Here is a 139,199-nt window from a genome sequence, read left to right on the forward strand (position 1 = left end):
TGGCACAGAGATGGGAATACTCCTGTGCTGCAGGGAGTTCAGATTTGGGGTGTCTGGCCATTGAGGAGAAGTGATAAAATTCTGTTTGGTATAAGTGTCCTTTTTCAAAGTCAGTATCTTTCTGGTTGGAAAACGGATCTTCCAAAGGCAAAATATGGAATGAGGAGGTTGCCCAGAGTTTGTGGATAATGGGAACCAAAGCCTCATGAAAGGAGCAAGTTGCCCATCCTGTAATCCCTCTGCAGAGATTTTATATTTGATTTATACCCTTACTCAGAGCATTGTATTTGAGGAAATCAGACAGAGAGAGGAGTCTAGAAGTAGGACAAAGATCAGGGGGAAATACCAAATGCAAACACCGTCAAAAAAGCCAAGAACACAGAGATTCTTTTAAAAGAAGTGATACTGAAAGCAATATACTCATTGTTCTTTAATGGGGGGCAACCAATTAATATCTCTGCTCTCCACAACCAAGTAAGAATCACTGAAGAATGACAAATCCCACATGTATATTTGGGACTGGGTGTTCACCCATTTCTCCTGTCCACAGGGACAGCCAAGTGTCCCCCTCCTCCCTTGCCCAAAATCCAACAGCACACAGTCCCTAGGCCAGCGTTCCTCTCTGTGGGGGCAGCAGGAGGGAAATCTGAGGACTTGTGCAGCCCTGAGAGAGGGGAAGGCAGCAATTCTCCTTCCTTTCTCTCTTTTCCACACCAAAGGAGACTCCTGCCATGGGAAATGGAATTGTTGATGGTGGAGCTGCCCTGCAGGGCTCCAGCCCAGAGGAGAGGCCTGGGCCACATCAGGTGTGCTCCCAGCTGCAGCTTGGCACTTCAAAGCTGTGCCAAGAGGGGAACACTGGAGAGAAAAGAGATGATCCAGAGCCACACTGCATCTGTCTCCTCTCACTGCTCCCAGAGGAGGTTCTGGATAAAGGATGCAGGGCAAGCCAAGGAAATCAGGAGGAACTCTGATTTGACTCCTTGTGTGCTGCCATGCAGCCTGGGAAAGGAGAGGTGCTTTTGTGCGCGGCTGAAGCGTGTGAGTCCTCCGGGAGCTCCACAGCCATTGGGAAGCCTTGGAGCCAGCTGCTGGTTTTTATCCTGATGGAGCTCAGGTTTGCTTCAATGGTTCCACAATAAAGCAGATTAATTAAATTACTAAAAGTTTAAAAAACCAAGCACAAACAGAGAGAAAACTGCAGATGGAAGATCTTTTAATAGTATCGGTTTTCCTTTATTAAATCTCCAGTCACTAAAATTGTTGCTCCTGACTACCTCTTTATGCCTTTTGAACCACATATATTTCTAATACTTTTCTAGTATTTGTTATGCCTTTTGAACTCCATGTAGAACAGACGAGTGCTATCGAAAGTAATTTTCTCTCCCTAATAGCATAAAACACTCGTTTATTTCTCCAAAGAGGCTGAACCCGTGTATTTCGTGTCCCATCGCGCACCCCCGGCCCCGGTATCAGCACAAGGGATTTAACCCTGGGGCAGCCGTGTGGCGATGCAGCCCAGCCCAGCCCTTGGGGCCGCTGTCCGGATGCATTTGGCAGGGCACGGACACAATTTCAGCGCCGTCTGTCTTTGTGCTCGGTGTTGGTGTAGCCCGTGCGGGCGGAGCGGGGCTGGCGGGAGCCGCGCTCCCCTCAGAGCCCCTGAGGGCGGCAGCAATGGCGGCGCCGCTCCCTCAGCGCCGCCCCGGGGCGGAGCGGGCGCTCTTTGGCGCCAAGACGGGAGCGCGGCTCCTCCGGGCCCCGCTCGGCCATGGCCGCCCCTGCCGAGCCCGGGCACTCGCCCGGCTTCAAGAAGCCGCCGGCGCTGCTGCGGCTGAAGCGCAAACGTCCCGGGCGGAGGAGCGACCCCGCCGCCGCCGCGGAAGCCGCCGCCGCCCCGGCCCCGCGGGGCTCTGCGGCCGCCCGGCGCCGCAACCCCTTCTCCAGCCTGGATAATGCTCCGCGGCGGGCGGCGGCCGCCCCTCAGCCTCCGGCAGCGGCCCCGGCGGGCGGGGATCCATCGGCAGCGCCCTTCTGGCAGGTGAGACCGAGCCCCGCAGCGCGGTCCTCCGCTCTCAGCCCTCAGCCATTGCCCTGAGCTCTCAGCCCTCAGCCATTGCCCTGAGCTCTCAGCCCTCAGCCATCGCCGTCACCCTCAGCCCTCGCCCTCAGCCCCCTTCCGATGCAGCCCCGGGATCCTCCAGGGCCCTGCCATGCTCGGGCTGTTGCTCCGCGCTGGGTGCGGGTCTTGTGTGCAGCCCGGGGTGCTGTGGGTGACTCGGGACATGGCACTGCAAGGGCGGTTTTTGAAATGATCAGCCCGGTGTTTCCTTTGTGCTGTGCCTTATGCTGCTTCTTCATTCAGTTTTTAGAGCCGGCCTGTGAGGAGAAGCCTCCCGGGAGAGCAGAGGCTGCTGAAAGTTCTGACATCCTCGCCCTCAGCCAGGTATGAACAGCACACGCTGCTGAAAACATTCCAGCTGCTCTCAGGGCACGGGGAAAGCTGAAACTGTTTCACTTGGTATTTGGTGGCCCATCTCTGCATGAAAGATTGTACTGAAATGTCAGTATTCAAGGGAATTTCTTGATGTTTCCTGTTCTGGTGACAGTCTCTTAAACCCAGCCCTCTGCCTGACCTCACTGCTGTTGTAGTTCCATGGACAGAAGTTGTTGTCTTTCAGTTTTCCTAACTATAATTTTACTGTTTCTTAGTTTTAAATGTAGTTGAGATGAGGATGTTCTTCACCAGACAGACCTCCTGCAGTCTGGTTTTCAGCTGCAGAAATGGAGCACTTCACCAGGCACATGGGAAAGCAAGAATTCCTGAAACCCAGCCCTTGAAATTGAAACAGTTTCAATAGACATTCCCTAATGTTGTTCTAGCTACAGAAACTGAAGTTCAAACTAAATTAGAAGGATATAAAAAAGAGAACAAACTTGGAGGTGCCCAGGGCTTTTTTCAGCATGTGACCTTATAGTCACCAGGAGAGGATGAAATAAATTTTGGCAAGGAAATCCTTGTCTTCATAAACACCAGCCTCGGGGCTTTTTTGTTTTAATAATTTATCTTTTTATTTGTTCCTAGTATATACTGTTGGAAGGACTGATGAGTGCAAGCCCTCTCTTGTGGTTTTATAGGCAGTGGAATGGGGTGTTTCTGTTAGGATCTGGTACTGAGTGAAAGGAGCAAAATAATAATGTATAAAATGAGATAGAAATAGTAATATAATAAATAATAGAATATAATAGATAATATAATTATAAAATAGTGCTAGAATAAATAATATATAAAATAATAGCTGTCAGCCTGTGAACAGGTTTAATTTTCTGCGCGTTAACGGATGCTGTTTCTGCTTGCTCAGGACCTTCACTCACCTCCTGCTGTACCCAAAGCTCCCTCCTCGCCAAGACAGGAATTCCCCGCGGACTGGAGCATCAAAACTCGGGTTCTCTTCATGTCCTCCCAGCCCTTCAGCTGGGCGGAGCACCTGAAGGGCCAGGAGGAGGCGCAGGGGGTGGCCCAGCACTGCAGAGCGGCCGGAGCCGCGCTGCCCCCGAGCGTGCAGGTGAGCTCCGGGCGGGGGCCGCAGCCCTGCCCTGCCCTGCCGCGCCCCTCCAACCCTGTGCGCCCCGCAGGAGCCGCGGCTGTGCTCGGAGCTGCGCTGCGCCTTCCAGCAGAGCCTGGTCTACTGGCTGCACCCCTCGCTGCCCTGGCTGCCGCTGTTCCCCCGCCTCGGGGCTGACAGGAGGATGGCTGGCCAAGCCTGTCCCTGGGCACAGGACGAGGCCCTGCAGCAGGTGCTCATGAGTGACTGGTAAGCGCAGCCAGATTGCTGGCGGGCTGGGTGAGGGTGGGGCAAGGAGGTTTTAATGAATCACAGGGTCGTGGCGTGGTTTGGGTTGGGAGGGAGCTTAAGGATCATTGCATTTCAGGGGGGCACCTTCCCCTGTGCCAGGCTGCTCCAGCCCCAGTGTCCAGCCTGGCCCTGGGCACTGCCAGGGATCCAGGGGCAGCCCCAGCTGCTCTGGGAATTCCATCCCAGCCCCTGCCCACCCTGCCAGGGAACAATTCCTCATTGCTAAGATCCCATCCAGCCCTGCCCTCTGGCACTGGCAGCCATTCCCTGGGTGCTGCCCCTCCATGCCTTATCCACATTCCCTCTCCAGCACATCAGGGAGCACTGCCAGCTGTGCTCCTTCCTTTTCTCTCCAGATGTGTGACACCAGAAAACCCCGCAGCTGTTACAGCGCTGTGGATGGGTGTAATGCAGGAAAATAGAGACAGTGCTGAAGGCAACCTCAGCCCTGAGAAGTTACAGCTGATTATCAAGAATTAGGAACAGGCCTGCCCTTATTAGGCCACAGCTAGATCCATTTAGGGTGGGTATTGTAACAGAGTAGGTTGGCTGGTCGGGAAGGGTGATGGAGTTTGTTGGGCATGCAGAGGAGGAGTCGGTGCTGCGAGGAGCTGCCCAAAATCACCAAGAAGGTACAAAACCTTTGCAGTAAGATGCCAACGCCGTGCTGTGTGTGTCTCCCCGGCAGGTCGGTGAGCTTCACCTCCCTGTACAACCTGCTGCGGGCGCGGCTGTGCCCGTTCTTCTACGTGTGTGCGGCGCAGTTCTCTGTGCTGTTCCGCGCCGCGGGGCTGGCGGGCAGCGCCGTGCCCACGGCCGCCCTGGCGCCCACCACGCGCGGCCTGCGCCAGGCCATGCGCAGCGAGGGTAAGGGCACGGGCAGGGCACGGGGCAGGGCAGGGCTGGCGCGCTGCCCACCCTTCACTGCTGCCTCTCCCCCGCGCCAGGCATAGAGTTCTCCCTGCCCCTGCTGGAGGAGAGCAGAGCCAGGAGGCAGAAGGGCTCCGAGGAGAGTTCGGAAGCAGAGAGCGCGGAGGGGCGCGGAGGGGGCAGCGGTGAGGAGGATGCAGGGTGAGTAATGATGTTGTGTGTCACTGTCACAAAGGGATGGGAGCAGTGCCAATTCAATAACACCACCTCAGAAGCCATGAGATTTTAGAGGAGCAAGCATTCGGCCTTAGCTCAAACTAGTCACAAGTTTCTTCTTTAGAAGGCAATATGGAACTTTCCAGCCCAATAGACAGTTGCCACAGGGTTTATTTTGCATTTCCACCCTATCACCTTTACTTACTTCTGCTGCTCTGTGGATACTTTAATCCAATGTGTTTCTAACTCACACACACACACACACACACACACACACACACACACACACACACACGTGCTTCTGTTATAACTTCTAAACTCTTAGTTACTCTGTGCAACCTCACCCTTACATTATAAACCCTTTGCCATTTTATCAATACAGTTTTTCACTTACTTAAGGCATATTCTTACTTACAACTATAGAAAATAAGTTTATGGTTTTTCTACTTAATGTCTGTTCTTTGTTCTTAATGTCTGTTATTCTCCTTAATAATGTACTTTATTTTTACATCAATCCAACTCCTTCCAAGGCTGCAGATCAAACCCTCCCAAATCTGTGGAAGTTTCTATCTTTCCATTTCCCACATTTCTGCAGTGCTGGAATTCAGGGGCATCTCCAGGCTCCTGCCCAGTCTATTTGGAAAACCTTCCACAGAGGCACTGCCCTCCTAACACTGATCCTGTGTCTCCAGGGAACGAGCTCCCAGCGATGATGATGATGATGGAAGCTTCTCTTGGCTTGAGGAGATGGGAGTCCAAGACAAGGTGAAGAAACCAGACACTGTTTCTATCCAACTGTATCCTTCCTTTGATCTTCCAGATGTGTGACACTGGGAAACCCTGCAGCTCTTACAGTTCTGTAGAAGTTTTGGAGAACCATTTTCCAAATATGAATCCTCATGTTCCTGCATGTTATGAGACACTGCATTTTCTTTTTAGTCACTTTGCAAGTATTTCTAGGATTTGAAGATGCTGCTTAATACCTGAAGAGCAGATCTGGGTGGGTGCAAAGCTGGGTGGGGTTTGTTTTTGGGGATTTTGGTCAGATGGGGTGTGGGGGTGCTCATATCTCCAGCTTTTTGCCACGTGGTTTTCCCTTGACTGGGCTCCCCAGGCGCAAGGAGAAGCACGAGGTGCAGGTGGACCACAGGCCCGAGTCGCTGGTGCTGGTGAGAGGCAGCCACACCTTCAGGCTGCTCAATTTCCTGATCAGCTGCCGCAGCCTGGTGGCGGTGGCGGGGCCGCAGGCGGGGCTGCCCCCCACGCTGCTGTCCCCGGTGGCTTTCCGGGGCGGGACCATGCAGACGCTCAAGGTGAGGGACACAGCCGGCTCCGGGAGGGGGAGGAAGCTGTTCCTTACCCAGGGAATCAGACCCTGGCTCGGTGTCATTTCTCTCAGGCACCCAGCGGGATTTTTGTGGCTAAAGCCTTTTGTCTGCAGGCACAGCCTGTTCCTAAGTCCCTACAACACATCCCTGCACTGAACTGGCATCCCAGTGTTGCCTTCCCTCAGCTCCCAAGGGACAGGAGGCTGTGCAGAGCTGCCCAGAGGGAAAATGTTAGTTCAGATTCTCCTTAGATCTTATGGGATCTCAGACTATCCCAGCCCCTTGCACGAGGAGCCCCTGAGCCACAGGTCACCTTCTGTTCCTGCAAGGAATGGTTTGGATTGGGAGGGACCTTCAGGATCATCCCAGCCCCTGCCATGGCCAGGGACACCTTCCACTGTCCCAGATTGTTCCAGGCCTTGTCCAGCCTGGCACTGGAAACTTCCAGGGATCCAGGGGCAGCCAGGCTTTCCTCACCCTACAGCAAAGAACTTTTTCCCAATATCTAACCCAACTTTCTTCCTAGTAAGAACAGGATCCACTTGTTCCACCAGAGAAGTTCATCCTGGTCTTGTGCACTTCCCTTCCCAACCCCTACAGCATTCCTGCAGTCCAGGGGGTACATTTTAGGATTATAGGGACAGTAAACCTCCTGCACTGCACAGGGAGTGGACAACACTGGGAAGCTGTTTGTTCTCAGTGGTGTCGGAGCCGGTGAGAGCTCCTCCCGGCTGCCTGCGGTGTGTGCCGCACTGACCGCGCTGCTCCGCCCTCAGGCTCGCACTGCCAGCGGCCGCGCCCGGGTGCCGGGGGGCTTTGAGGACGCCTTCAGCCTGGAGCTGCTGGGGCCGGTGCTGCCGCACGCCCTGCACGCCCTGACGCTGCTGCTGGGCCCGGCGCAGCGCGGCTCCTTCCGCGCCCTGCTCAGCCCCCACGAGCCCAGCGCCGCCTTCAACACCCGCCCGGCCCCGCCCCAGGTGAGTGCACAGCCTGTCCCGGACCTTCCCTGGCCCCGAGCACCGCCCGCAGCCCCCGGGGCTCCCAGGGCTTGCTGGAGCTGCGGGCAGGGCCCTCACTGCGTGTGTGCCCTCCGCAGGAGGATGTGCAGCAGGACCTGCCTGCCTGCGGGCTGCATCCCAAGACTCTGGAGCAGCTGAGCCAGTGTCCGACTCTGGGAAAATCCTCCCTCCGCCTGCTGGAGATGAAGGATTACGCCTACACGTGGAAGGCCTAGGAATGCTGCTGCTCCTGGAGCAGGACACTCCCTCGCAGGGCTGCAGGTGCTGGGCTTGGGGCAGGGCAGGAGGGACAGCCCACAGAGCTGCTGCACAGGAACACTTCCAAGGCCTTTGAAGGAAAGGAGGGGAAAGGCCTTGGACATCTTTTTTATTGTAGAAAGTGTTTTTTTAAATAAAACGTGGTTTTATTGGTCTGGTTTGCCCCTGGCAGGTCACTGTTCCCTCCACACATGCACCTTCTGTTCCAAGCATGGAATTTCTGCTCCTGCTGAGGCTGGAGCCAAGGAGGCTCAGGGGCCCTTGTGGCTCTGCACAAGTCCCTGGCAGGAGGGGACAGCCGGGGGGGTCGGGCTCTGCTCCAGGGAACAGGGACAGGAGCAGAGGGAACGGCCTCAGGCTGGGCCAGGGCAGGCTCAGCTGGGCCAGCAGCAGGAATTTGCCCATGGAAAGGGTGCTCAGGCCTTGGCAGGGGCTGCCCAGGGAGCTTGGCAGTGCCCATCCCTGCAGGTGTCCCCTGCAGGTGGCACTGAGTGCTCTGGGCTGGGGACAAGGTGGCCATGGGGCACAGCTGGCACTGCCTGGGCTGGCAGGGCTGTGCCAGCACCAGAGAATCCATGGATCACAGAGACAGAGGAACAGGAGCAGGGTCTGACCAGGTGCTCTGAGCATTTCCCTGCAGGTAGAGGGGTCCCACGCTTTTGGGAAGTGTGTCACTTTTCCACAACTCTCGGCTGAGCACATTCCTGCAGCAGGGAATGCCACAGCTCAGTGGGAAGAGGAACCAACTCGTGTTTGTGCTCTCCAGCCATATTTATGGTGTTTCTTACACACATAATCTGATGTTTCTTACTGGAAATGAAGCTGTGGGCAGCAAAGCTCAGTTTTCCCTGCTGGTGCCCCCGGGGTCTGGGATCACTGAGCAAAGCCCGGAACATGGAGCAGCCCCAGAGCCAGCAAAAGCTTCCTCTGCCTCCAGACTGTGTCCTGCCCCAGGGATCCAGCAGGGCTGCAGCTCAGCTGGAATTCCTGGTGATTAATCACAGCTTTGCAGAACTGCCGTGACCTGAGAGCCCCAGGAGCAAAGGCCAGCTGCTCCCAGCTCTGAGATGCAGGGGTGTTCCTGGAGGATATGGGATTCCAAGGAACACACAGCCCCCCCAGCTTTAAGCCATGAAATCCAGACCTTTCTGAGTATTTTACAAATGGAGTTTTTAGTGGGACTGGATTTCTCTGCTGAGGGGAGAGAACTCAGGTCTTTACCTTATGCATGGAAAACAGGGATATAGAAAAAAGTAAACAAGTGCAGGGGGCTGTACATTCCCAAATTTGATCGTGTCCAGCTGTGAAGCATGGAGAGAATCCTCTGCGAGTCTGAGCTCTGCCAAGCCACTGCTCCCAGCCCCGGGGTGGAGCCAGACACCCCCAGCCCCCGGGTGCCTCCTCCCAGGTTTCCTGGGATTTCACACCTCCCCAGCAGTTCCCAGGACAAGCTCCACACATTTAGTCAGAGACCGAAGGCGAGATGCCAAAGGGAAAAAAGTTTAATTCAAGACAACAACGTCCATGAAATGAAGATCAACTGAAGCATTTTCGGAGCGCTTGGACAGAATTTTTCTTTTTTGGGGCTCTTCTGTCCCCAAACCAACCCCAAGTCCCTGCTGCACAGGAAACACCAACCCTTGTCCCTGCAGAGCAAGGAGACTCCACGTTCTGTGACACTGACAGATCCACACGGCTCCAGGTACCAAGAATTCCTCAGCTCCATGCACCCATGGCCAAAGGGTCCCTCACAGGAGGGCTGAGCAGCCTGGCTGGGTTTGTCCTGTCCCCAAACCCAGCTCAGGTTCACACCTCACAAAGACATGTCTGGGACAAGCACCTGAACGACCCCAGTGCAGACATCCTGGCAGCCTGCTCCTAACTCAGATCCCTCAGGGAGGGTGCACTGCCCCTTCCAATCCCCTGTGCACACAGATCAAAGATTAATGCTTCTTAAATAAAAAATAAAATAAAAGCAGGAAAAGCTTTCTACATCCTCTCCGCTGTCCAACTGCCCAAACTCTGGATCAGGCTCCTTGAGGGCAGAGGATCCTTATGGGAACATTTCATCCCAAGGAATTATTTTGTAGAAGTTCAAAGCAAACACAACCAACCAGACCTGCTCCTGCCATCCCAATGGCTGTTGGGAATCCTCACAAAGCCACTTCTGTATCGTGTGTGTTTCTTGCAGAAGGCATTTTGGCGTGTTTAATTCCTGTTTCCTGCCTTGGCATCCGCTGGAATTACTCTTTACTGACCAGGGGTGAAGATTATGAACTTGTGCTGCTTTATTGACCAAGTTGGGTACAACAATTGAAGCGTCATTCTACCCCCTCCCTCCCCCCAAATCCAGTTGTAGATCTGTTAAAGAGTTTAAAATTCACATGAACCACAAATCCGTACGATCAGCATCAGGCAGTGGATTCACTGGTTGGGAAGAGCAGCCCCAGGCTCCCCCCTGGGGCCAGCCTGGCCCGGGTGCTGTCCGAGCTCCGCGTCCCTCCGGCGGTCCTGGGCACAGGTGGCACCGAGGGGCAGAGCCCGGGCACGGCCCCCGGGTGTCCCCAGCACCCCCCCGAGCCCAGGGAACTCTGCAGCCACTAAAAACTGTATCAAAGGGTCAACGCTCTGACAGGAGAGGAACTGCAGGAGCTTCTGCCAAGGGTCTGGATTTCTGATGCCTCCAGAGTCTGTCGTCTGATTTAGTCGTTTAAGAAATAATTACATCACTAATGTAAACAATATAAACATACCAAAAACTAAGTATGATTTAAATACATTTGGATGGTACAAAAGAAAAAAACCTGTGGGTGTCTGTACAGTTTTTACAAGGTGGGAATCGCCGATGTATTTACAACATGAGAGGGGCAAATACCATTTCTTGTGCAGAGTAAAATGCTCAGAACCAGTGTCCCAGTAAAGCCAAGCTTAGCGGTGTGAGGCACTCCTGAACATGGTGGTATTGACCATGCTTTCCTTTGGTACGAGTCCCATGGCCTGCAGCGCCGCCGTGGCCGCCGTGGCTTTCGCGTGCTTCTTGTTAAGGCTGGCAAAGGTGGGCCTGTACTCGTTGCCATTGACTCTCACCTGGCACGGGGGAACCAGGGGTTAGCGAGGGGGCCGTGGCTGCCCCAGGCACACTCTGGGCAGCTCCTTTTTGGGGACACAGATCCCCTGGCTGCCTGTCAGCACCGACATTCCACGGGGTCCCACCGTGCTTGGCGTTGGGAGGGACCTCACAGCCCATCCAGTGCCAGCCCTGCCGTGGCAGGGACACCTTCCACTGGCCCAGGGTGCTCCAAGCCCCAGTGGCCTTGGGCACTGCCAGGGATTCAGGGGCAGCAACAGCTGCCCTGGGTTCCCTCTGCCAGGGCCTGCCCACCCTGCCAAGGAACAATTCCTCATTGCCAAGATCCCTTCCAGCCCTGTCCTCTGGCAGTGGGAAGCCACTCCCTGCATCCTGCCCCTCCAGCCCTTGTCCCCAGTCCCTCTCAAGCTCTGCTGGAGCCCCTTTAGGGCCTGCAGGGAGCTCTGAGGTCTCCCTGGAGCCTTCTGTCCTCCAGGTGAGCACCCCCAGCTCTCCCAGCCTGGCTCCAGAGGGGCTCCAGCCCTGGGATCCCAGAATAAAGTGCTCCAGGGACTCGGTTTGGCCTTTCCAGGAACAGGACTTGCACGTTCCAGCACCGAGACGGCTCCACCATCCTCAGCCAGCCCCGTGAGGTGTTTCTATCAAACAGAAACATGGATTTCACCCCTGGCACAGGGAAAGCAGCACAGGGGCAGGCAGCCCAGACCCACCTTGAAGATGAAATGCTTGCGGTGATCAGGCCCACTGTCGTCCACCAGCACGAACTCGGGGGGCGTCCACCTCCTCTTGTTGCAGATCTCCATCAGCGCAGACACCGGGTGCTTCCCTGGCACACAGACACCCCAGGGTCAGAGCCCACCCAGCCTCTGGCAACTGCAGCATTCCAGACAAGAAGCTCACCTGAAAGATCCTTCATCACCACGTAATGGCCGGACCTCTTCTGGGCCTTCTCTCCCACAGCAACAAGCCCTGCAAGGAACACAGGCACGCTGACATCCCCACTCCCCTGAGCCATCAGCACAGCACCAACAGGGATCACAGGGGACACCTGGAGCTCCACCCAGCTCTCAACCCTCCACCTTGTTCCATCACTCCACTCAGCACATTCTTCCCAAGGGCTCCAGGAAGTCTCTGGAGCAGCCAGGAGGAGAAAACTCAGAGCAGTCTCACACAAGGCAGAGAACACCTGGTTTTCCATGGAAACCTGGTTTTCCATGCCCTCTTTGGAGAAACAACCAACAAGGGAGACAGTGAAGAACATTCTCCTGTTCTTTGCAGCCCAGAGTCACCCCTGCCTCCAGTTTGCCTCACAGTGATCAATTCCCATTCTCCAGAGATGTCCCTGTGTCCCCTCCTGCCAGGAGTGACACCCCGGATTCCCTGTGCTCTCTGAATGCACAGGGTTCCAGCAGCCCAGCTGGGACCTCCATCCCCCCTGGGAACAAAGCAGCAGAGTGTGGAACAGCCCCAAAGGGCTGCAGGGAGCACAGGCTCTCCTGGAGTCACTGGCAAACACCAAAGCTCAACATTGTTCTCCTGAAAATCTCACAAGACCAAGAAATGAACTGAAGAATTGCCAGAAATGTCTGAAATTCCAGTGACAATCCACCAGAGAAACTCAAGTTTTCTCCCCAAGGATTTTGCCACTGTCAGACTTCAACCTTTCAATATTCCTTTGTTTCTTACCTCAGGTTTTCCTGCTGTGGCTTTGGTGAATAAACAGGGAGATACTGCAATTGCTTCCAGTGTCTTCCTGTTCCTGCAGCTTTTTTGGGTGGCATTTGGGTTTCTTTTGCTTTACAGGAAAATCCCTTCCTCCTCAGACATTCATCCCAATATTCCTGCAACCCCTAAGCAGGGCCTTTCCAAGGGGCATGAAGCCATCAGAGACAATCCCTGAAGGAAAGGCTGAGGGTTTCCCCCTTCACAGAATTTTAAACCCAAATCCAACAAGGGATTCTCATCCTCCTCATTAAACTCTTTCCCTGCTCCTGAGTCACTGACACTCCACCTCCTGGCTCTGGGACCTCAACTGGGAATTTCAAACAAGCTGCAGCCTCCTGAGTCACTTCCTGGGACCAGGAATTGTATTTTATTTGGGGCTGGTTTATATTTATATTTATTAAAATAGATACTTTAATAATTATTAACATGAAAATTTTAATATTCAGAAAATAAAATACTTTTTTCTACATTAAAAAATGTCTAATAAATTCCTTTCAAACCAAACCTGGGTGGTGGGTTTATAACACCCTTCCTGTTAAAAAGTGTGGACTTTAAAACTCTGCACAGAAGTTTGAAAAAAAAGGAGTAGGTTTTACCCATTTAATCATCCAAGAACACAGCTGTCTGAAAAACTACTTGTCCTCAATATATAATCCCTAAATATATAACCCCTTGTCCTAAATATGTATTATATATATAATTTATAATCATGTTTCCTGTTTGTCTGAGCAGAACACCTCCTGCCCCCCATCTCCCTGTGCCACAGGCCTGGGTGCCCAAGAGCAGAGGGAATTCTGCATCCAGGCACAACTTTTATGGGATCAGGTGAGGCTGCACATGAGCAGAAGTATTTGACAACCAGGAAATCCACAGCCCAGCCCAGTGTCTGAAGGAGTTTCAGAGTCTCACAGGCCAGGAGGAGCCCTTGGCAATCACTGCCACCAGCCACCTTTGGGGTTTCATTTCTTTCTTTACACAGAAAGGTTGTAAAGAAAAACATGTGAGGGGTTTGGCCATTCCAGGCTCATTCTGAGCAGTGACAAAAGCCAACACAAGCCCTGAAATCCCAGGATGGTTTGGGTGGGAAGGGACCTTAAAGCCCACCCAGTGCCCATGGCAGGGACACCTTCCATTGTCCCAGGCTGCTCCAAGCCCCATCCAGGGCCTTGAAATGAAAATTCTGAGTATTTCCACCCCTTGCTTTGAGCTGGGATTGAAGGTTCCTGCTGCAGAAAAAATCTTTAGAACAGCAGGAATCTGTTCCACAGTGTGCAGTTGTTCTGTTCCATTCACAGCAGAATAATTAAATTAGAAATCCTGACTGCTGAATTTGGGTTTAAAGCAGTCAGAACCTGGAGAGGTGTTTCAGATGGAGAATCTCCCTCAGCACTCAGCACACAAACCTCAGTGGCCAAGGACAGGAAACCATGGAAAACAGGGGAGGTTTCCAGGCCAAGTGGAGGCTGAAGCTGCCTCTGGAACCAGCCCTGAGGATGGGCAGAGATGCCTTCAGCAGGATCAGGCTGGACATGAACAGCAGGGAAATGAGGGGCAAAAAAAGGACCAGAATCCCCAAGGAAGCCCCAAAGCCCTGAGTGTGAGTCACTCACAAAGCTCAGCTTTGGGGCTCTCAGCTCTGTCCTCACCCCTCTGTAAAACTGACCCCACTATTCCATTTCCATCCCTGCTCCTGCTCCAGCCACTTTCTCCAGAGCCACCACTGCAGCTTTTCCACAGGGACAAAGCTTTGGAGTGAGCCCAGGCCTGGGCAAACCTGAGGCAAAATCCCAGAATTGTTCATGTGCCAGTGAAGCCACCCAGGCAACACCTCCTGCTGCCATCCCCAGGCAGCTGAGGTGAGAAGCCACAAGACTCTTCTGAGGCAGGACTCACCTTTTCGATCTGTCTTAAAGTCCACCATGATGGGCTCGACGCTGCCTTCCTTGTTCTTCCCAAGCCCTTCTCCTTCTCTCCAGCCCATTTTCCTCATCAGCTGAGCTCCCATTCCTCCAGTGACAGGGGCTGCTCTTAAGAACTGATCCTATCCAGAAAAAGAGAAGTAAAACAAGGCCTAAAGTTAGCGCTGTGATTTAAGTAAGAAGTGGGAACTTCCAAAAAACGTTTCTAACAACTTTTCACAGACTCAATTAAAAAAAAAAAAAATAAAAAATCCACCTGAGCTCTGTGGATTTTTAGCCCAAACCAGTGCGTGGAACCCGGAATTCACGCGGACACACGAGACACAAATCAATGTTTGGCAAAAAAGAACAACTTAGGAGAAATCTAAGGTGATCCCAAAGTGGCAGTGACCCTTGGCAGACAGATGTGTTTAACCAAGCGACAACCATCCGGCTCTAAAGACTCTGCTCTGATCCCAGAGATCTCCTCAGCTCGGGAAGTGGGAACTGATCCCGGCACAGCTGTGCCAGGGGCACCTCCTCGTCCAACAGAACACAAGCACATTTATTCATGACATTCACAGGCTGTTTAGGCGGATTTAAATCTTAAAAAAAAAAACCTCTCCCCACCTGATTCATTACACAGCAGTTGCACATTCAAGTTCTACTCTGAAATTCCACATGGAACAAACAGGTTTTGCTTTCCCCTCTCTTTATTTTAACGGAAAAAGGCGCTTGGCCCCCCAAGTTTAGCAGCAGCAGTCGTCACATTCTTTCAAATGAGCATTAACAAAAGTTGTTAAACGGTGAAAGCTTATCAACAGAAAGTTTAAACATCTGCTTTGATGTAAAGAACTGTAAAAACTCCTTAAATGTTACGTACCTAGGCCTCGCTGGCCGCAGTGTTGTGAATAGTAGGGCTGGCACTGACCGTGGCAAGAAGGCGGCTACAAGGATTTGACCCTGAAACAAGTTTCCATATAGAGGGGTGAAAGTTCACAGGTTATTCTGTGAACCATCATCTCTCGTGCCCCCCCGCTGACCCCAGAAGCAAGGCAAGCATTTCCACCAGAGCAGGAGCTGCCTCGCCTGCCCGCGCTCGCTGGAGCCCGGCGTGCCCATGGAGCTGGGCAGGGCTGGCTCGCTGCCCGGGCACACCCACACAGCTCTGGGGCTCTGCTTCCTCTGGAGCTGTGCTTGCACGAGCGGGACTTCCCCAGAGTTCACAGAGTCACGCGTGTCCTGAGCTGGAGGGGACCCATCAGCTGGCCCTGCACGGACAGCGCGGCAATCCCAGCCTGGGCGTCCCTGGGAGCTCCTGGAGCTCAGCTCAGGCTGCCACACTGCAGCACTGACGTATCCCTGGATTCCCAGGGCTCCCAGGGGCCTGCTGTCCACCGGCAGGGAGCGAAGCCACAGGGGTTCCTTTGGCACACCGGGTGTTTTTCAGGGATTCCCAACACACGTCTGTGTCCGGCCCCCACGCTGGAGGCTGGCAGAAGTGTGACAGGAAAACCTTGCTGGAGGCTGTGCCAGGAATGGTCCCAATCTCTGCCTAGGCCAGGAAATCCCTGTCTGGATCCACAGGGATCCACTGGAGGAGGAGCAGAGCTGGGGCTGGCGCAGAGCCAGCCCCTCAGACACAGCATCCACAGCCCTTCCCTCAGTTCCCGCTCCCTCCTCCCGTCTTCTCCAGGAACATCCTGGGAGAGGAGCTCCCTCCAGGCTCTGGAGCTGGGCTGGCCCCTGCTGGAGGGCAGGATTTGGCTCCCTGGCTGTTCCAGCACCACGGGGTGTGTTCAGTTCACAAAGGACACAGCGCAAGCTCCTGCTGAGGTCACTGCGGGCTCACTCGGCTTTCCCAAACACCTGGACACGTCCTGGCTCAGGGCTGCAGCAAGGACAGAGCAGAACCAAAACATCCTGTTCCTGGCCAAAGCCCTGAGCTCCTACAGAGGAATTACCAGAGCCTGAACAAACTCCAGAAACTGGAACTAGGAAGGTCTAGGTTCCAAAGGGCTGTTTGTTAAAGCACCCCTTCCGTGGGAGAACTCAGGATCCTGGAGGGGAACTGCAGCAGGAACTTTGTGCTCACTCTTCAACGTGACCAACAGAACCAGCACAACAATGACTTACACATTTATTATTATTAATAATAACTATTATTAATAATAATTTAGTTCCAGAACACACAAATACTTGTGCTTCCCACTAAAAGGCTAGAGGAAGGAATTCTGGTACCAGTGGGAAAGGAGCCAGGAGAAGCCCCCTTGGACTCAGGTCACTGAGGAGGCAAAGGTCTGCAGCAAGGAAAAAGTTCCTGCATTTTGATTCTGGTAGGTTTTTTTCCTTTTAATAATTAATAATAAAGTGAATGCAAACCTCTAATGCCACCTGTACATTGTATTTTTTTGTAGTTTAGTAACAGACAGCTTCCCTCAGCCCATGATTTAATGAGTGGGGGTAAAACTGGTGCTGGGTTTGGAACTCACTGAAAACCATAGAGGCAACAGAAACGTTCACAAAAGTGGGGAAGCAAGAGGCACAATTCTTCTCATTTTAAAAACCATCCCAGGGTGATTCTCCCAAAAACTCCTGAGCAGCTCTGGACCTTTGCAGATACAAATTAAAGGGGCTGGAACACAAGAAGCCCCAGGTTTCTGAGCATTTTGGTTACTGTCAGAACTAACTCATTATTTACAAAAGCATTCTCTTTCATTCACTGGTATTAATTTGAGGGAGCCTGCAGGACAATTTGATACTTTTTTCCTTATATTTTGAGCTCTAAATTCCATGAAATCCCACTTCCATTCTGCCAAAACACAGAGACACTCAAGAGCCACATTCCTGTGTCAGCACTTGCTTTAAAGAGAAGGTAAAACCTGATTCCTTCAGAGGGCTTAGAGCAGCTTTAATGAACTTTCTTGCTGATTATTCAGGCTGACTCCTTGGAGCAACAATTTAGGAAGCAAAGACAACAAAGCCTTGAAGGCGGGGGGGGGCAGTTCAGGGCAGGACTAAAGGCTGAACTCCAAGGAAGTTCCAAGTTCCAGGAGGAAGCATCACTTGGGAAAAACTTGTGCCAGGCAGCAGAATTTCCCATTAAATCCCAGCATCTCTGAGTGGGAAGGGACCCACAAGGACCATCCAAGTCCAGCTCCTGGCCCTGCACAGCCCAACAATCCCAGCCTGGCATCCCTGGGAGCTCCAAACACTCCTGGAGCTCTGGGCACCATCTGCTCCCTGTGGCACCTTGCAGGGATCCTGAGGAAGGGAATTTGGGCTGGATGCTGAATTGGAAGATGCTCTGGCTCTTTCAGCAGCAGTCCCAATCCTTCCCACAGACAGGAGCAGAAATCCCTTGCTGAAGAAGCCCAGCAGATGCCTCACAAGCACCTGCAGGTGCTGCTCCCAGCTTCTGCACAACAGCAGGGAAAAAGGGATGGCTGGGAGAGAGCAGCCAGTCCAACAGAACTCACCTCCTATGGAATCATGGAATCCCAGACTGGTCTGGGTCAGGAGGGACCTTAAAGATCATCCAGTGCCAGCCCTGCCATGGCAGGGACACCTTCCACTGTCCCAGTGTCCAGCCTGGCCTTGGGCACTGCCAGGGATCCAGGGGCAGCCCCAGCTGCTCTGGGCACCCTGTGCCAGCCCTGCCCACCCTGCCAGGGAGGAATTCCTTCCCAAGATCCAGTCCCTAGTGAGCACAGAGCTGCTCTGCCCTGCAGCTGAGCCTGGCTCCCAAGGAGAGCTCCTTGTTCCCAGCAGGAACACCAGCTCTGGCTGAGGGCAGCCACAGGGCTCAGCTTCCCTTCCACCCTGAGAGCTCTGCTCTGCTGTGCCTGCAAGAATGGAAGGGAGGTTTGCACTTTCCAGAACGTTCTGCACCCCAGGGATCAGCACAATGAGTGACCCAGCAGCTCCCCAGGGCCACCCCTGAGCACAGCCCTGGGTCTGTGAGCAAGTTCAGGCTCCAGAACTGAGCTGATAAATCCAGAACCAAGGGGTGAGTCTGGGAAAGGGGGAGTAAACAGACCTCAACAGAATTTGCTTGAAAAAACAAAAAATGTTTGACCACTTGCTCTGACATTTCTTCAGCAGCACAGTGTGTTTGGAAGGAAAAAGGGAATAAAAATAGAAGCAACCTTCAGAAAAAATGAGTCACATTTGTGAACTGATTACACTGATGGTGACAAACTGAAACAGAAGCCACTTTTTCAAAGAGAAAGGTAAGATTGTTCATAAATTTTTTAAACCTAACACCACATCACTCTTTTATGGACCCCACTCAGGCCCCTGCACATAAACACCAGGAATTTGTCCAAGAATTAGAACAGAATTGCTACATAGTGCCCCCACCCCAGTGCTGCACATGAAACCCTAATTCCCAAACTGAGGTTCTGAGTCTGGTTTGAGTGCACATTACCCCTCCAGAGTCACTGGGAAAGGACAAGCAAAGGTGAAATCCACCAAATGCAAAGTGAAGACAGAGCTCAGCAAACAAACTCCCCAAGTCCCTTGCTCCCTCCTGAGTCACCCTCCTGTCCCAGCTCCCTGGTGCTGTGGTGGCCTCTGTCACACCCAGTGCCTGTGCTTGCTCTAATTCCTTCTTTCCTGAGACTCAAATGGAGTGGCTGCCACAGGCTCAGCCTGTGCTGATGGTCACAGCTCCTGCCACGGCAAATTCCCAAGGGAAATGCCTTCAGCAAAGAGGCTCAGCCAGAAATGTGCACTCATTCACAGACACAACATCCCCCAAGGATCTCCACAGCCCTGCTTGCAGACAAAAACCACAGAAACACAGAGCACCCTGAGTTGGAAGTGACCCGTAAGGATCAAAGTCCAACTCCTGTCCTGAGTGAAAAATACCAGATTTTTTTAATGCTAAGATACAGTTTTTAGGCTAAAAAGAGAGCACAAAAGGGAGCACAAGCCTGACTTAGTAATTGATAATTGCCACACAATTTCAGGTGTCTGAGTAACACACGAGCAGTACTTTGCATTTCAGGGGTGGTTTGTACTCCTGTCCCTGAGAAAGAGACCATGGATTCACCACCACGTGCCTATTCCTTCCTGTGAAACCCTCCTGCAGCCACAGCAGGACTCCACAAGAAGCTGTGTGAGGCTTTCCCAGCCCCACCATTCCTGGCATGGGCACTTCTGAGCAGCTCTGGGCCCTCCTGGCAGAGCAGGAAAGCAGCTGAGGAATGCCAGGGCAGGGAGAGGACTTTGCCCTCGCCTCCCTCACCCTCCAACTCCTCCTGCTGCCAGCAGGAGCCTCCTCTGTGCCCAGCCCCAGAGCCTGCAGTGTGAGCACAGCACATTCCCAGCTCTGGGCAGGGCAGGAGAGCTGCTGCTGCCTCACTGATGCCCAGATCCAACAAAATGTTCCAACATTTCTCTGCTCCTTGCAGCAGTCGTATCCACAAGCACAGACCACACTCTTCTCCCATTCCCTTCCCTTGAAGCATTTTGTTGGGCTTGTGTCTGGTTTTTTGGCTGTTATTTTGGTTTGTTTAGTTGGGCTGCTTTAAAGCAGATCCCAGAGTGAAGCTGGAGGACAGGTAAATCACACCTGGCCCTTTCCACTTCACCCTTGTGAGCAGCCCCTCCTGTCACTGCCATCACAGGAGATCCCAGGGAGGAGGTTTGGGAACGAGCTGCCCAGAGCTGCTCCCTTTCCAGAGCCTTGGGAACCCATTCCAGGTGCTGCAGACAGGGAGAACCCTCCCCTCACAGCCCTGCTGATCTCCTTCCCAAGCTCCCCTGTGGAAAAGCTCCTTCCTCACCAACACATCCCTGTGCTTCACAGTTCCCTCTGCCAGGAACAAGGATAGTCTTCATCAAAGGCAGCATTTTGCTACAATCTCAGTTGTTCACAGTTGTTAAAATCAGACTTTATCATGCACATTCTGCATTAACACTGGCAAGATTCCAGAAGATTCCCATCTGGCCAGTGACTCACATCTGTGTTCCCTGGCTCTCTGCACTGCTTGGCTACATGAAGTGGAATAAAAGTTAGTGAATCCTGGCAAAAAATGCTTCTATTTTCAGGATATTGTAATTCCAGACTTTTGTGTTCAGCTGACACCAACTTTTACGGAAAATTCCACCTAAGCCTCAAATGTGACCTCTCAGTTGGAGGGTGTCCCAACCCAAGCTGATACAGACTGAGCAGCTTAACTCCTTATTCCTTGTGCCTGGAAGGTGGATGCTGCTTCAACTCCTCAGATCTCCTTCCTGCCAGAGCACCAGCTCAGTGTTCACAGGCAAAGGTGCAGCCTGAGGAACTGAATGTACAAACACACGGATGGAGGACGCACCACACCCCAAACCAGCCACAGCCAGAGGGAACTACTGCACTGTGTCTAAACACTATCAGTGAGAGGAACTTATTAACTGCAACTCCTGCTTTAATCCTCCACATCTCTGGCTCCCAGAAAACCCTGGTGATGCAGAGAGAGGCAAAGGAGCAACGAAGAGAGAACCAAGGCAAACCCAAGGGCAGTTTGGAACTCGGTTCGCTGGAGTCGATGCCAAAAGCCGCTGGATTTTGGCAATGCCAAAAGCTGCTGCCAAACAGCAGCAGGATGAACCCTGCCTGATGTGTGCCAGAGCCAGGCAGGCAGTGAGGGATGTGCCACTGCCAGCACAGCAGCAGCAGCAGTGTCCTGTCAGTGGCAGGCTGCGTCTCGGCGGTCACACCTCGCCGGTGACCCCGAGGGACAGGGACTGAGCCCAGCCTGCTGCACTGGGCACATGCTCTGCCACAGGGTAAAGGCACTTGTGGTGCTGTCAAGTGTGGTCACTGCTGGGACAGCAGTGGCTGTGTCACTTCTACCTTTCGGATCCACGCCTGGGGCCCGCTGTTGGTGAGCTCATCCGAGGACAGGATCTGCGCGCCGGTGCTGCCCGTGAACTGCCCGGGGATGGAGTTGGACTGAGCCCAGGCGTCGATCTGCAACGGCAAAACCCACACTGAGACCAGCAGCAACACCCCCAGCCTTCCCTCTGCACCTCAGGAATTTTCACAGCGTGGTGCTGGTATTTGATGTGTTCAGTGATACTCAGATGAAAGTGCTCCTAAAATCTGAGCATCTGCATGGTCACCCTGAAACCTGAGCTCCAACTCCAGCGAGTTCAGGGTCTCCTTATCCCCAGAACTGCTGAATCCACTGTTTTGGAAAGAATTACCTACATCTGTAACTGCTTAACTACTACAAAATTTAAAGAAAATTACATTTGAAACTATTTTTCAGAGTGACTTGGGTGCAAACATGGAATACACAAAGGAGCTCATCAAAGCTCAGTGTTAGAGCTTTGAAACACTGGCCCACAACTGGGTTTCCAAACTTAAACAGGAGAGAAAAAACAGTTGCCATGAAAGGTAAACACAGATTCCCTCAAGCCCCCCAAAATGCTGCTGAAAGGCCCCAGCTCACCTGCTCCTGTGCCCGGTTCAGCATGCACATGGCCTCCAGGTCAAAAGAGTTCTCATTGAGCCTTTTCTGGGCCACTGCTCTGTCGTTCATGGCTGTGGTTATGTCCACACACTAGGAGGAAAAAGAGCATTTGTAAAAACACAGCAGAGCACAACAGTGTCCACTCGAGCTGGAAAAAGCTGTTGGAGGATCAATGCTACCAAGTGGGGTTACAGATGAATTGTTGGTTTAACAAAGAAAAAGGTAACGTGATGGAAATCCTGGGACTACTTAAATCCACACAAGATGGGCTTTACTGAACAAAGACAAACCTGCATTTAAACTTAAACACTCTGGTAATTTAAAAATCACCTGCATACACAAAATATCCAATGACTTATTTTCTAAGAACTGTCACAAAAAAATCTGGTGTGTAATAAAAAGAGAAGCATTTTACTGTTCAATGAGATCTTAACCAACAGAATTAAATGCAATTTAACTAAAAATTCATACAGAGCTGTTCACATGAGCCCTCTGCTAGTAAGTCACACTAAAGCTTGTCTGTATAAAGTAATTCCAGCATGAATCAGATGCATTCCACAATCTTGACTTTAGTGTCCCAAATTTTTCATCTTCAGCCTAAACCAGAAGGGAATGAAGATGGGGAAGGGGCTGGAGCCCCAGGAGGGGCTGAGGGAGCTGGGAAGGGGCTGGAGAATTGCTGAGGGAGCTGGGAAGGGGCTGGAGAATTGCTGAGGAGCTGGGAAGGGGCTGAGGCTGGAGCAAAGGAGGCTCAGGGGCCCTTGTGGCTCTGCACAAGTCCCTGGCAGGAGGGGACAGCCGGGGGGGTCGGGCTCTGCTGCCAGGGAACAGGGACAGGAGCAGAGGGAACGGCCTCAGGCTGGGCCAGGGCAGGCTCAGCTGGGCCAGCAGCAGGAATTTGCCCATGGAAAGGGTGCTCAGGCCTTGGCAGGGCTGCCCAGGGAGCTTGGCAGTGCCCATCCCTGCAGGTGTCCCCTGCAGGTGGCACTGAGTGCTCTGGGCTGGGGACAAGGTGGCCGTGGGGCACAGCTGGCACTGCCTGGGTTGGCACGGCTGTGCCAGCCCCAGGGATTTGGGGATTCTGAACACCAGTTCAGTTTCAGAAACTGAAACTCCTTTAAAATTGACTCAGCTGAACAAAACAAACACTGTTAAACCACAAACCCTGCCCCAGGAACCTGGTCAAGAATTCAGTAAATACTGAAAGGAAGAGACAGATATGAACATCTACAATGGCATCAAACACAGGAATTGCTTTTGTGCTCTATTAAATCTGATTTTAAGATGGGTTTTTTTTGCTGGTGTTTAGGACAAAGGTGTTTCTATTGGGAAGATCATTGCTGGAATATCCGGCACTGACCAAAACAGAGCTAAAATCCTACAAGTCCCAAGTGTCTATGGACTGAGTTCAGTGCTTATTTCTTGTCACTCAGAATACAAAAAAGACAAAAGAAGAATTAAAATATTATGTAACAACCCCCTGACACAACAGCATGGTTGTAAAAATGCCTGTTTCAAATGCACACTGGCTGAGTTTTCAAGTTTCTCTCACATACCTAAAATAATTATTTAATGTTCTGTTTATGAAACTGGTCCAGGAGATAAATAAAAGTTCTTCTACTCACCAAAAGTTTCAATCCAGCAATACACAAAGGCATGGAAGCAGTCCATGAAAGCTCAGGGGACCACTGCCATGCTAAAGAGGTGTGTTAGTGCTGTACCGGACTGGGGCCTAGCAACACTCCCTGCTGGGTTAATTCCCAAACACTTCTCCATTCTGGAGACCATCAGGGCTCTCTGTTATGTCAATACACTCGATGGCAGCTTTGTATCTTGTGAAAAAAAACCATCTCTGCTTGAGGTGTAAGAAGTTGTTGTTATTCCCGAGTCAAGGAAAACAGGTGGAAATGGGGTGGTGCTCTCTTCAGAGCTCTCCTGGCTGATCCCCCTTCTCTGACTTGCCCCCACAAATCACAAATACTGAAGCAAACACAAAGCAGGTGTTTTACACACTCTGGAGGTCCCTGAATGCTTTTACTGCATCCTTAGGTCTCAGCACGAGTCACCTGGGCTAACCCAGCCCTGGCACTCTACACTTCCACTCCTTCCTCAGAGCTCTCTGCCTGCTACAGACATGACGAGCCCTCAGATCACTCCAGACCTTCCCCTCCATCTCCTACTGCCACACACAACCACTGTAAGGCATCAGGTTTTATTAAAACAAGCTGCAATGTATTAGCAGGGTCATTTCAGACTAAACCCATAACTAATATGTGAATTAAAACACAGCAACAAAAGCAACTGTGTGGGGTTTCATGTCAAGACTTGCACCAGAACTGTCACAGTATTGCAAAATCAGCAACTACAAAAGGAGGTCAATTCTAGGGGAAACTTCTTAAGTTCCAAACACCCCCAAGCTCTCTGCTGCCCCAGCAAGGGAGCTGACCTGCCTCATGTTGCTCCAAGGGAGCCATTTCCACCACAGAGTCCTCCTGAACATTAAAGAATTAAGCAGAGAAGCACTGTGTTACCTGTCAGGCTCCCTGGAGGAACACACAGCAATTCTGCACCTGCACTTCCCAAACCCCAGGGGATGGATGGAACAGCCTGCTGGGAGCTAACGCCCCTGAAATCACCCTTAACACAAACCAAGTTAAGGTAAAGGCAAATAAAAATATTTATTTACAAAATATAAAAACAGACAACATAGTTACAGGCATTTATAAAGGTACACACAACAGAAAGGAAGTGATGTTAAATATATTTACTGCAATGAAACTGGGAATGACATTCTGCACAAACATTCAGGGTTTTACTGGAGCAGGAGAGCCCAAAGTGCAGCTCCCACCTGTGCTGAGGAACTGGGTGCCCAACCATCAAATTTTGAGGGATTCCATGAAAATGCTGACTAAGTTATATCCTCTGTGCTTTTGGTGCTGTAGAAGAGCCAGAAGAAAATTCCTTCTGTGCCTCAGGGAGTGAACTGACCAGTATCAGAAAGGTCTTGAGAAACAAAATGCACCAAGTGCTGAGATGGCTTTGTCAGAAATTGATGGGGAGGGTTTGGGGTTTGGCTTTGGAAGGTGTGAGAACAAGACTGCAGGGGCACTGAGGCAACACACACTTAAAAATAGTAACATCTCTCTTAAATATTTAATTTACTTAATTACAACAGCCCCCAAAAATGTTCTTTAGAAGAAGTTTCAAGGGGAAAAACACTTGCTTTGGTTTTCTTAGTTTATTACCCATACAATTAGATTCTCCCTTGGAAGGCCACGTGCAAAACAGCTACTGTAGAAATGTGACTGGAAAGCCAAAAAAATGAATACATCCAGAGGAAGTGACTTACAATCTTTAATGGATTACATTCCAGTGTGATGTTCTTGTTCTAAGACTGGGATAATTTTAATTAGCGCTACATACATTATTGTGCAAATATCAAAGTATTATTAATTAACCTCTGCAGGAAACTGAACGAGGAAGTTTTTTCATCTTCCAGCTACAGTTTAACTTTAAATTCTGTTGAGACCAAGAAGCCACCAGCTGCCAGAAGCAGGATGGGTGCAGGCTGCTTCCACCACTGCCCAGGTGAGCATCCCCATGTGCAGAGCTCAGCTCCTCAGCTTAGTGCAGTGTTAGGCATCACCTTTTTAAGTGCCTTTTTTTTTTTCCCAGACTGCAATTTGGTACCAGACTGGCCAGGTGATGGTTTTGGTTTTCTTATATGATATGCTCTCCTTGCCTTCCTTACCTCAATGGCTGGCTTGGGGAAAACATCGTCCTTGCCGTCGTCTTTGCCGTTTTTGTCCACGGGAACCCACTCTCCATACACACTGTCTGCCTCCTTCTTCCTATGCTGAGACCCAGAGGAAACAGGGAATTCCTTGGACAGGCTGACCTGGTTTTTTGGTTGGGGTGGTGGTGCTGGTTTTATGCTGGGAGTCTGAAAGAAATAAAATGAGAAAAAGTTCAGGCTTGGAAACACACAAGAGTCGTGAGGTGGTTTTGTTGCAAACACCTGGGATTTGGTTTTTACTTACTCTGAGAGTAATAAGCCTTTATAATTAATCATTTTGGCACAGCCCTAAAAACACACAAGTGACCCACAAATTGTGCTATCACAGAAGATGAAAAACCTCTAAAAACAACTTCAGCAACCCAAAATCCCCAACCCTTCTCTCCCAGCTGACCCCATTCACACAGACAACAACCTCCACCTGCAACACAGGTATTTTATATGGAAAGCTCCAAGGTGAAAATCCTGGGCAGCAAAACATTGCCTGTGATCAAAAGCTGCCCATGAGTGGAGAGAAAACAGCTCTGAGCATTTGGGTTTCTATTCTGGCCTATTTTCAGCACCAGCCTGAGCAGATGATGCCTATGGCCTTGTTTTGCTTGGTGTTGTTAAAGTATTAAAAACCTGCAGAAATCCCTGCCAGGTTCCCTTCCAAGTGGCAAACACAGCTGGCAGCACTGGGTAATACTGGATAAAGTCCTAGGAATATGGATGGGAATGGTTTTAGGAGGGACAAAGAACAAAACTGAAAGGGTCAAAATCAAGAACAAGGGGCAGAGCAGCCCATAACCACTGCAGAGCATTCATTTCTCCTGGGAGCCTGGAAGAATTCCAAGGTTTCCTGAGCTTCCTTGTAGCCTTTTCCAACAATCTAATATAAAATCTAAATCTATTTATACCCTACACCTTACCTAAATGTGCACTACTGCTTATTTTGTGTACAAGCTCTACCTATTTATACACAAAACCAGGAATGTTATTTCTGTTTTTGCTGAGCATATTAAAGCTTTTTTAGTGCTTTATATCCTGCAAAATCAGAACAGACTTTCAACCCCCCACCCCAAATAAAACTGAAAAAAGCCCACCCACCACCCCAAGAAACCCCAAACCCCAACAAAATTTAAACAAATTCTAATCCATGCTTCAAAGCATCTGATTTCCAAGAAATGCTCACAATTTTACCAATTACCAATTGGTAAAATTGGATTACCAAATTAATCTTGATGGAATTGGGAGTTTTCCTTTTAAACTGATTAAAAAATACTCCCAGTTTCACCAATATTATCAACCCATGGTAAATTTCTATAGAATTACTTGCATTATTTAAAAAGAACCAGGATTTAAAGCTTTGAAAATATAAATAGCACTCACACTTAAATTGAAGAAAATAGGTTTGGGTTCACTCAGCTTAAAAGGATGGTTATAGAAAGGACGTTCTTCCTCCTCTTCATCAGAAACGTGAGGCTTGTTCACTATCACATCATCAGTGCTCTGAGCAATCTTCTTGCATTTCTGAAAAACAAACCAGAGGGAAATGTCAGCTCTGAGTAAACTGAACTTTCAACCCAAACTCACAAAGCACATTTCTATCAAAAAAGGGGTTTTCTTTCTTTTCTTTTCTAAACCAGCAATGGAAAATCTTTTTAGCAACAGCACCAATAGATGTACTTTGGATGTTCTGCACAAATTATCCAGCACCACCATGGCTTTGCCAGGCACTCCTTGGTTACTGACTCAGCTCTCTGGCAGAGCAGGGACCCTGCCAGAAGTGATGGCTCCAAGAGAGCTCTGATTTTCTGAGCTTTCTTTTATTCTATACATATATTTATAAAAGATTTATTTTATTCTTCTGGAATGCTGTGGTGTTGGCCAGCTACGCAAGCCACCCCCCTCTGATGTGCAACAGAACTAAAACACAGAGGTGTTAGGGAGATACCACAAACTGGGAGCAGCCTCCAAGGGGGGGAAAGAAAAAAGAGAGGAAGAAAAAGACCAAAGACAAAAAGACTTTCTCAAGGGGCCAGAATTTTATGGTTAAAATGTCTTTACTGATTTCCTACCACTTGCACTGCTCTGTGGACAGTTCTGAGTCAAAAGAACAGAAACATCACTGAACAGATCTCCGAAGATGGAAAGGGAAGGGAGGTGCAGATTTGGAGCCTGAAGATCAGCACAAGCTATGCTGGATCTTGGTCAGGGGATGTGAAAAACCACCCAGGATGTCAGCACAGGGCACCTGCACCAACTCAGCTCTTGCTCATTATTTCTGCTCCCCCAGCCCAGGCACAACTGCAGATTATCTCTCAGCACCTGGACATTGCTTCCTCTCACATTGTTTCTATGAACACAAGTTCAGAACTGTCACACTCATGATGCAATAAGAAAAAATAAAATTAAGGCACTTTTCTACTTCAGATTTTCTCCATGCTGAGGGAAGTCCAAGGCCAGGCTGGATGGGGCCTGGAGCAACCCTGGGATAGAGGAGGGTGCTCCTCCCCATGGCAGGGGGTGGGACAGGCTGAGCTTTAAAGTTCCTTCCAACTCAAGCCATACCAAAACAAAAAATCAGCAGTGAAAGCTTTGGATCTCACTGACAGGACTGCAGGGACAACCACCAATTTGTACAAAATTAGAACAGAATCAAAACCAAAAATAAAAAAAAAGCAAAATAATTTGATTTCATGCATTTCCACAGAATTTAAAAATACCAGTTTTGATGACTTAAAAGAACCTGTGGGGAGAGTAAGGGCTCAAAAGGGTGCTCAGGCCTTGGCAGGGGCTGCCTAAGGAGGTCTGGAGGTGTCCAAGGAAGGCTTGGAGGTGGCACTGAGTGCTCTGGGCTGGGGACAAGGTGGCCATGGGGCACAGCTGGCACTGCATGGGCTGGGAGGGCTCTGCCAGCCCCAGGGATTTGGGAATTCTGAACATGAGGCAGCTCCCAGGTGACAGCAGCACACAGTGACAACCTCCCACAGGCCACCAACCCCAGAGTGGCCTTTTCCAGGCTGGATGCTGCTGTTCCCCCTCACCTCAGTGAGCTCCTTCAGGGTGTCCCTCGAGGACTTCTGGTTGGCTTTGTCATCCTTCTTCTGGGACAGCAGAGGCATCAGGCTCGGGGGCAGGGGCACGCCGGACTTCGCACACATGGCGGCTGCGTTGGCCTTGGCGATCTCAAGCAGCTGGGCCTTGTCTAAAAAGATTTGGGTTTTTTCACAGAGAAGTCATTATTTTTGTAGGTTCTTGTTTTAATAATAAAGAAATGTTCCTGGCAAACTAAGTAAGATTTAACCTGCACTGTGCATTTTTTATGTTCTGTGAAAATACCTGCAATTGGACTGAGCTGCTCTAGACTTTAAGCCAGGCCTGTGCAGAAGGCAAGTGAAACTGCAAATGTAACCCAGCAGCCCAACTACAACATCCTCCAACCTCCCAAGTTCTGATGTCTCTTACTTCACTGATTCCTTCCTGTTTTAGCAATACTGAGTCCTTCCTACACAGCATAAACTCCAGAGTTTCCCCATTATCTACCTCTGGAAAGCTCTCAAACCTCTGGAGGAAGCCTCATCTCCCCAGATGTAGCCCAAAAGCTACTTACAACCACCAAACAGAAAAACAAGCTCTGAGTAAGTAAAACATGCTCTTGCTTAAAATACAGTTAGATGCAAACTGTTAACAGAACAGCATTTTGCTTTAATAAGGAGAAAAAAGACAGCCCTAAGATAGAAACAGCAAAAGAAATTAAATTAAGCCTTCTGCCAGTTTGCAAATAACTCCCTAGCTGGAAGGCTTCCATGGCAACTCTGAGGCAGGACTGGGAAGTTCAGAACCTCAAGTGCACCACAGGTGTCCTCACACACTACAAGAGCTGATCTCCCAGGTCAATCCTTCTTTCCCCTTATTAACTCATCACCCGAGAAACAACACAGCCTCTCTTCCTCCAAGCACAAAAAAAAAAGATGCAGCTCTTAAAATTTTATTTTATTTTATTTTCTGACCTGCTGCGTCTGGAATATTTTCAGAAACAAGTCTCTCTTTTCTTTAAGTTCTTACCATGGGAAAGAGGCAAGACAGTTCTGGGAACAGCTGACAACAGAGCTTGGGACTCTCCAACTGGCACCTGAATGACCTCTGTTCTCAGGAGTAAAAATTCAAAATTTTCTTACACACAAGTACTTTAAGCACTTGGCCTTTACTATTATTCAGAATGCTCCTTGAGACTGCAACACACTACTTTTATACAAAAGCTCTAGAGCCAAGGTAAAACTGACTCTAAAGAGGCTTCCATTCAAATGCTCAGCACTGATTCCTCTCCAACATAAAACTTCCTCCTGGAAGTTACAGAATGACTTCTAAGAAATCCCTTATGAATGCTCCAGAGCTAAAACCAGACTGTGCAAATCCACCCCACCACCACCTCCCCGTGGGACCAGAGAAAGCAAAGCAGTGACTTACCCAGGTCTGTGAGACGTTTGGGTGACCTGCTGGAGAACTCCGAGGACCTGGAGCGGCGCCGGTCGGGGGACCTGCTGTAGCGCCTTCTCCCCGAGGAGCGCGAGCGCCGCAGCCGGATCGGGGACCTGCTGGAGCTCCGTCTCCTGCCCCTGGACCGCGAGCGCCTCTGCCGAAGCGGGGTCCGGCTCCTGCTCCGCAATCGGAGCGATATCCTGCGGTCTCTGGAGTCGGATCTCCTCCTTCTCCTGTCGGTAGACCTCGATCGGTTCCGCTGCGACCTCTTGCGCCTGTCTCTGGACAAGGAGCGCCGCCTTCGTGACGCCGACCTTGACCTGCTTCTCCTCCTGTGCCTGGAGCGTGACAAGGAGCTGGAGCGAGATCTGGATGCTCTTCTCCGTGTGGCTGACCTGGAGCGATTCCGTCTGGAGCGCGAGTCCGTGTCGTATCTCTTGGACCTGCGCTGGGAGGACCTGGAGCGCCGGCTCCTGGACCTGCGCGATGACTCTTTGTCTGCTGCTTTCTCCACAGACTTGGACTGGCTCCTCTGGCGAGCCGTGGACCTGGAGCGTCTCCGCCGGGACCTGCGTGAGGACTCCTTGTCTGCTGTTTTCTCTACAGATGTTGACTGGCTCCTCTGGCGAGCCGTGGACCTGGAGCGTCTCCGTCTGTACCTTCGCACGGACTCCTTGTCTGCTGTTTTTTCCACAGATGTGGATCGACTCTTTTGTGGAGCAGGAGACTTTGAGTGTCTGCTTAGAGATCTCTGTGGAGACTCTTTGTCAGATGCTTTATCAACAGATTTGGATCTGGATTTTTCACGCTCAGAAGACTCAGAACGTCTGCTTTCAGGGACAAAGGAAGAGTCCTGTTCCTCTGACTGCTCAAGAGGCATGGAATCCTGCTTCTCCTCATCTGCCAAAGAAGGCTCTGCATCCTCTCCCTCCTCTTCACCACTGGAAGACTCTGACTCATGCTCATCTGATGATGTGGACTCTCTTTGTTCAGCTGTCAAGGAGGGCTCTGCATCCTCTCCTTCTTCTTCAGCAGTGGTAGACCTCGATTCAGCCCCATCAGGGGATGCAGAACGTCTGTGTTCAGCTGTCAGAGGTTCCACATCCTCAGCTTCTTCACCAGCAGTAGACCTTGACTCTTGCTCATCTGATGAGGTGGAATCCCTTTGTTCAGCTGCCGAGGAGGGTTCCACATCCTCTGCATCTTCACCAGCAGTAGATCTTGACTCCTGTTCATCTGAAGACGTGGAGTGTCTACGCTCAGCTGTCAAGGAGAGCTCCTGGTCCTCTGCTTCCTCACCAACGGTTGACCTTGACTCACGTCCATCAGGAGACACAGAGCGATGTTCAGCTGCCACATCCTCTGCTTCTTCATCAGCTGAAGACCTCGACTCATGGTCATCAGAAGATGTGGAGTGTCTACGTTCAGCTGTCAAGGAGGGCTCCCCATCTTCCACATCTTCCCCAGCAGCAGACCTCGACTCACGGTCATCAGAGGATATGGAGTCTCTTCTTTCAGCTGCCAAGGAGGTCTCTGCATCCTCTGCCTCTTCTCCAGCGGTTGACCTTGACTCGTGCTCATCAGAGGACTCAGAGCACCTACGTTCTGTTGTCAAAGGCTGCTCCAGATCCTCTGCTTCTTCACCAATGCTAGATCTTGACTCGTGCTCATCAGGGGAAGTGGAACGCCTCTCCAGATCATCCATTTCTTCATCTGCAACAGACTTCTGGTCATGGCCCTCAGGGGACAGGGATTGTCTATGCTCAGAAGTCACAGAGGACTCCAGACCCTCTTCTTCCACAGGAGACCTTGGCTCGTGACCTTCCTGATAGGAGGATGTGGAGTATCTACGCTCAGATCTCAAAGAGGGCTCCATATCCCCCGTTTCTTCACCAGGGCCCACACTGCAGTTATCAGGAGACACTGAGCGCCCTTCAGGCATTAAAGAAGGCATTGCATGATCCACCTTTTCAACAGGGGTGGAATTCAAGTCACTGCCATCAGGGGACATGGAGGCTCTGTCGTTCGGTTCCAGACTATCTACTTTTTCAACGGTGGTGAATCTCAACTCCTGCTCATCAGGAGATGCTCCATGTTCATTTTCAGGTGTTGGAGAGTGGTCCCGCACATCTGTTTTCTGAAGAGAGGTGAAACTCACCTCCTGGCTCTTGAAAAAGAGATGGTCACGTTCAGCTGTCAAAGTAGAATCCACACCCTCTGTTTCCTCAGCACGCACCAATCTTGACTCGTACTCTTCAGGTGACAGAGCATGTTCAGATGTCAGAGAAGGTTCCTTGGCTATTACTCTTTCAGCAGGGCTGGACTGCACCTCCTGAACTTCAGGAGTCATGGGACATTCACCTTCAGACAATGACAACTCCTGCCCCTCTGTTTTTCCAGCAACTGCAGGCTGCAACTCCTGGCTATCAGTGGATATTGAACTTTCACTTTCAGATGCCTGAGAATGTTCCTCCATTTCTTCTTTTTCAGCAGGACTGGATCTCAAATGATGTCTTTTGGGGGATGACTCATACTCATTTTCAGACTGCAAAGAACACTCCTGCACCTCTGCTTTTTCAGTGTAAGCACAGAGCAGCTCCTGCCCCTTGGGAGATGCAGCGTATTGGTTGTCTGGGACCAGCACTGGCTCCTGCACTGCTGTGCTTTCACTGGGGCCAGACTGCAGAACTTGGCCTTGATGGAAGATGGAACATTCACTGCCAGGTGTCAGAGAAGGTTCTTGCACCTCTTTCTCAGCAGGGCTGGCCGTCACCTCCTGGCCCTCAGGAGACTCATCATATTCACTTTCAGGCAGCAGAGAACGCTCCTGCACTTCTGGTTTTCCAGCCAAGAAAGAGGGCAATCTGTGATCTTCAGAAGATACAGCACTATCTGGAACCACAGCCTCCTCCTGCATCTCTGCCTTCTCAGGAGAGCTGGACCTCAACTCCTGGCCCACCCAGGACACGGCATGTTCATTTTCAGACACCAGAGCAGGCTGTTGTACCTGTGTCTCTTCAGCAGAGGGTGACTGCAGGTCCTGGCTGTCAATGGACTCCAGACATCTTTCTTCAGGCATCTGATAAAGCTTCCGCAGCTCTGTTTTTTCAGCAGGGGTTGATGTCAACTCCGGGCCATCAAGCCCTATTGTGTACTCATTTTCAGACACTTGAGAAGGCTCCTCAGCTCTTTCAAAAGTGGTGGATGCCAAGTCATGACCATCAGAGGCAACAGAACACCTGCTTTGCTCCTGCACCTGTACTTCTTCACTGTAGGCAGATCTCAGCTTGTAGCTATCAGGGGACGCCAGGTGTTTCAGTTCGGATGAATTCAGCATTTCTGCTTTTTCTGCAGGGACGGGTTTCAGCTCATGACTGTCGGGCAACAGCAGAACCTCACCTTCCGATGTCACAGCAGTCACTGGGGGCTGTAGTTTTTCAGGTGTGCCCACTGATTCACACCCGTCAGCAGACACGGAGAAGCCACTTTCCACTGAGAGAGAAGGCTTCTGGATCTCCACTTTTTCAACTGCAGCAGATGTCAATTTATAGCCTTCAGGCAAGATGGAACACCGGAGCTCAGATGCCACTGACAGTTCTGCACTCTCTGTTGGCTCAAAGGAGTTGTACTTTGCTTTGTGGCCATCGTGGCATATGGGAATCCCACTTTTAGACATCACCAAAGATCCTGCACCGTCTATTTTTCCAGTTAGGTATTTCGATTCGTGCATTTCCGAAGATCTGGAGCAGTCAACCTCAAGCACCTGTGGAAGCACTGGACCATCTAAAGTCTTGTCAACAGATGATCTGGACTCATGAACTTCAAAAGAAGACACTGAAATGATGTCGGCAGACACCTCAACAGAACCACACACAGATGTCAGGGAAATATCTGGAGTCTTGACTTTTTCAACAGACAAAAATCTTTGTTCATTTCCGTGTGGTGACTTAAAGGACTCGCCTGCAGACAATGGATGCTCCTCTACTGGTGCAGCGAAGCTGGATCCTGATCCATGTCCATCAGGAGGCACAAAGTGTCCACCGTCAGAAGGCAGAGAAGGCTCCTGCATCTGGCCTGACTCACAGCCATCAGGGATCACAGGGCGGATCATTTCAGGTGGCAGGAAAGGCCTCTGAGCTTCCACTGCTCCAGGGCTATCAGCCAGCTGGGAAGACTCACGTTCAGGTACTTGCAGAACCTGTGAAAGCTCTGTGTGCTCACCAGGGATATGCCGTGATTCGTGACCATCAGACAAGTTGGAGAGCCCACCTTCAGACAGCAGAGAAGATGACTGAATTTGCATGCCTCTTTTAAGAGCTGGAGGAAGCTCTGGGCCTTCTACTTCTTTGAGAGGTGCAGTTCTGGACTCATCTTCACGGGATGCAGAGACATGAAATTCTGCTACTGAAGAAGTTTCTAGTTCTCCCCGTTTTTCAACAGATGAGGATCTTGACTTGGATGTGGAGTATGGAAGTTCAGGTAGCAATGAAGACTCCAAAGCTGCTGCTTTTTCAGTTGATCCATTTTCAGATGTCATAGACAGCTCTGAATCCTGTGTTTTTTCCACAGATGTGGATCTCAGTTCCTGGTCATCTGGGGCTTTGGAGGTATCAAATTCAGATGTGGCAGAATGCTGCAAATCTGCTGTTTTTTCAACAGATGAGGACCTTTCCTCAAGGCTCTCTGAAGTTTTGGATAATCCACCTCCAAATGATGGTGGCAGGACTGGGCCATTTACTCCTTCATCATACAAAGCTACTGATGTGGGACCATTAGAGGATTTACCTTCACTTTCAGAAGATTGAGGAACATCTTTATCAAGATCTTTGGCTGACTCCTGGAGTTCAGAAGACTCCACATCCTTGCTACTAGACTGTGCTGAGGATAACTTATCTTTTTTTTCTACAGATTTGGACCTTGACTTAACACTGTCAGAGGACTTGGAACGTTTCCGTTTGGATTTTTTTGAGGACTCCTTGCGCTTTTTTTCAACAGACCTAGACCTGGACTTGTAACGTTCAGAAGATTTTGAGCGTCGACGCTTGGATTTTCGTGAGGATTCCTTCTTTTTTTCCACTGATTTGGATCGAGACTTGTAACGGTCAGAGGACTTGGAGCGCTGACGTTTAGACTTCCGCGATGATTGCTTTCGATCCCTTTTTTCTACTGACCTGGATCGAGACTTGTAGCGATCCGAGGACTTTGAGCGCTTGGACCTCCGTACAGATGCCTTCCGACCTCTTTTCTCAACAGATCTTGACCTGGATTTTGAACGATCAGAGGAACCAGACCGATGTCTAAACCTCCAGGAGTATTCTTTGCCTCCTCCCTTTTCTGAAGACCTGGATCTAGATTTTGAACGGTCAGAGGACCTGGAATGTCTGCGGCGGGATCGCCAGGAGGACAACCTCTTTTCTGCTGACCGTGACTTAGACCTGTAGCGGTCGGACGACCTGGAACGTCTCCGCCCGGACCTTCGAGAGGACAGCCGCTTCTCCACTGACCTGGACTTGGATCTGTAGCGGTCAGAAGACCTGGAACGTCTGCGCCCAGATCTTCGGGAGGACAGTCGCTTCTCTGCTGACCTGGACTTGGATCTGTAGCGGTCAGAAGACCTGGAACGTCTGCGCCCAGACCTTCGGGAGGACAGCCGCTTCTCCACTGACCGCGACTTAGACCTGTAGCGGTCGGAAGACCTGGAACGTCTGCGCCCGGATCTTCGGGAGGACAGCCGCTTCTCCACTGACCTGGACTTGGATCTGTAGCGGTCAGATGATCTGGAGCGTCTGCGTCTGGACCTTCGGGAGGACAGTCGCTTCTCCACTGACCTGGATTTAGACCTGTAGTGGTCAGATGACCTGGAACGTCTCCGTCTGGACAGTCTCTTTTCCGCTGATCTGGATTTAGACCTGTAACGGTCAGATGACCTAGAATGTCTGCGCCTGGACCGCCGGGAAGACATTCTTCTCTCCCTCTTCTCCACAGATCGGGACCTAGATTTGGAATGCTTTTTTCTGGAAACTGAATAGTTTCTGCTCCTAGAACGTGCTCTTTTAGAGGTCAAGCGCCTGGAAGTGGAACGTGATCTTGACTTCTTCTTCCGCTTCCTAGACCTGGACTGAGACTTGGAACGGCTCCTTTTCTGTTTCTTTGAATCATGTTTTTTCTCACTGGTTCTATGACTGCTTTTTTCAATAACATTCTCAAGCCTCATGAGAGTCTCCTTCATTCGTGCCGCCACATCGGGTTGCACATCAGATGTTTCCGAGTCTCTTTTCTCTGAGTCCTCTTCAGGAGTTGCTTCTTTGACATCCTCAGCCTCTGGAGTGTCTTCCAACTGGCCTTCCTCTATAAGGTCTGGACCTGCATCAGTCTCAGGTACCGGAGCTGCTTCCAAATCTTTTGTCTCTGCCTCCAATGCTACAGCTGCTTCTGCATCTTTCAGCTCTGCATCAGTCTGAGGAGCTGTTTCTAAATCTTGTGTCTCTGCTACAGGAGCCTCTGTTGAAACTTTTTCCTCTGCTGCATGTGAAGAACTAAAAACTGTTTCTGCTACTAAAGGCTCAGATGTTTGAGTCTGCTCCACATCTTCCTTCTCAATCACCATATCTTCCACCTGTTGACTCTGTACTCCTTCTACATATTGTACCTCGGCTGCCACTTCATGTTCCAGTGTGGTTTCCAGGCCTTTCACATCCCCTGGTTTTGGAACTGCTTCAGAAGATTTTATTTCAGAAGCACCCAAGATTTCTGGAGCCTCTTCTGAACTCTTCCATTCTGCAGCAGGTTTTGCGTCTACTTGAAGATCTTGTTGCTTTTCAGCATGCAAGCACTCTGGAAGAGCTGCTGAAGCATCACCCATGGGTACCTCAAGCTGTTCACCTGTTTCAGAACCTTTCACCTCTACCATTGCAGACTCTTTCACGCTCTGCAACCACGGCACTCCTCCAGCTTCTGATGCTTTCTCCATTTCTGATAGCTCAATTTGTTGTGTGCTGGTCGTCCTTGCTGCAATTTCATGCTCTACAGCAGATCCCTGAGTTTGCATATCTGCCAATTCTGTCTGTACTCCTGATGCCATACTGTTTCCTTCCACTCTGGGCAAAGACTCCAATACTGCTGCTGAATGACCTACTATTTGCTCCTGAATAGATTTTGAACTGGCATCTGAAGTTTGCACAGTTTCCAGGATTGCTTCTCTGCTCCTTGCCTCTGCTTCTGGAACATGTTCCGAATCCTTTCTCTTCCTCAGCACGTCACTTTGTGAGGGTCCTGTGTGTGTCATGATCTGAGACTGCACAACAATGGAACTCTCTGTCTGGCTTGCATGGAGAGGTTCTCTTTCTGCTGTGGCTTGCCATGGCATCACCCCCGCTGATGCCTCAGCCTCTCTAACTGGTTCCACGCTTTCACATGCAACCACAGGTTGAGGAGTCCTTTCTAAGGCGGGAAGTCCTGGACTTGCAACAGTCCCACAATGCATAGCTTCTTCTGAAGCTTTCACACCTTCTACATATAAGGACATTGAAGCTGTTGTAAAAGTTTTTGCTTCCAAAACAGCTGCTGGTCTCAGGACTCCTCCTGGACCTTGTGTGTTTTCCTTCTGCAAAGACAGGGAAGGTGCCAAACCTCTCTGTGATTCACTCTCAGGTCTTGATTCTTTCAGCAATGAAGCACCTTCCGAATCCTTTGCTTGTGGACTTCTAAAACCCTCTGCCATCTGGACTTCTGAAGCTGTTCGGGGAATGAAGGTCTGTACAACCGCTGCAGGTTCTGAAGTTGCTCCTAATCCTTTTGCCTCTGCAACTACGTTCATACCTGTCAATCCTGCTGGAAGTGCGGATCCCTGGGTTCTGTCCACACTCTTTGTATCTGCCAAGACTCCATGTTGTAGGAACATTCCTGATGTACCCAGAGCTGTTGCAGAACCAGTGGTACCTTCCACACTTTTGCCTTGCAGACTTTCATGAGCTGCTCTGACATCTTTTGCTACAACACCCACAGGTTCCATGGTTGTTTCTAAAGCTTTCACACTTCCCATAGCTGGTTCTGTATCCTTCATTTTTGAAACAGTTCCTGGTCCTGGAGGTGTTTTGGCACTTATTTCCATGTGGGTCACAGGGGTGGCTGCAGATATTGTCACAGGATGTTGCAAAGGTACGCCAGCTTTCAGAACACTGGAAGCATCCAGAGGGCTGCCCTGCGTCATGCTCAAACTCCCAGATATAACTGAGGGTTGCAGGGAGGGCTCCAGAGTTCTGCTCACACCCCCCACTTCTGAAGGTTTCTCCACACTTCTCACATTTCCCATGTGCAGAGATTTTTCAGTTGTTTCTGGAATTTTCATTTCTTGGCCAGCCACAGACACGTGAGCTACAGTCACAGCACTTGGATGTGCCCAATTTGCAGGTGTAGGGGTTGTTGTCACACCACTTGCCAAGGACACGGATTCTGAAGCTGTTTCCAGCCCCTGTGCTGCACTCTGTGCCACAGGCTGATGAGACGCTTCCGAGTAAGTCACCACCTCCATGGTCTCAGGCTCCAGAGCTGCGTCTGAAGCTTTTACTTCCCCAATGCCTTGAGATTTCAGAGTGACTTCTGCACCTCCTAGTGCTTCTACTGAACCTTTCTGAATCTCGGACTTACTGACAATTCCAGATGGGATGCTGGACCAAGTATTATTTCCAGTATCAACAACACTGGCATTAATAGCTACAGGATAAATATTTTCATGGGACTGTTGAATTTGTTCTTCGCTAGTGCAAATTCTAGTTTGAGCTATACTAGTATTTTCAGGGATATTAGACTGGATGCTTTCTAAATTAAATGGAGGATTTGCTGCACACAAAGTCCCCTCCCCACTTCCAAGATTTTCTGCAGATTGCTGAGAATCAGTCACTGAATGAGAAACAAGTCCTAAAGCTTGATTATCAAGCCCCTCAGCTGGTTTGGAGCACAGTTCTGGCTGCACGTGGCCAGCCAAGTTTGGATCTGCAAACACTCCATGCTGTACATTCAGTTGGGAGCTGGGCTGCTCTGGCACCAAGTGAGGGGCCGGCTGCACGCCTGCAGGTTCTCCGGGACGTGCACTCAACTTGGATTCCTTTGGTTGCTTTTTATGCTTTTTCTCTTTCTTCCTTTTCTTCTTCTTTTTCTTCTTCTTCTTGCTTTTGTGCTTCTTGTTTTTCTTTGCTTTTTTCCTAGGAATTTCATCTTCACCAGTAGAGCTCCTTTTTGTAGACTGAGTACTATTTTTCACAGTATTTTTGTCTACATCTAGAAAAAATGACATTTACCCTGTAAACATTTGTAAGACTGCATATATAAAATTCTTTCAGAGTACTTGTGAAGTACATGGACAGAGGTACAAAACAATTAAACTTGCAAACCACGCCCAGTTACTGAACTACCATGCACAAACAGCACACACTCCCTCCCTTTCCAGCTCTCTTTCCTTCCTCACAGAGTTACTTTAAGTAATAAAACACTTATTTCAAAAAATTACCCAACTCTTTGTTAGTCAGGACAGAGGCCCAGAGGGAACACAGCTCTTTCCAAGTAGTATCACAGTCATGGAATGGTTTGGGTTGGGAAGGACCTCAAAGCTCATCTTGTTCCACTCCCTGCCATGGACAGGGACACCTTCCCTGTGCCAGGCTGCTCCAGCCCCAGTGTCCAGCCTGGCCTTGGGCACTGCCAGGGATCCAGGGGCAGCCCCAGCTGCTCTGGGCACCCTGTGCCAGGGCCTCACCACTCTCATAGGGAAGAATCTTCTCCTAATGCATGAACTAACCCTGCCCTCTGGCAGTGAAAAGCCAATCCCTTGAAGAAGGGAAGAGAGAATGATTCTGGGAGCTACCACCCTGTCACAGCCTCACCTCTGTGCTGGGAAGATCATGGAACAGATCCTCCTAGAAGCTCTGCTAAGGCACATGGAGGACAGGGATGTGAACTGAAACAACCAGCATGGCTTCACAAAGGGAAAAACCTGTCTGACCTTCTGTGGAAGACTGGCTACACCAGTGGGCAGGGGAAGAGCTACAGATGGTATTTATGTGGACTTCTCTAAAGTATTTGACCCAGTGCCCCCACAGCATTCTTGTCTCCAAACTGGAATGAAGAATTTGACATTGGTGCATTAACAGTTGTTTGGATGGTCACATCCAGAGGACACTGGTCAAAAGCTCAGAGTCCCGATGGACATCAGTGACCAGTGGTGTCCCTCAGGACACCATACTGAGACCAGTGCTACTTAATAGCTTCATTAATGAATCAGTGTTACTTAATATCTTCATTAATGACAGGAGGATCAAGTGCACACTCAGCAGGTTTGAAGGTGACACGAAGCTGCGGGCGCAGGCGACACCTCTAAAGGATGGGGCCACCCAGAAGGATCTGGACAAACTCAAGAAGTGCCCCATGGGAATCTGCTGAGGTTTAACAAGGCCAGGGGCTGCACTTGAGTTGGGACAATCCCTGGCATCAACTCAGGCTGGGATGAGCAGATGGAGCAGCCCTGGGAGAGCTGGACCTGCTCCAGCCCAGAGCCCCCAGCTGGGATCAGGAGAGGGACTGGGATTGTGTCCCTGTGTCCCCTCAGGTGAGAGCCCACCTGCAGAGCTGCCCCAGCCCTGTCCCAGCCCAGGAGGAGCTGGAGCTGCTGCAGAGAGCCCAGAGGAGGCTCCAGGATGAGCAGAGGGATGGAGCAGCTCTGCTGGCAGGAAAGGCTGGCACAGCTGGCATTGTTCACCTAGAGAGACTACAGGTGACCTAGCCGTAACCCTCCAGCATCTGGAAGAATAGTAAAGGTGGTGGAAGACTATTGACAAGAGCCTGGAGTGACAGGACAAGGGACAGTGCGTGCAAAATGAGGGAGAGTAGGGTTAGATAAGATCTCAGGAAAAAATTCTCATCTGTGAGGGAGGTGAGGCCCTGGCACAGGCTGCTCAGGGAAGCTGTCCCATCCCTGGAAGTGTTCAAGGCCAGGCTTGACAGGGTTTGGAATAACCCTGGATTGTGGAAGGTGTCCCTGCTCATGTCAGGCGGTTTGGAACGAGACAATCCACAAGGTCCTCCTCCAACCAAACCATTTCATGACTTGCCTGCATGCCCTGGAAATTGTCTCTCTCCAGCTTTCCTGGGCTCCTGCAGGCCCTGCAAGGCCAACCTGAGCTCAGCCCAAAGCTTCTCCTGTGCAGGTGAACAATGCCAGCTGTGCCAGCCTTTCCTGCCAGCAGAGCTGCTCCATCCCTCTGCTCATCCTGGAGCCTCCTCTGGGCTCTCTGCAGCAGCTCCAGCTCCTCCCTGTGCTGGGACAGGGCTGGGGCAGCTCTCAGGTGGGCTCTCACCTGAGGGGGCACAGGGGCTGGATGTCCCTCCACCCACACTCTGGGGCAGCATGTTCTAACAGCAGGCTGGAGATGTGCCTTCAAACCCCCAATGCTGCACATGGAAGATTAATAGGAATTCCCATTTTACAAACAAATTACCAAAGTGAGGATTTATGCTACAAGACCTGAGCAGCCACTCTCCTCTGCTGTGCTTTAACCCCTGAGTGCAGTGTTGCTACTGCGTTAGAAATTCCTTGTGTATTTACTGACCAAGTTACTCACTAGGGTCTAACAAGTTTGGGAAAAGAGCATCTACATCCCCAGTCCCAAACCCACTTTAAGACACTGCAGGCTGGAACAGCTACTGGGACAGGCATGACTGCAGCTGCAAAGCTGCATGCTCCTCTGAGAATGTTGCTTCCAACAGGAAAGTAACAAATACAGATGCCTGTGGGGACAAGCAAATCACTGATGGGGAAGGGAAAGAGGGAGTCTGGGGTTTCCATCACCAGGAAGGGAAAGAGGGAGTCTGGGGTTTCCATCACCACCTCTTAGCTCTGTACCTCACTTCCCTCTGGATTTAACCTTTGTTAGGTTCTTGCCCTTCTGGAGCCCTAGTGCCATGTTTTCAGGAGAAAGGCACTTCATTAAAGGCAACTTGCTGGGATTTCCATGAAAAATGAGCTGTACATTGGAGTCTGATTGCATGTTCCCCTTTCAATGATTCTATTTATACAAGCCAGGGCTGCAACACAGACCCTCCAATTAGAATCTGTGATCCCAAAGTTTACTATTTTCCAGTATCCAAAATCTTTCAAAAGCATTTGGTAATTGCAATACTGTAAAATGAACACGACTGGGAATTCCACAACAAGTATAGCAGGTACATATTTATGGGATAAACAACTTAGAAATAGTTTTTGCACCAACATTGCTTTGAATGCATTGAGAGAACAGAAAAGGAGAGTCAAATTTATGGACAAAATGCCCAGCCCACAGCTGTTATTCAGTGGGTGAGCAACTGGCCCACGGGTTGGGCACCAACGGTGACAGTGACGGGGGTGACATGGGGTTGGGGACAAGGTGGCCATGGGGCTCTGCAGAGCTCCATTCTCAGCCCAGATCTCTTCAACATCTTCACTAACAGCCTGGACACAGGACTCAAGGGGATAATTAGTCTGCTGAGGACACCAAACGGGATGGGGCTGTTGACTCTCCTGAGGGCGGAGAAGCCCTGCAGAAAGATCCCAACAAATCAGAGACTGGCAATCCCCAACCGTGTGGAGCGTAACAGAGGAAGTGCTGGACTGGGCAAGCCTGGCTGTGCGGATGGAGAGCAGCTCTGGGAAGGGCCCCGGGGGTCCTGGTCTGTGGCCAGCTGGAACTGAGTCAGCAGAGCCCTGGCAACCAGGAGGGACATGAAAATGGTGGGGAAGGGCCTGGAGGGGCCCCGAGGTGCCCTGGCCAGCCCAGCCTGGAGCAGCCTGAGGGCAGAGCTCCCCGGGGCTGCAGCTCCTCCCGAGGGCAGCGCAGGGACAGCTCCAGCTCTGCTCTGGGACAGGGACAGCACCAGGGAGCGCCTGGGGCTGGGCCAGGCCAGGCTGCAGGGCAGGGAAAGGCTCTTCCCCAGAGGTGCTGGCACTGCCCAGGCTGCCCCGGGAATGGGCACGGCCCCGAGGCTGCCAGAGCTCCAGGAGCCTTTGGCCAGCGCTGCCAGGGGTGCCCAGGCTGGGCTTGGGGGGTCTGGGCAGGGCAGGGCTGGCACTGGGGGGTCCCTACAGCTCAGGATATTCTGGGATTCTATAAAATGAACTGTTCTGCAAAGATAATTAATTAGATTCAGATAATCAGATAATGCCCGTTTCCAACTCCTTTTCAGAGATGGACAGTGGGAACATTTGCCACAGGTGAGTTTATTAACTTCCAAATTAACACCTCTCATTTCTTTATTACCACGTCACCTTGCCTCAGTCCTCCACACAAGAACAGAACAAAAAATAAACAAAAATAAAAATCACATCACCAAACAAAACCAACAAAAACCACTAACCAACCAAGAACCACGCAAACCTCCCCATGTCAGCCCCAAGTGCTGCTCCTGCAGCATAAATTAAAAACTTGAAAATTAAAACTTGAAAATGCTCAAGGTACACAAACCACTGAGCAAAAAGCCTCAGAGCAATCCCAAACCCCTGCCAGCAGCATCTTTGAAATTAACACTTTTCTGTGCTGCCTCTGGAACTGTACTCACCCAGCACACTGCAGTCACCTGTGTTTGAACTCCCAAAAATGAGAAATGCAGTAATTACAGCTTTCATCACCTCACCAACCCTCCACAGTCAGAATTCTACAGCAAGGACCAGTCCCACAAGAGGGGACACTCAGATGTGACTTTTTAGCCTTAAAATCTAGTAATTTATTCAAGATCTGAGAGTGACACATCAAAATCCCTTTGCAAGACTGCAATGTAAGTACCTATACTTTAAAACAGCAAATCATCTTTTGACTGAACGGTTCATCACAGATCTGTTTTGTAATAAATCTTCTTTCAAAATAATCCTGAAAACCAACCCAAAGCAGAAACTGCTGCTATCAGCATCAGCTGTGGTACTAAGAACAGTTCAGAGACCCTGGAGTAAAGATATATAGATAAAAAATTCAGAATTTATGGACATATAAATGCATGCATAAATATGGAAAATATTCATCTGTTTTAGTGCTGGAAAGAAAAAACTCCAACTTTTCCCCATAGCAATGCTTACATATAACCAGCTCAGTTTTTAAATTATGTGTTCCTCTGGTCAGCTCTGGATGTAAAATCACAGCAAAGAAAATATTTAACCACATTTAACACACAATGCTGCCAGAGGAGCAGCTCCAGGAAGCACATTTTCCCCTCTACAAATCTGACTCCATTTCAGGCACACTCACAACCTTCTTACCAAGAAGAGATTTGCCAGAGGGAGTTTTATTACCTGGGTTGCACTGCAGCTCTGTCCCGAGGGCTCCGGAGAGCACTTCCTCTATTTTCTGCACTATCTGTTCACCCTGGCAACTCCCAGCAGCTCCAGAGGCTTCGGAAGGCCCGGCCTGCTCAGCTGGGATTGTGTCACCATTGGGCTGGCCTTCCACCGTTGCACTAACCAAAAAAAAAAAAAAAAACAAACCATAATCAATTTAATACAAGCAATTTTGAGCCTTTTTTTGGACACGTTTTGTCGTTCACATACACTTGTTATACCCAGCTCTTCAGAGCAGTATTTCAGGCTCCTGAAAAAGGCGTGCTCTTAGGGAAAACTCTGCCTTTGGATTAATTATCACTTTTTCAGCCCGGACACTCTGTGAGTGCTGAGGCTAAGACACAAGGGGAAAAAAATCACGTTCTGGAATGTGCCACATGCCCCGTGCTCCTACGACCTTGTAGGGGTTTCCTCTACAAAATAAATACACGCTGTGCGCTCTTTTCCAGTTTTTCCTCGCTCTTACCAAGATTTTCCTTCTTTTACGAGATAAACTCGGCAAATTTAGCCGTAAATCAGACAAGCCATACAGGCGCCTGCCCGACGGGAGGACAGCACCGAAACCGGGCAGGGAGCAGGCGGGCGCGTCCCCCGAGCGTCTTTTCTCGGTCCCCGGGCCGTGTTTCCCTCAGGGCGCCCGCACGGCCGCGACCCCACCGGCCCCGCCATGTTGCCGCCGACACGACCCTCAGGCCGCGGCCCGTCTCTGTCCGCCCCGCGCCCTTCCCCGCCGCTCCCCACCGCCGCGTTACCCGCCGTGCTGCTGCTGCTGCTCCTCCTGGATCTCCCGGAATTTGCTGACCACAAAGGACCGAAGGATCTGCTCGATATTCGTCGCCATGACACCCCCCCTTCCTTCCTGCCCCGACGCGAGGCCTCCAGCATCCCACAGTGCACCGCGGCCCCGGGCGCGCGCTGACGTCCCCCCTGTAAGCCCCCTCGTGATTGGCCGCGTTCTCTGTAAGCCCTCTCGCCATTGGCCGAGGCGGCGTGCGGCGGCGAACGGCCGCTCTAGCGCGGCGCACGGGCCATAGAGCAGCGGCGGGTTCCGGCGGGGGGGGGGGAGGAAGGTCTCGTGTCCCCTCAGCCGCCGCCGCCATGTTGTGGCGCTCCCGCCGCCCCCCCGCGCTCCGCGCCTGCCGCCGCCGCCACCGGCAAAGCCGCCCCCGGCGCGTCCCCGTCCCCCAGTGAAAGCACTAAAGCAGTCCCCGGCGCCCCGCGCCCGCACCGCCGCCTGGCGCAGACCCTTTCCCCACACAGACCCGCCGCCCCGCCGCCGCCGCTCGCGGCCCCTCTCGCGCCCCGTACGCCGCCTCCGAGCCCCCGCGGCCCCGCGGAGGGCAGGGAAAGGCACCGCGGCCCCACGACCGCCGGTCCCGTCCCCCCGCGCTCCCGCACACCCTTCCCCGGCGCCCTGGAGTCCCCGCGGCCGCTGCTTACCCGGCCGAGGCCATGGCGGGCTGAGGCGCGGCGCCGGCGGGTGCGAGCGGGAGCGATTCCATCGGTGCCCATGGAGCGGGGCCGAGCCCCGCGTGTGCTCCGGGCGGGCGGCGGCTCTCAGGGGGCTCCGGCCGCACGCGGGCGGTGCTGCGGCTGCTGCTGCATCACCGCGGGGCCCTCAGCCCCGGCTCCATGCGAGAGGCGCCCGCCCGCGCTCCCTCCCTCCCCCTCCGCCCGGCAGTGACACGCACATGTGCTCCGGGGGCTGGCAAGCGGGGCCGCGAAAATTAAAGGAACAAAGGGGGGAAACCCAAGGGAGGTGGATAAATAAAGTGCGCCTTTTGCCCGCCTGGGATAGTCGGAGCTTCTCTGGCGGTGGTGGAGCGCACCGAAATGAGTTTGTCCAGAGTACAGCCACCCTGGGGACCCCTTCAGTGCTGCCCATGATGCCTTGATCAAATCAAATTTTAATTATATGGGTTCAAACAGGCTGTAAAAACGAATAACCCCACACAGTTTCTGTAGTAGTAAGTTTGGGGAGTTAGTTGACCTGAAATAAATTTAAAATACCTCCAAACCTGATCTGGTGAGTGTGTGAAAAATGTGTATTTTATGGTTGGTTTTTCGCAAGTATTAAAATGAATAATGTACGTGTTATGTTAGAAAGTTATGCTGTATTAATTTTCTTAAGTAGTGTGTTAAATATAGATTTAGGTTATAACATAATATTTAAATAGAAACTATGCTATGTAAGATATTTTTTTAAGAAAGGGTTTGCACCAGATAGCAGCTACAGGACACTTAAATCCTTCAGAGAAATGGAATTTGTTGCTCCCTTATTAGCGGAAAACTAAATTCTTCCCACCTTGCTCAGACAGGAAGACGGCATGAGGATTAAGAAGGTGACAGTGACCAGACAGAATCCTGTGTTTGAATTGAATTATGCATCATGTATGAGATGTATGAATATGCAACAGGCATATTTTAAGGATTAATCCTCTGTTTATGGGTGTCCTTTTTCAGGCTTGTGTTGCCCAGAAAAAGGTACCTGGACATCCATAACTCTGTTTTTATTGTCTCATATTGTCCCAATCTCAATTGTTCAAATTTTCTTACTCTAATTATATTACTATTTTTATAACCATTTTATTACTATTAAACTTTTAAAATTTTAAAACCAAGTGATTGGCGTTTTTCACAAGTGGCATCCTTGTTCATGGCAATTACTAAATGGTCTTTAAGGTCCCTTCAAATCCAAACTGTTAAGAATGGAACACTATGAAAACCCAAGAAAAACTTTAATTACTGCTGGGGTCTAAAAATTTTCACTGTCAATATTGTTTAGTTATCACTTACAAGACCCCTTAAAAGCAGCATCATTCTTCACTATGTCCTGCTGATCTGCCTTAATATTGACTTTGGAGAAAAAAAAAAGAATCAGAGACTTGGATCAATTTGCTTACTTTTTGTCACACTCGATTTATTCAATTTAAAATATAAAGTAGTTACACTTAAGAAGTCCTTTTACCTGTTCATGCCATGGTCACATTAATATCTGTTAGATTTACTGGTAGAACACTATGTAATTTTTTATATCAAAGTAAAGGCTGAAAATGTTTCAGTTGAACAATTTGAGATATATTTAGACTCAGCTGATGCAAATGGCCTTTTCTCAACCAGGCATGTCGAAAAACATGAAGAAAGGTGCCCCAAAAATCCAGAGAAGGACTTTGGAGTGTGCTGCATGTTTCCCTCTGACTCCTTACAAACAAAACAAATGTGATAATTGCAAAAAGTCCCTTCTCGTACACATGAGGATGCACAGCCCTCAAAATATGCGAAAATAACTGTTCTCTCCATCTCTGCTTGCTGAATAAACTCTCTTTACTTAAAATATTTTATTCGGTTTCAGCGTCAAATGTTTTTCAGATTAATTAAATATTTTACTTTCATCTTGTCAAGACCAGTGATTGTTGCTGGTAATGTTCAGTTAGTAAAACATTACTATTACAGTAGTAGTTCTGCTGCAAGCATCAATACTACTTAGAGCATTTATTCAAGTGACTTTCCCTTTCAAAGCAGGAGTCTGTTCTAGGGTGTGCTTAAATATGCAAAAAAACCCATTAAACCTTATTTCCTAAGGTAGTTTACAAAGAACAGCGATGTTTTCACATTACAGCTCTCAAAGGGAGGAAAACTGTGGATGAAATCTTGTTTTATTAACAGTATTAATGAAGGATGCTGGAATTCTCCCCCCTCATCATAGTACAAAACACTGAGCACTTCCAGCATCCTAGCACAACTGTAAGGCTAAATGAGACTGAACGTCGCCCAATACTCTTTGGTTTCCTAAAGCAGAAAGTCCCTATGTGGGACAAACTAAGGATGTGGTATTTCAAGGGATGTAGAGACAAAACCTTTGCACAGCCCTCAGCCCCAGAGGTGATGGGTAAAGAAAAAGCAATCTACGCATCCCTAAGGTCTTTGGGCCGCGAGATTTCTGCGCTAGGGGAAACTCCACCACTCGGAGGCTCCAGCCGACACACTACTTATAGATCCCTCCTCCCGCTGCGGGGCTGTCTCGGTGTTGTAGTTCCGGAGTTTCTTTTCGCCCTCGAATGCCCTCTGGAGCACAGTAAGTGGCCGAGCCGCGCTGGAAGCGCGCAGGGATCACGGCCCGCTCGGTGCGGGGCTGCCGCTGCCCCGGCGCTGCCGGCGGCCCCGCGCTGCCCGCGCCGGGCTGGGGCACGGGGGGCGGCCCGGGGCCCTGTGCGCCCGTGCCGTAAAATGGCGGGAGACTCCTCACGGGGCAGCCCCGCTCCTCAGGGCAGATTATTCTCTCTTGGCCTTCACGGCACCCCTCTTATGCAATCCCGGTCACGGCTTGGCCCTCATGGCCGTCTCCGCAGAACTTGGTGCTCACAGCATAGCCCCCACAGCAGTACCCTCAGGGCATTTGCCATCTCCTTCATGGCAAATCCCCTCCTGGCATGGCCCTCACGGCACCCCCCTCACGGCACCCCAAAAGTGGCAGTCCCCTCATGGCTTGGTGCTCACAGCATAGCCCCCACAGCAGTGCCCTCAGGGCAGGCCCTCACGGCATCTCCTTCATGGCAAATCCCCTCACTCACGGCATGGGCCTCTTGGAATCCCCATCACGGCTTGGCCCGGTGAGAAACGATACTCACTTTCAAAAATTTGAAAGGTTTATTAAAACTTTATCAAAATACAGCAGAAGACTGAATAGAGGAAATATTACAGGGCCGGCAGCAAAGGAATTCTTCCCGCCATGTGCTTTGAACCCTTTGGTCCCTCCCAAAGCTCTGCCCATTGACTCCTTCTCTGTCCAATGGTGGAGATAATTTCCTTAAATTGATTGGAGGCCAGCTGTTGCCATAGCAACAATCCCACCCAAATGTCCCAGGCCACCCCCTGATAACAACGCAAGGGGGGTAAAACATAACTATAAATCTATAAAACTTACCTAACATATGATATTTGCATTTTAATGGTAAGAGTTAACCATGGCATTACTCATTTATTGCAGCCCTCCTAGCAATCCCGTCACGGCCTGGCCTTCACAGCCAAAGTGGTGAAATATTTACTTCAAGTAAATATTAAACTTCTCTAGTTTTGGACTTTGATTCACTTAAATTCTTTCCCTGCTGTTTGCAAAAGTTGGGGGCTTACCAACTCTTTAAGCATTTTCTAAAGCATTTTCTAAAATGCATCCAGTAGATATTGAATGTAATGAGCAGAGTTAATACTTACGCCACTATTTTGGGTATACAGCTGAAAGGATGACATAGAAAGTGAATTTTCAAGGGTTCTTTTTCCCCCTCGTCATGGTACAAAACACTGAGGATTTCCAGCATCCTACGTTGGTTGAGGTGCAAGTTTATGGCACTATGGGGGTTGTTGTAAAAGTTTATGATCCTGTTTTTCTTTAGCAGCAAAACTTGAGGGAGTGTTTTCCTAGAAAAATGCCAAATCCACGTGTGTGGAGGATCATACCTGGACACAAGGAGCCTGTCTGGCAGAGCTTCAGCTTGGGGCATGAAAGAAACAAATAATAATGACCTTTTTCCTTTTGTTTTGTTTTCTACACTACACTGAACGGCAGGAGGTGAAACAAGATGATCTTTAAGTTCCCTTCCAACCCAAACCTTTCATAATTCTATACGGCCAGATGAGAGCCAGGAATTTGTCCTAAATAAAACACATGAGTTAACAAAGATTATTTAACGCAAAGCTCCAACTAAAAATCATAATTGCCACCAGATTCTGGAGGCCTCTGAGCTACTTAAGCAGCTCTTCATGTGTTGAAGTCAGGAAGTAAAAAGTTTTCCAAGGCTGTGGTTTTTTCCTTCAGGATGAGCCCAATTGTGCCCCAACTTAAACCTGCAGTTTCTTTGTGGGTTTCTGGCCATTTTGCAGATTTGGTTGCCGTGGCTGTTTTTGGTTGTGCCTCGCAGCTGCCTGCATGCTTTGCACGGTGAATTCCCTCCGGAAACTGAGCCACACAGGAAGAATGCAGAGAGAGGTGGATCTCTTCCCTCCACAGCGCCTGGTTTCCTGGTGTGTCTCTGCCTGGGACCAGGGACAGGAAACGGAAATGGAAATGGGAATGGAAATGCAAACTTGAGTGTTCTGGTCCTTGCATCTATCAGGGCACAGCTGGGTTTGCTCTCTCACCCTCCCTGGCTACCTTGCTTCCCTTCTGGCTCTGGTGATCCTTCACCCCTCAGGCAGGTGGCTGAGCTCACCGGCTGGGAGCATTTCCTTTCCATATCCACAGGGACATATTTACTTTGCTGCGCTGCTTACCATCGCGGTGCCTGCTCTCCAGCACTGTTTTCCTGATCCAAGTGCTCCCTTGGCACAGACGGGAGGAGAGGGAAGGAGAGCTTGCAGGGGGAGAGGTTGGTGGGACCAATGGGGAGCTGGCCCACAAGGGCAGCTGGGCCCCTGTGCACCCGCAGTCGCTGAACCTGCAGCATGTGCATCCCCGGCCTGAACAGGGGCCAGCAGCTGGCACAGATCCCCTGGGAAGGCTGGCTCGGAGCTCCCTGGCTGCCTGCCGAGCTCTGGGAGCACTCAGGATGGACAGGGAGACTCAACCCGTGAGGTCATTCAGAGAGCAAAAGAGCTGGGTTCAGCCCACGGGGGTTTGGGGCCACACAGCCTGGCTGTGGGTGAGTTTGGGAGCTGAGTAAAGGATGGCAGGGTGGATGCTAGGAGGGAATTGAAGTCGAGAGGAGAAAGCAAGTTTGAAGTTGGAAGGAGAAAGTTGCAAGATTTGGCTTTTCTCCAATCTCTTTTGGTTTTTTTTATCCCATAACAAGTCTGAAAAAAACTCCTGAAACTCATGAACAGCTCAGATTTCTAGGGTAAGAAACACACAGCCTTCAGTGGGGTGGGAACTGCACACCTTCCCAATTTGAGCTCTTCTGTGACAATTGTTTTTCTTCTTCTGCCTAACTGCCATAGGAAGAATGAACCTTGTCCTTTAGTCCAAAGCTAAATGATGAGAGCTCCTCTCCAGGGCTGGATTTGAACCTTGTAGCTATGATATTTTGATATCCTTTGCTAGGATTTTTTCCCTCCTGAGGAGCTGAGGGCCTCAAGAAAGAAATGTAAACAATAACTATCTGCTGCTATAGAATGCAACAGGTGCAGCTGTGATTGGTGCATGTTGGTTGTTTCTAATTAAAAGCCAATCACAGATGCAGCTGCATCAGACTCTGAGAGTCACAAGATTTTGTTATGCATTCTATTCTTGCTCTTTCAAACCTTCTGAGCAATTTTTTCTCTCTATTCTTTTAGTATAGTTTTAATGTAGTATTTTAAAAATATATATGTCATAATATAATAAACCAGCCTTCTAAAAACATGGAGTCCAGACTCACTTCTCCACACATGAAAAGTTCACCACAGAACCTTCACAGTGACACTGGGCTTGGGGTCTGTAGTGTTTGGGAAAGACTCTCCTCTAAGAAGGGTAGGAGTTCATTGCCTCCCAAGGTGGCCTGGGTTGGAAGGGACCCCAGAGCTCACCCTGTTCCAGCTCCTTGCTCTGTTGAGGGACACCCTTTACTAGGTCAGTTTGCTCCAAGCCCTGGCCAACCTGGCCATGAATTAAGACACTTGGCAAAGACCATGTCTTTGATCTAAAAATCTTAGATGCCTATATCAGTTTTCCTGAATCCCAGTGTTGGGAAACAAGGATACAGAGGAGCACAGAGGAAAACAACAACACTGAAGCTTAATTAAAAAAAAATACACTGTGTGAAGGAGTGAGCTTTGCTGTTTGTGCTGGAATGCAGAGGTCTGATGTAGTTGCACCTTTCCTGCTGTAGTTTGAGGTGAGCTAGTATGGAACTGCCTTATTAAAGTACTCCCAGTTGAGACTGAATATTTAGGTACCTTGCATCACACTTGTGAATAAATTGCTTAAGGATTTTATGTTTTATTACAGAGTTCTGTTCTTAAGGCAGACAAGGAGCTGAGTGTAACCCCCAGGTGTGTGCACAGGGTAAGTTTGGGAAGGTCAATGGCTCCTGTCCCTGGGAAGGGACACAGGAAGGGACAGCACCTGAGCAGCCTCATGTCACTGCTCCCTGTGTTTGGAGCCTCCCCGTGCCCTGTGCAGGAATCAGGGTGGGGACAGCTCTCAGCACTGTGGGGTTTCCTCTCTCACTTGGTTTTCTCTGCTCCACAGGCCCTGCTCACGAGGAAGAGTTCCCTGGTTTGTTGGTGAGCCCCAGCTGCCTTCCTGCAGTGAAGATAAAGGTCTCTGAGCTGATGCTCCTGCCTGCTGGCTTTGTCCTGGCACCCTTGAGGATAAGCTCTGGGAATCTCCTTGTCTTCAGTCTGTCCTTGCCTCTTCTCCTCCTGGACACACGGAGTGATTAACTCATTTCTTCTTCCCTGTTCTCACTTCATATAAGGATCTAACAACAGACCCTCTTCTGAAATGTCCCTTGTCTTCATTTTAAAACATCTTGTAAACAAACATCTCCTTCTTTACCAAAGCAGAAAATGGGTGCAGAAGGTAATGACATCCCATATCCAATGGTTTAAAATCTTTAAGGATTTCACACGTTGCTTCCAAAAAATCCTGGGGGTGTGATAATTCTCACAGAGTAAATATCTACCTTGTGAATGATTTTAGCTCTTTAGAGAACAAATTTTTGTCTGCTGCATTAGTGACAAAAATAAAAAGAACTGTTGCCTCATAGGATCTTTATTTTTAAAGTGAGGTCCTGCTGGGCAGCAGAGGGGCCTCCATGACATCTTTGAGTGTCTGTAAAATAAAACTGGCTACATCAGATCCTCCTGAACTGGCACTGCCACCACAAAATCTTCTCAAGCCACATTCATAGATAAAAGTTGCCAGGATGGCATAGTGGGATGCACAAATAACACTGAGCTTCAAAACAAACGTGTGAAACCTAATCTTCACTCACATTTTGGTATGAAATGATTCAGTATTATTTGACAATAGCAGACATGGCTTGTTCTGTTTACTGCTCCCACAGAAAGCTTTGTCCTGTATGTGATGAATTCTTTCATCCGACAGTAGTGCCAGAATGTGTTACTTCAGGGAAGAGAAGCAGTGACACTTGGAGTTGCCATCATGGTGAGTCCCATGAGGTGGCCACAGTGTCACTGGGTCTTCAGGCTGTGCTGATCAGTGTGATCAGTCCTGCAAAGCTTTTGCCTCTCACTCCTAGAGTGTTTGTAACAAGCTTCTGTCCCCTGTTGCACCTGGAATACCTGGGGGTCCGTTCCATTGGCTGGACACAGGGTTATCAGTGGGGTGGTAATGTTTGGACAAGGACATTTTAACCAGGGCCTGCCAATCTTTTCTTTCTTTGTGCCTCTGAGCTCCTGAGTCCTGCTCTCCTCAGCCTAATACACATAGCACACAGTGAGTAGGGGCTGTCTTGGGTTTAAAATCGTCCAGGTGTAAAGTTTTAACGTTTTTCAATTTAAATTTTTTAACATTTTAAAAGTTTTGATTTTTTAATTGTTTTTAGAAAATCATATTGTGTATTGTTCAACTTATTATTGATAAAATTTGCCTTAAAAAGTACAGTCTAGTGGCCACTGGCTCTGGGTACCTCTGGCAATGCTCATTTGACTTCAAGGAGACAGCTGCCTGCTGTGTGATCAACGCTCTTCTACCTTACTATTATATTTCTGTCTTTATCTAATCCACCCCTTTGTTGTATCCCTCATTCTTTTACCTTTTCTTCTTGCTTGAGTTGTAATAGAAAAGAGTTGAGCATCATGTGGTTTCCCAAATATCTATACCATAACTGATAATTTTTAGCCTAACCTGAGCTTTTTTATTTCAAGTAATCATGGAGGTTTATAATTAAAACATGTCTGTAACTTTGCAATATCTACATTTGGCTTAACACTGGATTAGAAACCTGTTGGTCTCCCCCAGCATGAAACTACCATTAAATATTAGCTCTGGTGTGTTTAGTTGATAGCAAACAACTCGGTGTTAATTTTCTGTATTTTATCCTTGTACCCACATTTATTTTGATTTTATTCTGTCGGGATGTTTTGCCTAATGCAGATATTTTGCCTCATCAGGGCAGCTTTAGTCAAGTCAAACTGTGGCAGCTGATGTGAGGGCAAGGCACATCCCTGCCTTACTGAAAATTTGCTTTGGATAATTTTTGCTTTTCCCTTAGAAATCTCCTGGATTTTGTTTTGGTTTTTTCCCCTTTCCTAAGATATATTTTGTGTCTATCCCCTCTTGTCCTCCTGCACAGGGGGCTCTGAGCTCACCAGGGCACCGGCCACGTGCGGGTCAGTGACCGGCGGTGCAGAGAGTGACCCTGCCTGTGTGTTGTGTGTGCTGGGATTACATCAGGGGCACTCGTGGCTCCTTTTGTTGTCCTGAACTCTTCTCTGGGCTCTGTTCCCCCCCCCAGCAGTGGGAGAATGGGAGCTGATCCCTACAGCCAGGCTGGGAGAGCTGGGGGGGCTCCCCTGGAGAGGAGCAGCTCCAGGAGAGCTCAGAGCCCCTGGCAGTGCCTGAAGGGGCTCCAGGAGAGCTGCAGAGGGACTGGGGACAAGGCCTGCAGGGACAGCACCCAGGGAATGGCTGCCAGTGCCAGAGGGCAGCAATGGATGGGATCTTGGCAATGAGGAATTGTTCCCTGGCAGGGTGGGCAGGGCTGGCACAGGGTGCCCAGAGCAGCTGGGGCTGCCCCTGGATCCCTGGCAGTGCCCAAGGCCAGGCTGGACACTGGGGCTGGAGCAGCCTGGCACAGGGGAAGGTGTCACTGTCCATGGTAGCCAAGTTGGAATGGGATGAGCTTTAAGGTCCCTCCCAACCCAAACCAAACTATTATTTTAGCTCCAAATAAGGACATGCATAATTAGTTTATAAATTATGTCCTTCCTTCCTTTCTTTCTTTACTGTTTTCTGAACTCTAGTGGATTTTGTCAGTGAACTCTTTCATCAGTCAATATGTGGAGAGTACACACAGCAGTGAATCTCAGGGAGCAGAGGTTTCCAGAGCTGCTCAGAGGACACGCTGTCCTTTTGCTGTGAGCTCCACGTGCGTAAGCTGGCTGTGCACACCCAGGTGATGACGTGGTCACCCATGCTCCCACTGCCACTGGCCAGCAGAATGCCCATGTGTTTATCCAAACCTCCCTGGAATGGGAGAGTGCAGTGGATACCCCCCTCTACCTTGGCTGAGTGAGCTCCTTTTTTAATTCCACCTGTTGCTGGCCTCGTGGTTGTCCTCTCCATGGAAAGCCAGAGCTGGAAGTTACTTTCTTGTCTCCTTGCTTGGAACCTTTCCTTTCCATGAGGTGTTCAGAGCTTTTCAGTCATTGCCTGTAAAATCTCTTGAACAGCCCCATGTGGCTCCAAACACCCATGTTCATACCGTGGGTGCATCAGAAGGGCTTTGACCTTTGCAGGTTTGGATTCTCCAAGGAATTGTTGCTCAGAGGGGCTGTGGACTCCCCATCCCTGTCCCAGGCCAGGTTGGACACTGGGGCTTGGAGCAGCCTGGCACAGTGGAAGGTGTCCCTGTCCATGGTAGGCAGAGGTGGCACTGGTTGGGCTTTAAGGTCCCTGCCAACCCAAACCCTTCTGGGACTCTGTGATTCTCTAGGCTGCAAATCCCAGCCTGGTCACTCAGCAGGGTTTTTTCCTCTATCCCAGATTTCTGTATAAGTGGGAGCAGTTTCCAATCAAACCCAGGATGGTTTTCCTGGTGGGTTCCTGCCGTGCTCTGGGTCAGCTCAGTCTTGGAGGTTTAGTGTGTATCATTGATGAAGTTTTTCATGTATCTGATGAAGTTCTCCAGCACTTCATGGTCCCTGAAGCTCTTGCTTTGCCCACCTTCCCCAGCTAATTCCAGCTGTTTTCCTCTGTCCTGCAGGGCCATGGCTGAGCGGGTGCTGGTCATCGGCAGCGGCGGCAGGGAGCACGCCCTGGCCTGGAAGCTGGCACAGTCCCCACACGTCAAACACGTGTTTGTGGCTCCAGGAAATGCAGGCACAGCTGACAATGGGAAAATCTCCAATTCAGGTAAAACCAAAAAAATACCAATTTTAAATATGATCATTCAGCCAGGATGTTGCTGAGCTGAAGTCACAGCTGGTAGTGTGAAAGGACGATGATGATAATGAAATAATGATGATGATGATTGTGGTGGTTTTACTTTGAAACTGGCTGGTTAATTTTTCTGTAGTGGTTTTGGTTTGCTAATTCAAGATTTTTTTTAATTTTAAGATTTATTGGTTAATGTATATAACAACAATCCCATAAAAAAAATCCTATACACACTTCCAAAAATCTCTATTCTCAAAAATAGGAATAATTGTTAAAATAAATAATAAAAACTTTTACCTTTAACCAAGTCATCTTTAAAACAATACCCCATAAATCAACGTAACCCATAAACAAACAGATGATGGATGATGGTAATGGATTACCATTTTTTAAGGTTTTGGGCATGTGAAATAGATTTTAGATACAGTTAATAAGAGAAAAAATATATTTGAACAAAGCCTTGTGTAAATTGTAGAATTAATTTTATAAGATCTCAACTGTGAAGTCTCATTCTTTAGGTTTGGGTTTGGAGGATTCAGCCAGAGCTGTTCCTCTGGGAATCCAGCTCAGGATAGTTGCTGTGGTTGCCACCTAAACTCCCTCTTGTGTTGAAACCCCATGATCCCCACAGGCTGTGACAAGAACACTCTGTCACTGTGAGCATAAATTCATTCCTTTGTCTTAGTGACCTTAAGAAATCAAGGTTATCTTCAGATATTTCTCTGTGTACTGCCTGCTTGGTTGGAGCTCTGACTGGCTGTAATTGAGACTTTTCACAGTTACTAATTTTGAGAAATCAAGCTTCAGATGTTGCAAATTGAGCATCCAAAATTCGGAGCTGCATTTCAAAAAAGCCTGGTCTGAGGAGCTGACCCCCAGGCAAGCAGTCCAGAGCACAGAGATTCCTGTGTTCTTTACACAGCAGATCCTGATTTAGAGGCTTTAACCTGCCTTAAACTTCAGTTTTCCCTTCAGAACATGTGATAAGATGTGGAGTTCAAGGTAACACAGGATGCGTGTGCATGGGGATCAGACACATCCATTTCTGCACTCGTGTTGCTGTGGGAGTAGCTTTGTGTGTTGTTGTCCCATGGAAACCTGAGTGCTGCCAGGTTCTTGTACAGCAGGTAATTGTTGAATGGAATTCCCTTGGAATGCTCAATTACAGGCTTTTGAAACAACTTTGTCCTGAATTTCTTTGTCCAGTCTCAGCTTCATGAGTGAGCTCCTCACTCTGTTTTTTTTGCTCTGTTTGGCCTCTGAGGAGAAGATCAGAAAGACAAAAAACCCCTTTACCCTTGTGCTAAATGGGGTCAGTGCCAGGCTGCAGGGCCTGTGGAATGGGAATTCCAGCAGTTTTTTTCAAGCTGTGCTTTTGAAAACCTCCCCTGTTTTTTTCTCTCTTTCATCCCATAGAAAACATTGCACCAGCTGTGGGAAATGCTTGATCTTGAGCCAGGTCCATGAAATTTCCATGTGGAATAAATGGTTTTGTTCTGCACATGGGCTCACCTGTGCTTTGGGAGAGAAATCTTCACCACCCCAGGAAGAACCTAGAATTTATGAAGAGTTTTATGTTGGTTTTTAAGGAAAGAATTTGTCTCACCTGTTCAGGAATTCCAGTACTGTCACTGGGGCTTTGATTTAACTCAGGGTGGAAAATGGGGAACAGCCTTACAGAAGCACATGAGCCGTGTTATGTTGTGTGGGCAACAATACCTGGGATATCTGGGAATATCTGGGAAACTCCTTCCCTGGTTTCTGGTGCTTTTTTTGTATAATCAAGATTTTGCTCTGAAAGTTCATCCTCCCTTCATGGATCATGGAATTGCCTTTAATTAGGATTGCAGCTCTGGGTCTTGTGTGATTACTGAAACATAAAAAATTGAGCTGAAAATTACAAATAACCTCAAATCTTTCAAACTTTGTATTCAAGTAAGAAAATTTTTTGTGGTTGATCTGAGCTTGTAATTGTTTCCAGCAATAAAGTGGGATTTAGGTTGGGTACCTAAATACAGGTTTATATTTAATCTAGGTGGATTATCAGGGCAGTTTTGGTGCAGAAGCACAGACAATGGCTTGCTGAATGAATAGGTGTGTCTGTGAATGGACTTCACCATCCTGACACCTCCTTCTGTCACATTTTACCTCTCTGTAACTTTTGCTCTGAAATTTAAGCTCCATCCTTGAAGGCCTTGGGCCAGGGTCCCCCTGTCTGGTTCCAGAGGAATGTTCAGCTGTTGTTTTAAGCAGTCAAACACAGCTACAGAAATGTCCCCTTTCAGCCAACAACCTGAGAAAAAGGATATTTGGGAGGACAGTTAAACTCATGGATAAACAACACGACTTGTTCCTTCTTGTTTGTTGTTAGGACATTTCTCCATCGTGTAAATCTTGTGCCATACTCACTGTTAATATCATGAGATCAGACCTGCAGCAAGAAATCTGGGGTGAATTCCAGGCTCTCTCCTTTCCTGCTTGCAGAGGGACAAGGGGGAATGGTTCCCACTGCCAGAAGGCAGGGATGGATGGGATATTGGGAATTAGGAATTGTTCCCTGTGGGGGGCAAGCCCTGGCACAGGCGTGTTTTGCTTTTGGGTGAGCCAGAAGTCAACTGGCATCAGCTACACAGGGAAGCCAAACGCCTTTGTTGGTGGAACAAAATAATTGGGCTGTGAGAGAGGTGCCAAGGAGGTGATTTTTATTTGTGTTCTGAGTGGGTGTTCCCCCACCCCACCTGAAAAGGGTAAATCTATAACAAAATGTAGATTCTGTTGTGGAATCAGGAGATTTTACGGGAAGGAGTTGTTCCCTGGCAGGGTGGGCAGGGGCTGGGATGGAATTGCCAGAGCAGCTGGGGCTGCCCCTGGATCCCTGGCAGTGCCCAAGGCAGGCTGGACACTGGGGCTGGTGCAGCCTGGGACAGTGGAAGGTGTCCCTGCCATGGCACTGGGTGGGATTTAAGGTCCCTCTAAGCCCAAACAAGCCTGGAGTTCAATGATTCTATGAATTTATTCGTCCAGGGTAGGGGGAGCACAGTGGGACTGACCAAAATCCTGTCATCCCCTTCGTCTCTCATCACTCCCCAGAAACTGACTGTATTGCCAGGTCCCAAGGGAAAGGACAAAAGAAAATGGCCCTAAATTACACCAGGGGAGGTCAGATTGCAGATTGGAAACAATTTTTCCCTGCCAGAGTGGTCAGGCCTTGGAATAAGTTGCCCAGGGAGTGGTGGAGTCTCTGTGTCTGGAAATATCCTAAAGGTGTCTGGATGTGGCCTTGGGGACAGGGTTTGGGGTGCTGCTGGGTGGGACTGGGTGGTCCTGAGGGCTCTTCCAGCCCTGGTGATCCTGGCATCCTGTGCTCCCTTTGCCAGCACCGTGCCCAGGTGTGTGCAGTCTCCTCCCTGCACAAGCAGCCAATCCACACTGGGCTCATCTCTCTCCTGGCTCTCTGGATCTGTGCTCCCATCCCTGCAGACCTTGGCTTTATTTATTCATGATAAAAGCAGTGCAATTGCAGGGCCTTTTGCGTAACTTGGTTCATGGGATTGACATTATTGTCTTTGTTTGCACAGTTTGGGGCATTCCAAGTGTCATCACATTGAATGTTTGTTTTTGGAAAGATAATGGTTGTAACAGCCCAAGCCCACATATCCTCAGCCATAATGACAGCACAGCGTCCTTCTTAATTAAGTTCAACATCATGTAAAACAAAAGGTTCTGATTCCCCTTGCTTTCAGAAGGCTCAGTAAAAGATGAGCTGGAATTCTACCAGCAGCCATTTGTTTCATCCCCAACACCCTCCTGGCACCGAGATCATAAAATCACAGAATTGTGGAATGGTTTGTGGTGGAAGGGACCTTAAAGCCCACCCAGTGCCACCCTTGCCATGGGCAGGGACACCTTCCACTGTGCCAGGCTGCTCCAAGCCCCATCCATCCTTGCTTACCTCTGTAAAGCTCCATGGGGATGCAGTTTGTTTGGGGGGCCCCCCTAAGCTGTGTGTTCACTGGAAGCAGCAGGCAGGCAAGGAGACTGCACAGGGCTTCTGAGGGTGCTGATTTTATTGGGGTTTATTGGGGTCCCATCCCTGGGAACAGCATGGTTACTGAGGGGGAAAGGGGGAAGGAGAGGGAGAGAGGGAGAGCCTAAGGGAGAGGAGGACCAAGAGAGCATCTGGTCTCCCGGGCACAGCTTAAGAGGGAGATTCAAAGTGGGTGCAGAATAAGATTTGGGCAAATGGGATTACAGATACATGATCCTTCAGGGGAGGATCACAGTTTGGAATAAACTGTACATTTTGGAAGGATGAGACAGAGCATGCCATCTAACTAAAATGTAACACCCCACCATGGTGACCCTCCTCAGGGAGGAGACTTGCTGGAAAGAATTCTAATTTTTTTTCCTTTAGAGTTTTTTGTTTTCTTGGATTCTTTGTGATGCTGCTTGTGCTGGCAAATATGCTGTTCCTAGGGGTCAGACCACTTTGCTGGCTGGCAGCCCAGGGGGTCCCTGAGCCTTTTTTCTCACTGTAAAGAGCAAGGTGGGTCGGCAGGGCTGTGGAGGTGGGGAAGGGCCTGGAGGGGCCCCGAGGTGCCCTGGCCAGCCCAGCCTGGAGCAGCCTGAGGGCAGAGCTCCCCGGGGCTGCAGCTCCTCCCGAGGGCAGCGCAGGGACAGCTCCAGCTCTGCTCTGGGACAGGGACAGCACCAGGGAGCGCCTGGGGCTGGGCCAGGCCAGGCTGCAGGGCAGGGAAAGGCTCTTCCCCAGAGGTGCTGGCACTGCCCAGGCTGCCCAGGGAATGGGCACGGCCCCGAGGCTGCCAGAGCTCCAGGAGCCTTTGGCCAGCGCTGCCAGGGGTGCCCAGGCTGGGCTTGGGGGCTCTGGGCAGGGCAGGGCTGGCACTGGGGGATCCCTGGGGGTCCCTACAGCTCAGGACATTCCATGCTCCTGTGATTTATGACTCTGACTGTGGATGTCCAACCAGAACCTTTGCCTGGGGTTTGGGGCTGTGTTTGGGGTATTTGGGGTGAGTCTCTGTGTGTGGGCCTCACTCCTCCAGGTTCCCTGTGACCTGGCAGCCCAGCAGAGGAGGCTGGTGAGTGCTCTGTGGTAACTCAGAGCTGAGGAGCACCTGTGGATGGGATTTTTCCCTGTTTTGTGTCTCCAACAGCTGTTCCAGTCAGTGACCATGCTGCTGTTGCCCAGTTCTGCAGAGACCAGGACATCAGGCTTGTGGTGGTCGGTCCTGAGGTTCCTCTTGCTGCTGGTAAGAGACACAAGCTGGAAATCACAGCCTTCAGCATTTAGGAAAAAAGTAAATTTAGTCCTCATATGTGCATCACTCAGCAGTGTCTCCAGTCTGAATGGAAACAGATCCTCTGGAGCAGTTTTCCTGAAATCCAGAGTTGTGCCGAGGTGAAAAGGAATTGCTGAAGGGTAGTGTGTGAGGCAGAAAGCCAGTTTTGGTTATCCCATGGAGTTTTCATGTTTTTAAAGAATTATAATTTGAGTCTTGGTAAAAAAAAAAAAAAAACAAAACAAAAAAAAAACCAAAACAAAACAAACAAACAAAAAAAAAACACCACCCCCCCCCCAAAAAAAAAAAACCTAATTATAAACATGCTGGTAGTTTTTCTGCTTAAACTTTTTGGTATCTTCACCAAAGAGTCATGTTGACCTTTTAGCTCAAAGGTGTCATAAACCAAGGGGGGATTGTCACCCCTTCCCAAATCCAGTGCATCCTGAGGGCCTGCAGTGGTGCAGGGTTACTGCTCCTGGTTCCAGTGAGGAGAGCAGGCACTGCAGACACAGATGACTTCCTATTCCTGGCATTCTTGCTCCAAGGAATCAGTGCAGCTTGGCTGGCCTGACTCCCATAGATCATCTGGAGATTTATGACATATTTTGTGTTTAGGAATTGTGGATGACTTGACAGCAGCTGGGATCAAGTGTTTTGGCCCCACAGCAAAGGCAGCTCAGCTGGAGTCCAGTAAGAGCTTCACCAAAGCCTTTCTGGATCGTCATGACATCCCCACTGCCAGATGGAAATCCTTCACTGATCCCAAAGCAGCATGTGCCTTTATCAACAGGTACAGTTCTGGTCATTTTAGACATATTGTTATTGACAGTGTGCTGGATATCCAAACCAATCCAATGATTGCTTTGGGATAGAACATCTGCAAAGGTTTCAAAGGATCACCTACCATGACTCTCTCAAACTGCAGCAAGTCTGAGAAAAATGGTTCTCCTGCTCTAAAATGGAATGCAAGTTCAGTGTTCAGCTCACAGGAGAATGTAGGACAAGCTGCTATTTTTTTGTCAGTCTGCCTGCTGGGGAAAGGCAGGGAGCAGCCCAGAGCCATCTGTGCTGGCTTCTTATCCCTTTTCTCCAGAAAAAAAAAAACCTGGAGAATTACTCAGCAACTGATGATCTCATCACAGTGCAAGCCAGGTGACCCTAGATGAAATTCCCAAATGGAAATCAGTAATGAACAGTCAGGAAATTCCCTGGTGGGGAAAAGAAGCAGGAACCTTTCTCAGGCAGAGCATAACAAGAGGAGCCTAGTGTGGTTTGTGTGTTATTCAGTAAGGTTGCCATGAAAACTGAGAAACACTTTGATTTTTCAACTCTTGAAATGTTCAAAATGTCCTTGCAAGGGCTGTTGATGCTGAATGTCTGTCCTGTGCCTTGGCAGTGCCACCTTCCCTGCCTTGGTTGTCAAAGCCAGTGGCCTGGCAGCTGGCAAAGGAGTCATCGTGGCTTCGACCAAGGAGGAGGCCTGCAAAGCTGTCACTGAAATCATGCAGGTGAGAAGGAATGTCTCACACCAGATCAGCTCCTCACCACCTCAGGCATCACAGACATTCTTTGTTTCATGTGATAGGAGCATGGCTCTAAGACATCAAAGCTTTTACCCTTTTATTTGGCCACCTGTGAAACTCTGTTTTATTTATGGCTTGCAGTTCCTGTAGGCTAAAATAAAACCATTCTTCATGAAAACCCACCCTTATTTCACTAATTTGTATATACAATTCCTTTTTTTTTTTCAACTGTATGAGACTCTGCAATCCCACAGTGCAGGAGCATGAACTCCTCAGTGCTTGAGGTGGATCTTTTCAAGCACCATGAGGACCAAGCCCAGCACTTCAATGTGTAGTCAGACTCTGCTGGGATTATTTCAAGTGAAGTTCACACTGAGGAAGGATATTCCACAAATGTATTTGTGGAAGATTTGAAGTGAGGCCAGATGAAGTAATTTTATCTGCCCAGTGAGGAGCACAGAGCTGAGGCTCCCAGGTCAGGCCCTCAGCTGGTGCCAGCAGCACAGAACCCTGAAATTCCATGGAGCTCTGCTGCTCCATGGGACACATTCTGTGACACACTTGTGCTCCAGGAGTCAGAGCATGGGTGCTGCAGTCACATTTTGGGGGTGTATGGTCACTGCACACTTCCTGTCTGAACAGGGCCCAATGTCTTCTACAAAAAAACCTGAGTTAGAGATTTCTACAGAGCCCCAAAATCACCTTGGCAGTGTGGGCTGGTTGTTCTTAATTTCTTATTATCCAGAATATGCAGTCAGTGTTCAAACATTGCACTGGGGTGTGAGAATCTTGCTCCCTTCCCAGGTGTGGTATAAAATTGCACTTTTTTATTCAGTGGAAGTGCACACTGGAGACTTGGCTGTCACTGCTGTTGGGGTGAATTTCAGAAGGCAGAGCATGAGGAATTGCTCATTAATCACAAATACCCTCTGCCATTTGAAAATATCCACTAATAAACCCTGCATTTATTTAAGAATAAAGAGAGGAGTAGGGATTTCACCACTGCTGACATCCTTGGGGGGGAGAAATGGATTCATCATCTCAAATCTGTGTTGCATTTTTGGCTGTATTAAAAATACCTATTTCTTGTTGCATTTTCAGTAGTTGAAAACTGGAACAGAACTAAAGAGATTTTGTTTCACTGTAGGATAAGAGTTTTGGCACAGCTGGGGAGACTGTTGTTGTTGAAGAATATCTTGAAGGAGAAGAAATTTCTGTAAGTGCATCTCACTGTAACACTTTGGTTCTACATGTTCTAAATTGTTTGGGATTCACTAAGTGCCTTCACCTACAGAGTGGAGGATTTTATCAGTTAAATTAAAACCATTCCCTGCTTATAAATAAAATTGTATTGGTGAGAGACACCTGTGTGGCTTATTTTGGATCCTTGCTGGTTTTATAATTAGCACTGCAAAATGGTTTTGAGTACTGCTGCCATTAAAATCCAGCATTACTCAGTTTGAGTGCACAACATCATCCAGTTCCACAAGATGCCAGCAGCCTTGTTATTCTAAAGATACTGAGGATAAAAACAACTGCTATAGAAATAATTGATAAATTTTTCACAAGTAAATAGCTTTATCAGCAAGGAAAGGAAGTCTTGAAAGGGATGTAATTCCTTCCTTCTGGGGCAGGGGCTGGGAGGGGAAAGGAAAAAGTAATTTCCATCATGCAGTATTTTAATTTTTTTTAAACCTTTTGAGTGTTTCAAACTCAAACTTCAACTGCAATTTTTCTAGGTTTTGTTAATTTCTAAAGGAAGGTCACACAAAATGAGTCCCTGCTTCCTGAGGAAAAGCCAAATGCTTTGAACCCACCATTTATTTTATCAGGGAGGCAGAGTTTATCCTCTTAAATACCCCTTTGTCACACTGAAAATCAACTCTGTTTGCACTTTAATTGTAGCCACCCCCAGGAACTTTAACTCTTGTCCTTGTTTCAGTGCCTGTGCTTCAGTGATGGTGTCACCATTGCTCCCATGCCCCCAGCCCAGGACCACAAGAGGCTGATGGATGGAGATGAGGGCCCCAACACAGGAGGGATGGGAGCTTATTGCCCAGCTCCTCAGGTGAGCAAGGGTTGGTGAGGAAGGGAAGGGGACTGCTGAGGGGATGTTTCACTCCAGCTGTCACTGACAGCCTGGGGGAATGTTTAATTCCAGCATGAGGAGCAGGAGGGACTGGGCTCTGCTGGATGGAAGTTGCTGCCCAAAGCAGACATGGCCAAGTCAAATCCTCAGCTCCACAAACTTCTCTAAAGAGGAGGGTATCTCCACTGAATTACTTGGAATTACAAAGTAGGCAGTGTTATTTCTGCATCCTTGTATTTGGTTGGGATTTAAGTGTTATGAAGTGCTGCTCATCAGAACCAAGGGCCTAAACACAAAGTTTTTATTTGTGCCAAACAAAGCCCATGGTGAATTTTGGCTGTGGCTTAAGGTAGTTTGGGGTTTGTTTGCTAGGGAACTTCTGTTGGCAGAAATAGAGAGGAAAACATTCTTAGCTTTCCATTGGAGTAATCAAGAGAGCATCCAAAAATTCTGCTTGGCTCTTAAAAACACAAAACCAAGCCCTCCTTGTTTACAAACACTGGTTTCCAATCCTTTTTTATCAGATTTCTAAAGATTTGCTGCAGAAGATCAGAGAGACTGTTCTTCAGAAGGCTGTTGATGGCATGAGGAAAGAAGGAGTCCCCTATTTGGGTATGTACAAAACCTTGGGATTTTTAATCATAAGGAGAACAACCTTTTATTTTGCTTTTTCATCTTTGTAGCCTAACTCACACTGGAGGTTAAGGGAAACAGCTTTGATTCATTAGGAGCTGGGTTTGGTACCAGTGCCTTGATTCAAAGCCATGGAAATCAACAGAGGTCATGAACAGGGGATAATTCCTCAAGTGAGGAGGAGCAGAAAGGAAAATGTTCCAAAATAAGCTCTAAATTTGTGACAACTATTTCTGCCTGATTTATTTTTACCATTTCTCAAATTCACTGAGCACAGGTGACAGCCTTTTAAATCCTGTTATCAACATATTCAAAACAAGTGAGTTCCTGAGAGATCTTTATGTATCATTATTTGTTCCAGGTGTGCTTTATGCTGGATTAATGCTCACCAAAGATGGGCCTAAAGTTCTGGAATTTAACTGCAGATTTGGTGACCCAGAGTGTCAGGTGAGTTATTTTCTACAATTGGCATTATGGGAGGAGTAAAATCTGTGACCTTCTACCACTATTGTTAACCAGATTTGGGGTGAATAATCAGAATTTTTGTTAATTTTAAATCACCAAGATTTAAAACATTTGGGTTGTTTGTTCAAGGCAGAAGGTCTGTTAGGAAATTGTTCCGTTCCAGAGAGGGTTTCAGTAGGCTGGACTCAAATCTGGGCTCTGCAAAGGTCAGCTTGAGAAGAGCTCAGCACTTCCTTGTCTTTTCTAGAATGGATTTTGGATTTTTCCTTGCTCCCCATTGACAAGTGGAACAAAACTCTTAATTTCTATTCTTCAGAACAAATGAGCTTCTTTGTCCTCACCCTTTCCTTTCCAAATGTAGCAATTCTTTTACCCACAGAAATCCTCTGCGAGGACGAGTGTTTTTAAGGGCTCTCAGGTTATCCACTGCATGTCTGATGTGTGAAAGTACAACATGTGGGCATATTTAATGCTGCTTTTACAGCTGCACTGGTGTCTTTCCAAGGCCAGGGAAGACAATGACCTTGTGTGATTTGCTGCTGTGTGTTCCTGCAGGTGATTCTGCCCCTGCTGAGGAGTGACCTGTACGAGGTTATGCAGGCAGTGATCAACAGGAGGCTGGCCAGCTCCATGCCAGCCTGGAAAGAGGACAGTGCAGCTGTGACTGTGGTCATGGCTAGTCAAGGCTATCCAGGGACTTATCCCAAGGGCTTGGAAATAACAGGTAAATAGAGCAGGAGGAGCTGCAGGAGGCTCATTCCCCCCCTGGCCTCTCCCCGTTGTCTCCTGCTGCATGGAGGTGAATCACTGGAACTGAGATTCATAGAAACCCTGGTTCTGGGTCAGCGAGAGCAGCTGAATTTTCACACATCTCAGTTTATTTTGGTGTATTTTCAGCTCTCCACACTGTTGTTATTTGATATTTAAGCACAGCATTGATATTTAATACCTGCTGCAGTCAGGTGGTTCTGATCAGGGTTCTTGGGTCACGTTGATGCTGATGTTTATGTCACTGAGGCATAAAACCCCAGCTGGAATCAGATGTTGTGTGCCAGCTAAACACCTCTTCCCACATCCCTGAGCACACAGGTAGACTTGTCTCTCCTCCAGAGTATTTTTTACAGATTTATTCCCATTTCCCAGCAGGCTCACCCTGACTTTGACTGTGACTTTCAGACACCAAGTGCTCGATGTCTCTTCATTGAGAGCATTCTAACCAAAGCTGATGTTTTTCACAACACCCACAGGGCTCGCTAAGGCCAAGCAGCTGGGCCTGGAGGTGTTCCACGCAGGCACAGCCCTGAAGGATGGCAGGGTGGTGACCAGTGGGGGCAGAGTGCTCACAGTCACGGCCATCAAGGAGGACCTGCCCACGGCGCTGCGGGAGGCCAACCTGGGGGTGGCTGCCATCCACTTCCAGGGGGCCATCTACAGGAGGGACATTGGCTACCGGGCCATAGCCTTCCTCAGGCAATCCAGGTAGATATTCCAAATCCCTGAAATGGCAGTAACAGGGCTGAAAAGGAGCTTAGCACATCCCTGGTTGATATTAATAACTGTTGTTGGTATTCTGTGTAACTCCTGACAAGTTTGAACCCCATCCTTGTACTCAGCCTCAGCAAGTCCAGCCAAGGCAGGAATATTTAAAATGCCTGAGGTTCTCACTCTCCTAAATCTGAGTGAAACTACACTGACAAGCACACGGGAATGATCTGTGTTGCTGCAGTTGTTAGGCCTGGTTTAGGGAAGGTCAAGTTCTGCTTCTTGGACTTTGGATCACAGATTTGATCTGGGTTTGTTTTTGATCACAGCTTTTGCTCTGGGTTTGTCTTGTCCAGAAGTCTGATATTTAATATCATGAAATGAAAAATCATTTAATATCATGAAATGTGGTCCCAGCCCCAACCTGCCAGAGCTCCAGGAGTGTTTGGACAGCACTGCCAGGGATGCCCAGCGTGGGATTTTTGGGGTGTCTGTGCAGGACCAGGGCTTGGACAGCATGATTCCTGTGTGTTCTTTCCAGCTCTGGAGATTCTGTGATTTTATATATTAACAAAGTTCAAGCTGGCTTATTTTTTAGCTTTTAGAAATGGTTAAAATTACCTTGAACCTCCCACCTTGTTGGGATTTACATTTTACTGGCATAGCTGCCTAACACCAGGGTAGGATTCATCACTTCTTTCCATTCTCATTCCTTTAATTGGCACAGTATTTACTGTAAGACTCTGGAGATCATATGGGTTTTGGTTTTGTTTTGGTTTGTTTTTTTTTTTAATAGCAGGGAGTCCTGTTGCCTCTTAATTTTCCTGAAAGCTTTTTGTAGTTTTTTAACTCATTTTTACCTAATAAGAAACTGCTCTGCTCCAATGAGCTCCCAACATATCTTTTCCCAAGGGGTTATTTTGTAGGCTGGGAAGTACCTCAGTGACAGTTCTGTTGCTGCTGGCACTGTATCCTGATTAGCATTTTGTAAAACTATCATCAATAAACTTCCTAAAAGAACAAGGGTGTTGGTATTTAGTCTTCTTTCTCTCTCAAGTGCTCTGCATCTGTTGACGAATTGATGCAAAAAGGTGGAATTGGGATTTGTAGCAGGAAAATGAACCAGGTCAGTGAGGCAAGAGGAGGCACCTGGAGCAGTTCCCTCCCACACCGAGTTCCTGGGCCACAGCCAGCAGGGCTCCTGCCTGGAATCCTGCCTGGAGGCTCCTGGAGCTCCTGCAGTGTCTGCCTGGGGCTCTGCCCTGGAGGCTGCTCCACCTTCTGCTCCTGCAGGCCAGCACAGGGATGCTTCAGTCCAGAACCCCAGCCTGGGCTGGGCTGGGCAGGACCTTAAAGCTCCTCCTGTTCCTGCCATGGCAGGGACACCTTCCACCCTCCCAGGGTGCTCCAAGCCCCAAAGTCCCCTTGGGACTCAGTGAAGGAAGGGGGACGGCTCTGGAAGTCAGGACTCACCTCCTCTTGGCAGCCTGGCAGGATTCAGTCCTGAGGCATTTCACCTTAGGAAAACAGCCAGAATGCTTAATGAAAAATATTCCAGAAAATTTAAAGAATTAAAGGTTCATTTAAAGGATAAAAGCAGATACAAAAAAAAAAAATTAACAAATTTGAAATACTTTTTAAAACACGGTGCAAATCTGGTGGACATTTCTCATATTCAGACTGAAAGGGGCTGCCTTTGATCTCTGGTTGTTGCAGGCCAATATTTCCTTGAGTCTTACTCGCAGCCTGAACAGCTGCCTGTGGTAATTCTTGTCTTCTTGCCAGTTTTGGACAGGATATGCAGACACTTTTGGACTTTCCTAGCAACACTTCTCCTGGGCCAGTTCTTCTGGCACTTGAAGTCTTATCAATTCCAGATATTCCAGCAATGATCTTCAAAACAGAAATACCTTTGATCCTAAAAAAAACCTCCCACATCTTAAAATAAGTTTTAATAAGCAGAGTACAAAAATATTTACTCCATTTAGTGCAATTGTAGGCATTTGTGTCTGTCTCTGAATCTTTCAGTGTTTGCTGAATTCTTGACCTGGTTCCTGAGATGGGTTTTGTGGATTAACTGAATTTTTTTGTTCAGCTGAGTCAATTTTAAATGGGTTTCAGTTGTTTTGTTGTATTTGTCCTTGTTGATCAACACCCTTAGAATTTAAACTTCAGGCTGAATCCCATCTACAGGAGAGAGAAAACAGGGATAGATCTAAAATAGGGATGCACCTGGTTCATGCCATTGACAGCCTGGGAATAACAACTGCTCAACTGGCACGAGCTGTGTTTGCTGCAGTGAAAAGTCATTGAGGTCCCTGTCCCCAAAATGGAAAGGTCCTTCTGTAAATATGAGCTGCTGCTGTGGGGACACACAGGTGACACCGGCTTGTACCAGTGTGTTGATCTTACATAAACCCCACCCAGAGCTTACAGACATCTCCTTCTAGATTGCTGAGCCCCACCTTAGGAACCTGGCTCTTTAGGAAGAGGTTTTATATTCTTTAATAGGAAACCCATTTAAGCAAGAAAGAAGCATGGCTGCTTCTGAGGTGGGATCATTCCAGTGACGAGGAGAGGCAGCCTTAAAGCTGCAGCTGTAAAACCCTGGAAGGATCTTGGGTTGATCCTTCCTCCTTGATTCACCTGAGACTTGTGGGTGGAAAAGTGACTTCAGCTTAGCCCTGCTCTGACCCAGCTGTGCATTTTTGTGCTGGGTTTGGGTTGGGTTGGTTTGGAGCTTTCCCACTGACACCTCAAGGCCTGGAGGTGGCACTCAAGAGTTCTGGGCTGGGGACAAGGTGGGCATCAGCCACAGCTGGGATTCCATGGGCTGTGTGGATTCTGTGTGGATTCAAACCCTGCAAAATCATGTCTCTGCTGCCTGTTTTACCTTGTTGTCAGGGGTTTGGTTGTTGGGTTTATTTTGGGATTTGACTGTGTGATCCCAATGCTCTGATACCACCTTCAAAACTGGAATTATCCACGTACTGCTCCTGGCAGTGCTTCCCCAGAGAGCAGGATGGGATTCTGCACAGTTCATCCACTCAGGGATGTAAAGAAGTAAATATTATTTGAAAATACATTCAGTAATCAGCTGCCATCCCATTTCTCCCCACTCTTCCAGAGGCCTGACTTACAAGAACAGTGGGGTGGACATTGAGGCAGGGAACACTTTGGTGCAGAAGATCAAACCCTTTGCTGCAGCCACATCAAGGTCAGGTAAGACAAGAACCTTCTGCTCCTGCTTTGGTCACTTCTTGGCAGTGAGGTTTACCACTTGATCTTGACAAAAAGCTCATTTTTATGTGTCCTGCCTGTTTCTAGATGACACAAGAAAACCTGTGGTGAGCAAATGCCTGTGATTTTATTCCAAATGCGCAGCTTTTAATCCCCAAATGGCTCTAAACTCCATCTCCTGAATGCCAGGAGTATTAGAGAGCACAGTTCAGCACTGTGTAAGGATAAAGGCCAGCAAAAATTTCACCATTAAGTACTGAGTTTGATTCCATGGATTATTATTTCTTGCACAGTGAACTCCATCATCTGGGGGGATGAATGTTTAGAAATGGTATGAGATGTAGAATTCCTGAGATAGATGTGGAACCCACCTCTTTTGCTTGGTTGAATCAGCATTGATTCGTCCTTGGTTTTGGGGTTCAGGCATATCTTGCTCTAGCAAATCCTTGTAATTCTTCAGACAGATTTAAAATATTCATTTATGAGATGGCCCTTTTATTTCAAATTAAATGAGAACCTTCTAATGAAGTCAGCTATACATAGAGGGAAAAATATATGTATTCTCACACCACTACAACAATCTTACCACAATTCCTCTTGTGTTTCAGAGAAATACTTAGTGCAAGAGAGAAATCTCTCAGTTACAGGAATTATTGACTGCTCAATCCCAAAGCTGGGGATTTTTAGGCTTAGGCTAATGATAAATTAAAAAGACAAAGCCAACCTAAGCAGATAAGGAGCTCCTCAGTGAAAAGGTTCTAAATGGCAGAGAAAAGTTTCCTGGTGACAAAGCAAAGCCATGTTGCCAAACCTCAGAGAGAATTTGTGGTGGAGATGCTGGAGAAGCCCCTGGGAGTAAAGCTGGGCTGTTTCTCCTGTTTCCTGCTGGCAGGCTGCAATGCAGAGCTTGGAGGGTTTGCTGGGCTCTTTGACCTGAAAGCAGCTGGTTACAGAGATCCCATCCTGGTGTCTGGAACCGACGGCGTCGGCACCAAACTCAAGGTAAGGTGGAAATCCATGCCAAAGAAGGAAAAACAGCACAGAAGGGAAAAGGTTCTGTCAGAAAATAGCAGCTGTCTTGTAACAATACCTATTGGTCTTTCTAAAAAGGGGATGGAAATTGAAATTGCCCTTCTTCAGACAAAAAAATGAAATACCTGTAAATAGCCAGAAGCTGATATGATAATATCACCTATCAGAAGTTGATATTATAATATCATCAGTAAATATCAGAAGTTGATAAGATGCCTAAAATAACTGAGTTTTAAATATTAAGAATATAACCAGGAATCTTGTTTCACAAAGGCAGCATCTCCACCCTCAAAAAAGATTAATTGATGGGGAAAAACATTTAATCCCAGGTTTGCTGCTGTGTTTGGGCTGCAAGGAAACCCTTTTGTAGTACACTTTCCTTGTTGATGCCTTTTGGATTTGCCATTGGAGACAGGAATAATTCCTGAAGAGAGTTAGGAGAGGATAATAAACAAAGCTGCTCCTCAGAGAACACCTGGAGGGATTTTGGTCCATTGCTTGCAGACTCTGCTCCTGATTCCAGTCCCTTGCAGACCCTCGTGCTCCAGGGGCCCAGAGCTGATCCCAGGCTTCTCCTGTGTCTTGCAGATTGCTCAGGAGTGCCAGAAACACGACACCATCGGGCAGGACCTGGTGGCCATGTGTGTCAATGACATCCTGGCCCAGGGAGCTGAGCCCCTCTTCTTCCTGGACTATTTTGCCTGCGGCAAACTCGACGTGGAAGTGGCTCAGGGCGTCATTGCAGGAATTGCTGATGCCTGCAGGAAAGCTGGATGTGCTCTTTTGGGTAGGAACACTTCTCAGGGGGATCTGAAAAATCTTCTTCAAAGTCTTTTAGTTGGTTTCAATGTGGTTGGTTTCCTACTCTGTGGAAGAATCTGGGAGGAGTGAAAAAGCAAAGTGTTCCATGTCTTTGCTTTCAGGGAACTTGATCTGAATCACAGTGGAAGGAGACAGCACTTTGAAAATTTAGGTCAAATCTAGATTAGGTTTAGGTACAGATTTAGGGTAGATGTTGAGAAAAGGGTCTGTCCTTTTTTCCAATTTTTTAGGGAAGTTAGGAACACAAGTCCTTTCTCAGTGGGTGTCGTTTTGGGTCTGTTTATAAGCTTTGAACAAGAAGTTCTTTATGCCCTAGTTCACTTTTTTCCTACATGAACTGTTGGTCAGCTTTATGTTTGTTTTAAGGTGCTCTCTGCATTTATCAAATATAATCACCCCATTCATGCTGCAGCAAGGTCTGTGTTAGGTGAGACCTTGTGATTAAACCACCAAAATGTCAAGATTTTATTTCCAGTTCTAGATTTTCAAACTCCACAGGCCTTTCTGCAAGAGCTGAACCTTCAGCTCAACAAATTTAACTCATCATTTAACTCATGATAGTGAGGGGGTGAGGATTCATCTCTTGTCTGGTTTTGCATAATTAACTGTGGATTTAAGTGTTGGGTGGCCAACCACTCCTCCCCATTTTGTCTCTTGGCTTCTCCAACCTCCATTTGATCCAGCCCTTATTAAATACAGCTGAAACCTCCAGGTGAAGCTGGAGCACAGGGTAGGGAGTGAAAAGTGGGAAGAGAAGAGAAAAAGGCAGGATTTTACCCAGAGCAGCTGGGGCTTCCCTTGGATCCCTGGTAGTGCCCAAGGCCAGGCTGGACACTGGGACTTGGAGCAGCCTGGCACAGTGGGAGGTGTCCCTGCCAGGGTGGAATGAGATGAGCTTTAAAATCCCTTCCAAACCCAACCAGGAATGAGAGGAGCTTTAAAACCCTTTCCAACCCAAACCATTCTGTGATTCCATGATTAAAGCCAGGCTTGTTCAGCACCTCTTTGCTCTGTTTTTGGTCCCCAGGAGGAGAAATGGCCGAGATGCCGGGGATGTATCGCCCTGGAATACGTGAGCTTTAAATGAATTAGATGAGCTTTAAAATCCCTTCCAAACCAAACCAGGAATGAGATGAGCTTTAAAACCCCTTCCAACCCAAACCATTCTGGGATTCTGTGATTAAAGCCAGGCTTTTTCAGCACCTCTTTGCTGTGTTTTTGGTCCCCAGGAGGAGAAACGGCTGAGATGCCGGGGATGTATTCCCCCGGAATACATGAGCTTTAAATGAATGAGCTTTAAAATCCCTTCCAACCCAAAACATTCTTGGATTCTGTGATTAAAGCCAGGCTTGTTCAGCACCTCTTTGCTGTGTTTTTGGTCCCCAGGAGGAGAAACGGCCGAGATGCCAGGGATGTATCCCCCCGGCGAGTACGACCTGGCTGGCTTCGCTGTGGGGGCCGTGGAGCGAGGGCAGATGCTGCCCCAGCTGGACAGGATCACTGAGGGGGACGTGGTCATTGGGGTGGCATCTTCTGGGGTCCACAGCAACGGCTTCAGCCTCGTCAGGAAGATCGTGGAGAAGTCCTCCCTGGATTTCTCCTCCCGCGTCGGTGTCTCCGGGGATCAGACACTGGGTACTGCTTCCTCCTGAGCTTCCCAACAGCTGGCACAGTTATTTTATCTGGGCCTTTGAAATTTTTCTCAGGCAGCAAAAGAAAAAATCATTCCATCTTTAGTGTGTTTTCATCTTCTTCTTTTCCTGTAAGTCACATGTGCAGGGAAGAAACAAAGGGAGGGGGATAAATAATTAATTGTGGGCTAAAGGTAGAACTTTGTGTTTCTCTCTAGTACAATGCTCATTAGTATCCAAATTGCTATTTTGATATTTCTCCCATTTCTCTCCATGTTTTCCCCTCTCCCCTGGGCAGGAGAGCTCCTGTTAACCCCAACCAAACTCTACAGCAAGAGCCTGCTGCCTGTGCTGCGCTCGGGCCACGTCAAAGCCTACGCCCACATCACTGGAGGGGGCCTGCTGGAAAACATCCCCAGAGTTCTCCCAGAGTCCTTTGGTGTCGTTTTAGGTGAGAGAGAAGGAAAGCTGTGGAAAAATCCTCCATTAATGTGGCTGGCTGTGGAAGCCTGGGGCCACACCAGCTGATTTGTGCTGTAGGAGTTGGATTTGTCCGTCTAGAAATGTTTGAGTGTTTCCTTGCACCTGAACCAGAGCCAGTCAAAACTCTTTGTGGTGGAAAGACTGCTCCCCATAGAATTCCCTGCCCTGGTGGTGTTAGGGATTGGATTTCTTAGGACACTTGCAAAAAGAAAACAACCTTACCAACAATCCCAATTCAGCTGTCACCATTTGCAATTCCCTATGAAATTATTGCTAATTAAATGTTACGCATGAAGTTTTCAATTAGCATTCAGAGGTGGTTGTGAGCTCCTTCTGTTTGGCTTCATTAATCCTCACCACTCTCCCCTCACGTGTGCTGGAAAGGGGTTTCAGTGCTGGAAGGTGAGGCTTGGAAAGGGAAATGGCTGGCACAGGTTGTGAGAGCTCATGGGGTTGTACAATAAAATAAGGAATTACTAGTGAGTTCTGAACTCAAGAACTGCACATAAATAATTTTCAACTTGTCCACTGATAAATATTTATGTGTATATGCAACTCTGTTCTGGAGCCAGGCTGGCAGAGCTGGGGGTGCTCCCCTGGAGAGGAGAAGCTCCAGGAGAGCTCAGAGCCCCTGGCAGGGCCTGAAGGGGCTCCAGGAGAGCTGCAGAGGGACTGGGGACAAGGCCTGCAGGGACAGCACCCAGGGAATGGCTGCCAGTGCCAGAGGGCAGCAATGGATGGGATCTTGGCAATGAGGAATTGTTCCCTGGCAGGGTGGGCAGGGCTGGCACAGGGTGCCCAGAGCAGCTGGGGCTGCCCCTGGATCCCTGGCAGTGCCCAAGGCCAGGCTGGGCACTGGGGCTGGAGCAGCCTGGCACAGGGGGAGGTGTCCCTGCATGGCAGGGGTGGGATGGGATAATATTTAAAATTCCTCCCAACCAAAGCCATTCTGTGATTCCACAAATCTGTAGAAATTGGGGTAGAACCATTTTAAAAGAGAACATGACAAGAAAGAAATTTCCTGTCCTTGGAATTCCTTTCCAGTGCCTTGCCCAGAAGCATTTTTGTGCTGCTGTAAATCATCCTCACCTGATTGGAACTGGAGCAGTGGGGGATTTTTGTGACAGAAAAATACCTCTTAATACCCCAATAATTATAGTCCATTTGTAGCAATTTCCATTTTTGATCTGTATTTTCAATTCTCTTCAGATGCTCTCACCTGGAAGATCCCTGAAATCTTTTGCTGGCTCCACAAGGAAGGGAACCTCTCTGAGGAGGAGATGGCTCGGACCTTCAACTGTGGGGTTGGAGCAGTGCTGGTGGTCCAGAAGGAGATGGCCCAGCAGGTCCTCAGGGACATCCAGGCACACGAGACCGCCTGGCTCATTGGCAAAGTGGTGTCCCTACCAAAAGGTTACTGCAGCTTGATTTTCCTTGGGGGGGAAAATAATCAGAAAGAAGAAGCAGAGGGGAATTCCCTTGTTTGGGAGTCTTCATGAGGTGAAAACCTCTTCACTGGCACCTCCCTGACTTTTTTGTGGGGGTATTGAACTGACAGTTCATTAATCTCTTCCATGGATGCTTCTCTCCTCTCTCTGTTTCTCCCTTTACTGATACTTTGTTTTGCTGTTTTTTGGGTTTTAACTTGCACCTGCTCAGGCTCTGACAACGTTAAAGTCCTCAATCTCCATCGGGCCCTGCAAGCAACCAGGTCCCTGTGTGTGCAGAGCCATATCCAGGGCAAGATCCAGCCAGGCAAAATGAAGGTTGCTGTCCTCATCTCTGGCACAGGTGAGTTCTGCTCTTTGCTGCAGTGCAATCCAGACTGTGGAGAAGGGAACTTGGATTTAAAATCCCTGCAGTTCTCCATGGGCACTCTAGCAGGCAGGAGAGATGTGCTTGGATTGATGTCAGTCACAAACCTCTTTTAACCTCTGTTGCAAACTGAATTGCACCTGTGTTCAGCTCATCCCCAAACCTCTGCACGTGTCCAGATTCAGGCTCCCACTCTGGTGCCCTGTAGGAACAGCAGCATCATTTCACAGACAGATCAGAATTTCTTCTTGCCATGTAGGCACCCCAACTATTCTATTTCCAGTATTCCCAATCACTAAGGTCACCAATCCAGGGCTATAAATTACAGTTTCCAAGTGCAGCTGCCAGGAAAGGCCTTCAGCTGTCTGAATCAGCTCCCAGCAAATCAATTAAAAAAGGATTAATGTTTCATCAGAGCTGTTTGGTTTGTTCTCCCCCACAGCACTGCTTATTTAAAGCCTCTTCCAGCTGTTCCCTCTATTTATTCTCAGTTATTTTCTCTCCCCCAGGCACAAACCTGGAAGCCCTCATCAACAGCACGAAGAAAGACACCAGCTATGCACAGATAGTTCTGGTTATCTCCAACAAACCTGGTGTGGAGGGGCTGAGGAAAGCTGAGAGAGCTGGGATTCCTACAAGGGTGAGCATTTCCTGTTTGTAATTAGCCACCATTGGCTGGGACTCCAGCAGGAAGGTGCTAATGAGTTTTATGGGGTTGATAGGGAGCCTTGGCTTTTCTTTTTTGGTCTGTTGTGAACTTGTAGCTAGGGGCAAAGTACCTGACAGCAAAATCCTTCCTTTTCTCCTTCTCTGCCAGCAATCCTGGTGCTTTGGGGACAGTTGTTACATTAAACCAGCTTAAAACTTTCAGTTACAGCTCAAACTTTATCAGTTGTTTGACTGTAGGGCATTGCCACTGAAGTACCAACCTATTTTATGTGAATTCAATTTTAAAATGACCTGGTGGTTCATTTGAATGGACTACAGAGGTCACACTCAGTGGGGCCTTCCTCTGACTCCCTGGGTATTGCCTCAGGCTCTCCAGGAATCATTCCCAGTGCTCCCTGAGCTTCCATGGATTTTGTGTGCTTTGCCTTTGTGTTGCAGATCTGAAATGATTCTGTTGTCACTTAGAAACCTTTTACAGTCACTGTTCACTGCTGAATACAGACAAGGGAAATTGGAGCCCAGAGCTTTGCTCTTTTATTAGTGCTGGGATCTGTGCTGGTGCTCCAGCTCCTCCTTGGGAGGACACAAAGGGCACAAGGGAAATGTGGTGTGAGGAACAAACAGAGAATCACAGGCTGGCTTGGCTGGGAAAGGACCTGAAAGCCCATCCAATGCCAACCCCAAGGTTTTTACCAGGAAAAAAACAGTGTGGGAGAGCAGATGGCCCTGGGGGTTCAGCTGAGGAGGGAGGGGTGGGACAGGCACAGGAGCAGAGGCTGCTTCAGCCCAGGACTGGGCTCTGTGCCCAGTGCCTGCTGTCCCTGTCACCTGAGCAGCCCTGGCTTTTCCCAAACCACCCCTGTAACTCTGGGGGCCTTTAACAGGTGCTTCTATTTGGGTGCTCTGAGTTAGGTAATGGTGGCTTCTTCCTGCTTAAATTAGGGAATATATCCTGGATGGAAAAAACACAAAACTCAGGCTGGGAGAGCTCAGGGTGTTCACCTGGAAAAGGGAAAGCTCCAGAGCCCCTGGCAGGGCCTGAAGGGGCTCCAGGAGAGCTGCAGAGGGACTGGGGACAAGGCCTGCAGGGACAGCACCCAGGGAATGGCTGCCAGTGCCAGAGGGCAGCAATGGATGGGATCTTGGCAATGAGGAATTGTTCCTGGCAGGGTGGGCAGGGCTGGCACAGGGTGCCCAGAGCAGCTGGGGCTGCCCCTGGATCCCTGGCAGTGCCCAAGGCCAGGCTGGACACTGGGGCTGGAGCAGCCTGGCACAGGGGAAGGTGTCCGTGCCATGGCAGGGTGGCACTGGGTGGGCTGTGAGGTCCCTTCCCACTCAAATCAGTCTGGGATTCTGGGATTCCATGATTATGGAGTAGGGGCTGGTTTAGGAGTTTGTGATCAGCCTTTTTTCCAAGCTTCTCTGGTACAGTTTTTGCAAAGATTCAGCTGCTTATGACTGCCAGAGGTCTTGGAAAAGGGTGAAATATTTGGAAGACTTTAGGATGGCTTAAAGCCCTGCATTTGCAGCACCCTACAAATCCATGTAGGTGTTCCATGGGATCGAGAGCTGTGGGCTTATCAAGCCAAACTTTTTGTTCCAATGCTCCCTGTCTGTGGGGAGGAGCACAGGCTCCACTCTGTCTGTCAGCTGGGCATTAAGGAGCTGTTCTTGCTGCTGGAATTGCCTCCACATCCACATTCCTGTGTGTTGGGCTCCCCAGGTGGTTGAGCACACGAGGTACCAGAGCCGCACGGAGTTCGACAGCGCCGTGGACAAAGTCCTGGAGGAGTTCTCGGTGGAGCTGATCTGCCTGGCCGGCTTCATGCGCATCCTCTCGGGTCCTTTTGTCAAGAAATGGGAAGGTGAGCACGGCTGGGGGGGCTGTGCATGTGCACCAAGGCATTTCAGAGCTTGTCACCAGGAAAAAAGAGAGGGCAGCAGATTAAACATGGTGATCTTCAAGGTGCTCTTCCAACCCCAGCCTTCCTGGGATTCTGTGAAATGAAACTCTTCACATCTTGTAAGGAAAATGATGAGAGGCAGTTCACTTGTGCAGAGGCTGAAGGACGCCAAGGGCAAGCACAGGTTTGGTAGTCTTTGATTTCTTAGAAAATATTTTTAAAAGGCTGTGAATACTTTGTGCCTCTGCACAGAGGAGGTGCAGAGCAGAGGTAAGCACCCAGCCACTGAGGATTCCTCCCCTCACAGAGGAACTGCTCTGGATCCTTGTAAAACCACCAAACTGGGCAGCATTTTGCAGTTTTGGGTAACAAGCCCTGGCCAGTCCCAGGCCATTCCAGGAGCTGCCTGAGTCCATGGATGGGGTGTTCCACAGGCAGACCCAGGCTGTGCTTGCTCAGAATGTTCACAGTGTCTCCACTCTGCTCATCTTTTCGTTTTCCAGCTTTTTGAGAGGCTGGTGACACCTTCAGGGCCTGCTCTCCCTCCCCAGCTGTTACTTTTCTCTCTCCTGTGTTTCCCAGGCAGTCCTGAGCACACAGAGCAGCTGCTTTGGGGCTAGGATTACCTAAAGCTGCCCAGAACATCCTGGTCAGCCTGTGTCATGCAGCTTTCACTGCTCTTTGGTGACTTTTGTGTCCCCCTGGGTGTGCCTGGAACATTTCACACCTGAACTACTTTTCAAACCTCTCTTTAAAATCAATAGAGCAAAGCAGGCACTCCTGAGAGGTCTTGCTGTGGTTTTGAAGCTGTCAGGTGAAGCCAGTCAGGTGAATTGGTTTTGTTTGTCTCCACTCAGGTGCAGAGATGGAATTGCCTGTGCTGTGGCCAGCTGGCAGGAGGAGACAATCTCTCACTCCAAGGGATGTGTTTGGAGTGGACAGAACAGAACTTCCTCTTGCAGAATCTTGTTCAAATAAAGGATTTTAGTGCCTTCTGATTCAGGGACAGGGCACTGCTTGTTGTCCTGCACAGTGCAGGATTTTACCTGCATGACTGGTGTGAGAGAAAAAAAAGAAGACTTTTTCTAGACAGAAGAGCTAAACTCATTTTTTACATGTCCAGAACTTGATTGAGCTTGAAAACCTGAGTTGGGACCACGAGATGAGAGCTCAGACATTGAGCTTAGCTCAGGGAGCTGGGCCAGCTGCAGGACCCTGTCCTGGCCATGCCTGGCCACTGACCCCCCAGAATTATCCAGGAAGAATCAATTTCTGCTGCTACTTTGGTCAAAGCTGCTCTTTTTCTTTCTCTCACAGTCACAAGGACACTGAGTGGGAGTTATGAAACTCTTTCTTGCTTAACAGCCCTGAAGTGTGAATTATGACTGTTAACAAAGGATAGGTTAAAGTGTTAATTGTGAATGTTAGCAAAGCACAGGTGAAAACAGAACCAAACAAACCCAAGCAAGCAGGAACCCACATCCCATTCTGATGGGAAATGAGGCAGAAGAGCAGGGTGGGGTTTCCAGTCCACTGTCCCTGAAAACTTTTGGGCTCAAGCCGCAGGGAGGGAGATGGTGATGCTTAAAAAGAGTTTTATTTAGATATAAAGTGTATCTGAGACATTGTTGGACATCAGGTGGATCATTTGCCCCTTGTAACCTGCCCAGATCTCCATGGGTAGGGAGTCCCCAAGGTGCTGCCAGGAAGAGAGAAGAGTATAACAGAGATAACAGAAAGAATTAAATAAAATAATGGTAATAGAAACCCTGAGCAAAGGAGGCTTAGGGGGCCCTTGTGGCTCTGCACAAGTCCCTGCCAGGAGGGGACAGCTGGGGGGGTCGGGCTCTGCTCCAGGGAACAGGGACAGGAGCAGAGGGAATGGCCTCAGGCTGGGCCAGGGCAGGGTCAGCTGGGCCAGCAGCAGGAATTTGCCCATGGAAAGGGTGCTCAGGCCTTGGCAGGGGCTGCCCAGGGAGCTTGGCAGTGCCCATCCCTGCAGGTGTCCCCTGCAGGTGGCACTGAGTGCTCTGGGCTGGGGACAAGGTGGCCGTGGGGCACAGCTGGCACTGCCTGGGCTGGCAGGGCTTTGCCAGACACAGGGATATTGTGATCAAAGAAGGACAAGGTGCTGAGGGAAGGGACAGCTACATCAGCCAATGAGTCATTATTAATCCCTGGGGAAATGGTTTCAGCCATTAATTGTAACTGTACTCTGCTATTTCAGACATAGACACTGCAGCACGTGGGGCTGGATGGCTGCTGGCATCTTCAAAACCTGTGAAAAATCCTATTCACAAATGATTTTATTCCTCTGTTGGTTATGGCCCTTTGAGCGGCCTAAAAGTGCTAAAAGTCAATAACCTCAGCTCTGCTTTCCCAGGGAAAATCCTGAACATCCACCCATCCCTGCTGCCCTCCTTCAAGGGAGCGCACGCGCACAAGCTGGTGCTGCAGGCCGGGGTCAGGGTCACGGGCTGCACCGTGCACTTCGTGGCTGTGAGTACCCCCTGCCCCTCCTGCCCCCCTGCAATCCTCCCCTTTGAGCACCTGCACCTCCCTGGTTTTCTGAAATCCTTCACTTTGAGCACCTGCACCTTCTGCCCCCCTGCAATCCCCCCCTTTAAACATCTGCACCTCCCTGGCTCTCTGAAATCCTCCCCTTTGAACACCTGCGCCTCCCTGGTTTTCTGAAATCCTTCGCTTTGAACATCTGCGCCTCCCTGGCTTTCTAAAATTCTCCCCTTTGAACACCTGCACCTCCTTGGCTCTCTGCAATCCTCCCCTTTGAACATCTGCACCTCCTGCCCCTCTGCAATCCTCCCCTTTGAACATCTGCACCTCCCTGGCTCTCTGCAATCCTCCCCTTTGAACATCTGCACCTCCCTGGCTCTCTGCAATCCTCCCCTTTGAACATCTGCACCTCCCTGGCTCTCTGCAATCCTCCCCTTTGAACATCTGCACCTCCCTGGCTCTCTGCAATCCTCCCCTTTGAACATCTGCACCTCCTGCCCCTCTGCAATCCTCCCCTTTGAACATCTGCACTTCCCTGGCTCTCTGCAATCCTCCCCTTTGAACATCTGCACCTCCCTGGTTCTCTGCAATCCTCCCCTTTGAACACCTGCACCTCCCTGGTTCTCTGCAATCCTTCACTTTGAACATTCTCACCTCAGAGCCTGCTGGGAGCACCCCAAACCCTTGTGTTTGATCGCCTACCCTCTGTGTTCAGAACTTTGTATCTAGAGAAGGTGGGGATTTTATTGTGGCCATACAGTGCTGTAGTTTGCTGGCTCTGGAGAAGGAGTGGAAATGGGTAATTTGTCCAGGAGTTTAAGCTTTCCCTAAGGGAACTTCTTCCCTAAGCATCCACCCACTGGAGTGGGGGAATAGTCAATGTAAGGCCTTGGCTAAGCCAAAGGCTTTGTTAAACATGGCCCAAACTTCCTGGGTTTTATCCTAAACATGCCTTGTTTCTTTATTTCAAGAAAAAGAAAAAAATAGAAACAAACAAAAACCTCACTGGAAATGACACAGATTTGTTAAGGAGTGATCAGATGTTTGTGGGAACAGAGCAAAACTTGACAATTTATGCTGGTCAGACCCTAAGTAAAGAAAGAGCAGAGATCTCTCAGCTTCAGAGACATGTTTTTTTCAGGCCAAGGATTATTGGTTCCCTTTTGATCACTTCTCAGGATTCAGAAGTCTCTCCTTTGGCTTCCCTCTCCCTCTGCTGCTGGAATCTCTCAGGATTTTTGCTTTGCCTTGGAAAAAGAGAGTGGAATAATTTTTTTTCCAATAGAAGGGAAAACTGCATTCTTCTCTCTATGCCATGACTTGGGGTTTCTCTGTGTGGCAGCTGCTGAGGAACAGCCCCTGTCCAGCAGGGATCTGCTCCACAGTGTTCCAGGGAAGATCTGCTGGATCCCTATCCCAGCTCCATGCTTGGCTCATTCCTGCTCTGGACTGAATGTCCTGCCCAGTCCAGCCCCTCCTGTCCCTGGGCTTTTCTGGAATTGAATTGTTGCTCCCTGCTGTTCTGCCTCCATCCCGCTCTCCTCCGAACCCTTCCCAAACTACAGTCAGCCCCAAATCCCACTTTCTGCCAGCTCCCCAAGGCGCCGGGCCATCCCGAGAATTCCCTCCTGTTCCAGCTGACCCTGCCCTTGCCATTGCAGGAGGAGGTGGATGCCGGGGCCATCATCTTCCAGGAGGCCGTGCCGGTGAAGCTGGGGGACACGGAGGCCACGCTGGCCGAGCGGGTGAAGGAGGCCGAGCACCGCGCCTTCCCCGCCGCGCTGCAGCTCGTGGCCAGCGGCGCCGTGCGCGTGGGCGAGGCGGGCAAGATCTACTGGAAGTAGAGCTGGGCTCTGCCCCTCGCACGCTTCAAGGTTCAAATCCCAGGAAAGCCACCCATGGGAATCTCGGGGCCGTTCCCAGAGGGTGCAGCGATGGCTCCTGTAAGTGCTTCTGAATTTTAATCGCTTCCTCAGCCAACATTTTGGTTCTCTCAGTCGCTTTCCTGACATCCCCAGTGCAGCCAGGTGGATCTGAGCAGCCCTGGGTGGACTGGAGACAACATGGAGACCCTTTCATGCAAAATCATGATCAGTCTGGCAGCCGGGAAGTGAACAAGCCTTTTTCACATGGCCTGTCTCCAGCAGAGGGATTAAGTTTCACTTTTTCCAGGTGGGAAATTGTGGAAATGCTGGTGCATATCCAGCTGTTTGCCAGCCAGCGGGGCTGCTCCCTAACAGGGACCCTCCTTGTGCTGGGAATTTGCTGAGGGAAGCTGCAATGGAAGAGACAGACAAAAGCAGAAACGTCCACTCTAAAAACCTCATCAAACCAGGAAAAACTGGCCTCCCCAAGTCCAATTATTGGATTTTTCTCCATTTGCTTCCTGGTTTGATGGTGGTGGATCTCATCTGGCCCAGACCCCTGACACACCCTGTCATTTCCAAACCTGAACCTGCTGTCCGAAAGATGCTAGCAGGATTCAGTGTCTGCTGCCCCTTTTTTTTCCACAGCATTCCCATGGGAATTCCCACAAATTCCCCTCAGATTCAGCGTTTTTTTTTTTTACATGAGTAGAAAGAGCAGACACAAAACATGTCCTTGGCTTGTGAAACATTCCTCAGGAATTCTGAAGTGCCTTTATTCTTGAACCAGTGTTTTCACCTGGAATAACACTGAGGGACACCCAGGAATTATGAACATTTGGAAAACAATTGGGGTTTTTGTGCAGCTCAACATTTGTGGTTTTCTTTTAACATTTTCATATAGTTATGAAACCATTTTAATGTTCTTACTGCATGGACCAGGTTTCCCACACACAAAGCAGATTGGGGTGGTTTGGAGCTCCCCTTGAACACAGAGAAAACTGATTTTATTCTGGGTTCTGATGGCCTGACGGTACTCCCATGTTGGCATATTCTCCTTTGGGATTTGAAATAAAGCCTAATAAATTAAAAAAAAAAATTCTATCTACAAGTATTTCCTTGGAATTGATTCCCATGGCTGTAGGGGGGAGGAGGGAAGGAGCTGTACATGGTTTGGGGGCTGTGGGTCAGTGGGGAGGACACAGCTCCAGACAGGGAAGGCAGAGGGAATAAAGACTTGGAGGGGTGAAACCACTGCCCGTGCAGGGAATCAATATCACATTATTGATCAGAGCAGCTGGATCACTGCCAGAGGCCAACAGAGAGAGCTGTCCCAAATCCAACACCCGTTTCCATCACAGGCACCTTGATCCAGATTCTGATGTTTTGCCATGTGAGCCTGATATGAAATGGGATTTCACAGTCATACAAGGTTTGGGTTGGGAGGGACCCCAAATCCCACCCAGTGCCACCCTGCCATGGCAGGGACACCTTCCACTGTGCCAGGCTGCTCCAGCCCCAGTGCCCAGCCTGGCCTTGGGCACTGCCAGGGATCCAGGGGCAGCCCCAGCTGCTCTGGGCACCCTGTGCCAGCCCTGCCCACCCTGCCAGGGAACAATTCCTCACTGCCAAGATCCCATCCATTGCTGCCCTCTGGCACTGGCAGCCATTCCCTGGGTGCTGTCCCTGCAGGCCTTGTCCCCAGTCCCTCTGCAGCTCTCCTGGAGCCCCTTCAGGCCCTGCCAGGGGCTCTGAGCTCTCCTGGAGCTTCTCCTCTCCAGGTGAGCACCCCCAGCTCTGCCAACCTGGCTCGAGAGGGGCTCCAGCCCTGGAGCAGCTCCATGGCTCCTCTGGGCTCGCTCCAGCAGCTCCATGACTTTGTTGTCCCACTCTTGCAGCAGCAAGTCCTGTTTGGGGTTACTCTGGGACGCTTCCCCTACTCTGCCACAGAAATGGATCCCTTGGGAGGATGAATTCCCCTTGGAAACACCAGATCAGTTTTACAGCTCGAGCCCTGTCCATGTAACACATTTTCTCCTTTACAGGTTTAAAAACAGAACAAAGGAATTCCAAACCTGAAAAGCCAGCCTGGCTCCCACCATGGATTTTCCAAGGGGGTGTAACCAAAGCTGTGATCTCAGGAAAAAGGCTGGGAAGGGAAACTTGAGATACTGAGACATCCAAGAGAACCACATGGAGGAAAAGGGAAGAGGAGGGAAAACGAGCAGAGTCCCTCAGGGTCCTGCCCAGAGACCCTTAAGGATCTGCCCAGAGCCCCTGAGGGACCTGCCCAGAGCCCCTCAGAGTCTGGTCCAGAGCCTCTCAAGGATCTGCCCAGAGCCCCTCGGGGACCCACCCATAGCCCCTTAAGGATCTGCCCAGAGCCCCTCAGGGACCACCCCAGAGCCCCTTAAGGATCTGCCCAGAGCCTATCATGGTCTGGTCCAGAGCCCCTCAGGGTCCTGGCCCAGTGCCCCTCAGGGACCCACCCAGAGACCCTCAAGGATTTGCCCAGATTCCCTCAAGGATTGGCCCAGAGCCCCTCAGGGACCAGCCCAGAGCCCCTCAAGGATCTGCCCAGATTCCCTCAAGGATCTGCCCAGAGTCCCTCAGAGTCTGGTCCAGAGCCCCTCAAGGATCTGCCCAGAACTCCTCAGGGTCCTGGCCCAGAGCCCCCCAGGGACCTCCTCAGAGCCCCTCAGGGATCTGCCTGGAGCCCCTCAGAGTCTGGTCCAGAGCCTCTCAAGGATCTGCCCAGAGTCCCTCAGGGACCACCCCAGAGCCCCTTAAGGATCTGCCCAGAGCCTCTCATGGTCTGGTCCAGAGCCCCTCAGGGACCAGCCCAGAGACCCTCAAGGATCTGCCCAGATTCCCTCAAGGATCTGCCCAGAGTCCCTCAGAGTCTGGTCCAGAGCCCCTTAAGGATCTGCCCAGAGCCCCCCAGGGACCGGCCCAGAGCCCCTCAGAGTCTGGTCCAGGGCCTCTCAAGGATCTGCCCAGAGCCCCTCGCGTTCCGGAGGCTCCTCGGGCGAGGCCGCTCCTGCTCCCCGCTCCTCCTCCGGGCTCAGCCTCCGGCTCTCCCGCCTCCAGCACGTTCTTCCGTGGGCTCCGAGCCAGGCGGCCCCGCTGGCCACGAGCTGCAGGGCCAGGGGGAAGGCCCTGAGCTCGGCCTCCTGCAGCCGCTCGCCCAGCGCTGCCTCCGTGTCGCCCGGCCCCGCGGGCAGCGGCTCCCGGCGGATGGCGGCGCCGGCGCCCGGCTCCTCCTGCGGGCACACAGCGAGGGAGGGCCGGGCAGCGCCGGGGAAGGGCTGGGGTGTGTGGGTGTGAGGGAAGAAAGGATTTCTTCTCCTCCCGGGAGGGGGGGAAATGGGAAAATCCCGCGCCAAAACGCAAGGGAAGAAGACAGGGCTTCAAGCAGCCCCAAATCTTCCTGCTTTTTACTGGTAACAATCCCAAGGTTCCCACCCCTTCCCACACCTGTTACCTCTGCCCCCAGAAAGAAAAGGAAAAAAGCAAATTGCTAACTTCCAAATTTTTCTAATTTCCCAGTTCTGAGGCCACTCACCAGGACGAAGTGCACAGTGCAGCCTGTGACTTTGAACCCACTTTCCAGGGGCTCTTGCTGGGCGTTCCCATCCTTGAGGAGTGGAAAAAGTGACGGAGAAGCATTCAAAATTTTCCCTGGGCATCAGTGTGAGAGGAGAAAAAAGGAAAAAAAAAAAAAAAAAAAAAAAAAAAAAAAGATAATTTGAACTGAATTTCCTTAAAAATAAAATGATATGTGATCATCAGTCCAAACCCTGAGCAGCACTGCTCTGCTCTGAGGGAATTCCTGCTCTGCAAGGGAATTCTGTTCTTCCAGCAGCAACATTCCCAAAGGAGCCTGTCAGTGAGTGAGTAACTCCTGAGCAAGGTGTCAGGAGCTGGCACTAACTCACTGCTCACCCTTCATCAACTCACTTGGGGCACACATCGAGCTGTGTCAGCGTGCGCAGGGCACCACAGGAGGGAGAAATCCCTCCTGGGAATGGATAAATCCATCTTTCTCCCATTTTTCTCTGAGTGGGAACTGCAGGACTCCCCAGCACAGCTCCCTGGCAAAGGATGGGATCAAGCTCCTTCCCTAGGGAAGGCACAGAGCCACCCCACACCCCCAGTTTGCCCCTTTCTCACTGCTGAGGCAGCACAAGGGGTTCCTCTGGAAATCCTCAGCCAGAATCCCAGCACAGCCCCACTGCCAGGGGAAATGGAAGCAGAATCCCATATTCAGAATTCCCACAGTCCTACTGCCAGAGGGAAGCACAGGGTTTCCTTCATGGAATGTCAGCAGTGCCAGCAGGGCTGAGGGATTTAATCAAAGGACAAGGAACTCTGACAGTGGAATCCTGTTGAGACCAACCACCCCTGCTTTAGTTTCTCTTTTACATTTGATTTCTTACCTTTCCATTTTCGTAGAAAAGCACTGGACAAAACTCTCATGAACCCTGACAGACAGATCAGCTCCACAGAGAATTCCTCCAGGACTCGGTCAATGGTGCTGTCGAATTCCGAGCGGCTCCCGTACAATTTGTGGTCAATCACCTGGAGCAGTGAGACACAACAAAAGGTGGGATTGGGAGCAGCTGCTTGGGCAACAGAGGAACAAACTGGATTAATTCCAGGACGCTCCATGATTTGAAAGGAGGGTGCAGTGAGGTGGGGTCGGTCTTTTCTGCCATTCCCAGGTGAAAGGGTGAGAGGAAATGGCCCTGAATTGCAGCAGGGGAGGTTCAGATTGGAGATTAGAAACAATTTTTCCCTTTTAAGAGTGGTCAGGCACTGGCATGAGTTGCCCAGGGAGGTGGTGGAGTCAACTGGCCAGACTCTCTGGGTAAGGGGAACAGGAGATCCTTTATTTCTACCCCACCTCCCGTTTTCAGACCATTTTCAATTGAGTGCTGATTCCTGACTCTCCTGAGGACCTTCAAACAAGGGGCTCACAAAACTTTGTGCTCTTGCCTGTGGAAATGTGAGTGAATCTTAGTATCACTTTTTTTTAGACATGAGTCAGAAAAATATCATGTGAATTCAACTCAGGAGCTGAAGAAGCCTCTTCAGAACCCTTTCCATGCAGGGACAGCCTCTAGTAGAGTTTATTTCCATCTTTGCACAGCTGTAAAAACACCTGCTCAAACCCATTTGATGTCAGAAGGGAGACTTCCTGCCTTTGACATCCCAAGTATTGGAATGTTCTCAGACAATGCTGGTCATCCTTGCCAGGGGTTTTTATGGAACAAGCCAGAACAAATTCCTGTCCCAAAGAGCTGCTTTGTGGCCAAAGGCAGGAGAAAACTTGTATGGGACTGGGCACAATGCGAGACACAGCTTTTCATCCTGGGGACGAGAAAGCTCCAGGGAAAGCTGCAGAGGGACTGGGCACAAGGCCTGCAGGGACAGCACCCAGGGAATGGCTGCCAGTGCCAGAGGGCAGCAATGGATGGGATCTTGGCAATGAGGAATTGTTCCCTGGCAGGGTGGGCAGGGCTGGCACAGGGTGCCCAGAGCAGCTGGGGCTGCCCCTGGATCCCTGGCAGTGCCCAAGGCCAGGCTGGGCACTGGGGCTGGAGCAGCCTGGCACAGTGGGAGGTGTCAGGGTGGCATTGGGTGGGATTTAAGATCCCTTCAACCCAACCCAGTCTGGGATTCTGTGATTCTAAGGGGGGAATAAACCTGAGAGACATCACATTTCTGTGCTTTGCAGAGCCTGAAGTTTGATGATTTCAGCCAAAGCTTGAGGCTCATGGGCTGCAATCTCAGATCCAAATAATCCATTGAAATCGCTTCCCCGGGATGCAGCACTCACTGCCAAGCTGGGAAAAGCCCCAGAGCCCAGTGAGGACTCCCAGCTCTGTGCTCCATCCACAGGGAAAGTTTCACACTGAAGTGAAACCTCAAAGCTCAGCCAGCACTTCCTGACCAGCCACGGGCTCAGCAGCTGGGAACAGAAAGGAGGGGATGTGTCCTTACTGTTACAGATGGATGAGATGATTAGCTCTTGCAGTTAAGGGATGAATACTGTGTGTATATGAAGAGAAGCTTTAGTGATGTATAGTTATGTTATTGTAGTTTAGATGTCCTCTGTTCTTTTCCCTTTTCCCCCTCTGTATTGTTCCCACCAGACAGCCGGTGTTGCCTAGGACAGGTAGAAAGAAGCTACGTGCACAAACCCCTTGCATGGGACAGCTGGGAATGGAAAAGCTTGGTGCTGGGGAGACATGACAACACCTGACCCTCCAATCAAGTTGCAAGAAATTAGTGTCCACCAAAAAACTGCAAAGAATAGCTGACTGACAGACTTAGGGAAGGACCAGGGTTGGCTGATACAACGCCCAGGGTTGTAAAAGGCAAAGCATCCATCTTGAAGATGAGCCAGCCACGTGGTAGGCAGCCATGAGGACAGCTCCCAGCACTGCAATTTCTCCTTATTTAATCCTTTAGCTGTAATTCTTGTGGAGGTTTAATAAAGCTGTGAACATTTGTGGGCTTACCCTGGTGGGGATCCCGGCGCGGGCGGCGCGGCGCAGCTCCGGCACTCCGGGCCTGTTGGAGATGACCAGCACCAGCTGGGCACAGCTGCCCGGCTCCCGGGCCGAGCCGATGAGCGCAGGCAGGGCCGTGCCTGCAGGGGCAGAGAGCAGAGAGGGGCACACCTCAGCACCCACCGTGGGCAAGCCTCTGAACCCTTCCCCTCAGGGAAACACCCACAGCCCTGCCTTGGAGAGACTTGCCATAGAGCTCTCCCAACCTGGAAAGGACTTCCTCATGGAGTCTTGTTTAGCAATGAACCACTCCTGTTCCCTTCCCCATATGTCCCAAATTCTCGTGGTTCCTCCTTTCCCTGTTGCCTCATTGGTTGTGGTATTCCTACAGGTCTTCCCTGTAGGGCAATGCACTTTTCCCTGCCCCTTGTGCCATCCCTGTGCCCTCAGACCATTGACCACTGACCCCATACTTAACCTTGTGTGTCCCACATGGCTCTTTTTGTCCCTGCTTTCCCTTTGGTGTGCTGAGATAAACCTCGCTGGAACTGACCCTACAAAAAGCTCTTCTGCCTTTCTTGGCTGAGCTGGCCGTGGTGAGTGTGGTGTGTGGATGTTATAGATACATAATATTGGCTTTTCACAAATAGTAAAAGTGGATTTCACATGTGTGCTGCTAAAGTAACTTTGTTACAAAGATATGGGTTTTATTTCTGTTGTTAACGAAGCTTAGTGAAATAGCTGATGTAAGTGTGCTTGTGTTAAAATGCCTGCTTGGATGGGGCAACACCCAGTGAACACAGAATGAGGAGACCTGTACAGATCTGCTGCTATCAGCACTCACACTCTGAAGGCAGAGTGGGCCAGGGCCCAGAAACTGGAGGTGATGATAAAAAAGGACTAAAACCACACCCAAGGAATACACATCCTCTAAAAAGGTGGACCCAAGAAGAAGATATGCTAAACAGTTCTTGGAACATGCAATGCAGTTTGGTAGAAAGTTTACTGTGCATAAGGGTCTATGAATATGCAAAGGGCTGATGTCATGAAAAGGTATTTAAGGGGTATCCCTGAAGATAACAGGGTGCTCTTGGCTGAGTAATAACCTTTGCTCTGTGGTCCTTGTCTCCTGTTGTCCTTTATTAAACTTTTTACATTTTCACAGGAGGGTGAATGCATTTTTCACAGTGGTTTTGACTGCTTTGCCTGAATGCCTCCCCAAGCAGCTTTTCCACAGGAGATGCTTACTGGGGATAATAGGTAGCAGCATCCACCATGCTACACCATGGCCCTGGGAGGGGCTCTCAGCTGCTGCTCAGACAAAGATCTGCTCATCCACAAACAGCACTGAGGGTGGGGGACTAATAAAGCTCAGTTTTTAAGTAGTGCAACACAAATCTTTGACTTAAAATGAAACCCTGGACTTTGAGGGGTCTGGAGATTCCACTGGAGGAAAAGCCAGGTGGACACACCTGAACCAGCCTCTCCTGTGTGAGGACATTCTCTGTGCCAGGACAAGTGACAGCTCACCTGCTCCAGAGACAAGAACAGCCACCTTCACCTTTCTCTTCCCGGGCTGGGGCTGGATCTCAGCAGTGCTGGCGTCCAGCAGCTGCTGGGGGCTACTCAGCTGCAGGGCCTCTGCAAGATTCTCCACTACAATGTGAGAACCTGCTCCAAACACACAGGGAAAGTGTTAGATTTCTCCTTTCATTCTAAACTGATTTTGTGTAGTTTATTACTAATGTTTCAATGACAAGAAATTGCATCAGCAATGAATTTATGCTGGCACAGGTAGAGCTCCAGAGGGATTCAGTGCTTAAACAGCCCAGGTCCAGGAGCTGTGCTGGCCTCTGCTGTTACCTGCTCACAGAGTTGTTCACAAAGGCCCAGGCATGGCCTTTTCAAGGATTAATCCCATCTCTTATACCTCCCATGTGGCAAAGGGACACTAAAACTGATGCTGACAGAGCTGAGGTGACATTTTGGCTGCCCAGACTGTTGAGTTTCCAGAGGGATTTTGGTTCATGTCCTGCTGGATGTCAGTCAGTGCCACACCAGGATTCAGACTGACCATCACCACCACAGGTGACTGTACAAAGCTGTGGCCTGTTCTCAGCCTTTACACAGGGCTGTGTGAGCTGGGGAAGGATGGACAGGAGGGGAGTTATCACCATGAGTGTGGTAAAATATCCCCTGATTTTTGGAACAATTTTTGGAACAATCCCTTCAGCGCAGGGATTTCCTGAAGCCTCAGGCAGGGGAAGAGGTTATCCAGGTGCTGCCACTCTGAAACAAGAACTCATTTCTCATTTATTTAATACCGAAATATAGATGTGGAGGTGCCCAGCAGCCTCCAGCCTAGTGAAACAACAGGAAAGGGGTGTGAACTACACAGATTTTGCAACAGGGAGTCTCTTCAGTCCCACGAGGACACCTGCTCACCTGTGTGACAAGGGGCAACCACCTTCCCAATCAGCCAGGCCTCCTGCTGCCTCTGGATGTCCTGGAGAACGTGCTGGGCCAGCTCCTTCTGCACAACTAAGACGGCCCCGATCCCACAGGGAAGGGTCTGAGCCATCTCCTCTGCAGAGAGGTTCCCCTCCTTGTAGAGCCAGCCAAAGATTTCAGGGATCTTCCAGCTGAGAGCATCTGGGAAAGATTGAAATTGGTGTGTGGGCAGCACAAATGTTTGTTATTGTTTATTATTTACTGTCTGCAGTGACAGTGATGTGTCACAGGAACTGGTAGAGAGCAATTCTTGCTGCCACAGGATCCCCAAATCCCTGGGGCTGGCACAGCCCTGCCAGCCCAGGCAGTGTCTGCTGTGCCCCATGGCCACCTCGTCCCCAGCCCAGAGCACTCAGTGCCACCTGCAGGGGACACCTGCAGGGATGGGCACTGCCAAGCTCCCTGGGCAGCCCCTGCCAAGGCCTGAGCACCCTTTCCATGGGCAAATTCCTGCTGCTGGCCCAGCTGAGGGGACCTTAAAACCCATCTCAATCCATCCTCTGCATGGCAGGGACACCTTCCACTGCCCCAGGGTGCTCCAAGCCCCAGTGTCCAACCTGGCCTTGGAAATTTCTTTCTTTCCTTACCAATTTAATTGTAGAGAACTACAACCCAACACACAGACACCTTTCTTTCCCCTTCCCCATCCCCACTGTATTTTTAGATTCACATCAACATGGTTTTCTTTAGGATTTCAAACTTCTGAATTCTTTGCCCAATTTTGGCTTCATCAGAAGAAGTTTTGCCTTACTCACAGATGTCAGATGACGTGGGGAAGCTACCAAAAAGTGCATTAAATATGTGTGAAGAAAATAGTGCAAATTTATTGTTCTACCAAACCTCAGTATTTGGTCAAAATGTTTTGTTTGGAGAAGTGTCCTGAGGAACACATAATCTTCTCCAACACCTTGTGTGCTGGAGATGTGCTGCCCTTAATATCCTCTGGAATTTCCCTTTTCCCACAAGCAGTGGGGCTCATGACTTGGAACAGGAGTGGTTTTGGCAGCCCCTTGGGAAGCAGCCACGTGGGGCCATTCCCCTCTGCAGGGACATTTCTGAGGATTCCACAGCTGCAGGTGGAAGGTTGAGGCTGTGCTGGGCCTGAGTTCTGTCCCTAAGTTCTGTCCCTGAGTTCAGTGCCACAGGAGCCCCTCAGGTACTCACCCAGGACGGCGCTGAGGTGCTCGGGCAGGAGCCTGGAGATGCCCCCCAGGAGCCCCTCGGCCGTGGGGGCAAAGCCCTTCACGTGCCCCGAGCGAAGGACGGGCAGCAGAGCTGGGCTGAACATCTTCCCTGGGGTCAGCAAAACATCTCCTGCAAGCAACAGCCTCAGCTCAGTCCTGTTTGAAAGCTCAGGAGAGGTTTAGAATCAAAAATCACAGAATGATTTGGATTGGGAGGGAGCTTAAAGCTCATCCAGTGCCACCCCTGCCATGGCAGGGACACCTTCCCCTGTGCCAGGCTGCTCCAGCCCCAGTGCCCAGCCTGGCCTTGGGCACTGCCAGGGATCCAGGGGCAGCCCCAGCTGCTCTGGGCACCCTGTGCCAGCCCTGCCCACCCTGCCAGGGAACAATTCCTCATGGCCAAGATCCCATCCATTGCTGCCCTCTGGCACTGGCAGCCATTCCTTGGGTGCTGTCCCTGCAGGCCTTGTCCCCAGTCCCTCTGCAGCTCTCCTGGAGCCCCTTCAGGCCCTGCCAGGGGCTCTGAGCTCTCCCAGAGCCTTCCATTCCCCAGGCTGAATTTGATGGGTTTGTTTCAAAGGTCGTGGGGTGTTTTTGGGGATGTTTCTCTGGACAGGCTCTCTCCCAGTCCTTGCAGAAGGCTTGGGAAGGAGGCAGAAGTGCTGCCCATTCTTGCAGAGCAGCGGGCACAGCCCGACCCCAAACTCAGACAAACCCCTCCCGACGGGAGCATCCCCGGCCCCGCAGACGGCTGGGGGAGAAGCAGAGCGCACCCAGAGTGGTGTCCCCGCAGCTGCCCGGGGCTGGCGAGGAGCAGCGCAGCGAGGCTGTCAGGAGGATCCTCCGCACGACGCCGAAGGCGCGGCCGTGGATGCCGGGCGAGCCCAGCCCCAGGAGCGCGTCCCCCTCCTCGGCTCTCTGCAGCCCCGGCAGCCGCTGGCCCCGCTCCGCCGCGCCCACCGCGAACCCCGCCAGGGCACACAGCCCCGGGGGACACGGAGCTGCCGCTTCTGTCACCTCCTCACCTGCAAGGGACACAGGTCAGCACCTCCTGCTCGTGGTCGTTTTAGAGTCACAGAATCACAGGCTGGGTTGGGTGGGACCTTAAATCCCATCCCATCCCATCCCATCCCATCCCACCCCATCCATGGCAGGGACACCTTCCCCTGTGCCAGGCTGCTCCAGCCCCAGTGCCCAGCCTGGCCTTGGGCACTGCCAGGGATCCAGGGGCAGCCCCAACTGCTCTGGGAATTCCATCCCAGCTCCTTCCCACCCTGCCAGGGAACAATTCCTGCCCAATATCCCACCTAACCCTGCCCTCCCTCAGCTCAAAGCCTAAATTTAGACACCATTTTAAATTTATGGCATCTCCTAAAGTCAGCAGCACATCCAGGGACACACAGCCTAAGAAGATTCAGATATATTTTTAAAATCTTTCTTGGTCTGATACTTCACCTCAAGACTCCAACAAAACAAATCTTCAGGAAAGAAGTGATTTTGTTATTATCAGTTCTGGTACTCACGTGGCACCTCCCTGAGTATGGGAGAGGGCATGGAAACATTAACATTGCACAGCGTGAGTCTCCCAGCTCTGTTCTCCTTTGTTCAGGGATAAAGAAGGAAGAGCAAGGACCCAAGTGCACAAATATTAAACCCCATCTTCCTGTGCTGACCCATTTTACAGAGCAGGAAGAACTGAAGCACAAATTCCCTGCTGTTTTTTCCACCAGACAGAAACCAACAATGCCAGGGCCACATTCTGCCTCTGCCTCCCAAGTCCATTTCTCTGGTGATAAATTCAACCTCAGACCCTTCACACCTCAGAGGAGAGGAGGGTCCATACCCAGGAAAGCACACCCTGCACTCCTGCAAGCCTCAGCTATTCCTCCTTTGATGGTTTCCAGCACTTCAGCATCGAGTTTGCCACAGGCCAAATGGCTGAGGAAGAAGAGGGGCTCAGCCCCCTGGGCCAGGAGGTCATTGACACACATGGCCACCAGGTCCTGCCCGAGGGTGTCATGCCTTTTACAGACCTGGGCAACCTGCAAAATACGGTGGGAAAGAGAAACGGGCAAAACTCAATTATTCATCAGTGAAATCAGCAGAAACCTTCTTTTCTCTGAAAGGAAGCACTGCAGGACATACATGGAAGACAGAACCTGGTGCATTACCTGGTTAAAATCAAGAGAAAACAGCTCATTTTCTTGCAGACAGAAAAAAGAAATCTCCATTTTGCTTTTTTAAAAATATCAATTTGAATTTCAGCCATAGCTAGCTAGAAATTGTCAGTTTGAGATTTTTTTTGTTTGTTTGTTTGCTTTCTGGAATAATATCATAAAAGTTTCATGTTTATCGTAGAATCATGGAGTGATTTGGGTTGGGAGAGACCTCAAATCCCACCCAGTGCCACCCTGCCATGGCAGGGACACCTTCCCCTGTGCCAGGCTGCTCCAGCCCCAGTGCCCAGCCTGGCCTTGGGCACTGCCAGGGATCCAGGGGCAGCCCCAGCTGCTCTGGGCACCCTGTGCCAGCCCTGCCCACCCTGCCAGGGAACAATTCCTCATTGCCAAGATCCCATCCATTGCTGCCCTCTGGCACTGGCAGCCATTCCCTGGGTGCTGTCCCTGCAGGCCTTGTCCCCAGTCCCTCTGCAGCTCTCCTGGAGCCCCTTCAGGCCCTGCAGGAAGGTTTTTGGTAAAGCACAATTGCCTCAGGGAAGTTGCTGTTTGGTTTTAGAAGAGCTCCTTGGGGTGTCTCCATTTCACAAGTAGTGAAACCTGGCTCAGGTGTTGTGGCTCCCATGAAGTTCTGACATTTCCAGCTCCCAGGGTACCCTGGAGCCTCCTGCTCAGCTCACAGGGCTGCCATGGGCACAGGTTACACAGGGATCACAGAATTATAAATGCAGAGAGTTACTTAGGGTGCAAAAGGCCTTTAAGATCATCAGTGGATAACCTTTCAAGGAGGTTCCTTTCACTCACACAGTTCCACCTGAGCAGAAAATCCCAGGACAGAGGGATGGGTGAGGGATAACATGGATAAATACCACTGGATTCCCATTGGTGAGGGAGCAGCAGCCAAACAAAGCCTGGGCTTGGATTCCTGACTGATTTCCCTGGCTGCTGGATGGAGGAGTGCTATGGAAACAGGCACCCCATGGCCCTTGCTGCATGCCAGCACCTCCCTGCCACTGCTCCAGGAGCAAGCCTGGCAGGCAGCTGCCAACTTCCCTCGGCCAAGGGAGAACCTTGGGAACACAGCTGGGGACATCTCTGTGCCAAGCATTGGAACAAAGGCCCACAGCAGCCTGCACCAATCACTTTTTCATGCTCAGAGGTGCCTGAGGATGTGAGACTGCCAAAGACCTTCAGGAAGATTCTGCTCAGTCTCCTGCTGTTTGTTGTTCTGCTTAAAGGCACAAACCATTTGAAACAAGGGACATTGCTGTGCTTGACAGTGACAGGAGCTTCAGATCTGCACTCTCCTGATGGCTGAAAACCTTCTGATTTAACAGACAAATAAATCCCCAGGCCAACTTATCCTGGTTCAATACATAAATATATCCCTGGTTCAATTTATCCCAATTCTGTACATAAATATATTCCTAACTCACCTTATCCTATGTGTTCTTGGCTAATTAAAATTCTTTATTTCTTGGCTTCTTTAATGTTTTTTTCTTCCATCCTTCCTTTCCTCACTGTCCTGACCTGTTCTCCCTCTCCACACAATTTATTAGGCTGAGCCTGCCAGTTCTCAATTCAACAGCTCCCTGTGCTCCTCCTCAAATGGACCTCAAATCCTCCAACAGACCCTCCAATTTATAGCAGAAATTATGGGGTTCAGCGCCTCAAGTTTCCAGCTAAATTTTGGGTTGTTATCATTTCACCACAAAATACCCACATCCTCAATTAAGTATGCCCAGGCCTTGCACAAATAACAATTTCTGAAGTGCAGGAGCTCACTGTGGTGGACTCAGGAGTGTTTGTGGAGCTCAGGAGGGTGCAGCTGGTGGGACTGGAACAGCCCTGGCAGGCTGTTGGAGCCCTGGCTACTGAGAATTTCAGATTTTCTGTGCTAACAAACACTGACCCTCAAGAGAATACTGCATTTGACCTGAAACTGTGGAGAAAACTTCCAAAATTGAATGACAAAACTGAAATTATGGGTGTGTAGTTTAAATAGAATTGTGTAATATCACATGGTAAAAAACTTAAGAGTTTAAAGTTTTAGAATATAGTAATATATAAAAAAGATAAAAGTTTTAAAGCAGAAGTTAGTTCATCTTTAACTTCTTCACAGGTTTAAGTGGCATTGTGTAATTAGATAAAAAAAGTCCATATTACAAGTCACGAGTATTCAGTTACTAAGTTAAAAGTAAAAATAATTTAAGTGTTATTTCTTAATTAGACAGTTTATGCTTAAAAAACCTTATGGAAAGGGAGATACAACTCAATTTTTTACCTTGTTAGTAAAGTACTGTAAAACTCACAACTTGTAAGACTGTAACATAAATAAAAACTAATAAACATCTATGTCCAAGATACAAGAAATACAAACATGAAAAGAAACAACATAAAGACATCGAAGTCAGTAAAGAAAAAGTCAAATCCCAAAGAGGGGGGATGAGGAATTGCTTTAAGATTAAGGCTGAAATCCTCTTGAAAAGCTATAGAGAAAAACTTTTTCGCTACATGAAAGTACAGAGAGATGAAAGTGTTCAAATTGATATCAAACAAAAGCCTCCATACCAGAATTAACAGGTAGAAGCTGTAATCTAGAAGAAGTTTAAACAGAGAAAGAGAAAAATGATAAGACCCTATAGGCTCAAAGAGAGAAGAGGAAGACTTGTATTCCCAGAGATAAAGATGATTTTAGAAATAAATAATAATAATAAAAATAAAAGAATCAAATCAACAGCAGGTGCCATCAGCTGTGCTGCAGTGGAGCTGCCAGTGAATTACTTGCAGTTTGGGTCCAAGGCCCTTGGTCTGGGACACCAGGATGGGATCATCATAGCCAGATGCCTTCAGGTCAAAGAAAGCAGCAAAGCCTCCTCCTTCTGAGCGACCTCCTGCTGGGTACAAACACAGCAGGGACTGGATTTATGGGAAATAAAACCACCCAAAAGTCTCAGCAAGAAAAGAAATGAAAATTATTATTACTATTTACCCCAAAATCCCTGGGGCTGGCAGAGCCCTGCCAGCCCAGGCAGTGCCAGCTGTGCCCCATGGCCACCTTGTCCCCAGCCCAGAGCACTCAGTGCCACCTGCAGGGGACACCTGCAGGGATGGGCACTGCCAAGCTCCCTGGGCAGCCCCTGCCAAGGCCTGAGCACCCTTTCCATGGGCAAATTCCTACTGCTGGCCCAGCTGAGCCTGCCCTGGCCCAGCCTGAGGCCGTTCCCTCTGCTCCTGTCCCTGTTCCCTGGGGCAGAGCTGCTGTCCCCTGGCTGTCCCCTCCTGCCAGGGACTTGTGCAGAGCCACAAGGGCCCCTGAGCCTCCTTTGCTCAGGGTTTCTATTACCATTATTTCATTTATTTATTTATTTATTTCCAATATGTTCCTCTCCATTCTGCCCCTCTAAGAAGCACAGTCCCCTCCATGCATGGCATGCATTTGTTAATTAATCATAAGAGTGACAAGAAAGAAATTGATTTTCATCCTTTTGCTGATCCCAGCCCAATTTCCCAAGCTCAATTTCAATGCCATGAGTGCATTGCCCAACCCCAGGGAGGAAAAAAAATGAATGTACTGAGGGAATTCTCAGATTCTTCCCAGTCCTACCTGCCCTGGTGCCTCTCACAGCTGATGCTTGTGGCAGACAGCTCAAAACCTCCCTTGTTCCAGCTCCCACGTGTCTGTCCTTGTACATCAGGGCCCTGTGGGGAGGGAAGGACGAGCTGGCAGCAGCAGTGACCCTTTCTTTCTGCAGGGCCAGCAGGGGTGGCCCAGATGTGAGGGCAGGGAGGAACATCTGGGCTGTGCTCACGTACAGGGGCTGGCGCAGCAGCCGCAGGCCCCGGTGCCCGATGTCCCTCCTGAAGGTGGCCCCCTGGAAGTGGATGGTGGCCACACCCCTGTTGGCTTCTCCCAGGGCTTCCATCAGGTCCTGCCTGACGGCAGTGATGGACAGGACTCTGCCACCAGTGGTCACCACCCTGCCGTCCTTCAGCGCCGTGCCCCCGTGGAACACCTGCAGCCCCAGCTCCTCGGCCTGCACAAGCCCTGCAAAGACAAATTTGGGGGTCCTCTGAGGGTTTTGAATTGCATTCTCCAATGACAATGTCAGAATTAAGGTGGGAAGAGCCCTTCAGGATCATCCAATTGCACCCCAGCCCCACCAGCATCACCCCAAACCCTGTCCCCAAGGCAACATCCAGACTCCTCTGAAACAATTCCAGTGTCTCCAAACCTCCCTGGGCAGTTCATCCCAAGGCCTGACCACTCTGCCAGGGAAATTTTCTGTCCCAGTCTCCAACCTGAGCCTCCCCTGGTGCCATTTGAGGCCATTTCCTCTCCTCCTTTCCCTGCCCCTCCTGTCAGGAGCTGTGCAGAGCAGTGAGGTCCCCCCTGAGCCTCCTTTTCTCCAGGCTGAGTCCCTTCCCAGCTCCCTCAGCTGCCCCTCCCAGGATGTGTTTTCCAGACCTTTCCCCAGATCCATTACCTTCTGTGGGCAAAACACTGAAGATTGAAGTCCTTTATTCAGTCAAGGGAGAACAACAGACATTTTAAGCTTTGCTTTTTTCTGAGAAACAGCATGATCAGTGAAAGGCATCCCACTGCACTGGCCCCAGGAATCCCCTTCCGAGCCAGTGCAGCATCACGGAATTCCAGACTGGTTTGGGTGGGAAGGGACCTCAAATCCCACCCAGTGCCAGCCCTGCCATGGCAGGGACACCTCCCACTGTGCCAGGCTGCTCCAGCCCCAGTGCCCAGCCTGGCCTTGGGCACTGCCAGGGATCCAGGGGCAGCCCCAGCTGCTCTGGCAATTCCATCCCAGCCCCTGCCCACCCTGCCAGGGAGGAAATTTTTCTTTATATCTGATCTAAACCTGTAATTTTTCAGTTTGAAGCCATTCCCTGTGTGCTGTCCCTGCATGCCCTGGAAATTGTCTCTCTCCAGCTTTCCTGGGGCTCCTGCAGGCCCTGCAAGGCCACCCTGAGCTCAGCCCAAAGCTTCTCCTGTGCAGGTGAACAATGCCAGCTGTGCCAGCCTTTGCTGCCAGCAGAGCTGCTCCATCCCTCTGCTCATCCTGGAGCCTCCTCTGGGTCTCTCTTACATGTCCACATCTGGTGCACCCCAAAAATAAAGAAAGAAATCCCACAGGAGCAGGAATGTGGGACCCAGGAACCCCCACAGGACACATCCCTGCCTCTGTCAGGAAAGCTGCTCTCTCTCTCTCTGGGAGCTGTGGGTAATTTGTGCAGGTTTTTCCTGCAGGAAATCTCAACCCACATCCCTTTCCTGCCTGGATTCTCCCCTCTCCCTGCCATTCCACCACCAGTGCTGATGTTACCTGTGCTCTCCCCCACCATTCCACCCTGCCCACTCCACACAGCTCCCTGCAACGCCTGGAACTGCTGCTCCGCAAACACTCACAGGGAGTGAGTTTGTCTCTCTGACACTGGGAAACAAAACCGTGCGAGGTTTGGAGCTTTTTAGCTTCAAAAAGATTGAGATTTTTAGATTCTGAGGGAAGAATAAGGGAACAGGAGGAACTGCTGCCATCACCTGGGGAAACAAGAACCAAGCACAGTTTTCTCCTTGCTACAGGCTCGAGGGATTCCTCCCCCTGGCCCTGCTGCAATCCAACCCCTTTGCATCCTGTTTTAAGGAATACGTCAGAATAAAACGTTTGTCAAGCCATTAAAATCAGAGAGTCACAGAATATCCTGAGCTGGAAGGACACACAAGGATCAGCCAGTCCCACCCCTGGCCCTGTACAGGGCACCCCAACAATCCCACCCTGGAAGCATCATCCAAATATATGTGATTCAGTGTGAAAAAGAGAATAAAAAGTAATAAACCCCGTGAAACTCTGAAGTGGAAGATAATAATAGAATAATAACATAATGATTACATAAATAACAATAATTACAGAATTATAATGAATAAAAGGAATAAGAAAATTATAATAAATAAAATAATAAAATCAGATGTAAAATATATAAAAATAATTTAAAAAATTAAAAATAATAAAAATAATTTAAAACAATAAAAAAGAATTAAAAATAATAATAATAAATAAAAAATAATTTAAAAATATTTAATTCCATTGGTTTGACTGTGTTGTTTGGGATTAACAAGCAGGGAATCAGAAACCCTGCCAGGGACAAGGCACCAGAGCACGACCTTGTTCCTGGGCAATGGAGAAATGGAGAATCTCTTTTCCCCAGAGAGGAAATGCCAACAATTGCTGCCAAAATTTGGGAGCCTTGGCCAGGAGCTGAGGTGCTGGGCTGGGCTGACACCAGCAGAGGGTGGGACTGGCAGGGCTGGGGCTGAGCAGGCAGGAAATGGTTCTGCAACAGCTCCCTCTGGTTTTAAACACTGCAAACATCCTCACAGATCCTGAACGTGGAGTACTGGAACAGAGGACATGGATACTGAATACCTGCATGAATCCTGAATGTCTATATCCTGTATCCAAATAGTATTGATATCTAAATGGATACTGAATATCTGTGTGAATCCTGAATACCTATATCCAATATCTAAATGGATATTGAATACCTGTATGCATCCTGAATATCTATATTCAATATCCAAATGGATATTGAATACCTGTATGAATCCTGAATATGTATGTCCTGTATCCAAATAGTATTGATAGCCAAATGGATATTGAATATCTGTGTGAATCCTGAATATCTATATCCAATATCCAAATGAATATTGATATCTAGATGGATATTGAATACCTGCATGAATCCTGAATATCTATATCCAATATCTAAATGAATACTGCATACTTGTATGATCCTGAATACCTATATCCAATATCCAAATGGATATTGATATCTAAATGAATGTTGAATACCTGTATGAAACCTGAATGTCTGTATCCAATATCTAAATAGATATTGGTATCTAAGTGGATATTGAATACCTGTGTGAATCCTGAATATCTATATCCCATATCTAAATGAATATTGAATAGCTGTATGAATCCTGAATATCTCTGTTGAATATCTATATGGATCTTGAATATCTATTTTTAATATCTGTATGAAGATTGAATAGTAATATCAAATATCCATATGAATATTGAGTATCTGTGTCTAACATATATATAGATAATGGATACCTATGCAAATACTGAACATCTATATCAAATATCTATATTAACACTGAATATCCATATGGATATTTAACATATATATCAAATATCCTTATAAATATTGAAGACCTGTATCTAATATCTATATGAATATTGAATATCTATATCTAATATCCAAATGAATCTTGAACATCTATATCTAATAAAAGATATATTATGATATCTATATGAATATTGAATACCTCTCTCTAATATCTAAGCTAATATTGAATACCTACATGAATTCAGAATATCCCAAGCCCACCTTGCCCAGAGCCTGGAGCCCTGTGAGGAAGCAATTAAATAATTAAGAAGCTCCCAGAGTTACCTGTTACCTCCATGCCTTTGTCAGAGTCTCCTGGGTATCCTGGGCTGGCCATGACCACACACACAGCAGTTCTGTTCTCCAGCCAGGCTGGCATGCAGCTGCACAGTTTGCCATCAATTGTGGCTTGAATCACTTCATAAAAATCATTTTTAAGCAGAGGGAGAATTACCTGTAGAAAAGGTTTCAGAGTGATGGAACTTGATTTTTATTTTGCTGGTTTGTTGAATTTCACCTTAGGGAAAATTCAATTGATGGAACACAATGTGCATGTGCCAAGCCAGTAGAGTTGGAAACTCTGGGTTTTAATTTAATTTGCAGCATCTTTTGGCACCAGTCACAAATTTAGAAACATAAGGTGTGAGTTTATGTGAAAGGAACATGAATTTAGGCCTCTCCCATTCTGCTTCTATCCAGAAAAACAAAATCTGAGGAACAGATTTTTTAACTAATATTTCACAGGAGTGGATGAGCCAAAACGTTACCTCAGACACTGTCTAAGATGTTCACATCCAGAAATAAACTACAACAGTAAGAGGTAAAAGAATGGAGCATCTCTAATTTTCCAGTGTGTTCCACTCACCTGACACTGGGGATCCCCAAACTGGCATTTAAAGTTTAAAATCTTCACCCCCTCCTTGGTCAGCATCAAACCTGCTTGCAGCACACCTGGACACAAAGCCAAGCAAATTAACTTAAACATTTAAATTCATTTCATTTCATTATTTAATTTAATTTAATTATTTAATTTCATTTCTTTCTTGCTTTCTCCCCTTTAAAAGAAACAGAGCATTTTGGAGCATTCTGCATATCAGGAGGCCTTAGGAGCAAGAATTCTGCAAGCCATAATAATTCCCAAATACCCATAAAAGTGACAAGCAGCCACCTGAGGAGCAGGGCATTTGAAACCCCACAAAGCAAATGTTCTCTGGCATCGTGCACCCAACTCCATTCCTACTCAACTCCCACTCCACTCTTACTCAGATATTGTAAAAAAGGCCCCAAAAAGCAAGATTTGAAGATGTGGGTGGGAGCCAAACTCTTTAGAGGTCTGGGATCTCCTCAGTGCCAGCAGCAGCTCTTGGCATTAAGTGGCACCTGTGGGCATCACCTGCCTTTTCCAAAAAAACCTCTGGATAAAGATCTGGAGAAAATGGACATTGTTGTATGTAGGAGTGAGCAGTGCTGCAGGACTGAAGTATATGTTGTGCCCTGAACTGCAAATAAATCTGTTTTATTTAAAAATATTTAATAAAATCACAGTGTTTTAAGGAAACAAGGCCAAGGTTATCTCCCAGACAAAGAGCTGTGAACCAAACGAGTGAGGCTTAACACTGCATGAAAAATTAGCTGCTGCTGTGTTATTTTTTTAAACAAATACCATCTGGAACTCAGAAGCAGCCTCTGACCATGGAAGTGACCTGGAGAAGGGCTCACCTTGGTTTCCAGCTGCTCACTCACCTACATAGGCTGCTCCTTCTTGTCTCAAGCTGTCCACGATGTGCTGGAGGATTGCACCCCTGATTTGCTCTAGAAGAGCCTCTGGAACCTGACAACCAAATGAAAGCCACGGGGCACTGGTGGCACCTGCTGGCCTTGCTGGAAGGACTGGGCAGGGCTGGGGAGGTGCCCGAGGTGTTTGCTGCTGTCCCCCCAAGCCCTGCTCTGCCCTTGGGGTGCTGCTGCCCGAGGGGGTTTGGGTGCTTCTGAGGGAGGGCTGGGACCGGAACCCGGGCTGAACACAGTCAGAGTGCTTCTGTCCTTGGAGAAACACCCACTGAAAATGTGGGGGAGAAGAGCTTTAGGACCAACAAGGACCCCCAAGTTTTGTTCCGGGCACAAAGGTCTCAGGCACGCAGGGAATCCTACAGGGATTCCTGATGCTGATGGGAGCAGAGAAACACAAAATTTAGGAATAAAAGGAGAGGTAAAAGAGAGGCTGGTCCAGAGAATGAAACCCCAAAGGATGGCAGCTGGGGTGAGAGCTTCCAGCAGCAGCAGCCCTGCAGGGGCAGGGCAGAGCTGGGCAGCAGCAGGGGCTGTACCTGGGGCACGGGGCAATAGGCTCCCATCCCTGCCGTGGTGGGACCCCCATCCCCGTCCAGCAGCCGCTTGTGGGGCTGAGCCGGGGGCATGGAGGCCACGGTGACACCGTCGGTGAAGCAGGAGCACTGCAGGGAGAGACAGGGACAGCAGTGACAATGGACACAGTGGGACAGCACTGCTGGGCACGGGCTGAGGCTCAGCTCTGCTGGAAAATGCAAAAATTGCAGAAGCACAGACTGCAAAGGATATTGAATCCCACCCAGTGCCAGCCCTGCCATGGCAGGGACACCTTCCCCTGTGCCAGGCTGCTCCAGCCCCAGTGTCCAGCCTGGCCTTGGGCACTGCCAGGGATCCAGGGGCAGCCCCAGCTGCTCTGGGCACCCTGTGCCAGCCCTGCCCACCCTCTGAGTGAAGAATTTCTCAGAACCCATTTAGATCCAATGAGATCCATTTATTCTGCTACGAGCCCATTGAGCTGAAGGGTTCATTGTTTCTTTCTCATGTTTAAATTAGCGAGAGAAATGGTGGCTCATTACAATTCCCTTTTGATTAATCAGGTTTTGAGTCCCGTGGGAACACATTCTTGTCCTCTGGCATGTGAATAGCCTAAAGGAGGCACTAAATATTAGCACAAAGTTACAGATGTAACATGAATTACCAAGGCAAAGTCCATAAAAACATGGTTTGGGTCACTTTAGGGGAAAAAAAAAATTCACCCTAAAATAACCACTATAAATGCAACATCATTGTTAATGCAGAAGAAAAATCTACTGACAACATGCATTGGTTAGCATGGCACAGGGCTTAGATTGCATGTTATATATATGCAATAAATCTACATTTCTCAAAGTGCAAATAAAACAAAACTAAAGTTGACATTTGAAAGAATAAACTTGTGTGTTTATACAGAAGCATAGCAATAATGCCAAAGAGTAAAAACACAACATCACACCATCAATACCTACAGAAAGTTCTTCCCCTTGAAGCAGTTCTTCAATAACAACCATCTCTCCAAACATTCTGTCCTGTAAAAGACAGAACAAAACAAAAGAAATCCACTGCCTAAATCGTCTCTTCATTTTCTTTTAACAAAAAATCCAGTGTTTATGAGAAGTGCCAGCTTGCTTGAATGCCAGTGAGGAAAACCAATGGAATTCCATTTGGACATAAGGAGGCAACACTGAAATATTCCCTATCAGGCCTGGGAGACAAGGAAAAATTACAATTTGGAGGGACAGAGAAGTGGGACCGGAGGCAGGAACAGAAGTTCAGTCACAAAAACTCCCAGCCCTGGCTGGGGAACACAGCAGGAATCTGAGGAGACCCAGGCAAACTCTTGAGCCGAATGAACAATTTCTCCCAAAAATACTTGTCCCCTGTAGCAGGAATTACAGACTCCCAGAGTACAGAGCACCAAGATTTGGACTGGCAGGGATTAATTAAGGATTTTCCCACCTGCATGATCTCCTGGACAGCTCTGCAGGCCTCCTTCTTGCTGGCTGCAATGGTCACCTCCTTCCTGGCCGCTGGTCCCCGCGCCCGCACCACCCGTGCAGGGAAGTCTGTGCTTTAAGGGAAGCAGAGAGGGGCTCAGACATCCCTGCTGCATCCAGGGAAATCTCCACTTTGCTCCTGGATGCCCCCCACACTCGCACTGTACCTCCAGAATCTCCCCACTTACTCTGAAACACAAGGTAAATCCAGAATTTAAAAGAGAACAAAGGATCATCCTGGTAATGGATGGATTTTAATTTTACCCAGTCACTTTCTGGCTTGTGAACAGCAAATAAAATGTTTTTTGAAGGGCTGATTTTCCTGTTTCCTGTAGGAACACCTCACTCTCCTTCCCACACTGTGATTTCTGTTGGGTTAAACCTCAGCCCAGTTGATACCACCCAGGCTCCCACCCCTTCTCCCCATCTCCCTGTGCACACCTGGGGCAGTTTTCCCTTTGGAGCCCTGCACTTGCTGACAGAGAAGGTGTTGGCCTTGGCTCCGTGTGGCAGCAACATGAAATGGGTGTTCTTACAGAGCGGAACCAGTGAAAATGCTGGTTTTGCTCCCAACTTTTAATAGAAAGGTTTTTATTAAAAAACCCCACAGGTTTATCCCACATGGAGCACTTGCCAGCAAGGACAAGGAGTCTGGGAACACAACCCACAAGCAAAGAAATGGGACCGTTCTCGTTTAGCTATGGATATTTGACCAGAACCTTCCAAATCATCCTCAGAGATTGTTTTGCTGGCATCTGTCTGGGTAGAAATTGTTCTCAGCCCTTAACTAACTGAAAGATTTGTAGAAATATTTTTCTTTATTACGACTTTTTGTCTTAGAGATGGCTTATTGAGCATCCTGAAGGAGCAGATGGAAAAGAAGAAGAGCTGGGAATTCAGAACAGAAAAATCAAACTGCTGCAGTTCACAAAATCAGAAGGGTCTGGGTTGGAAGGACCTCAAAGCCCACCCAGTGTCACCCCTGCCATGCCAGGGACACCTTCCCCTGTGCCAGGCTGCTCCAGCCCCAGTGCCCAGCCTGGCCTTGGGCACTGCCAGGGATCCAGGGGCAGCCCCAGCTGCTCTGGGCACCCTGTGCCAGCCCTGCCCACCCTGCCAGGGAACAATTCCTCATGGCCAAGATCCCATCCATTGCTGCCCTCTGGCACTGGCAGCCATTCCCTGGGTGCTGTCCCTGCAGGCCTTGTCCCCAGTCCCTCTGCAGCTCTCCTGGAGCCCCTTCAGGCCCTGCCAGGGGCTCTGAGCTCTGCCTGGAGCTTCTCCTCTCCAGGGGAGCTCTCCCAGCCTGGCTCCAGCAGCTCCACACCTTCATCAGCTGTCTCTAATTACAGAGCTGATGAATCCAGCAGGAACTGAGGGATTCCCAAGCCCCAGGTGATGACTCCAGGCTCAGGGGGTGGCAGAGGAGCCCCATGGTGGGGCTGTACCTGGTGATGAACCTGCAGGCCTCCTGGGGGGTGCTGAAGGCTCCCCAGCGAGCCGTGGGGAGCCCGTGGCGCTCCAGGAAGGCTTTGCTGGAGCTGCTGTTGGAGGCCAGCTGGGCTGCCCTGGCCCAGGGCCCGAAGCACCGAACTCCGGCTGCCCTCAGGTCATCCACCATGCCTGAGCCACAGAAACAGCACAAGCACCGAGGGGGCTCTGTGGTAAACACCCCAGAAACACCCCCAAAACCACAGCAAAACATCCCCAAACCCCCCAAAAACATCCCCAAAACACCCCTGAAAACACCCCCAGAAACATCCAAAAATACCCCTGAAGTATCCCCAAAAAACTTGCCGAAAACACCCTGAAAATATCCTCAAAAATACCCCAAATACACACCTAAAATGGCCCCAAAAAACCCACAAAAAACACCCTGAAAATATCTCCCCAAAATACCCCAAAACCACAACAAAACACACCTAAAATATCCCCAAAACCAGCTCAAAACACCCACAAAATTATGCTAGAAACACCCCCAGAAACACCAAAAACCACCCCAGAAACATCCCCAAGAAACCTGCCAAAAAGACCCTGAGAACATCCCCAAAAATACACCAAAACACCCCCAAAACCATCCTCAAAACACCCTCAAAATCATGCTAAAAACACCCTAAAAACATCCCCTAAAATACCCCAGAACCACACCAAAACACCCTAAAACCATCCGTGAATAATCACAAAACACCCCCAAAAAACCCCCCAAAACAGACAAAAGGAAATTCCTGTCCATCACCCCTTTGTTACACCTCCAGATAATTAATTCACCCTCCAAGTGAGGTTCTGATTGTCCACTGGCCCTTCTCAGCCTGTGGTTTTAAGGCTCTTTAGCTCTGTACTTTACTGAGCACTCCCTCCCACAGTTACCCCCCCCCATTTTAAAGCAGATTTCAAGGTGCTGATTATATTATATTATATTATATTATATTATATTATATTATATTATATTATATTATATTATATTATATTATATTATATTATATTTTTGTGTTGTGTTATATTGTACTATATTATATTGTGTTAATATTGTGTTATTTTGTGTTATATTGTGTTGTATTATATTGTATTGTGTTATATTGTATTATTATAATATTATCATACAATTTATTTTTTTTTCCCATCAACTGAGGTTTATTTAATTATTTTAGTAACTTACCAGCTGCCAGAAGAGCTTCTGGGCCGACTACCACAAGGCCAATGTTGTGATCTTTGCAGAACTGGGTGACAATAGTGTGATTGCTCACCAATACAGCTGGAAAGGAAAAGTAATTAACTGGTGACTGTAAAGCCTAAATAAGAGACAGGAGATGAGAATGGTTTTTTTCCATGCTCCTTGAAGTGTGATTAAAATCATGATGCAGCCCACTAAGGGCAAAGTGGAATATCAATTTAACAATAGCAGAGTCCAAAAGGAGCTGGGAACAATTCCAATTTGCACTGCTGTTTTTAATACACATTTGCTAAGTGATTAAATCTCCTTTATTTGCCACGTGTAATCAAGATATATTTTTAAAAGCTGCTTATCACAACAATAACAACTTTGAAAAACATGACTTAAGGCTGGGAAAGAAACTCAATTCCAACAGCTGAGTAAAGATTTACTCAAAGCATTGGATGATGCAGCTAAATTTCACTGGGCAGCCTAGGCAGGTATAGTGATGTTTCTGTTCAGAATTAAGAACTTTGAGCCTTCTGATTCTGGGTTAAGTTTCACTGGAATTGGTCACAGAATTCAAGCACAAAAGTGGAAGAGATGAGGTGTAGAAACACAGTCTCATATAAGCCTCACTAGCTTAAGCAGCAAGCCTAAAACAAAGAGAGCAGGGTGTTTCAGGAGGCAGTCCTGAAATTCAGAAACAAAGCACAAAGTAAAGCAGAAATCTGTGCCTTCAATCATTTGTGGCACCAGTAAAAGGGCAACTGGCACCTGCCTGTGTGATTCACATTCTCTGAACCTGAGAGAAGCAGAGAAAAGACTGACCAAAACCATTCTTATCTCATTTGTTGCGCCTGTGTTGTGCCAAAGTGGAATGCCTTGTGGGAGATTGTTTACGTGAAGGGAATTGGTAGTTGGATTTTGGTGTGAGTGTTTTGATTGTTCTGATTCATTGGCCAGTTGGATCCAGGTGTGTGAGTTGGGACTGTGGCTGACAGTCACGAGATTCTGTGCAGCTGAGTGAGGTGGGTGCTTGGGCAGATTCAGTTTAGATGTATTTAATATAGAATATTATAGTATAATAAAGTAATTAATTAGCCTTCTGATAAGATGGAGTCAGATGCATCATTTTTTCCCCCTCGCTGGGGTGGCTCTGCATTCACTATACATGCCCAGTTGGTTTGTCCCAGTTGCTGCAGTGCTGATTGCTTGGACTGGGATTTTTCTCCCCCCTTTTTACCTGAATTGGAGATTTTCCCGTTGGCAGCTGTTCCTGCATTTCCTGGAGCCACAAACACGTGTTTGACGTGTGGGGACTGAGCCAGCTTCCAGGCCAGGGCGTGCTCCCTGCCGCCGCTGCCGATGACCAGCACCCGCTCAGCCATGGCCCTGCAGGACACAGCTGTGGAGATTCTCAGTCAGAGAGAGAACAGAGACAGCTTCTCCCACGCTGAGACTGGGAATCTTAGAGGGAAGAATTCCAACAATTATTATCTCTCTTTGTGTAACCGTTGTTTATGGTTATGGTTCTCCACAGCGTGCTGCTGACAGTCACCAATAGTGTGAGATGTTTCTGCCTTGAGACCAACCAAGGATCACCTTAGAGAGTCACATTATAAAACACCAGCTGCTTTAATTAAACAGAGCCTTCTGACCCACCTGAACACTGGATTATCTCTGTCCATCCCTGACCCAACAGCAGCACCACTGCCCTCAGCCCTGAGCACAGGGATTCCATCCCACTGCCACGGCTTTTGGGTGACATTCACCCAGTCTGTGGCACAAAGGGGCTCCTGGGCTGTGGGACACGGTGGCTGTGCCGGCAGTGCTGCTGGATGGATGCATCTGCCAGGTATGCTTGAAATATGGACAACAAATGCACTGGGAATTGTTCCAGCAGAGTCAGGATTTCAGCTCTTAAGCAGCCACAGATAGGAAATAGTCATGCCCTGAGCAGGTTTCATCAGGTCCTTTGCACAACTGCACAGGACAGGACTAAAAGTGTCATAAAAATGCTCTAAAAATGTATTTTAGTGTATTTTATATATATGTTTTATTAGAATATGTTTATTATACACATATATAATATCTTATAGTAAATTATAATATAATAAAAATATAATATATTTTATTATAATGTGTTTCCATATATGTTTATAAATATACATATTTTATATATACATATACTTTATATATATGTATATATATACATATTTATTTATGTTTATACATATATTTTCTATGTTATATATGTATTTATTTCCAAACAAAAATAAATAAATCTGTAGCTAATAAACAAACTAAAACAAAATATATAAGACAGAACTAAGCAATGAATATCTATACAATGAAAAACTATATAATAAATAGATGTGCAAAAATAAAAATTAAATTGTTCATCTCCTTTTCATATTTAATAAACATATTTCAGTCTGAATGCTGCGATTGGTCTAGAAGCTTTTAAGAGTGCAAACATGCTCAGCAGTAAATGGCAAAGGCAGATTTCAGGACAGATTTTATCCATGGGCAATTGCTTGGAGGACACTTCAGCAGAGCAGCACATTCAGTAAAAGACAGCTGTTCATCTCACTGACATTTTGAGCAGCTCCTCAGCAATATTTTGTGGCAGATTAATTTGGATTTATTTCAGAAATGTTATCATAGGTCACATCTGCAAACTTAATTTCTCCCTATGTGCTGCATGTGGACAAATGTCAGAGTGAAAAATGCACCCCAGAATGTGACCTTTAAGGGGGTGCTAATGGAGAAACGAGTCCTTAGCCAGGAGAGAGATCATAAATTAAAGGTACCACAGAAGCAAGTGCTGCTGCCTTCTCCCAAGGAATAACAGTCCCTGGGTCTAATTAATTGTGCAGCTTCCAAAGGCAAACAGGAGCTAAATGGTGACACTGAGGGAGAATATTCCAGGCAAGATGCTCATGGAGCTGTGACACACGAAGAACTGTGTTTAGAGATCCTGAGACAGGATTACACTGACAAAATTCAATTTAACTCTCTCTATTTCATCCTCCTTGAATTGCCCAAGTACAAAGTCAGGAAATCTCAGAGCCCAGCCCTGGGAACTGCAGAGTTTTGGGGTTATTTTCTTTTAAATGTCAGGTGCTGTGCTCTAGGTGTACAAACACAGAGCACATGCTTCATTCTCTACCAGGGATGGACTCATTTCCTTGCAAAAGACTTTCTTAGCCTTTTTGTTGGGTGACAATCCAGAGTATGAGGCTTGGCCCTTCCTTTTGTCACTGCCTGAGAAATAATCGCTGGAAGTGGCTGTGAATGCGAAGATGAGTTACAACTGCTCTGTCTCTAACAACGTTCTCTGCCAGGCTCCAGAATGGTACAACAGTTAGCAATGAAAAGGAAAGTGGTTTTAAAAGCAATTCCACCCCCCACAGCCCCCTACCCTGCCAATAATCTCAAAATTCTGTGAAGTTTCTAATGCAGAATGAATTGAACTTCCAAACTGGGAAGAGGGTGAAAGCAATTGCCTCCAGACCTTTGGGAAAAATTCACGCTCCCATTCCACCCCCCAGTGAGCACACTAAGGATGTTTTTTTGCAAAGCCAAGGAAAAGCATGCTGGAAGAGAGGAAATTTGGTGAGCGAGTTGGTCCAGGAGGAAAGGCTGGAGTGAGGGACAGAGCTGCTGGAGGAAAAGACAGCTGCAAGGACTCCTGGTGCTGGGAGAAGGGCTGTGGAGAGCAACATCTCCGTGGAATTATTTTCCCTTACCGTGTCAGACCCTGCTGTTTGCCCGCACAAAAGGAATCCTCCAGAAGGATCTTCCTGCAGTTGCTGCTTCAGCTCCAAATGATTTCTGATCTCCTAAAGCCAAGGATAAGAGGTGGAAGAGGCAGCCAGACCTGCAGCAGCCCTGTCCCCCTTGATCCTCCACCCTCATGGGAGGATCCCCAGCAGCATCCCGATGGTGCCTCCCACCCTTCAAGCCCTCTCCACACCCTCAGCACCACGGACCCTCCTCTCTCTCTCCATCTTCCTTGGTTAAGGTCACAAACAGCTCCTCCCACCAGCCTGTCTGACCATGGAAATAGGATTCAGCCCAGCTACAACGTGTCATAAAGCTGAGCTCGGCACTAAGATCTCATACAAGAACAGCTTTATATCCTGTGCCAGGGGATATGAAGGATGTCAGAGAGGCAGACAATAAACTATGCTAGAAAAAATGGTTTTATCACTTGTTGTTCTTCTCTTTTTGAACTTTTAAATTTGTTTCCTGTGATCTGTATTTTGGAAACACTGAAGCAAAACAGAGCTACATCAGGGAAAACACCAACAGCTGACTCCAAGGCTTCAGAATGGCTTTGGAGCACACCTGATGTGCCCCAGGCCTCTCCTCTGGGCATGAAAGTTCTCCTAGACTATGGAAAAACAGGGATGGAGCTTGAAGCCACCTGGGATAGTGGAAGGTGTCCCTGCCCACGTGTCACCATGCCATGAGGGAGAGATGGCTCTGCCCCAATGAAGAGGCAGATGAGACCATGGGATGGCAACAGAGGGAACTGATTTAGCAATACCCCAGTTGGACTGCCCAAGAAGTGTGAGGAAGGCAGAGAGAAAGAAAGAGGAAACTCCTGTCAGAGAGAGGAGACACAGAGCTGGAGATAATCAGCTGCAACTCCATCAGCTGTAAGGCCCCTGCCCAGCCCAGCCGCTGTGTGCTCTAGAAGTTGTACGCGCTGCAGCAGTGACTGCACAGCTGCTTTCTGCTGAGCAGCCCCGGGCAGGGACAGGGCAGCAGAGGGGGCAAGGCTTCAGCCACAGGCTCAGCTGCCAGCTCCTTCTGCTGGATGTTGTGTGTGCAAAGGAGAAGTGCAAATGGGCAGAAGAGCCTCTGCAGCACCTTCCCAGGCACAGCAAGGCCGGCAAGGAGCAGCCCTTGCTCCTGGCCCACGCCAAAGCCGCGCTGCCTTTCTGAGCCAGCGCGGCTGCCGGGCCACGGGCAGCGTCCCAGCGGGGCTGTGCTGGCTGCGCTGGGGCGGCTGCACAGCCCTGCTGCAAAGGGCTCTGTCCCAGCACAGCTCTCTCCCAGCCGGGCTCAGCGTGCGCCTTCAGTTGGCCTGCAGAGAGCAGCCACAGCCCTGCCCTGCCGGCCCAGCCGCCAACTCTCCCTGGGGCTGGGGCTGAGCACTCCCTGCTGCCAGGGCACTCAGGGCCGCTGCCTGTGCAAACACATCGGCACCGCTGAGAGACACCAAATGACACCTGGGCACTCTGTTCCTGTGGGCTGCCATGGTCCGGATAGCGCAGTCCTGCTGGGCACAGCCTGTCCCAGCTCCCAAGCAGCTCCCAGCCAACCTTAGCAAGCTCAGGTGATGTCAGCTCCCAGGGATTATCAGCTCATTTGTGATTTCGGCTCCTTAGCTTGCCAGGTGCCACAGCAGACGCAGGGAGAGAGAGGAGAAGCGCTGTGTGAGGTTGTGAAGAAATTCTTTCTTGGGGTCTTCTACGAAGATTCTCAGTGCCAGCTCTTCTGCCAGCTGGGCAGAAGTAGGGCTTTATACACCTTACAGGGGCTTTGGAAATTGTCCAACAGCAAGGGTCAAGGGAAAGGGACCTATAGGCTTACAGAGAGCTAAGAAGGGTACAAAGGTGGAAGAGAGGGGCTTGTAAGGTCCAGTCATCCTGACTCGGCATTTCCCATCTCAGGCTTCTGACCGCCAGGGAAGTTTTGCAGGCCCTGGGCCTGCTAAAGTGTTGGGACCTCAGAATGTATTGCGATTCCAGCATATAGTATATTCATGTTTTTATACCATAGACTGTAATATGAATAAACAGTATGAAATAAAAAGAAATTATTTGTAAGTTTTATTTATTCATTCAATTTTCTCTACATTTTTCTATTCTTATCCTTCTAAATGTTATTCTACTTCTTACTACACTTTCTTATTACTCTTCTTCTTTGTTGCTACTTCTATGTATTTTTAAATACTTATTCCTATTCCTAATCCTAATCCTAAAACTAGTCTTCTTTTTCTTCTTCTTCCATGTATTTTAAATTCTTATTCCTATTCCTATTCTTCTTCTTTTTCTACATATTTTTAAATTCTTATTCCTATTCCTAATATTCTTCTTCTTCTATGTATTCTTAAATACTTATTTCTATTCTTCTTCTATCTCTTCTTAAATAAGTCTTCTCTGACTTGTTTTCTCAGTCTTCATCTTTGTCTTCTTCCTCTTTGTAGACTTCTTCTTTATCATCTTCATGTCCTTTGTCTTTGTCTTCTTCACTGTCTCCATCATCTTCATCTGCCATGTCATCTTCATCTTTGTTTTCTTCTGTGTCTTTGTCTTCATCTTCTTTGTCTTCTCTGTCGTCATCTTGGAGCGGTCGATGCCGAGAGTCTCTGCCAGGAGCGTCTGCTTCGCCTTCTTTGTCTCTCATCTTCTTCGTCGTTTCCTAGTCTGTTTTAGTCCTCGGGCCGTGGCCTCAGGCAGGGACAGCAGAACAGCCCCCGCAGCGCCCGCAGCGCCCGCCTGAAGCGGGAGGGACGTTTCCTGGGCAGCTCCAGCCATGTCACCACCCGCCCACCAGCTCCAGAGCGAGCCTCAGCTTGCAGCTCGGCCATGGTGGCACGGCCTAGGGCAGGAGAGGTGCTGGGCAGGGCAGGCACTGCCTCTGCTGCCAGCTCTGTGCCCACGGGGCTGGCAGAGCTGGGCCCCGCTGGGGGACAAGGCTGGCTCTCCTCCCCCTTCACTGGGCCCTCACGCTTCTGCCAACAGCTGAAGCTCCTGCTGTCCTCCAGGTGGGAGACGTCTTCGAGAGAAGCATTTACCCATTGGGACAGCAGGGACTGTGTTTCACAGTCAGGCTCCTCCACCTCACAGTGGTCCTCGCTGTCACTGTCCCACACCGAGGTCTCATGGCTGCCATCCTGTGACAGTGGTGACAGTGCCAGCTCTGAGTCTGTGTCTGCCCAGTCCGGCTGCTCCCTGGGGGCCGGGAATCCCAGCAGGGCAGACCAGGTGCCAGAGGGGCTGTGGGGGGCAGGGACTGGGCTCTGTGTCCCTTCTGCTGGCAGCTCCTCCCTGGGGGCAGGAGGCTCTGCTGCCTCTTCTGCCTCAGGAGCCAGAGGCTCGGGGGTCTCCTCCTCCTCAGCAGCTCCCGCTGGGGCAGCAGCTGCCGGCTGGGCCTCCGTGGCACAGCCTGGGGCAGGAGAGGTGCTGGGCAGGGCAGGCACTGCCTCTGCTGCCACCTCTGTGCCCACGGGGCTGGCAGAGCTGGGCCCCTCTGGGGGACAAGGCTGGTTGTCCTTCATCTTCAGTGGGGCAACAAGCTCCTCCCAAGAACCCAGGCTCTCATCATCCCCCAGCTGGGACACCTCTTCCAGAGGAGAGTTTCCCTGTTGGGACAGCTCTGACTCCTCTTCCTCTTCCTCTTCCATGCTGTAGGCATCCCAGTCACTGTCCCAGGCTGAGCTCTCCTGGCTGCCTTCCTGTGCCAGCTCTGACTCTGGCACTGCCCAGCCCGGCTGCTCCCTGGGGGCCGGGATTCCCAGCAGGGCAGACCCGGTGCTGGGGGGGCTCTGGGGGGCAGGCACGGGGCTCTCTTCCCTCTCTGCTGGTCCTCTTGCTGCAACTGCTGGATCCTGGCTTTCTCCCAGCTGCCTCTGCTCCTGTGGCTGCTGCCCGGATCTCTGAATGTCCAGCAGAGCCCGGCTCAGTATCACATAGCTTATGATCCACACGAGGTCCAGCAGAGCCTGGCTGCAGCCTGGGGGGCTGAGAGGGGCAGGGACTGGGCTCTGTGTCCCTGCTGCTGGCAGCTCCTCCCTGGGGGCAGGAGGCTCTGCTGCCTCTTCTGCCCTAGGAGCCATAGGCTCGGGGGTCTCCTCCTGCTCAGCAGCTCCCGCTGGGGCAGCAGCTGCCGGCTGGGCCTGCGGGGGACTCTGTAGGGAAGGAGAGGCGCTGGTTAGGGCAGGCACTGCCTCTGCTGCCACCTCTGTGCCCACGGGGCTGGCAGGGCTGGGCCCCCTGGGGGACAAGGCTCAGGCTCCTGGGCACTCACTGCTGCCAAGGCTCTGGCCCACAGCTCACAGCTGATGCCATTTCTCCATTGGGACAGCTCCTGCCTGCTCCCATCTTCCTCCCATTGGGACAGCTTTGGCTCACTGCCATTGTCCCAGCAGGGCAGCTCTTGGGCTGCAGCCTCTGCTCCTTGGCACAGCTCCTTGGCACTGCTGCTGTCTCTCACCTGGGACAATCCCAGTTCTCTCCTGCCTTCCCATTGGGACATGTGGCAGTGCACATCTTGTCCCCACGCTGAGCGCCCTTGCTCCATCTCACCTTCCCTCTGCGAAATCTCTTGGGCGCTATCCCACTGGGAATCCTCTGGGACACTCCCATATTTTTACAGGGATGCCTCGTGGCATCTCTTGTCTTCTTCCCATCCCAACTCCTGATGCCCACTCACATTTATTTCCCATTGGGATATGTCTTGGCTCCTCACACATTCTTCCCGCTTGCACACCTCTTGCTACATCTCCCTCTCCTCTCCCCACTGCTACAGCTCCCGCACAGTGACGCTTTCTTTCTGTTCCTAGAGCTCCTGCTGTGTTCCACCTCTGCACTGGGAAGCTTCCTGAACTCTCACAAGTACCTGGCCTTGGTACAGCTCTTGGCTGCTCCTGGCTGTCTGCTGGGACGTTTCTTGGACTCTCGGCATTTCTTTTTGGTGCGTCTTTTCCACAACTTCCCACGGGGAAAGCTCACACTCCATGTTCATAAAGGGCCTCTCCTCCTCCTCAGTCTTTGACAGTGGCAGGACTGACCTGACACTGCCCCCGACCACTGCCTGCTGGGGGACTCTTGCCAGCTGGGCAAGGGGCTGGGAACTGGGAGTTGGAGTTGCCTTTGTCTTTGTCACTATCCTTGTCTGTCACTGTCAGCCTCAAACGTTGTTGGCGTCCAGCGCAGACAGAGCCAGGGAGCTGCTTCCTGCACAGAGAGCGGCTCTCCTGGCACTGGGCAGCCCAGGGCTCTGCGCCCCTTAGACACCCTCAGCCAGCTTGGGGCTCCCTGATGTCACAAGGCTCTCTGGCCAGCATCACGTCCCACATCACAAAGGGCCCCGACACCGTCTGCCTGTGTCACAAAGGGCCACCCCCGGCAGCCCAGCATCAGTGCAGCAGACAGTGAGTGGCTGGGAGCAGCCCCCGCACTTGTGGCCTTGTGGCCCCTGCTGTGCCCAGAGCCCCAAGAGGCTTTGGCCACGCTGCCACACGCCAGCCCCAGCCCCACAGTGCAGAGCCCTGCCTTTGCCGGCTGCGCTGCCCAGGGCAGCAGGAATTGGCCGCGGGGACGGGCCGGGGACTCGTGGGCAGCGGCTGCAGGAGCGGCGGGAGCCCGGGCACCAGGGGTGTCCCTCAGGGCTGTGCCGGGCACCGGGGCTGCTCCCTGCCTTCAGCACTGACAGCCGGGGGCACCGAGCACGGCCTGGGCTGCGCCAGTGTCACCCCTGGGCCCTGTTGTGCCAGATATGACACCAAACCCACAAGCTTTAGTGTATTTGCAATTAAATAAATGAGGTCTTTTGTCTTATTGGGATAGAAAACTCTTGTGGTGATTGCTCCAAGTGTGAGAACATGAGGCTTGACTCCATTTTGCTCAGAAGGGTGATTCATTATGTTATATATTATACTAAAATACTACATTAAATCTATACTAAAAGAGCAGAGAGAGAAGACAGATCAGAAGGCTACAAAGGACAAGAATAGAAATAGAATGCATAAGAAAATCCTGTGACTGCTCAGAGCCTTGGCACAGGGGGCTGGGATTGGTCACTAATAGAAAACAATCCACATGGACCAATGGAAGATGCAGCCGTTGCACTCCACAGCAGCAGATAGTTATTGTTTCCATTTCTTTCCGGAGGCTCTCAGCTCCTCAGGATGGGAAAAATCCTAGGAAACGATTCTTCATAAAATATCATGGCAACATCTGCCCATGGAGGGGGTGGAACTGGGTGATTTTCAACTCACTGCCAAGCCAAAGCATTCCATCATTCCATGGAAAGAACTGGAACATTTTACAGCACAAATTAATTTCTCCTGACTTTTCCCAGGTTCATTTTTCAGGGTTCATGTCCTGCTCCAGCTTTTCTTCAATCTCCTTTGCTTGGACAACAGCAGGAGCCAGAGCCCTCAGGTGCCACCTGCTGAGATCCCAGCATCTCCAGGATGAGGAATAAATGACAGGATTGGAAAGAAGGAAGCAGCCAGGCACATTTTCCCGAGGGAATGGAGGCAAAAAGAAAGGGAATTGCTTTCCCAAGGCTGCCTGGGAAGCCTGGCAGGACTTCTTGCAGTGGCTGTAGCCATCCTGCCTGGCTTCCTGCTCCTACCTAAAGCTTTGACTGCATCCATGCCTTGGCTCCAGCACCTTTGGAAAAGCTTCCCATGGGATGTGTTGCTATCCTGCCTTTTGTGGTTGCTGCTCCTGCTGCTGTGCTTTGTGAATGAAAAGGATTTTTCCAGCCTCTTTCTCTGCCCAGTGAGTTCAGTTGCAACCTCAAATGCAACAAAGGTCAGAATTTCACAACCAGACTGCAGCAGAGAAGAAAAGCCTTGTTCCAAAGCAGGATGTGTGCCTGGTATTTGCACGGTCACCATGCAAATGATTCCAAATTTCCAGGATGGATTCAAAGCCATGCCGCAGCCAAGGGGGAAAAAAGGTCAAGGGAAGGAAGAATAATGGAGGAATAGAATTGTATTTAATAATTTAATAATCCTTTCAAAAATGATGTGAATATTTGAGCTGGCTGATGGGGCAGGTGCTTGCCTGAATCACTTGTGGGGAGGTGAAGGCCACCCAGTCTCACATCTGAGCAACATCTTGAGCAGAAGGGAGCTCCTGCTCAGCTACAGCGACAATCATCTGGTTTGAATCTGCTCTCCATCCCATTCATGGCATGTGCAGGAATCTCTTCCAGCTCCCCGAGGAGCCCTGCAAAGCCCTTTGCCTTGTCCTCCCTCTCCCGCTCCTATCCTGGGGCAGCTGCAGCTCCAAAATCTCAGGGGACCCCTCTGTCTACAGGAGGCCAAACCTCAAATTTCCCCTCACCCCCAGCTTGATCCAGGCTTTAATAGGATTCCCTGATTCCTAGAATGAGGATTTCTAAAGAAGCTTGAGGGGGGATCTGATGGTGGCAGGAAAATCCAACGGGTGTTTGCAGCCATCCATGGGGAATACCCAAGCTCTGCAATGGCGTGCATTATCCCGTGGATCAGCAGGGCTCACAGGCTGGATGCTGAACCTGAGAGTGGAGGTGCTCCAGCAGCATCCAGACCTGGAAAGGATCCAGAGCTGTTGGAACCCTGGCTGCTGAGAATTCCAGACTCTCTGTGCTGCCAGGCCCTGATCCCCAGGAGAGCACTGCACTGACCTGAGGCCCTGGAGAAGGCTTCCCAAATGGAATGCCAGAAGTGGGATTGTGGGTGTGCAGTTTGAATAGAAGTGTGTAAGAGATAATGAAATACAAGAGGTTTTAGTGTGGAAGCTGCTCCTTCTTCTTCACCTTCTTCTGCCTGGGTTTGGGTGGAATTGTGGAATTGGAGAGAAAAGTGTACATTGCAGCCTTGGTGTGATTAGTTATTGGGTTGAAAGTGAAAATCATTTAGGTGTCATTTCTTAATCGGACAGTTGAGCCTTAAAAGACCTTGGAGAGAGAGACAGCCACTTTTGGACCTTGTTAGTAGAATACTGCAGAACTCACAGTTTGTGAGACGGCTATATAGACAAGAAAAAAGAAACATTTGAGTCTGAGCATGAACTACAATCTCAAGTGCCTTCAATCCTGACCTGACAGAAGAAAAAAGAAGCCAAGAACCAGCACAAAAGCTGTGAAAGTTTTCGATGCTACACTGGAACTCAGCCCTGCTGATGAGAAAAACCAGTTTGTGTGTGCCCTTGCAGTTGTGTTGCTGGCATCTCAGGAAAACACAAGGTGGCTCTTGGATTTAGTCAGAGCTTTAGGAGCCTAAATCCAGCAGTGGGGAATGCTGCTGAACTCTGCATCCCTCAAGTGCTGCCTGAGTGACTGAGCTTCAAAAGCTGGCTGTCCATCTGTGTGCCATCTCCAAACATTGCAACCACACCTTGGCCTTGTTTAGTGCAAGGAGCTGCCTGGAAGAACCCTGGCCACCCTGACCACCACCAGGAAATATCCAATGCTGGATACAAATTAGTTTTTAAGGCTCCCCTGGGATCTGCAGAGCCCTGCTGCAAAGGGCTCTGTCCCAGCACAGCTCTCTCCCAGCCGGGCTCAGCGTGCGCCTTCAGTTGGCCTGCAGAGAGCAGCCACAGCCCTGCCCTGCCGGCCCAGCCGCCAACTCTCCCTGGGGCTGGGGCTGAGCACTCCCTGCTGCCAGGGCACTCAGGGCCGCTGCCTGTGCAAACACATCGGCACCGCTGAGAGACACCAAATGACACCTGGGCACTCTGCTCCTGTGCCTTACAAACATGATTAGAAAACAGGCAAATTCTTCAGTGGTGGGAGCAGTGTTGGGAAATTAGAATGTATTGTGATTCCAGCATATGGTATATTCATGTTTGTATAGCATAGACTGTAATATGAATAAACAGTATGAAATGAAATGAAATGATTTGTAAATTTTATTTATTATTCCAATTTTCTTGACATTTTTCTATTCTTATCCTTCTTAATGTTATACTATTTCTTCTTACTACTCTTTCTTATTCTTCTTCTTCGTTGCTATTTCTATGTATTTTTAAATACTTATTCCTATACCTAATCCTATTCCTATGACTATTCTTTTTCTTCGCCTTCTACATATTTTAAATTCTTAATCCTATTCCTATTCTTCTTCTTTTTCTACATATTTTCAAATTCTTATTCCTATTCCAAATCATCTTCTTCTTCTATGTACTCCTAAATACTTATTTCTATTCTTCTTCTATCTCTTCTTAAATAAGACTTCTCTGACTTGTCTTCTTAGCCTTCATCTTTGTCTTCTTCTACTTTGTCATCTTCTTCTTCATCTTCTTTGTCTCCTTTGTCTTTGTCTTCTTCACTGTCTTCTTCTTCTTCATCTGCCATGTGGTCTTCGTCTTCTTTGTTTTCTTCTGTGTCTTTCTCTTCATCTTCTTTGTCTTTGTCTACTCTGTCGTCGTCTTGGAGCGGTCGATGCCGAGAATCTCTGCCAGGAGCGTCTGCTTCGCCTTCTTTGTCTTCACCTTCTTCATCGCATCTCAGTCTGCCTTAGTCCTCTGGTCGTGGCCTCAGGCAGGGACAGCAGAACAGCCCCCGCAGCGCCCGCAGCGCCCGCCTGAAGCGGGAGGGACGTTTCCTGGGCAGGTCCAGCCATGTCACCACCCGCCCACCAGCTCCAGAGCGAGCCTCAGCTTGCAGCTCGGCCATGGTGGCACGGCCTAGGGCAGGAGAGGTGCTGGGCAGGGCAGGCAATGCCTCTGCTGCCAGCTCTGTGCCCACGGGGCTGGCAGAGCTGGGCCCCGCTGGGGGACAAGGCTGGCTGTCCTCCCCCTTCACTGGGCCCTCACACTTCTGGCAACAACTGGAGCTCCTGCTGTCCTCCAGGTGGGAGACGTCTTCGAGTGAAGTGTCTGCCCATTGGGACAGCAGGGACTGTGTTTCACAGTCAGGCTCCTCCACCTCACAGTACTCCTCACTGTCACTGTCCCAAACTGAGGTTTCATGGCTGCCATCCTGAGACAGCGGTGACAGTGCCAGCTCTGAGTACTCCTCCTCCTCAGCAGCTGCCAGCTTGGCCATCGTGGCACGGCCTGGGGCAGGAGAGGTGCTGGGCAGGGCAGGCACTGCCTCTGCTGCCAACTCTGTGCCCACGGGGCTGGCAGAGTTGGGTAACTCTGGGGGACAAGGCTGGCTCTCCTCCTCCTTCACTGGGGCCACAACCTTCTCCCAAGAAGTGAGGCTCACATCATCCTCCAGCTGGGACACCTCTTCCAGAGAAGAGTCTGCCCATTGTGACAGGTCTGACTCCACTTCCTCTTCCTCTTCCTCGCTGTAGGAGTCCCAGTCACTGTCCCAGGCTGAGCTCTCCTGGCTGCCTTCCTGTGCCAGCTCTGACTCTGGCACTGCCCAGCCCGGCTGCTCCCTGGGGGCCGGGATTCCCAGCAGGGCAGACCCGGTGCTGGGGGGGCTCTGGGGGGCAGGCACGGGGCTCTCTTCTCTCTCTGCTGGGCCTCTTGCTGCCACTGCTGTATCCTGGCTTTCTCCCAGCTGCCTCTGCTCATGCTGCTTCTGCCCGGATCCCTGGATCTTCAGCAGTGCCTGGCTCAGGATCACGTAGCTGATGATCCACACGAGGTCCAGCAGAGCCTGGCTGCAGCCTGGGGGGCTGAGAGGGGCAGGGACTGGGCTCTGTGTCCCTGCTGCTGAGAGCTCCTCCCTGGGGGCAGGAGGCTCTGCTGCCTCTTCTGCCCCAGGAGCCAGAGGCTCGGGGGTCTCCTCCTCCTCAGCAGCTCCCGCTGGGGCAGCAGCTGCCGGCTGGGCCTGCGGGGGACTCTGTAGGGAAGGAGAGGCGCTGGTTAGGGCAGGCACTGCCTCTGCTGCCACCTCTGTGCCCACGGGGCTGGCAGGGCTGGGCCCCCTGGGGGACAAGGCTCAGGCTCCTGGGCACTCACTGCTGCCAAGGCTCTGGCCCACAGCTCACAGCTGATGCCATTTCTCCATTGGGACAGCTCCTGCCTGCTCCCATCTTCCTCCCATTGGGACAGCTTTGGCTCACTGCCATTGTCCCAGCAGGGCAGCTCTTGGCCTGCAGCCTCTGCTCCTTGGCACAGCTCCTTGGCACTGCTGCTGTCTCTCACCTGGGACAATCCCAGTTCTCTCCTGTCTTCCCATTGGGACATGTGGCAGTGCACATCTTGTCCCCTTGCTGAGCGCTCTTGGTACCTCTCACTTTCCCTCTGGGAAAGCTCTTGGCCATCATCCCACTGGGAATTCTCTGGAACTCTCCCATATTTTTACAGGGATGCCTTGTGGGATCTCTCATCTTCTTCCCATCCCAACTCCTGCTGACCACTCACATTTATTTCCCATTGGGATATCTCTTGGCTCCTCACACATTCTTCCCACTCGCACACCTCTTGCTACATCTCCCTCTCCTCTCCCCACTTCTACAGCTCCCACACTATGACACTTTCCTTCTGTTCCTAGAGCTCCTGCTGTTTCCCACCTCTGGACCTGGAAACTTCCCAAATTCTCACACCTACCTGGTGTTGGTGAAGCTCTTGGTTGCTCCTGGCTCCACGCTGGGACATTACTTGGACTCTCGGCATTTCTTTCTGCTGCCTCTCTTGCACATCTTCCCACTGGGAATCCTCACGGTCCATGTTGATAAAGGGCCTCTCCTCCTCCTCAGTCTGTGACAGTGGCAGGACTGACCTGACACTGCCCCTGACCACTGGCGGCTGGGGAACTCTTGCCAGCTGGGCAAGGGGCTGGGAACTGGGAGTTGGAGTTGCCTTTGTGCTCGTCTCTCTCCTTGTCTGTCACTGTCGGCCGCGATCGCTGTTGGCGTCCAGCGCAGACAGAGCCAGGGAGCTGCTTCCTGCACAGAGAGCGGCTCTCCTGGCACTGGGCAGCCCAGGGCTCTGCGCCCCTTAGACACCCTCAGCCAGCCTGGGGCTCCCTGATGTCACAAGGCTCTCTGGCCAGCATCACGTCCCACATCACAAAGGGCCCCGACACCGTCTGCCTGTGTCACAAAGGGCCACCCCCGGCAGCCCAGCATCAGTGCAGCAGACAGCGAGTGGCTGGGAGCAGCCCCCGCACTTGTGGCCTTGTGGCCCTGCTGTGCCCAGAGCCCCAAGAGGCTTTGGCCACGCTGCCACACGCCAGCCCCAGCCCCACAGTGCAGAGCCCTGCCTTTGCCGGCTGCGCTGCCCAGGGCAGCAGGAATTGGCCGCAGGGACGGGCCGGGGACTCGTGGGCAGCGGCTGCAGGAGCGGCGGGAGCCCGGGCACCAGGGGTGTCCCTCAGGGCTGTGCCGGGCACCGGGGCTGCTCCCTGCCTTCAGCACTGACAGCCGGGGGCACCGAGCGCGGCCCGGGCCCCTTTGGCGGGCACGGGAAGCCGAGCGGGGCAGGGGCAGCAGGCAAGGACGGGGCCGTGCACGGGCACCTGGCCGGGCTGCAGAAGCGGCGCCACGAGAGCCTCCTGCGCTGCCACAAGGCCGGGGCCCGGCTGCTGCCCCTGGCCGGGGCCGCTGCCTGAGGCAGCCGCTCCTGCAGCTCTGGTCTGGCCTCTGCGGAGCCACGGGCACAGAGGCCGGGCCGGGGCTCCCTCCCTGCTGCCCGCAGGGCGCTGCCGAGGGCTCCCCGCCCACCGGGGCCGGGGCCGGGCGCTGAGGGAGCGGCGCCGCCATTGCTGCCGCCCTCAGGGGCTCTGAGGGGAGCGCGGCTCCCACCAGCACCGCTCCGCCTGCACGGGCCACACCAACACGGAACACAAAGACAGACGGCGCTGAAATTGTGTCCGTGCCCTGCCAAATGCACCCAGACAGCGGCCTGAAGAGCTGGGCTGGGTTGCGACAATGTCACCCCTGGGCCCACTTGTGTGAGATGTGACAATAAACCCACAAGCTTTAGCCTATTTGCAATAAACGAACAAGGGTCTCAGTCTCCATAGGATTGAAAGCCACTTTGGATTGCACCACTCCTTTGTATACTGGGATTAAAAGTCATAATAAATACTACAGTTGTATCATGCAAAATCCATGTAGGTCAAAAATCACAAACAGGTCGTTAGCAACATCTCTTCTGTCAAAAGGAGAGCTATGCTTTAAAAAATGTGCACAGTTCTGTCACTTCTTGCTCTTGTCTTTTACAAGTTTTCATTTTGTTTCCTGTGCTCTTCTTTATTGTGGAACCATTGAAGCAAACCTGAGCTCCATCAGGATAAAAACCAGCAGCTGGCTCCAAGGCTTCCCAATGGCTGTGGAGCTCCCGGAGGACTCACACGCTTCAGCCGCGCACAAAAGCACCTCTCCTTTCCCAGACTGCATGGCAGCACACAAGCAGTCAAATCAGAGTTCCTCCTGATCTCCTTGGCTTGCCCTGCATTGTTTATCCAGAACCTCCTCTGGGAGCGGTGAGTGAGAGGAGACAGATGCAGTGTGGCTCTGGATCATCTCTTTTCTCTCCAGTGTTCCCCTCTTGGCACAGCTTTGAAGTGCCAAGCTGCAGCTGGGAGCACACCTGATGTGGCCCAGGCCTCTCCTCTGGGCTGGAGCCCTGCAGGGCAGCTCCACCATCAACAATTCCATTTCCCATTGCAGGAGTCTCCTTTGGTGTGGAAAAGAGAGAAAGGAAGGAGAATTGCTGCCTTCCCCTCTCTCAGGGCTGCACAAGTGCTCAGATTTCCCTCCTGCTGCTCCCAGCGAGAGGAACGCTGGCCTAGGGACTCTGTGCTGTTGGATTTTGGGCAAAGGAGGAGGGGGACACTTGGCTGTCCCTGTGGACAGTAGAAATGGGTGAACACCCAGATCCAAATGCTCATGTGGGATTTGTCATTCTTCAGGATTCTGAACTGGTTTTGGAAAGCAGAGAGGAGGAGGAGAGGGCCTAAGAAAGGAAAAATCCTTTTGTACCCCTTGAGAGGAGGGGGCAGCCGAGGGGACCTGGGCACTTCTCCCATGTAACTGGGACAGGACAATGGGAAATGGCCTGAAGCTGTGCCAGGGGAAGCTCAGGCTGGACACCAGCAGCAATTTCCTGATGGCAAGGTGTAGCAGACCTTAGGCCTGCGAGGCCTTGGCGGTCAGAGGCCTGAGCTAGGAAATGCCAAGTCAGCATGACTGGACCCAAGCAGACCCTCTCTTCCTCCTTCGGACCCTGCTTATCTCTTTGTACGCCCATAGGTCACTTTCCCCTGACCCTTACTATTGGACAGTTTTCAAAACCCCTGTAGGGTATAAAAACCCCTGATTCTGCCTGGTTTGGCAGAAGAGCTGTCACTGGGAACCTTCGCAGAACACCCGAAGAACAAAGAACCCTGCGGAACCCCACATGGCCTTCTCCTCTCTCTCCCTGCGTCTGCTGCTGCAGCACCTAGCAAACTAAAGAGCTGGAAATCACTAAGAGATGGTAATCACTAAGAGTTAAAATCACTATAGCTTGCCTAGGTTGCCTGAGCTCACGCTGAGCTATCCTGGCCCCAGCACCCGTGCTGGGCATCAGCCCGATAGGGTAGCAGCAGGGGACTCAGGCTTGGCAGGGGCTGCCCAAGGGCATTTGGAGTGCCCATCCCTACAGGTGGCCAAGGAAGGCCTGGAGGTGGCACTGAGTGCTCTGGGCTGGGGAGAAGGTGGGCATGGGGCACAGCTGGGACTCCATGGGCTGGGAGGGCTTTTCCAGCCTCAGGGATGCTGGGATTCGGTCAGAGTTATCCCAGGAGAAAGAAAACCACATGCTGGAGAAAAGCCCTGGCCTGGAGCAGGCCAGGAGCAGGCGCGAGGCTGGAGGTGGCCAGAGCGGCTCCAGGCAGGGCTGCTGAGGCCTGAGCCCTGTGGGGCTGCCCAGCAGGAGCAGCAGAGCCCCAGAGCTGCTGCTGCAGGGCTGGCTGCGCTGCTCTGGGCTCTTGGGCTGCACAGCCCCGTGCAGCTGCTGCCGCAGGGATGTGTGCGGAGCAGCAGAGAGCTGCTGCTGCTGGCTGGGCTGGGGCTGCAGCGGGGGAAGCCCTCCCGGCTGGCACAAGGCTGCTGCAGGCAGGCAGGGCTGCTGAGGAACAGCCCCAGTGCGGCTGCCGGGCCACGGGCAGCGTCCCAGCGGGGCTGTGCTGGCTGCGCTGGGGCGGCTGCACAGCCCTGCTGCAAAGGGCTCTGTCCCAGCACAGCTCTCTCCCAGCCGGGCTCAGCGTGCGCCTTCAGTTGGCCTGCAGAGAGCAGCCACAGCCCTGCCCTGCCGGCCCAGCCGCCAACTCTCCCTGGGGCTGGGGCTGAGCACTCCCTGCTGCCAGGGCACTCAGGGCCACTGCCTGTGCAAACACATCGGCACCGCTGAGAGACACCAAATGACACCTGGGCACTCTGCTCCTGTGCCTTACAAACATGATTAGAAAACAGGCAAATTCTTCAGTAGTGGGAGCAGTGTTGGGACATTAGAATGTATTGTGATTCCAGCATATGGTATATTCATGTTTTTATACCATAGATTGTAATATGAATAAACAGTATGAAATAAAACGAAATTATTTGTAAGTTTTATTTATTCATTCAATTTTTCACTACTTTTTTCTATTCTTATCCATCTTAATGTTATTCTGCTTCTTCTTGCTACTCTTTCTTATTACTCTTCTTCTTCGTTGCTACTTCTATGTATTTTTAAATACTTATTCCTATTCCTAACCCTATTCCTACTACTATTCTTCTTGTCTTCTTCTTATACATATTTTTAAATTCTTATTCCTATTCCTATTCTTCTTCTTCTATATATTTTTTAATTCTTATTCCTATTCGTAACCTTCTTCTATGTACTCCTAAATACTTATTTCTATTATTCTTGTATCTCTTCTTAAATAAAACTTCTCTGACGTGTCCTCTTAGTCTTCATCTTTGTCTTCTTCCTCTTTGTCATCCTCTTTTTCATCTTCTTTGTCTCCTTCGTCTTTGTCTTCTTCACTGCCTTCATCGATTTCGTCTGCCATGTCATCTTCATCTTTTTTGTTTTCGTCTGTGTCTTTCTCCGCATCTTCTTTTTCTTTGTCTTCTCTGTCATCTTCTTGGAGGGGTCAATGCCGAGAGTCTCTGCCAGGAGCGTCTGCTTCACCTTCTTTATCTTCAGCTTCTTCATATCATCTTAGTCTGCTTTAGTCCTCCGGCCGTGGCCTCAGGCAGGGACAGCAGAACAGCCCCCGCAGCGCCCGCAGCGCCCGCCTGAAGCGGGAGGGACGTTTCCTGGGCAGCTCCAGCCATGTCACCACCCGCCCAGCAGCTCCAGAGCGAGCCTCAGCTTGCAGCTCGGCCATGGTGGCACGGCCTAGGGCAGGAGAGGTGCTGGGCAGGGCAGGCAATGCCTCTGCTGCCGGCTCTGTGCCCACGGGGCTGGCAGAGCTGGGCCCCGCTGGGGGACAAGGCTGGCTGTCCTCCCCCTTCACTGGGCCCTCACGCTTCTGCCAACAGCTGGAGCTCCTGCTGTCCTCCAGCTGGGAGACGTCTTCGAGAGAAGCGTCTGCCCATTGGGACAGCAGGGATTGTGTTTCATAATCATCTTCCTCCACCTCACAGTACTCCACGCTGACACTGTCCCACACCGAGGTCTCATGGCTGCCATCCTGTGACAGCGGTGACAGTGCCAGTTCTGAGTCTGTGTCTGCCCAGTCCGGCTGCTCCCTGGGGGCCGGGAATCCCAGCAGGGCAGACCCGGTGCTGGGGGGGCTCTGGGGGGCAGGCACGGGGCTCTCTTCTCTCTCTGCTGTGCCTCTTGCTGCCACTGCTGGATCCTGGCTTTCTTCCCGCTGCCTCTGCTCCTGTGGCTGCTGCCCGGATCCCTGGATGTCCAGCAGTGCCCGGCTCAGGATCACGTAGCTGATGATCCACACGAGGTCCAGCAGAGCCTGGCTGCAGCCTGGGGGGCTGAGAGGGGCAGGGACTGGGCTCTGTGTCCCTGCTGCCGGCAGCTCCTCCCTGGGGGCAGGAGGCTCTGCTGCCTCTTCTGCCCCAGGAGCCAGAGGCTCGGGGGGCTCCTCCTCCTCAGCAGCTCCCGCTGGGGCAGCAGCTGCCGGCTGGGCCTGCGGGGGACTCTGTAGGGAAGGAGAGGCGCTGGTTAGGGCAGGCACTGCCTCTGCTGCCACCTCTGTGCCCACGGGGCTGGCAGGGCTGGGCCCCCTGGGGGACAAGGCTCAGGCTCCTGGGCACTCACTGCTGGCAAGGCTCTGGCCCACAGCTCACAGCTGATGCCATTTCTCCATTGGGACAGCTCCTGCCTGCTCCCATCTTCCTCCCATTGGGACAGCTTTGGCTCACTGCCATTGTCCCAGCAGGGCAGCTCTTGGCCTGCAGCCTCTGCTCCTTGGCACAGCTCCTTGGCACTGCTGCTGTCTCCCACCTGGGACAATCCCAGGTCTCTCCTGCCTTCCCATTGGGACATGTGGCAGTGCACATCTTGTCCCCTTGCTGAGCGCTCTTGGTACCTCTCACTTTCCCTCTGGGAAAGCTCTTGGCCATCATCCCACTGGGAATTCTCTGGAACTCTCCCATATTTTTACAGGGATGCCTTGTGGGATCTCTCATCTTCTTCCCATCCCAACTCCTGCTGACCACTCACATTTATTTCCCATTGGGATATCTCTTGGCTCCTCACACATTCTTCCCACTCGCACACCTCTTGCTACATCTCCCTCTCCTCTCCCCACTTCTACAGCTCCCACACTATGACACTTTCCTTCTGTTCCTAGAGCTCCTGCTGTTTCCCACCTCTGGACCTGGAAACTTCCCAAATTGTCACACCTACCTGGTGTTGGTAAATCTCTTGGTTGCTCCTGGCTCCACGCTGGGACATTTGTTGGACTCTCGGCATTTCTTTCTGCTGCCTCTCTTGCACATCTTCCCACTGTGAATCCTCACAGTCCATGTTGATAAAGGGCCTCTCCTCCTCCTCAGTCTTTGACAGTGGCAGGACTGACCTGACACTGCCCCTGACCACTGCTCGCTGGGGGACTCTTGCCAGCTGGGCAAGGGGCTGTGGACTGGGAGTTGGAGTTGCCTTTGTGCTCGTCTCTCTCCTTTTCTGTCACTGTCGGCCGCGATCGCTGTTGGCGTCCAGCGCAGACAGAGCCAGGGAGCTGCTTCCTGCACAGAGAGCGGCTCTCCTGGCACTGGGCAGCCCAGGGCTCTGCGCCCCTTAGACACCCTCAGCCAGCCTGGGGCTCCCTGATGTCACAAGGCTCTCTGGCCAGCATCACGTCCCACATCACAAAGGGCCCCGACACCGTCTGCCTGTGTCACAAAGGGCTGGTATAAGTGAGATGCTTGACTAGGCCAATATTCAAGCAGCAATCAGTTTATTAATTAATATGTTAAAGTTTGAGCCATACAGCGCTGGGTACAGTGGGGGAAATTTTCCCTGCAAGTGCACGCCGATAGTTGGGGCTTACAGATATTTATGGGGTACTCATGAGCTTTCTCAACAGTTTCTATTCCCAGTTTTTCTGTCACAGTTCTATACACTATTGTCATTTAGTTTTTCTCAGGATGTATCCCAGAAAGGAGTATCCCCAGATGTTGGTAGTCCGGCTTCCAAAAGAAGAAAGAAGTCTCCCAGGTGGTGAGGTCCAGATTCCAGGTGCGGGTTCACCTTTGAATTGCAAGGACTATCAATCTCATAGCAGTGATGTCCAGCTTCCCTTGGTCGAAACTATCAATCCTGGAGTTGATGTTCATCTCCCTTTCTCAAGCTGCTCTTCAATATTTTGTTAAGGTGTCGAGATAAGCATCTTTCCTTTTTATATATTCTAAAGTAATAGTTTCAAAGACCCTTACTACAAGCAATATTCTAAAATGATACTTCAAAAGGTTATTATTGCAAAACTCTTTTTAGCTAGAAGCAGAAGGTTCCTGTCAAACAGCAACATCCTTAAAGCTTTAATTCCAATGCTCCTAAATCAACTTAAGACTTATAAAGGTTAATTGCAAACAAGGGATATGTTCAAAGTCCTTCTTCCATGCTTTACTTCCTCAGTTATTTATTAGAATTGTCTTTATAACTGTTCCACAGTCAGTTTGCACACATATCACAATCACAGAGACACAGGTTGCCTGTGTGTGCCTGACACACAACACAGCTTTGTTTTTCACACTGATACCAGACTGGGGATTCATGATGGGACATGCAACACAGGGGTTCAGCCTCTCTGGGAGAAAGAAACGAGTGTTTTACGCTATTCGGGAGGGCAAACTACTTTTGGTCGCACTCGTCTGTTGTGCATTGGGCTCAGAAGGCATAACAAATGCTAAAAATAAATCATTACAAATCCATCTGGGTCAAAAATCAGAAACAGTAATTAGGAGCATCAATTTTATTGACAAAAGACTTATTAAAAGAAAAACTCTACTATTTGAAAAATCTTTCATGTGCAATTTTTTCACTCGCTGTTCTTGCCTTCTTAAACCTATGAATTCCTTGTTTCCTCTCATCTGCTGTATCCATTGCTGTTTGTGGTCTCAGAGGGCCCCCTGCCATGTAATAATAGTATTGACTCCATGATTCCCAGAAGGCTGATCAATCTCTATTATTATATTATCATTAAGAAACTCATAGACAGTTAAGATACACCTGGACCTAATTGGTCTGCCAATGCAAATCACCATTGGTTAATTAAGAAATCACCCTTAGGTAAACAAATCTCCATAACACATTCCACATGTTCACAATAACAGGTGCAGCAAGTGAAGATAAGAATTGTTTCTCATTCTTCTCTCTGATCTTCTCACAGCCTTCCCCAGAAAGGCCTGGGGAAGTTGTGCTGCTCTCTGTGGCCAGAGAGCTGCTGCTCCAGGAGCTGGCAGCCCCGTGGGAGCCGCAGCCCTGCAGGCAGGGAGGCTCTGGGAGCACTGGGGGCTGTGGCTGCCGTGTCTGTGCCGCTGCTCCGGCCGTGGCCTCAGGCAGGGACAGCAGAACAGCCCCACAGCGCCCGCCTGAAGCGGGAGGGACGTTTCCTGAGGGCAGCCGGCTGCCCGAGGATGGCATGGGCTCTCCGCCGGGTGGGCCAGGCTCTGGGGGGGCTGTGCGGGGCAGGCACTGAGCTCTCTTCCCTTTCAGCTGTAAATGCTTCTACTCCTACAGCCCTCCGCTGTTGGAGGGAATTCACTTCCAGCTGTTGCCTCAGTTCCGCTGAGAGACAGCAAATGACACCTGGGCACTCTGTTCCTGTGCCTTTTTAGAAACTTCATTAGAAAATGAAAACATTCTTCAATAACGGGAGCAGCGCTGCACTGCGGCTTTCAGCCGGGGTGTGCCCTGTGGGCTGCCATGGTCCGGATAGCGCAGTCCTGCTGGGCACAGTCTGTCCCAGCTCCCAAGCAGCTCCCAGCCAACCTTAGCAAGCTCAAGTGATGTCAGCTCCCAGGGATTATCAGCTCATTTGTGATTTCAGCTCCTTAGCTTGCCAGGTGCCACAGCAGATGCAGGGAGAGAGAGGAGAAGCGCTGTGTGAGGTTCCGAAGAATTTCTTATTGGTGTCTTCCACGAAGGTTCTCAGTGACAGCTCTTCTGCCAGCTGGGCAGAAGTAGGGCTTTATACACCTTACAGGGGCTTTGGAAATTGTCCAACAGCAAGGGTCAAGGGAAAGGGCCCTATAGGCTTACAGAGAGATAAGCAAGGGTTCAAAGGCAGAAGAGAGGGGCTTGTAAGGTCCAGTCATCCTGACTCGGCATTTCCCATCTCAGGTTTCTGACCACCAGGGAAGTTTTGCAGTCCCTGGGCCTGCTAAAGTGGTGGGGCATTATAATGTATTGTAATTACAGCATATGGAATAATAATGTTTTTCTATCATAGACTGTAATATGAATATAGAATATGAAACAAAAAGAAATTATTTGTACCTTTTATTTATTCATTCAATTTTCTCTACATTTTTCTATTCTTATCCTTCTAAATGTTATTCTGCTTCTTCTTACTACTCTTTCTTATGACTCTTCTTCTTTGTTGCTACTTCTATGTATATTTAAATTGTTATTCCTATTCTTAATCCTATTCCTATGACTATTCTTCTTTTCTTCTTCTTCTACATATTTTAAAATTCTTATTCCTATTCCTATTCTTCATCATCTTCTAGGTATTTCTAAATTCTTATTACTATACTTCTTCTTGTATCTCTTCTTAAATAAGACATCTCTGACTTGTCTTCTCAGTCTGCATCATTGTCTTCTTCCTCTTTGTCATCTCCTTCTTTATCTTCTTTGCCTCCTTTGTCTTTGTCTTCACTGTCTTTTTCTTCTTCATCTGCCACGTCATCTTTGTCTTCTTTGTTTTCTTCTGTGTCTTTGTCTTCATTTTCTTTGTCTTTGTCTTCTCTGTTCTTGGAGTCGTTGATGCCGAGAGTCTCTGCCAGGAGCGTCTGCTTCACCTTCTTTGTCCCTCACCTTCTTCATCTCATCTCAGTCTGCTTTAGTCCTCGGGCCGTGGCCTCAGGCAGGGACAGCAGAGCAGCCCCCGCAGCGCCCGCAGCGCCCGCCTGAAGCGGGAGGGACGTTTCCTGGGGGCAGCCGGCTGCCCGCGGAGGCTCTGGGCTCCCAGCTGGCCAGCCCAGGGGCTGGGGGGGCTGTGCAGGGCAGGTGCTGGCCCTGGGCTGCACGGCTCCTGTGCCAGGCACTCAGCCCAGGCCTCCCGAGGGATGGGCACTGGCAGCTCCTCTGCCCCTAAAACTTTCCATTTGAGCTCTTGGTCCTCTGGGGGCAGCTCCAGGATGCTGACATCGTCCCACTCGTCCTCCTCTGGGGCCAAGGGCCTGGTCCCCATGCTGTGCTCAGTCTCGTCTTCCCAGTTTGCCTGCATGAGCTCCTTGTCACTGTCATCTTCCCAACTGGGATGTCCTGAGGGGCTGCTGCCATTCCCTCTGGAAATGTCTTGGCCAGTGCAGGCTTCTCCTTGGGAAAGGTCTTGGCCAGTATATTCTTCCCAGTTGGAAAATTCTGCACACTTGATGACATGTCCTCTGGACAGCCCTTGCTCAACGTGACCTTCCCAGTGTGAGGAGTCTTGTGAGCTGCAAAATTCTCCCTGGGACAGGTTTTGGTCCAAATATTTTTCCCAGCCGGAGAGTTGGTGGCAACTCTTGACTTCCCCAAGGGACAGATCTTCCCCGGTGCATTGTTCACAGTCAGGGGCTTCCTGGGACAGCTCAGGGTCTCTAACCTGGAAGGGCTCCAGGTCATCCAAGAATTGCCAAAGTTTCATTTCCTCGTCAGAGTCGTCCATCCTCTCCTGCATTTCCAGCACTGACCCTGCTGCTGCCTCCTCAGCATCTCCAGCCAGGGCAGCAGCTGCCAGCTCGAGCTCCATGGGACTGCCTGGGGCAGGAGAGGTGCTGGGCAGGGCAGGGTCTGCCCCTGCTGCCACCTCTGTGCCCACGGGGCTGGCAGAGCTGGGCCACGCTGGGGGAAGAGCCATGCTGTCCTCTGGAGCAAGCTCGATGGCCTCTTCCACTTTGGGCAGCTCCTCATCACTCGAGCTGTCCCATGAAACCACCACCATGTCCTCTTCCACAGGGGACAGCTTCTCCTCACCTGTGCTGTCCCCTGGAGGGACCTCGATATTGTCTTGCACTGGGGACAGCTCCTGGTCACTCGTGCTGTCGTCTGGAATGACCTCAATGTCCTCTTCCACTGAGGACAGCTCCTGGTCACTCGCACTGTCCTCTGGAGAGACCTGGATGTCCTCTTCCACTGAGGACAGCTCCTGGTAACTTCTGCTGTCCTCTGGAATGACCTCCAGGTCTTCTTCTACTGACGACAGCTCCTGGTCACTCCTGCCATCCTCAGGAACGTCCTCGATGTCCTCTTCCACTGAGGACAGCTCCTGGTCACTTCCACTGTCCTCTCCAGAGTCCTCATAGTCCTCTTGCACTGAGGCCAGCTCCTGGTCACCTGCAGCATCCTCTGGAACGTCCTCAATGTCCTCTTCCACTGAGGACAGTTCTTGGTCGCTTTCACTGTCCTCTCCAGAGGCCTCATACTCCTCTTCCACTGAGGACAGCTCCTGGTCACTTGCAACATCCTCTGGAACGTCCTCGATGTCCTCTTGCACTGAGGACAGCTCTTGGTCACTCTCGCTGTCCTCTCCAGAGGCCTCGATGTTCTCCTGCACAGAGGACAGCTCCTGGTCACTTGTGCTGTCTTCTGGAATGTCCTCAATTGCCTCTTCCACTGAGGACAGCTCTGGCTCAGTGTCGCTGCCAGCTGGAGAGAGTTCAATGGCCTCTTCCAGCTGGGACAGCTCCTCATCGTAGGGTGAGGGACAAGGCTGGGTGTTCTCCTCGTCCTTCACGGGAGGCACAGCTTTCTCCCCAGCTGCTGACTCGGCCTGCGGGGGACTCTGTAGGGAAGGAGAGGCGCTGGTTAGGGCAGGCACTGCCTCTGCTGCCACCTCTGTGCCCACGGGGCTGGCAGGGCTGGGCCCCCTGGGGGACAAGGCTCAGGCTCCTGGGCACTCACTGCTGCCAAGGCTCTGGCCCACAGCTCACAGCTGATGCCATTTCTCCATTGGGACAGCTCCTGCCTGCTCCCATCTTCCTCCCATTGGGACAGCTTTGGCTCACTGCCATTGTCCCAGCAGGGCAGCTCTTGGCCTGCAGCCTCTGCTCCTTGGCACAGCTCCTTGGCACTGCTGCTGTCTCTCACCTGGGACAATCCCAGTTCTCTCCTGCCTTCCCATTGGGACATGTGGCAGTGCACATCTTGTCCCCATGCTGAGCGCTCTTGGTACCTCTCACCTTCCCTCTGGGAAAGCTCTTGGCCATCATCCCACTGGGAATTCTCTGGAACTCTCCCATATTTTTACAGGGATGCCTTGTGGGATCTCTCATCTTCTTCCCATCCCAACTCCTGCTGACCACTCACATTTATTTCCCATTGGGATATCTCTTGGCTCCTCACACATTCTTCCCACTCGCACACCTCTTGCTACATCTCCCTCTCCTCTCCCCACTGCTACAGCTCCCACACTATGACACTTTCCTTCTGTTCCTAGAGCTCCTGCTGTTTCCCACCTCTGGACCTGGAAGCTTCCCAAATTCTCACACCTACCTGGTGTTGGTAAAGCTCTTGGTTGCTCCTGGCTCCACGCTGGGACATTTGTTGGACTCTCGGCATTTCTTTCTGCTGCCTCTCTTGCACATCTTCCCACTGGGAATCCTCACGGTCCATGTTGATAAAGGGCCTCTCCTCCTCCTCATTCTGTGACAGTGGCAGGACTGACCTGACACTGCCCCTGACCACTGCTCGCTGGGGGACTCTTGCCAGCTGGGCAAGGGGCTGGGAACTGGGAGTTGGAGTTGCCTTTGTGCTCGTCTCTCTCCTTGTCTGTCACTGTCGGCCGCGATCGCTGTTGGCGTCCAGCGCAGACAGAGCCAGGGAGCTGCTTCCTGCACAGAGAGCGGCTCTCCTGGCACTGGGCAGCCCAGGGCTCTGCGCCCCTTAGACACCCTCAGCCAGCCTGGGGCTCCCTGATGTCACAAGGCTCTCTGGCCAGCATCACGGCCCACATCACAAAGGGCCCCGACACCGTCTGCCTGTGTCACAAAGGGCCACTCCCGGCAGCCCAGCATCAGTGCAGCAGACAGCGAGTGGCTGGGAGCAGCCCCCGCACTTGTGGCCTTGTGGCCCCTGCTGTGCCCAGAGCCCCAAGAGGCTTTGGCCACGCTGCCACACGCCAGCCCCAGCCCCACAGTGCAGAGCCCTGCCTTTGCCGGCTGCGCTGCCCAGGGCAGCAGGAATTGGCCGCAGGGACGGGCCGGGGACTCGTGGGCAGCGGCTGCAGGAGCGGCGGGAGCCCGGGCACCAGGGGTGTCCCTCAGGGCTGTGCCGGGCACCGGGGCTGCTCCCTGCCTTCAGCACTGACAGCCGGGGGCACCGAGCGCGGCCCGGGCGCCTTTGGCGGGCACGGGAAGCCGAGCGGGGCAGGGGCAGCAGGCAAGGACGGGGCCGTGCACGGGCACCTGGCCGGGCTGCAGAAGCGGCACCACGAGAGCCTCCTGCGCTGCCACAAGGCCGGGGCCCGGCTGCTGCCCCTGGCTGGGGCCGCTGCCTGAGGCAGCCGCTCCTGCAGCTCTGGCCTGGCCTCTGCGGCGCCACGGGCACAGAGGCCGGGCCGGGGCTCGCTCCCTGCTGCCCGCAGGGCGCTGCCGAGGGCTCCCCGCCCGCCGGGGCCGGGGCCGGGCGCTGAGGGAGCGGCGCCGCCATTGCTGCCGCCCTCAGGGGCTCTGAGGGGAGCGCGGCTCCCACCAGCCCCGCTCCGCCTGCACGGGCCACACCAACATGGAACACAAAGACAGACGGCGCTGAAATTGTGTCCGTGCCCTGCCAAATGCACCCAGACAGCGGCCTGAAGAGCTGGACTGGGTTGCGACAATGTCACCCCTGGGCCCAGTTGTGTGAGATGTGACAATAAACCCACAAGCTTTAGCCTATTTGCAATAAACGAACAAGGGTCTCAGTCTCCATAGGATTGAAAGCCACTTTGGATTGCACCACTCCTTTGTATACTGGGATTAAAAGTCATAATAAATACTACAGTTGTATCATGCAAAATCCATGTAGGTCAAAAATCACAAACA

General features: G+C 50.1%; 4 protein-coding genes and 1 long non-coding RNA gene across 18 annotated transcripts; 2 read left to right on the forward strand and 3 right to left on the reverse strand.

The window, feature by feature from the left end:
• Positions 1-1,770: 1,770 nt before the first annotated feature.
• DONSON (DNA replication fork stabilization factor DONSON) lies at positions 1,771-7,702 on the forward strand. Its single transcript, XM_064405404.1, has 10 exons — positions 1,771-2,041; positions 2,366-2,446; positions 3,363-3,566; positions 3,637-3,815; positions 4,546-4,724; positions 4,805-4,928; positions 5,636-5,740; positions 6,058-6,256; positions 7,048-7,248; positions 7,368-7,702. Exons 1-10 carry the CDS (start codon positions 1,772-1,774, stop codon positions 7,503-7,505), a joined length of 1,680 nt encoding a protein of 559 aa, XP_064261474.1. The 5' UTR covers position 1,771; the 3' UTR covers positions 7,506-7,702.
• A 1,324-nt stretch (positions 7,703-9,026) lies between these two features.
• Positions 9,027-46,005, reverse strand: SON (SON DNA and RNA binding protein). Of its 4 annotated transcripts, XR_010354083.1 has the most exons (13): positions 45,088-45,242; positions 44,291-44,454; positions 29,974-39,261; positions 28,551-28,711; positions 26,893-27,033; positions 25,477-25,668; positions 21,705-21,815; positions 21,104-21,220; positions 15,143-15,222; positions 14,255-14,402; positions 11,537-11,605; positions 11,347-11,462; positions 9,027-10,635 (listed from the first exon to the last, which is right to left on the reverse strand). XR_010354083.1 is itself a non-coding variant. In XM_064405314.1 (12 exons), exons 1-12 carry the CDS (start codon positions 45,174-45,176, stop codon positions 10,477-10,479), a joined length of 10,755 nt encoding a protein of 3,584 aa, XP_064261384.1. In that variant the 5' UTR covers positions 45,177-45,241; the 3' UTR covers positions 9,027-10,476. The 4 variants fall into 4 exon arrangements, 3 of the variants coding, with proteins under 3 accessions (XP_064261384.1, XP_064261376.1, XP_064261369.1); XM_064405314.1 differs by lacking the exon at positions 15,143-15,222 and having other exon boundaries at positions 45,088-45,241; XM_064405306.1 differs by lacking the exons at positions 9,027-10,635; positions 15,143-15,222; positions 45,088-45,242 and adding exons at positions 10,642-11,274; positions 45,776-46,005.
• Positions 46,006-48,269: 2,264 nt separating this feature from the next.
• Positions 48,270-84,956, forward strand: GART (phosphoribosylglycinamide formyltransferase, phosphoribosylglycinamide synthetase, phosphoribosylaminoimidazole synthetase). 9 transcript variants are annotated; one of them, XM_064405325.1, is made up of 25 exons: positions 48,270-48,410; positions 52,254-52,310; positions 52,497-52,567; positions 53,317-53,417; positions 56,200-56,348; positions 61,547-61,642; positions 62,291-62,465; positions 63,072-63,183; positions 64,346-64,414; positions 65,141-65,266; positions 65,812-65,899; positions 66,282-66,367; positions 66,941-67,109; positions 67,633-67,864; positions 70,995-71,089; positions 72,000-72,109; positions 72,728-72,926; positions 74,348-74,596; positions 74,891-75,043; positions 76,285-76,488; positions 76,735-76,866; positions 77,400-77,530; positions 79,283-79,424; positions 81,847-81,962; positions 83,639-84,956. In XM_064405325.1, the coding sequence occupies exons 5-25, from the start codon at positions 56,204-56,206 to the stop codon at positions 83,819-83,821; spliced, it is 3,012 nt and encodes a 1,003-aa protein (XP_064261395.1). In that variant the 5' UTR covers positions 48,270-48,410; positions 52,254-52,310; positions 52,497-52,567; positions 53,317-53,417; positions 56,200-56,203; the 3' UTR covers positions 83,822-84,956. The 9 variants fall into 9 exon arrangements, with proteins under 9 accessions (XP_064261395.1, XP_064261433.1, XP_064261437.1 ...); XM_064405363.1 differs by having other exon boundaries at positions 53,358-53,417; XM_064405367.1 differs by having other exon boundaries at positions 52,497-52,531.
• LOC135291325 (uncharacterized) lies at positions 56,727-60,394 on the reverse strand. Of its 3 annotated transcripts, XR_010354125.1 has the most exons (4): positions 60,325-60,394; positions 58,521-58,665; positions 58,092-58,242; positions 56,727-57,925 (listed from the first exon to the last, which is right to left on the reverse strand). It is a non-coding gene; the product is annotated as an uncharacterized LOC135291325 (long non-coding RNA). The 3 variants fall into 3 exon arrangements; XR_010354123.1 differs by having other exon boundaries at positions 56,727-58,242; XR_010354133.1 differs by lacking the exon at positions 60,325-60,394 and adding an exon at positions 58,782-58,838 and having other exon boundaries at positions 56,727-58,242.
• Positions 84,957-86,826: 1,870 nt separating the features above from the next.
• On the reverse strand, positions 86,827-111,290 carry LOC135291321 (trifunctional purine biosynthetic protein adenosine-3-like). The gene is made up of 21 exons (XM_064405417.1): positions 111,135-111,290; positions 109,895-109,990; positions 108,687-108,861; positions 107,201-107,312; positions 106,711-106,770; positions 105,745-105,870; positions 105,161-105,248; positions 104,283-104,368; positions 103,703-103,871; positions 100,049-100,280; positions 99,840-99,934; positions 99,017-99,126; positions 95,899-96,097; positions 94,829-95,080; positions 94,036-94,185; positions 92,806-93,012; positions 91,891-92,031; positions 90,370-90,500; positions 88,282-88,423; positions 87,408-87,523; positions 86,827-87,105 (listed from the first exon to the last, which is right to left on the reverse strand). The coding sequence occupies exons 1-21, from the start codon at positions 111,277-111,279 to the stop codon at positions 86,827-86,829; spliced, it is 3,111 nt and encodes a 1,036-aa protein (XP_064261487.1). The 5' UTR covers positions 111,280-111,290.
• Between the last annotated feature and the right edge of the window lie 27,909 nt (positions 111,291-139,199).

The sequence above is a fragment of the Passer domesticus genome, chromosome 2, assembly GCF_036417665.1.
Source record: "Passer domesticus isolate bPasDom1 chromosome 2, bPasDom1.hap1, whole genome shotgun sequence".
Lineage (NCBI taxonomy): Eukaryota > Metazoa > Chordata > Aves > Passeriformes > Passeridae > Passer > Passer domesticus.

What these genes read in the sequence shown, in the direction of transcription:
- DONSON (XM_064405404.1), top strand. Translation starts at nt 1,772, where the DNA reads ATGGCCGCCCCTGCCGAGCCCGGGCACTCGCCCGGCTTCAAGAAGCCG. An exon ending in CGCTGCCCCCGAGCGTGCAG is followed by an intron (nt 3,567 to 3,636) that starts GTGAGCTCCGGG and finishes TGCGCCCCGCAG; the next exon opens with GAGCCGCGGCTGTGCTCGGA. An exon ending in CAGGTGCTCATGAGTGACTG is followed by an intron (nt 3,816 to 4,545) that starts GTAAGCGCAGCC and finishes TCTCCCCGGCAG; the next exon opens with GTCGGTGAGCTTCACCTCCC.
- SON (XM_064405299.1), bottom strand. Translation starts at nt 45,176, where the DNA reads ATGGCGACGAATATCGAGCAGATCCTTCGGTCCTTTGTGGTCAGCAAA. An exon ending in CAGCAGCAGCAGCACGGCGG is followed by an intron (nt 44,455 to 45,087) that starts GTAACGCGGCGG and finishes TTTTTTGGTTAG; the next exon opens with TGCAACGGTGGAAGGCCAGC. An exon ending in CCCAGGCGTGGATCCGAAAG is followed by an intron (nt 14,403 to 21,103) that starts GTAGAAGTGACA and finishes TTTTCTGGATAG; the next exon opens with GATCAGTTCTTAAGAGCAGC.
- GART (XM_064405325.1), top strand. Translation starts at nt 56,204, where the DNA reads ATGGCTGAGCGGGTGCTGGTCATCGGCAGCGGCGGCAGGGAGCACGCC. An exon ending in TGGGAAAATCTCCAATTCAG is followed by an intron (nt 56,349 to 61,546) that starts GTAAAACCAAAA and finishes TGTCTCCAACAG; the next exon opens with CTGTTCCAGTCAGTGACCAT. An exon ending in AGCTGGATGTGCTCTTTTGG is followed by an intron (nt 72,927 to 74,347) that starts GTAGGAACACTT and finishes TTTGGTCCCCAG; the next exon opens with GAGGAGAAACGGCCGAGATG.
- LOC135291321 (XM_064405417.1), bottom strand. Translation starts at nt 111,279, where the DNA reads ATGGCTGAGCGGGTGCTGGTCATCGGCAGCGGCGGCAGGGAGCACGCC. An exon ending in AGAAGCTCTTCTGGCAGCTG is followed by an intron (nt 108,862 to 109,894) that starts GTAAGTTACTAA and finishes TCTGTGGCTCAG; the next exon opens with GCATGGTGGATGACCTGAGG. An exon ending in TGTGAGAGGCACCAGGGCAG is followed by an intron (nt 99,127 to 99,839) that starts GTAGGACTGGGA and finishes TGTACCCAGCAG; the next exon opens with GAGGTCGCTCAGAAGGAGGA.